The sequence below is a fragment of the Rissa tridactyla genome, chromosome 3 (assembly GCF_028500815.1).
Source record: "Rissa tridactyla isolate bRisTri1 chromosome 3, bRisTri1.patW.cur.20221130, whole genome shotgun sequence".
In the NCBI taxonomy this organism is placed as follows: domain Eukaryota; kingdom Metazoa; phylum Chordata; class Aves; order Charadriiformes; family Laridae; genus Rissa; species Rissa tridactyla.
In genome coordinates, this window is record NC_071468.1 from 78874129 (window position 1) to 79018307 (window position 144179).

The 144179-nt window shown below is 41.7% G+C and overlaps 1 protein-coding gene across 2 annotated transcripts; it reads right to left on the reverse strand.

Moving 5' to 3' along the window:
* Window positions 1-14204: 14204 nt before the first annotated feature.
* Window positions 14205-99997, reverse strand: LIN28B (lin-28 homolog B). 2 transcript variants are annotated; one of them, XM_054196433.1, is made up of 4 exons: window positions 99964-99997; window positions 93298-93485; window positions 51989-52173; window positions 14205-14574 (listed from the first exon to the last, which is right to left on the reverse strand). In XM_054196433.1, the coding sequence occupies exons 1-4, from the start codon at window positions 99995-99997 to the stop codon at window positions 14205-14207; spliced, it is 777 nt and encodes a 258-aa protein (XP_054052408.1). The 2 variants fall into 2 exon arrangements, with proteins under 2 accessions (XP_054052408.1, XP_054052407.1); XM_054196432.1 differs by lacking the exon at window positions 99964-99997 and adding an exon at window positions 93750-93828.
* Between the last annotated feature and the right edge of the window lie 44182 nt (window positions 99998-144179).

Sequence of the window (144179 nt, forward strand, 5' to 3'; positions counted from 1 at the left end):
GGCAGCAAACAGCTTTTATGTAGAATAAATTTAACAGAGCCTCACAAAATCCTGAATGAGGTAAGTGTGTGCCAGGGGTTGGATAGTGTGACGTTCTCCTCTTGCTTTGAGCTTAAACCATGAATAAAAAATATCTCCCTCAAGCAGATAGCCTCCTGTTAGGACTGCAGCCTGTTCCTGTCCAAGCAAGAATCACGTCACTGGTTTTTTTGCCTATTTAATTTTTTTTTTTTTTTTTTAATGGGACACCGCCCCCCACCCCCCATCGGACATGAATACATGCAGGTATTTCTGAATGCTTCCTTCACGTATAGTTCAAAATCATCCTTTTCTCATATGGCCTTATCTGTGCTGTCCAGTAACACTGCCAGGAGCTTTCTGTGCTTCTGTGAATTCTGGCTCAAGCCTTACAGCTGAAGGGCAATACGTTATACTCGGAAATCCACACTGCTGTTTTTCTTTTGGTCAGCTGAGATTCCCCCCGTATCTATTTGTGTGCATGCAAGGCAGTTTTTCTGATGATCTGTGTGAGATAACTTCAAGTGGGGGCTTCTAACTCCATTACCTGTAAACACCTGTGAACACAGCAACGTTGCGTGGTGCCTGTCCTGCAGGCAGTAGTCCCAGGGATGCCCAGCAGCTCCAAGTGCTGCTCTGGACACCCGGCACCTCTGCAGACCAGCTCCTGGGGCTCCAAAAATTAATCAGCAGGCGTGAAAGCTGATGCTTGAAAATAGTGAGGGTGGTGGCAGCAGAGGTGAGGACACCAAGGGAAAAATTAGCTGCTACCAGCAGTTGGACCAGCTCTGTGAGGCTTAGGGTTACAGCTGCCACTTTCAGAGTTGGGCGCTCCTGCTGCTGGCAGAGGGAAGGCAGAGCGTGCCCTGCCTGCGTCGCCGTGTCCCGACGGGGGCAGCCGTTGTGTTGAGGAAGGGATTAAGGTGGGTGTTCGAAAAGCAGAGGTGGCTTAGAAGTTTGGTAAGTCTGTTCTGCTTTTGGTTTGCAGAAGCACTCACTGTGACACCGGTCCACCGCCGGTGCAAGGAGAGGAGGCTCCTTCCCTGGAGGTGGTGATGAGCAGCCGTGACATTGGCACCTCTCTCTGCCAGGGCCCCCGTCTCAGGCACGGGGATAACCTCACGTTACCCATAGTTTCTCACATCCCAACAACAGTTGGGTTAGTAACTCTCCGCTGTTGATTCAGGTGTCGCCTCTGTTATTTGTGGACCGTTTGGTAGCCTGGTTTTGATGTGTCCAAACTCACTGGCTACTGCCAAAAGTCTGTTACAAACACTCTCTGTGGATAGTCTGCTTTTCCTGGTCCTTCACAGCTGGTATCCAAACCAGAAGGTGATGACTCAATGCAGGAATACTAAACCACGTTCCTGTTGGCTGGCTGAGTGTAATGTGGGGACATGGCTTCTCGTGCAGCTACTAATAGATAGGAATTCAAAACCAAGTACTTTTATAGTTGTAGAAGTTAGTTGTTTCAGGAAACCCTTTCTGTGTAACAGACTCTAAAATAGAAAAACACGTATCGTAAAAAGTTAGAGGAGCTGTTAGACCTCTGTACGCATGTCCAGCACTAGCTGTAATAGGAAATGTACAGGTAAAACCTTCTCCCGGGCCCCAGAGGAAAAGGACAACTGCCTGGTGACCATTAATGAGAACAAAAGCAAAATTATGCATCGAATTAAAAATAGTTGAAGATACAGAGGAGTCAGATGAGCAGATCTGAAAATTTGCAAGGCAAATACCTTGCTATATAATCTGGAGGAATAAAGCAGTGCACAATAAAGGGATTTGGGGTACATTAACTGTCCTGAGACTCTGAACAAACCAAGTGATGTCCGGAGAATGAAGTACAGGGGCAGTGATTTCCAAGCCCCTGGTCTCCTCGCTGCGTCACTGCCGTGCGGTTCACCAAGCCCGCTTCTACAGAAAGGATGGGCGCTTTCTGGAAGCTGCACTTAAGATGTTTCAATCCTTTTCAAGGAAGCAGAGGCTCGTCCTCAGCACTGACCTGTGACCTGGCTGCTGGGGCCTTGCTGAGAGCCAGTGAATAGCAGACGGGGATGAGACGGAGTAATTACGGTGGGTGAATGGGGAAAATAAAGATGGACCTCTTTCTTCCTTTTATTTCGAACAGAGGAGCTAATTTAGGGAACCTTTCTGACAAAAGCTCACAGTGACCCAAATCCTTCCCCCTTTGTCTCAGCAGGGACAAAACCAGGCTCAGAAGCCCCTCTGGAATAGGTTAGACGGACACTTAAGAGGCACCGGGTGATGAGTGCGGGTGGATCCTGGTGGTGCCGGCACAGACCTGGGAAGATCTGGTGGGGGCTTTGGGTAGAGGAGCCCCGTGGCCCTCGGGACTTGCTGGCATCTCTCTGCAGCCAGAGGAAACCAACTGAAAGGGACTCTTGACCTTCTTTATTCTCCCACCAGCCCTTTCTTCTTGTATCCTGTCACTTCACTTCTGTCTTACGCTTTGTGGTGGTAGCATTCCAGAAGATGGATGATGTTGTTTTTCTTTTGAGCAAGTATAGCATGTCCCTGCGTGACTCTCAGAGGGGACAAGGTTTTTCTGGTAACTACTTGTGGCTCTTAGCTGCAAGGTAATAAATACCTTGCATTGCTTAGGGGCTCAAGATCTGTGCTCATCAGTGTATTTTCTTCCATTACCTTCCCTGTACGTGTTGTGTCCCCCTGTCTAGCTGTAGCTCCTCTCATCCATGTACCCATGTAAAAAGAGGCAGGCAGGCTTTTTTTGCTGTAAAATTTCACCTGGAAATCAGTCCTAGTCCCTGCTCTGTGGAAAGCGCTGTCAATGCCTCTGATTTGAGGAACTTCTTGGGCTGGTAGAGAAAAACATCAGTTTAAGCCTCAGAGATAGATCAACCCATTGTCATTCCCAGCTCCAAAAAATATCAGTTGCCCGAGTGCTTGGAAAATGTTTATCTTACAGATTTGTTGGGAAGAACCTTAGGCCCAGCTTTGACACCTTGTCAAGCTGAAGGAAGAGCGGGAAATTGAGTGTAAATAAAATACAGGAGGTTTTATGTCATTACCTGCAGAGATGGTGCTGTCTGGTCTACCAGCTGGAGGTGGGAACTGGAATTTCACCCCCCCTCCCTTGCTACTTTCTGGGATCTGCGGGAGGATCTGTGGATCAGTGGAGGTTTCTAGGAACAGGTTTTTACCTTCCTCTTTGCAATGCACGGCCTCTATCCAGCTGGAATAGTGGTGAGCTCTGATGCAGCACCCAGAGGAAGGGTGTTCTGCAGAGGTGGCTGTCGCTCGGTAGTATTGGCTCAAGGTGCCGATATTCTTAGCCTCTCTTGACTTTGGGCAGGGATCAGTTATTGATGTTAAAGCACCAGGCGGCACGTGATGCTGTGCTCATCCATTTGGAAGCCCCACGTGTTGGGGAAACTTTTGAAAGAAAAGCAGATGGTGCACAGAACCCACTTGCTGCTTTGGTGGTAAAAGCTCATAGGTTTTAAGCTGCTCTTCAGCTGCCCTGTAGCCCCAATCAGGAATCTGACTCAGCTGCTCTTACCAAAGATGCATCTTTGAGTTGCTCGTGTCTTAGATGTTCTCACCAGAGCCTGAAGGCAGGAAGAGATGCTGGTGGCTCCACTGGGAAAGAAGGGAGAGTTTTGTGGGTGTGACGCCCTCATGACCACAGCAGAGCTTCACACAGGGGATGAGGGGGTCTCTTCTTTGTGCCAAGGGGGGTTAGTCTGGTCTGAGTTCAGCTATAGGCACCCTCCTGTCCTTGTAGGTAGTAATTGCACAGCACTGCAGGAGAAAGTCTGGGCGATGATGGTTCCCTGGGTTGGGAGCCACTCTATTAATGGTCTGCAAATACAGCACAGAGGGGACACGTGTCCTTCACTGCGGCAGTGCGTGTACTTGTGGTACGGGTCCAACATGTACGTAGGCATCAAATGTGTAAAATAAAACTTAGCCACACAAAGTGCTCTGGGGAACAGCTACAGCACGTGCTCCAGGGCAGGCGCGATGTGAAAAGCATTCCAGCACCCAGGGAAACAGTTAAACTGAATACAGGGAAGGAAATCGCACGTGTGGTACAAGGGAGGGGTCGTCCTCCAGCTGAGCTGTTGACAGAAATAGCAGGACGTGTTCTGCTCTGTAGGCCCTGCTGCCTGGCATGGGGCTGGCCTGAATCCATAGGGCTGGCCCCAGCGGGGAAAAACATTTTCAGCCCTAAGTGCCTACGTCTTGTCATCACTCAGAACAGTGAGGTGACTCGCTCCGTAATAACAGTGAGATTTGTCTGGTAACGATGTACCTAATGCTTCTAATGCAGTTAGTAGCTTGCTTTAACATCTGTATGCAATTTTCTTAATTGCTTGACAAATTCTTCTTCAAATTTGTGACTCATTTCAGGGCTCTTTTTTTTTGCTGTTTCATCCAACAGGGCAATGCTGACAAATGCTAGTAAAATAAAAAAATAAAATACCCCACAACCTCACTGTCCTCTCCAGGGGTTTCAGGAGCCCAGGGTGGAATGCCTCAGGGAGACGGTCGAAATGCTCCTCCTGACACACGTTGGCCTCTTTGGCATGCGAGTGTGTGTGCTAAATCACTTCCAGATATGCCAGTATGGCTAATGGCACTCTCCGGTGTTGGCTGAGAATGGCTGAGAGCGCAACTATGGCTCGGTGACTTCAGGGCAACAAGGCTGCAGCTTTTAGCAAAGGGGCCAATTCAGGGCCATCTCCTCCTCAGGAGCCGTTGGAAAAAGCAACTGCGGTCTCTGGTGTGGAAATGGAGCTTTACCACAGCTGGTGGAAGGGTGCTGAGCCTACTGCTGCTCCTCGAAACCCCTCAGAGGCTCTCCCTAAGCTCCAGGAGCTGACAGCAATCCCAGTTTTTCCAGATTCTTTGGTCAGAAGGGACCTTTTTTACCCTCTTTTTTTCTTTTTTTTTTTTAATCACGTCGTGCTGGAACCATATGCCCATTCCTTGCAGTTTTTGGCTTTCGCTAACACAGAAACAGATCCTGGGGCTTGGGGAAGGACGGGGTGGCACTTGTACCTGCCCCCTTTACCCTCCCGCGCCGCGGCCGCCAAGCAGAGGGTCTCCGTGAGGGGAGCCTCGGCTCCTCCCTGCCCAGCTTTCTGCCAGACAACTGCTTTTCAGAAACTCTCAGCCTTGAAACTCCACGGAAGTTACGGTTCAGCGGGCTTGACTGTGACTTTTTGTCACAGCTGTCAGCGCAGGTCAAGGACAGATGAAAGAAAACGGGGGCTGGATGGAAAGGAACTTGCTGCGCTTCGAGCCCTGACCTTTGCTGTGCTGCCTTGGGGAAGAAGGGGCATTTCTGCTTTCTTTCATAGGCGCAGCTTCCAAACTACTTCCAAATTTGACTTCTTTTAAGTTTAACTTTCAGCCAGTATTTTCCAAAATATCTATTTAGTCCGATTGCCTCAAATGTTTTGAATGCTCCAACTACGGTGTGGTTTGTTGTTTTTTTTTTTTTTCCTTTTATTTCATTTATTTGGTTTGGTTTGGTTTTGGTGTGTGTAGGGGTGTTAGCTAATTGCTTTTAAGAACGTAGGGCATGATAATTCAGCACATTTCCAAAACGGAAAGAAGACAAAAGAACTAGTTTTCTAGAATATTGAAGACCAAGAGTGTGGCATGGCAACAACCTGCCATCTGGGTAGTAACCCAGGATGACTGAAAAACCTGACTTTCGTGGCAGTACTGCTGGTAACAGGCTCACCCAGCAATCAATGGCCAAGATGAGTCCATCAGTTCTTTCACAGATACAAACCACCTCTATACATTTAGTCTTGAAGACATCAAAGAAAAGAAATCACAGTCCAACTCCGTGCCTTGGTTGTGGGATTGTTTTGCTGGTTCTGATTACCTTCACTAATGGAAACGTCCACGTACTTCTGGCCCAGGCTTTTTTGCCTTTTCTCCTTCAGTGGTCAACTTCCAGCAGCGGCCCAGTAAATGCCATATCACCATGGCTAGTAGGACCAGTACCTAAAGGGGGCCTACAGGAAAGATGGGGAGGGACTCTTTATCATGGAGTGGAGGGATAGGATGAGGGGTAACGGTTTTAAACTGAAAGAGGGGAGATTTAGATTAGATATCAGGAAGAGATTCTTTACTGTGAGGGTGGTGAGACACTGGAACAGGTTGCCCAGGGAGGCTGTGGATGCCCCATCCCTGGAAGTGTTCAAGGCCAGGCTGGATGGGGCTCTGAGCAACCTGCTCTAGTGGGAGGTGTCCCTGCCCATGGCAGGGGGGCTGGATGACATGATCTTTAATGTCCCTTCCAACCTGAACCATTCTGTCATTCTATGACTACATTGTTTGGCTCATGTCTGTTCTGGGTAACGCAGCCTTAAACCGTAGTCAGCCTGACTAAAGACAGAAGGCTCATTTTGAAGCCAGAGCTGGATACACTATTCTAGCATCAAAGTTGAAGGACTCTGGAGGAGGATAATAGCAAGTTTCTCAAAACAATGATAAAAAAGGAGGCAACTCCTCATAAAAAAGATATTGGGCTTTGTCTATCATTTTTAAAAAGAAAAAATAAAGGGGGCTTGCATTTTCTTACTGGTGCACAAAGTGACTTTTTACTCTAGTGGTCAAAGGCAAAGAGCTGGAAGTTGAGGCCAGAGGAACTGGAAATGAGGCACCACTTTTTAGCAGCAGGTGATTAAAACAAGCTGTCATGGAGCAGAGCACTTTTTTTTTTTTTTTTTTTTTTTTCTTAAGAGCATTCAGGCCTGATCAGAAGCCCAACTGGAAAAATATGTTTAAAGCAACCAAGCAAACAAGGCTCCAGTTAAAGCTGTGTACTAAAATTCAATATAATAGTAACTGCCCTGAATTTAGTAGCCTGTGTCACGCAGCAGGTCAAACTAGATAAACTACTGATACTTTCTGGCCTTGAATTTTGGATTATTTGGGAAAAAAACCAAAGGGTCGTAAGCATGGATGCATACCTAAGCTCGTTACTCTTTCTGCCTAGATCACCTTCTCCTGGCTGGTAAAATAGGAGTAATGACCCCCAGCTCATCTGCATTGGTTTATGAACTGTTTGGCTGCTCCAGCCCGGAATATTTAGGCTAAGTGCTGCGCAGCAATTAACACCAGGGGCCAAATATTGAACAGCCAAGCAATAAAAAGCGACCAGCTGCAAGTGAACTGAGCAGCAGCGGCCTGAAAATGTGCCCAGGGCTCGATGGCAACTACTCTGCAGTCGTACAGTGGGCAACGGGTGCAGAGTAACCTGCTCTCGAGGGGGCTGGTCATCCTGGAGGTCAACAGCATCACAGGCAGCAGATGCCACTGGGCACAGCAGCACGCTTTGCTGAAAGGTCTTTAAATTAATTAATTAGGGCATCACCTAGATGATACTAATAAGCAGGAGCAGGGCGTCCACAGAATGAACACCCTCCTCTCCGCTACAGGGTTTCTTCCTGCACAAGGGTACAGGAAAGGAGAGCGTTAGGTATGTAAGCAACTGGAAAGTACATAAAATTATTTGCGTCTGGGATATTTTTATTATCGGGGAAACGATGCCTCGTGTGGAGGGGAGGAGCTAGGTATGGAGCCTTCCATGACTTAAGAGTAATTTTGAAATGACTGGCTTATGTAAATAGCTCCTGGTCCCGGGAGACTGCAGGAAAAAATACAACTATTTCAAAAAAGGCTAAATTTGTTTTGGCACTTAAGGTTACAGAAAGGCTGAAAATAGCTTTGAAGCACACATCCTAAGACCTACAGAATAGGGAAGCAAATGAACATGCTGCTTCTATAACTATTTCAAAGGGCTGCTGTGATTTTGATGCCACTTTTTTTGCCTAATTCAGAAGCTTCAACCCAAGAACTTCTCATTGCCATCAATCAATGTGCCAAGAGCCACGTGGCTGTTAATGCTTCTCTGCATGGTTAGGGAGGGGGAGCTTGGCTTGCAGCAGTGGATTTGGTACTCCTGATGATCTGCAAGACTTTAACATGAAGAGAACAGTTCTTAACTGTCTGGGGGAACTGCTGAAAGGATGAAGACCACTGACCTCCAGACACTCTGGGAGGAAGGCATGCACCTACCAAACACTAGGTGGGAAGAATTAGGTGTTGCTGCTCTCCCAGAGGCTTCGGTTTCAGCCACTATTAGGCACTGCTGGAGGGGAGGTTCCTCCATTTCACTTGTTCCAAGGGTTTCTTACATCTGAGCACATCCAGAGCTGCTCACAGCTCCCCGAGGTGCCTTGGTCCTGCCTGTGTCATCTTGCGGGATGGTGTGGAAGTTAGATGGTGGCATGCCCAAGGTGTGCCCTCCCATTCCCCAAAACACTGGGGTCAGGCAGGCAAGGAGCACGTGTAACAACCTGGTGTGAACTGTGTCCTTCAAGGAACACACTTGTAAGATGTTTTAAAGAAAGCCTTGCTCCTGGTGACGGACACAAGAAGTGGGACATGTGGGTGATCTTAGCCAAGGGGATTCAGCGTCACCTCTTCCCCTTTCCACAAAGCGATGAAACCATTTGGCAACAGGCTGGAGTGGGGACAGGACTGGATGTGATGGGACACGTGTTTGGGACACATGTTAATAGCTCACTCTTTTCTGAGGCCATGAATTAGAGGGGTAGGGGGGGTGGGGGGGGACGTGAATGAAGTTTTACGTGATTAGAAGAGTAGACAATGGAGTGAGTAGACGGTAACCCTTCACGCAGGTGTTTGTGCAAATCGAAAAAAACACAACCCCTTTTGTGCCTCATAGCGATTGTTAAATTTTGCTAGTAACCACCTGTAGGTAGCGCCTTGTATTGAAACAGAGGCACCGGAGCCAGCATATACAAGCCCTCAAATACTGTAATACAGATTCATGAGCTAATGCTATCCAATTCACTAATACACTTTCTGTAATTTAGAGACGGAATTTCCAGGTGATGGTAAACGACAGCACTTTCATTTCTAAAAAAAGAAACAACTTTTCAAATAATTTTAAAGTAGCATGCAATAGATACGTACAAGCTTGCAGTTTCCAGATTATGGAAGAAGTAATAAAGACGGGATGAGATTTAAATACCAAAAGCTTTTCATCCCCGAGTATAATCTTAATGTCTGATAACTTTAATGACCAGTGTATTCTCACAGAGAGCAAGTACCAAAAGCTACAATCTTGCAGTTTAATTTTGATCGCTGAATAGGGTTTGGGGTGCAATTTCAGCAGCATTGCTGGAATGATCCAGGTACGCATTAAGTATTTATTTCTCCCTCCTCCCAACGACAGCTTCTATAACTAAAATTATATTTTCTGAAGATAATAGCCTAAAACTAAATGCACATAGGTGCGTATGAAAAGTCGGCCCAGTGCCTGTACGGTGCTTTTTTATCACACAAATAAAGAAAATCTCAAAGGCCCACTGTAAATGCCAACGTTATATGTTTTATTTTAATCAAGTAATTCTTTTAAACCTCACAATATCCATGACTGACAGGAAAAAAAGACATTAGGCATGAAATGAGAATATAAAATACATGATATGTAGAAAGGCAATCAGTGCTTTAGTCCCTCAAGACAGTAAACAGGTGAAATGACCTTCAAAACTTCAACTCACTGTTTTCTCCTTAAAACATAAAATTCAAGTGATTTTTCTTTTATTTCACCTTGTAAACAACATACAAGTCAAAATGGACAATGAGGTAATCTATACTACAGAAGATAATTTAAAAACACTAGATAAGACACAGTATTAAAGACATATAGAAATCAGTGTTCACTTTGGTCTCTAGTATGGTTATTGTTATTATTACCACAAGCAACACATACTAGTTTAAGCCAGTCTGGTGATGTTTGTCAGCCAGTTGTTGCTTAACTTAGTAATCCAAGAGGTAGTCAAAACCATTACCCTTTGTAAAGATGGTTGCTCTTACATTTGGTTCAATGACAATGGTAGCAAATACCTTGGTACTTTTCAACATTCTCATAAAAACATTCCCAAAGCTGCTAATATACAGCCCCGGTTTATTACAAAAAAAGAAGCGTGTGTTCATAGATCAACCTCTTGTTATCAGTCAACAGTTGTAACAGGGGTAACACAACCAACGGATCTTAAAGAAGAGGCTGTTGATACACTAAGCAAAATAAGATCGATGCATTTAACAAGGCTCTGCTTGTTTCTAAAACAATACTCAAATCTCATTAAGACTTCTAGAAAATTAAAATCAGTGCATCTGCACATGTACATATCTTCCCAATTACTTTTATATCTAGCACAGGGGAATACATATATATTTTTTATGATAAACATTTCTTACAGATAAATTAATTAAATTAAATTTAAGACTCGATGAGATTTCCCATGTTCTTTTATAATTCTTCTTACAAAGAATGTTACAAGATCTATAAACACTTTTTATGGGGCTCTATTCACAAAACTAAGTGTGACTAAGCAGGAACTCCAGGATAACACTGGTGCAAAGTAAAACTGGGCTGCAAGAGGTGCCCTACAAAGGGAAGAGGTAGGATCCAAATGTGGTGTTTGGCACTCCCTGAAAGCTGGCTAGAAGCAAAATATTGCAAACGGTATTACAACGCCAGATTTACCATCAACTGCAGCAAAAAGTTATTTGGCTCTGCCTCCAAATACAAGTCTTCTTCATGGCCTAACTTTTGCGGCATGTAAATATACCATGACCTCTCCTTGGGGGAGAGTAAAAAAACCCTCACAATGTCCCTTATGATCAAATCAAATCGAGTATTCTGGCGAGGGCAATGAGAAGGAGAGAGGTTCTTGTTCCAGGTTTGACCTTATCTCCAGTATTGTTAGAAGAAAAATACATCTCTCTGAGCAGGTATTTGAACTATTTCTACTCAAACGAGTTTTATTGTGAAGCATTCTGGCAAGGCCAGGCTGGTGAATAGGGGAAATCTAGGCTGAGCCAATGCTGCAGAATATTAATTTTGTCCTTAGACATGAAGGAAGAATCCTAAACTCACTCTGTGCCTCTTTCTTTGAAGGGCTCTTTGCTTATTTGGAGCAGCCTATTGAAGAAGCATAACTGGATTATTTTTTTTCTACTGCAGCCCAGTGCTAAGTAGTTACCTGCTGCAGCTCGTGCTGCTATACGTTTAACTTTCTTAGGCATGTACATTTTTGTCTCTTCTGGAGGATGTATTTATTTTCGTGAACAGTGCCCATAATCCTTTAGACAGCAAAATAAAAACTTTCAAAGAAATGTCTGGAAACGTCTCATAATTTCAAATGGATGCTTCATCTTAAACAAGTATTTGCCATAATGTATGCAGTGGTGAACTATCAGTTACATATTTAGTACAGATAAAAAGTATGTACCATAGATCAACAGCCACCTTTAAGGCTAGAGCAGCACAAAGGTGTGTTTATGCAGTAAATATGAGGTAGCATTTTGCTGTAAACAGAATAATAATTTTATTGTTACCTATGTAAACAAAGTGGACTTGATGCTTTTGTGTTTTTATTCTTCCCCCTCCACCCCCCGTCCCCCATCCCTCCCCTCCTAGAAAAGCTAAGCACCAGTAACTCCAACTGGAAGCCAGCAGGAGCTGCGGTTGCCCAGCATCTCTGAAAACTCAGACCCTGTGAATGTAAAGACGCAAATGCTCACATAAGCAACCAGTACAGAATACCACTTTATCATTTCACAGGAACTTAAAATACAAAATGCTGAGATCTGATTATCAGAAATGTAGGTCTATGTCAACTCAGAGGTAGTTACTAATATCAGTACATAATACTTATATAGAGATAAAAAGGTCTAAGACTATTTGGTTTGTTCTGAGTAAGCAGGTCTGCAGACTATTCTGTAAAGAAAACACAACATCACATGGTATATTCCCTGAGCAAAGTTCTTTATCCTGAGTATGTTATGTAATAGTGATAACATTCTAATATATAAAAATAAAACCTTACGCTTTCAACAATAAGATAGGGTTTGGTATGTGCTCTTAGCAGTTCAGTCTGACTTTGGTGCGGACGGTGATTTCAAACGGCACCAATTAAAATCTGCACGTTGAAAATATTTCCTTATCTCAGCTCTGAACTTCTTACATATAAACAGGGAATGACCAGTTTTGAAATCCACAATTGCCTATTTCTATAAGGAACTTTGGTTTAAATTTTCAAAGTGACCTAAGTTTTGCATCTTTGCTGTTTAACCTGGTTTTTACACCGGCTAGAAGGTTAAGCAATGCCACTTTGATTTGTCTACATAATTTAAATAAGTTTACTATCCTTACGTAAGGCAAGGAAGTTCTTCTCTATAGATATATCACATTCAATATCGTCAAAGGTAAGCTTTGCATTAGTACACTGAGAACTTCAGTATAAACCATCGAGAGTCTCGCAAACACTGGCAAGGAATTCACACAAAATAACGTTCTTGAAATCGTGCCCTTCGCTGAGGCGTTTGATTACTACCTGTTCACTGAAGCAGCAGCAGCAACAGTAGAAGTCTCATCTGGCAGGACAAGTGGGACGGGGAAGGCCACTAACGAGCCAGCTGCATACCTGTTGTAACTAGTGGCTGCAAAAGAGTTACCACGGGTAGGACTTTGGCTCGCTGGAGCCTTTCACGCGGGCTGTTTCTTTAGTTTGATTATCCAAGCTTAAACCTACCTGACTCTTTCAAGCTTTAACAGCCTGTGTTTATTGCCAATGTTAAGGATTATACAGGTTTCTCTAATTAACTTACATCCGCAATGGGATTTGTCAAAGTACGTTATCTTACGTATGACTTGGTAATTAAGAAGTTACAAATGGAAAGCGACTTGAAGTTTTGATAGGCTCCAACTCTATTAACCCCGAGCAAGGGCTGCAGCCCAGGGAGTCTCACTCTGAGGCCACCAATCTTTCCCCTCTTTAACGCAGAAGTGTGTGGTCCCAGCACGCTCTGGACCAAGGCTGGTCAGCAACGGTCTCCAAATCACAAGAAGCAGATGACGCCCAGGGCTTCTGGCAAATTCACAGGTCCCTTCACTGAGGCCTGTCTGCAGCAGACACCTGTCCTTCTTGACCGCACACATGCTGTATCGTCAGCACGGGAGGCCGGCCGAGCAACCCGAAGTACCCATCTACCTTCATTCTTAAGAAACTATTTATCCCAGGATCTTATTAGCTTCGCATTTTGTTTTCTTTAAAACCAAAACAGACAACAACAAAAACCCTAGGGAATTCTCTCCATGGCATTTCAACAGAAAACAAGAGGGAAGTCCCTTCAAACAGAGGGGCACTACTCGGGGCCAAGAGAAGTTGCTGCTGCTGCTGCTACTACTGCCACCAAGGTCCCCTAAATGGTCACAGAATACAAAAGGTTCAACAGGATGATATCCTGATACCACTCAAAAGTCTGTTCGTAACAACTTATACATTCTCCCCTACACAACAGTCATCTAAATTACAGTTACAACCATATTAATTTAACGAAACATTTTGAGAAACCAGCACAGAAATTACACATTCATTGTCTTTTCCCGAGCTTTAAACTCCTCACCAATAAAGGATGGTGGCAATGCGAGACACGTTGAGTCATGACACTGCCCTGCATGGGCATGGGGAGGGAACGGGTTTTGATACTTCGTGGGGATGAGAAAGAAAATAACTCAAATTGATGGCATTGGGGGATGTCTTAGTATTTTTAGTACCATATGGCAGCTTTAAAATATGAAAGTATCCTTTGGTTCATAAGAGAAGTAACAGTCTTCACCTCAGTTCTGTGTGTGGTTTTTCAGGTTTGGTTTAGGGGTTTTTTTGAGTGAGATTTCTTGGGTTTCCTTGTTTGTTCTTTTGAAAAAGTTTGGAAATATGTTCTAGGAATGAGTTCAGGAACATTTGTGGATACTGTGCCTATTGCTTCACAGTAATGTCTTGTGGGAGCTGAAGAGTGGTCTGATGGAAAAAACAATATATTTATAGATATGTACACATACACACACGCGCGTGCACACTCATACACACACATACAGAAGGTAAAACGTAATGCACCCTGCTCAAATGTATTTTGCTTGGAGTGATTTGTCTATCAAAGAAAAAAAAAAAATTCACAGTTCCTCAACAGTAGTTAAAATTCCAGGTCAGCTACTGATAATGAAATTATTTCCCCTGTACTTGCATGAGGTAGACATCCCAAGAGGATAAAGAAAATGGAAAGTTATGACAAATGCTTTAAGTTTTTTTCCTTTTCTGAACAGAAGGCCCCTTTCTGCTCGGTTCTTCGGGCGACGCAGACAACTTACTTGACGAAGCTTCCTGTGGTGACCTGCCCGAGCGCTCTGAGATCTCCGACCTGCCTTCCTGAGAGTACGATGGAGACGAGTAGCCGTGCGTTCCTCCCCCTTCTCTTGGGAAAGCAGAAGTGGAAGGCTGCGGTTCAGCTTCGTGTCTTCCCTGAGAACTAGCGGGCTGCTGCGAGACAGTTTTATGGGGGCAGTTAGCCACCATGTGCATGATGCTCTGACAGTAATGGCACTTCTTTGGCTGTGGAGGTAGACTACATTCTTTAGCGTGGTGGTCGAGGCCACCGCAGTTGTAGCATCTGAAAACAAAGAGAGACAGTTAGTTATAAAATGCAGCATCAAATGGTAAGATTTTCTACGGCGGGTAAGCTCAGCGTGAGCGTGCATAAGGTCTGCTGGTGAGAGAGCAGCGGCTTCTGTACCGATGCCCCACGGCCACAAGCTGAGGTACATCTGAGTTCTGCTTTTGAAATCACTGGGAAGGTGCCCCTTTGTCCCACCGGCGCCAAAAAACACCTTGTGCTCGGGACTGGGAACCTTTTACCGGAGATCCCAGCCTGTGCCGGTCCCACTAGAGGGCACCCGATATTCAAGCATCCCACTGCCGCCAACATCTCTGTTCACCCAGGTATTTATAGCATTAAAAGCCTGCCAGTACCAGTATTTAACAGCAGGAACATGGCAAAGCGGGGTGAGGAGAGCAGAGGAGAGTCACCAGCGCCGGCATCCTCACCCTGAGGTGGCTTTGCTCTACGTGTGCCCGTCGTCGGGTCGGGGCCATAAGGAAATGCACAGAGAGGAGATACTCAGCCTCAGATGTAACCACATCCTAACGGACATGCTGCTTTCAGCCAGGGAAATCTGGCTGTTAACATTTGCAAATTCACTCCAAGAAACAATCCCTCAGCACCTCTCTCTTCTTCACTGTTAGCAAGATACTAACCGTATCTTTATTTTATCAGACAAATGAAAAAACGGCATTAAGTTGCCCACAGCATGCTGTCATGTCCCACAGACTGACCTATAATTTAGAGAAGTTAAATGATGAACAGAACTTCATTATCCTTTCAGAAAACATTGTAATTAAATTGTCATATCTTCCCTAAAAACGAAAAAGAAACAAGAAACCAAAGCCATTATACCGAACTCTGCACTTCTGTAACAACTGCAATAACATATTTTAGGCGAACTCGTTCCATTTTTATGTCATCACTGCACTGAAGTTTATGTGATTTTTCAGTGGAATTTGAAGACTATGCTTACAGTCGTCTGTCTGCATATACTACAGAATAACCCATGAAGAGACACAGAATATAGAGCTTCCCTTGAATCAAGAAGAAACCAACATGTACAAGCCTCATTGTCATTTAGTATTGATTTCCCTAGCAAGGAGATACTAAATACGTTGATAAAATACAAGCATCCTGATCTAAGACCAAAACATCAAGCTTTTTTCCCTATAATATATATTTTAAAAGTTTGACGTTATTCAACAATATCCATCTGACTACTTCTTCCCAAATCATTGCAGATATTTTCAGATATAACACTAGTCTTCTTAACTGGCATCCAGCTATGCTCCCCCAACAAGCTTTCTAAACACCTTCTGGATAAACCAGTAAGGAAGTAAAACTTACAATTAGAAAAACAAAAGAACAGCAACAACAAAAACCCTTAAGTGTTTTACTTTCTCCCCCTCCAATAAATATACCTAAGAATTCACAAATATTATATTTACTATAATTTAAGTTATATTAAAGAATGATGTTTATTATTATTATTATCTTCTTCATCAGTTTCCAGCAGCGTACTTGTTCCTGGGTTAAGTATAGCATAATACAGTATAACATGGGAGCGTGCAGACATTCTGGAAATCAAGCGTTTTATCTTAATTCAGAATACAGGATTTTATAGCTGTGAATACATCTGCGCTTGCTCCCTTCTCTTAATATCACGCGTATTTAGAGCGGTTTAAAAACGAAAAAAAAGTCTGAAAATAGGTTAAAGGGCCTCAGTAGCAGGGTAGGCGGTAGCCATGGACAAATCAATTTAATCAGTCACTATGGTATGCACTGTGTTATCCAATTCAGTGAACCATTTCACCCCACCGATTGACCAAGAACCTGCTGTCAGGGCCCCTGCTTCCACTCAAGAAGCCTCCGTCACCTTTTGCATATATATTTATCAATACGTCCTATTTGCAAAATATTATAATTCCCTGTGCGATCAAATCACCGCTAAAACGTCACCATAAAAGAAAACTCTATCAGAAGCAGTTGTGGTTAAACTAGGATTGGGCTTTTCAGGAATGCTTTTTGTTACCAACCAACTCAAGCATCTGGCTAAAGTGTCACATTAGAATATATACGTGCCAGCCGGGGTGTGCCTGGACTTAAACAGGAGGGTGGGATTTATTCAGTTCTTTTAAGTATTTATTCATTCCTTGTCAATCACTCTTATACCAGGAGAACAGATCACACCCCGCTCTGAAATGCCTTCCCTCTCGAGGGATTTACACCAAAATGGGAATGGTCAGCCACCTCAGAGCTCACAAATGATACCACACGGCATCATCTATGCGAATTAAGGTATGGGATTAACCCCTTCGTCCGAAACGCTTCAACGCTTTGCTCCTCCCTGCTCTAAATGCTTACATTACAACATAATGAAACCTGAAAGCACAGCCTATGTGCACACGAGCTTATACATCCGCATCTCTGTGTACATAAATATCTCTAGAGCAACGTACAAAATGGCTCCTGCTAAGAAAATTAGCAAGTTCTCATTTGAGAATGTTCTCAGAAACTCCAGATTAGAACAACCAAGTACTATAATGCCAAGTACTTCTTCACTTCAGATGCACCATGGAAATACTGTATGTTAGCTTAAACACAACATAAAAGTTTATAAGTAAATTACACCATGAGATGAACAAACCACAAAAAGCCCTTAAAAGTGCAATTATAGGAGAAATAACCCTTACAAAAAAGAGACAGCCAGAAGGATTTGTTAAAATAGGACTGTCTTTCTCACAGTAGGCTCACATGATTTACTAGGTAGCTTCAGGCTCAAAAAATAATACAACAGAGTAAATAAAGAGATGGCAATTATCTTAAAAGGGAATCCTTTCCTCACTACAGCACTGTCAGGAAGGTGAATCAGGGTGATTTTTTGATATAAAACGATGAACATTTTAATAAAGGGACACCTTGAGGAACTTGTCTAGCATTGCATTTCAATATTCTCAAGAAAACAGTAACACTAATACCTATTAACAAAGAAAGAAGAGAGCAAGGTTAAAAAACATTTTTAAATTCTCCTTCACTATGGATTTGCAATTGCACAGAACTATACATATTAAAGGAAACATGAACAGGCAAAAAGCACACCGATTCCAATGTAAACTGTGTTGTGTTAATTGTAATAAACCGATGACTGAAATTCATCGGAGGTACTCAATTTCACAACCACATGCAAAATAAAGTATTCTTTCAGCTTTTTCCCTTGTTCCAGCAGTCAGCTCCTCCTTGGGAAGCACACCCTAGCCCTATTCTTTTTAAACTGACAATACCCCTGCCTTGCAAATACCTTCCCCACAATAACAGCTCAGCTGAGCTAAGCAGCAAGGAGGGCAAGCACAACTGCCTGCTTCTTCATGCTGCTTTATAATATGATTTAGATGATAATCCAATATATATGACAAGTAGAGAATCATTTGTGTGGCTCCACACTATTATCTATGGAGAGAAAAAGCTTTAAAATTACCCTGATGGCTGACTTTTTCTTGGGGGGTGGGGAGGGGTTAACATCCAACAGGGACAGCAAAGGGAAGAAAGGGGGTATAGTCGGAGGAAGACTACAATAATTCTCCAGGATATTCCCTACACCAACTCCTCTTTTGTTTTTCCTTTTCGAATGCTATAAGACAACAAAAAACTGCATCTCGGCTAACAACGCTCCATCTAGCAATGTAAATGCCTTGAAACATAGCGTGGTATTCTAACAGCGTGTGCAAATGGGATGGTTTTACAATATACTGAATGCCAACTAAGCAGTTAAAGCATAAAGGAAATGTTTAAAATTGTACCTAAATGTGGTGGGTTTTTTAGTAATTACTTTCACAACATCCCTAAAGCAAGGCCAGCTCTTGCAGACAGAACACACAACAGATCGCTCAAACTACCCTATTTTGCCATAAAGGAGGTTAAACCAGCCATGATCTAACAGAAACGTGGATCTTAGAGGATAGATGTTTTACTCTTCAAGGGCTTCAGCGACTTGTCTTGAAAATCAGGCCATGGGGCAGTGCAAGGGGACGCTTCTGTCTGGTGGATGCGAACACCCAGAAAATCCCGGGGAGCCCCGTGCTTGCTCGGGCACCCCTTGGGAAAACGAGAAGCACCTCCGACACCTCGTCAGTACTGAAAGAGGCTTCTGGACCATCGAAGATCTGCTAATTTCCATTTTTCTTTGAGATAAATGCAGGTATATTTTAATGGACTACTTACAAATATTCCACTAGCCAAATCCTGGATATGAAACCTGTCACAGCAGCCCTCCAAAGACTGACAGGATCACAGGTGATTGCTGCTGAACAGGAACCTCTGGTACGTTACTATATTATAAAAGGACTAATCATTTTTACTAAATACAGGTATAACACGAAAACCCTTCCTGCTGAGAAGCCTACACTTAAAAGCAAAAAAATGGTTTGAGTATTTTTTGAAATGAGGCATTACCCTTACACCTTAAAAGAGAGAGCACATACGGACCTCATCCTTTTAGAGCAAGACACGCTGAAACTAAATATGAGGCTGCAGTCGCTGTAACTTTAAAAAAGTTAGCCACTATCCCCGGAAAATAAAAAAGTTTGGTTGGCTGCCAGAGAAACAAGCTGGAGGAGAGCGGGAACAGGAGGAGCAGGAGCAGCGGGTGGCACGGGAGGAGTGGGAGATGGTGGGGACCCCCGCACGCCCCGAGCAGTGCCCAGGGACCCCCCGTGCACCCCGAGCGGCGCCAGCCCCACGCTGGGCATCAGCTCCTCTGGCATTTCACTCCTTCCTCCGCCGCTTTTACCCGAGGATTCCCTTGCAGTGATTGTTTCGGGAGATTTCTCCCACCCCGCCCTCCCTGAAGCTTTTAAGCAGCATTAAATCCCGGGAGACATAGAGCCAGCCTGTGGTGTGATTTTTTTTTGGTTGCTGTTGGTTTTTTTTTGTTTTGTTTTTTTAAATAATCACGGGGCGCAGGAGGGAGTCTCATCACGGTGCGTGGCTGACTGCACCCAGAGGGGAATTAACCCCCAGAAATGTATTCCCCAGCTTTTTGTTTTGAAAGGGTGAAAATCCACCAGTGAATCAAGTAAGACGTACACGAGATGCACCGAACCCACACGCTTTGCCCGTGCCCTCCGAGAGGGAAATTGCTGGAATGTTTCCTCTCGCAGGCGTATTGCTGGGGTTTTATGCCATTTTGCTTATTAACCTTTAATTCTTAAGCAGTAGTTGAATGCAGGGGAGAATGCAGGTAATTCTGAAAATAGTCTCATAAGGTGTTAGTATTCAAAATACTGAATACTGAAATAATACCCAAAAAAAACCCCCAAACTTAAGGTCGAGTGAAATTATCTTGTTGAATAAACTGCAGAGTAGAGCATTTAGCATCTTCATCAGAGTATTTATGGTGGGTCCCGCAAGCAGGGTCACGCTAAGGCAGAAAACTTCACTAGCACCCTCATTTATCAGACCATGTAAAAAAAAAAAACAAAACAGTTTAATTTTAAAACTGGAACTATTTTTAGCCAAGTATGTTGGAAAACGGTGTGTTATCAATTCAGAAAGCGGCACGCCAGGGCCACATTTAGATCTGTGCCGATCCTGTGAGTATTTGCTACCCTGAACCCCTCGTTCACACAAAAAACACTGTGCAGAGGCAGCACGCTGGGAAAGTTAATTGCAGGCTGTTGTTCTTCAGTAAAATTCACTTTGAAAATTTCCTGTGCTTTACTAGCTTTCTGAGATTAACAGAAATATCATCTTCGAAAAAGAGATAACCTCCTAAAGAAATAAAGATGAAATAAAATAAAAAATGCTCATCTAGCTATTTCCCCTCCAAATCCTGCAACACAAGATAACGTACCAGGGATCAGAGACTTTCCATTTCATGAGAAAAACAAGGTCCCTCAATTTTTTTTAAGCTCGCCTTCTTTCATCTTACAGATAGCCCCAGCACGCCGGCACAAACCCCCTGTCTGCAAGGCTTCCAATACCACAGGGTCGAATACTGATTATGTTTACTCTTGTTAAAAATAAACACATAAAAATGCTCTGTTGTAAACTCATCAGATCGACTAGTTTTCTGTGGTTAGTTCTAAATCAATCTATTTTCCCTGGTGTATCGCAGAAGTAATATCAATAGGTTACGGTCTTTTGTTGCTTGGGTTTCCCCTCCCCCTCACCCCCCAACAAAGAAGCTGACAAACAACGTGGGGCATTTGCCTGATAAATCAGGCCTGTCGGGATACAATTTAGCTTCAGTTCGTGAGGAAATGAATTTGTTTAAAATCTGCTAATACGACTTTACTGGAAGGGTGGATTTTTTTTTTGAGAAACACGAACAACAATGAAACAGAAAGGTGGTTCAAAACGCTAAAAATGCAGTCTTTTCCTCCACAAAAATGGAAAGGACTACACGGACAGCCGCTCTTAAAAAAAATAACCTCCACGATGTCGTTTCCATTCTTTCTTCCCTTCCATGAAACCTTATCGCTGCCTTCCACTCAGCCCTCTCTACAGGCATGGAGGAAAATTATTTTTCACATGATCACATAAAAACCCTTCTGAAATGCACCCTCACGGAGGAATGCTTTGGATGTACTTTCATTTGTTACAACAAAAGGGTTTTCTTTATATTGGGAGTTGAGAACTCCTGAAATAACAATTTACAAAGCAGGGTCTTTTTTCTAAATAACATGAAAGATGGGTTTGCTCCAATAGTATCAATATAGCGTGGAAAGAATGTGTATATTTTAATGGCTTTAACCCATCCAGATAAAGCAGATACAAGATCAGTGACGGTTTAAGTAAGTTATGTTTTAAACAGTCGTATATCACACATTTCAAACATGAAATGTTACACCATGATTTCAAATAACTCCACTACTGGTAATCTTTTTTGCATTATGAAACCACACACACAAATATTCTCGACCACAATCTTCCCTTGTAACCCTAAATTTCTGTGGTGGTAATAATAATAATAGTAGTAGTAGTAATAATAATAATAATCATGGTATTTTAAATTAAAAGAGTTCTGTATGCAGTACTTTTAAAAACAGTAAGTATTTTCCATAGTTCATATTGGTGAAAAGGCCATAAATATTTGCTCTGGGTATCGCTGCGGTGTGTACGTACCCACAATTTGCAGCCTATTGCTAAATGTAGCTGGGGTGTAGCGCTGGGCAGGCATCGGGGGGGGCAGAACTAAGCAGCCCTTGGCTGAAGGGTTTTCAGGGGTGGCTGAAACCACTCCTGGGTGCCCCCCGTTTCCAGAAGCATAGCTCAGTAACGCCAGGAGTCTTCACGGAGGTGGCCTGAGCCTCCTGGCCATATGGATAAGGATGCACGCTGCATATAAACCAGCTCAACTCTTTCTGGGTCAGTGAGGTGCCGTTCATGAGCTAAGAGGCATGCCTGGTCTTATCTGCATCTCAGCAGAGCCCGTTCCAGGGTTTCTGCATCCACTGATCAGCTAATCCACAGATGAGATAAAAGGGTAGTAGGTAACTGGGAATTAGTTGTTTAAAATTGCCATTTCCCTTTTGTTCCTTATTTTATCACTAACACCAAGTAACACCAACTCCTCACAACAGCAGGAAACAGCAAATGGCATCCTGGCAGTAGGTTGGAGCACTGAAGCAAGTAGTGGTAGAGGAAGAGGAAGAGAAGGAGGAAGGCGGATGCACTGGAAGTTCATAACCTATTCTTCCCCAAATACCAGTTTAGAGTCATATGACTTTAGGTATCCCTTATAAATAGGTATCATGCAGAAAGGGTCAGAAATATCTGTTGACAGGCATACAGGCTAACTTAGAGCCTAGCCTTGAAATGGATTCTCCTACGACATTCACTGAACTAGATGACTTGCATGAACGCAGGCTTCACAGGTGCTAAGGATCGCAGGATTTGACCAGCAACTCACAGCTTTATTTCATTCTTCAGAAATAAAGAGACAGTTACTGTCTGCCACACTTGCTATGAGGAAGCCACCCCAGCTATCTCTAAGGGGTTCCTTCCAGAGCTCATGGAATTGATAAGAGTAAGTTGTGTCACATGAAATACATGCGGGGCTTCCTTTCCCAACCGTGTAATAAAAGGACAACAAACATGGTGGTTAGTTTTCCTTGAAATAGCACCTATAAGTTCACATGTTCAATACCTGCAAGAACAATTAAGCCATTCAGATGCTCTATAGCCACATTTTACTGCTATGGGACATCTGTATCGCTCTGATGCACTGACTGAGAAAGAAAGCAGTCAGTTCCTAATTCCCTTTTCCAAACTTGCATCTTATGGTGTCTAAAACGGACTAGCTCCATATATTGACATTATTACTAAATGGCTGTGTAGAGCATTTTTTATAACACATTTTTAAGAGGCTTTCAACATCCCAAAGAAAAAAATTAATTTTTAAACATTTAACATCAAAATGCAGAAGCAACAGTAAAGCGTGCAAAGAGGATTTCAGATGCAACAGGATTAAGCTTCATATGTTAAAGCTTTTAATTCCCACCTGAGGCAGGTATTTCTGCTGTCCCATGCTGCCTGATCCCTGAGAATTAAAAGTGAAATAATGCCATTTTCTACTATTCCACCCTATCTCACCACCAGGATTTATCTTCGTTGTTAATTCTCACTATAATTGTGTACATAAAAATAAACGCCACGTATATGCACATAAAACAACGCTGTTAATTCAAAATTTGGTGTTTCCTTGTTCTTAGTTTGGCCTTAGGATGGCAAATCTCATGCACAGGTTTAACATTTCTTTCTGCGAATTCTGTTAATTCTGTGTACAGTTCAAAATAATGAAACATAACGGAAAACATTTCACTATATGTGGTAAACTACATCACTTTATCCCTCTTGGTTGTGATTACGTAGATTATGTGATATCACTCCAGTGAAATGAAAACAATGAGGTTAATAAAACTTTTTTAAAAAATATTGCATCTTCCCAGAAACAGAGCATCCTAATGGTCTTAATTCTGCTCTCGGTTACATGGATGTAAATCCAGAGCAATTTTCATGACTTCACCGAGCTTATTCTCCGTTAAGTTTAATAGCATAACTGTAATTTCCCACTGTGTATGCACACTGAGAAGTCACATTGCAGGAGCCAAGGCTGGTTGCAGAGGTCAGGCTGAGACAAGCTGCGAGGCAATGCAGGCTGAAGCCCCTCAGTTCCACCTGTAAATCCGCGTTTGCTGGTTGATGTAACGCTTGAAAGCATAATGCAGCATAAATCACAAAGTTGAAAAAAGAAAACCAAAGAATTACGGCCAAGGTAGAGGAGCAATGTGTTTGATTCTTCTGTCCACTTACGCTCAGCCTTTCAGGTTAAGAAAGAACGAATGAACGATCACAAAAGTAAGGCTGTTTATAGGCCAAGGATCAGTTTTCCTGGCATGACTGATGAACTCTGCATGAGGAGATTTAGATAAAACAGGAACCCTAGACTTACATAAAATGTTTGAAAGCAAAGAACCATTCAGATAAGAGCACCCCAATCACGATCAATGCAAGGGGACAGCAGATTACAAGTGGACACGGAGTGCACTGCCCAAAGAAAACGCAATGGATACGCTCACCGAGCACAGCACAACCAGCTATCTCTAGTTTTGATCAGAAATTCATACCCAAGCCACAACTTCAGCTATGGAAACCCTGAATTTACACTTTTGAAAGCAGTCATAACCCAGAAGACTGATTAAAGCCAGCATCATGTTTGTGCCTTAACAATTCATCTACACTCTAAACCAAACAACTTTCCAGCTACCCAGTAGCACTCACTGTGCACGGCAGGAAAACTGTACTGGAAGCGTATGGAGGCAGAAAGGGCAACACAGTTTTAATGCAAGCCCTGAAGCTGCTTGTGATGACTTGCATCCAAACATGTCTTTCACACCGAGCGAGGTATGTGGTGAACCCTCAGGGACCTTTTGCGTAGGTTAAAGTGTGCTCACTGGATTGGGCCATACAGGGGAAGGGGAGGGCTCGGGAGCCAACTCGATAATTTTTTGGGGCTTAGGTATAAGGTAGAACACGGAGTTGCTGGCTGTTCAGTAGAAACCCCAAGTGATGGAAGACACATAAAGCAAGTAAATTCAGGTTTTGAGGCAGCACCCAAACATTTAATCTAGGAACCCAACGCCTTCTGTGTGGCTGAAAATAGTAATACGTGAACAGTTTTAGCCATAGAAGAAAAGGGACAAGACCTTTAAAAATCTGGTACCTACCACACTATTCCTGGACACTTCAAGGAACAAACTAATTGTTTACTAAACCTGCCTCACTCTTGAAAACCTGGGAGGCCACAAAGCCTTGCTCCTAAACCAAGATCCCTTTGGCCCTCCTCCTTACAAACCTTCTAATTCTAAATACCCCAAATACCTGGAAATACCCAACTTCAAGTAACCACAGAGTGGATGGAGACTGTGTCCCCCACCCAGGACTCTGGACCTCAAGCACAGCCCACAAATTTCCCTCACGAATTCTCATCCTTCTCAGGCTCAGAAGCCGGTGATGGAGAGCATGGCATCACTTTCTTTCTCTGTCACAGGCAGCCTGTGTGACCCTGCCGTGTATAATCAAACGTTTACAGGTATTTAAACGCCTAAGTCCCACTGACCTCAGAGGCAGGCAAGATCCTCATAGCTTTGAGGATCTGAGTCTGTACCCCACAGAATTATATCTGATAAAGCCAGGGAAAAAATGCTATGGTACAACCGTACGGTGATCAGGCCACAAATTAATTGGCATTCACTGAACTACAGCAGGAATCGAGCACATCCTGGACAATGCATAAAATACCTGATTTTGAAATTGTCGTCTTTGTTATGGCTATTTCACTGCTAACTACTACGATGAAAAGTCACAGACAAGTTGTGAAAAGTCATTTCATTTATATCTACAACCCAAACATTACATAAAAAATGCAGGCTTATCAAGAGCTTAATTAGACTTCACACAAACGCAGAAAAACCCTCCACGTGTCTTTTTCATTCTCTGTTGTCAGGAAGCACAAAAATGAGAATCAGATGGGGAAAACACACACTTTCTACGCGGGGCAAAAGCCCGAACCAGAATGTCTGCAACAGACTACTGTGCTCAGCTTTCATCCCAGTTTCCTGCAAAGCTTTGCACAGCGAGTGCCACCGCTGCTTGCTGTCTTGGCAGCATCAGTGACAGCTCCTGGGGTGCCCTTCTGTTTTCACACTCCGTGCTGTGAAACGAGCCAGCAACAGTATGCTGTGCCAGGCAGGACGCGGGGAACTGCCAGGGATCCTGCTCCAGCGCTGCAGCCCAGCCAGAGCGGTAAGCAGCGACCAGGACTCCAGCTCGACTACTTTGCATTGCATTCATAGCTTTTCTTTGGTAACGTGAAAATAAACGGAAGATAATCATGCAGTAAACAGCCCTCTTTTCAAGAAGAATACTTCCAAAGATATATGATCTGCTTTCAAAAACTCCTGAGGATGATCCACACAGTAACTAAAACTGCTAGCCAACTCTAAACAGCAGAAGTTTTCAGTTAATTCATCTACTTTTTTTCAGTTTGTAATGTTTGTTTAGCTTGGTTCACATCACACCTCCAGCTTTGAGGCAAAAATCATAAACCATTGCATTGGCACAACTGTGGGTGTGATAAACACTGGCAGGAGGTGAGAGGGAGTAGATTAAGCAGTGAGGTTCCCATCGTCCTCAAAAGCTCTTGCCAGAGGAATTGCAATGAGGAACTGCTCCCTGCGTCTGGGACTTACCCCTGGTCCCAGCGCACACACAGCCTTTACACAAATCTATACCGGATTTCTACCTGGGTTCATGAATATGTCGATCATAATATTTCATTTATCTGCACCAGTGGGAGTGTGTATGTGGAGGATGGATGAAAGACTTGGTCACTGGAAGTCCAGGCACAAGATGCAGATGTTGAACTTAGTTTTGTAAACTGAGTGGCTGTGGCTGAATTCCTTTTCAGTTAAAGACAATGAGCTGGAAAATAACTTAATTGACAAAAACTGCAGCTGAGTGGGCTACAAAGTGTGCTTTGAGTTAAACACACAATAAATACAACACAGAGAGATGCATATTTTCCCTCCTCTAAGTAAATATATTTTTGCACCATTCTTTCACATGTTCTCCATAAAATCAACCAATTCGGGTTAACTAATCCTTCTTTTGTGAGCTCTCCCTCTACTCACGCATAGCAGAGCTGGGGCACTTCCCACCTGATGCTCATGCAAGCGCTACTTGCAGTTGGACAATTTCCCTTATGGCTCCTTCACAGGCTCTGCCTTGCTGCGTTATTCCTTCTTCATTTTCCTTCCACTGCAATGCCTGGCGCGGAATCACTGCACCTGCCAGGACTCCGCAAGAATAGCTCTCCGACTCTTTTCTTTCTAAAGCTATTGTAAAGGGCTCGAGTCAAAAGCGGCTGCTCATGGACGGGGAGCAGTCTGGCAGCTAAAATGGGAGAAGAGAATGGCGATGGTTTGTGAGATGACTTCTCAGCTCCATTTACTTTGCCTGTAGTTACCTCACATGCAGCGGGCAGGAAGCCCTTGAGAGGAGCCTGGCAATTTTGACATGCCTGTCAAATGGCATCTTACAATAATTGTGTCTATGATTACAGGACTGCTGCATACGGTCAGAAACTAAAGGGTAATGTTTAAGGATATTCCTGTCTTTGTTAAGAGATATAAAAGGGCAGCACAGAGGGGCCATAAGGGTGGGTCAGAGAGTTGGACAACGGAGGAGGGAGAGGGATAATCAAGCACAGGGCCATCCACGCCAGCCCCTCTATTAATGGCACGTAGCTGAGGCCGACACTGTTCATCATCAGTGACGCTGACTCACCCGCTGGCAAAGCCTGGAGGGCGCAGAGCAACCGCAAGGGCTGTTCAACGCTGGGGAGACCAAAGCCAACCTTTTGTCAGCACGCCGGAGAGGAAGCGAGCCCTGTCACAGCGGTGCTGCACAGCTCACCGAGGAGAGGCTCGGCATGGCGGGCTGCTTGCTCCTGTGCGAGCCTACCGACGACGCTAGGGTAACTGTTAGTCAACAACGGTTTTATGATGGTTTTAGGGTAGACAAGTTTAATTGTTTAACTTCAGGAGGAGTATGAAGTTCTGCTCTGTTATTGAACTTGTGATTCGGGGTCGAAGGCAGATGAGATGGCGCGTATTTGTATTCTTTTTGTTGTTCAGTGTAATACTCACCCTGCTCTGTGGATTGCCTTGAGCACCTCTGCAGCAACAATAGATGTATCCTCTCTCTGGAAATTACCTTAGATCTTTACCACAAAGTTAACTGCTCAAATGGTTATCTTAGAGATCATAAAACAGCTTCACAACTGAATTACCAACTTTGATATTCATTCAATAATAACTGATTTTTTTTTTTCATGAATGGGACAGCCTACAGGACAGTCAGGTTTCCTTGAAGCTTCTCCAAGCTGAGACAAAGAGCCTGGTTTCTGCAAAACGCTGTGATTATTCCAATGCTTTATTACACTCAACAGCATAGAAATTAACAGGCCAACATACCTGTTGATATACCACTGACTCTCTGGAGCTAAAATTTTTTAAATGTCTGTATTTGCCATGGTTAACTATGCTATTACCTAAATATTTTGATGGTGCTGAAAGCAGAATGCTTTCCAACAGAATGAATTTCCATGCATCAATACCCTTTTTAGCTTAAAAGTCGATTGGAGTTTTCAGGTGTTTTCAGAAATGCTGGTGGTAACATTTCTCAGGCCTCTAATAATTTCTGCTACTAGCTGAATCCATCCACTAATATTATAATGTCGTTAAAATATTTTGAGTAAACAATATTTGACTAGAATTCTAACTTGTTGACAGGAATATTTTTTTTTTTATGATTTAGCCAAAAAATCGGCATTTTCCAAATAGTACTTACGAATTATCTAAATGCTACTACTCTGTATCTTTCAAAGGGCATCAATACCAAATGCGTTTACCACACATGTTAGGAGATCCTTGCCACGTGTGTTTCAAGCGGTGCTCCCTCTGGTCTGGCTCCAAAGTTAAAGCATCTGAAGTGTAAATTGTGTGTGACACAGCCAAGGAAGCACACTTTACTTTAACCTTGTTAATGGCGAGCCAGATGGAACCGCTGAGGCCACCCATTGTTCGGGTTTGCATTTTTGTGTAATGCCATGGTGTAGGTCCATAGGGCCTCATGAATTCCCCTCCTCTGAATATATACTGTGCTGTTAAAGGCACTGAAAGGATCAAGCTCTGCTCTAAGAGCAGCTGGCTTTGTATTTTTTTTAATGGTTGTTAGCAGCAGCAGCAGGTCCATTCTACTCCTCCATTCTCCCACCGCCCTTCTTAAAATCCTGATCTGTCGATTCTTGAATGAAACCAAGCCCTAAGTCTGTCCTATGCAGCACGGGTTTACCTCAGGTTCACTCCCCCAAATATTCATCAAAGCCTCAGATTCTCCCTCTCTTGCAGCCTCAGAGCCTGCCCCAGTGGTTCTTAATCACACGAATAATCATCACTGACTTCATCAACAGTCAGGTCATAATTTCTTTCCTACCAAACCCAGGTAACCTGTCCTGCATGATTTTTGTTACTGCTTATTGCTTTCTGAAATTTGGTCAAATTTCCTTGTCTTGACCTATTTTGTGCCTTTAAGATGAAAATGGAAGTAAGAGAAGTTTGGAGTAGATAGCCCGCGGTGGACTCCTTAGCTGGAGAAATAAGGGGAAGTTTGTGAATTGTTCCATGCCAAGACCTATCTGTGCGGCGCTCGCGACGCAGAAGATAACATCTCGCAATTATGTGCCACAATGCGGCAACGTCAGACATTTGCTGATGAAAAGCTGCAACGCACGGTGTAACAGAGGTAGCGACAAACCCACAAGTCTATGGCTGGCTGCCTAGCAGGCTTCCAGCTGTGGTGCGAGATACCAGTAGGTGCTGGGTGGCTGGGAGAGGGGAGTACTGTTCTCCCCGTTTACACTCCAGATGTGGTGCAAGCTGTTCTGAACAGGATGAGAAAAGCGCAAAGCCACCCCTCCAGCCCTTCCTCCCCAATGTGCCCGCCATCAGAAAAGCAAACTGCACCTCACAAAAAGGAGACTGCAGCCAGAAATGATGGAATTGCACCACCAAGCACCAAATAATGCGCCTGTCTCTTTGCAAGAGGACTTAAAAATACTGGCTCCTGAATACAATGCAGTGAACATAACTTGTGAATTATATTAGAGGAATGCTGCAGATAATTAATTACCTGTTATTACAGAAAATGCACAGAGGCTTTTGCAACACTAGGGCTGAGCAGGTTATTAAAAGCGCCAAGAAACCATTATCAATACTTTAGAACAAATCCCCTGATCTGTTTGAAGTGACTTGCTTTCGCACTACACTGGCAGAGTAAGGAAGGAAATCCCCCTAACGGATCCTCAGGTCAGTGCCTCATCTGGCATCAGCGCCCCATTACACACTCATTGAAATATATTATATCCCTGCCGTTCCCATCTGGCCTAACGTGCCTTTGGGAAGAGGAGCCAGGAGGCACCTGAAGCTCAGCAGCGCTGACACTGCTGCAGCGTGAACCAAAGCAGGGAATCAAGGACCTGATCGTTTCTCTTCTTTTCTTTCCTCAAACTGCTCTAGACGCTGTTGGGAAGAGCAACTTCTTCCTTCCTATATGCTCCCCAAAAGTGGAAAAATGCCAGCCAAATTCCTTCCTGGGGTTCCTATAACCTGTCGTAAAAGCTCTGGGCCAGCCATGGCTGGCTGCCAAAGGAGACAACCAATGAACTGGGGAACTGCAGGAAAGACACACCAACATGGTAACCTCTACTGTCTCCCCACAGCAAGGAGTTTAAATCCCATCCCTCACCCCTTTATATTTTACATAAATAACAGAGTGCAACTTAGGAAAGTTATTTTTAACTTGAATAGTTCTTTAATGTGGTTGCCCTTAAAGGCTGTCTAGATGCTATGAGGTGGCCCAGTGGGATACACCGCACAAGCCCTGGCAGCCTTATACTCACTATGTTATTAAAAACATTTCCAATTCCAAATCATAAATCTCAGGGGAGCATGGGAGGTTCAAGAACAAGGGAAGCTCTTGTGCTTAGTAAACTATTTTTTATCCATGTCAGAGTTCATGTGGTAAACCTTATTTTAACTGATAATTTTCCATTGCACACTGTAACAGATCCTTTTTGAAGACCAGATAACCTTTAGTACATTTCTATTGTCTAAGAAAATAATCTAGTTAACGAAATACAAGTGCTAAGTAAGGTATGATAATAAAGGTAAGGCACAATTTGCAACTGATAAACTAACATCGCACTTCACACACTTTTTCTAATTTTCCAGGTCCTCTCTGTTAGTAGGATGCGAGGCTGTCATACATATTTTGATATCGGACTGGCTTGATTGCTGTTGCCTGCAGTTTTTATGTCCTTTCATGAGCACTCTTTAGCCCTAAGTCCATATCCCAAAGCAAAAGCTGTTAATAACCCTGAACTGATGTGACGCTTGGTACTTTAGCACCCTAGGATGGAGATTATGTGCCCCCCCTTGATTTCAGCATGTTAAGCTTCCTTGAAGCTTTGTTTCTTTCAGCGGCAGCTGTCTGCATTTCCATACCTTACCCTGCCTCTTGCCACCAGAGTTAAAATCACACGTGTTATCTGTTAGGAAAAAATAGCTGCAAAATTATTTTTCCTCTGAAGTCTTGTAGAATGAATTAGTTCAGCTGGTAACTTTGCTCTGATGACGACAACAAGAAAACCTTAAGCTGTCTTACAGAAATGGGACTTTAATTGCCAATATCACAATCTTTGTACAAAAGGAACTCTGAATAACATTAATATCACTGTAGAGCTTTATCACACTTTTTTTTTTTTTTAAATAAACTGTTTTTTTGAGGTACTTGTTTCACTTTCTTGGTAGCTGAGGGTAATTGAAAGATTTGCAATAAAACTAGTTTGCTATCTCAACACAGTAAATTAGCATTTTATAACACACTTTTATACTTGATCAGTATTTATGAATGCTTTGAAAACTCACTGATTCCTAAAAAAGGCTAAGAAAATAAGCATGTCTGGAAATATCAGGGAATATATGCTTTCCTTTTTTTGGAAGCCTGGAAAACACAACATTGAATGGATTATATATGGAGTTTCCCAAGGTTACTGACACTTATGTGTAATTTTCAGTGTTACAGTACTCCTAGCTTCAAGTGCTGATTTTATATAATCCTTTCTTTACATTCAGCAAGAAAACTTCCTTTGAAGAACTGTCATTAAGAAACTTAAAACTTTAACTTCTTGTGTATTACACACAAAGTGATGCGTACAGTAAAATTAGATGGAAGGAATATGGTTTCTGATGCTGTGTGTGAAATTTATGTTACTTTTTTCCTTGTCACAAAGGTGGCAGGCTATCATTTCAGTACGTTTAAGTTCCAAAGTAAAACCTTGAAACTCTAACACACTTAAGATAATATGATTGTGTGAAATAGCAGAACACTACAATAGGAAATGCTAGTTGTAGTACATATCTCCAATTGTCTTCACATCATCAGCAGCAGTTCAGACTAATGCAACAGGAGCAGAAAAAAATTTAAACCAGATTGCTTAGAGGAAGCTGGCAGGGAAGGAAGAGCTGTGATCACACCGCACTCCTCCAAGCCTACCACTCGCATTTTGTAAGTTTTGAGGAGTGGCTGCTGAAAGGCAGGAAGGGAACTGAGAAACAACCGCTGCATCCAGGCTGCTCTGCCATACCGAAACGCCAGGCTAGAAGTTACCAGGGAATTAAGCCTGATCACTGCAGCTTTTAAAGGTTGCTCATCAGCCCTACAGGGATGTCGGGCACAGAAGCTGAGGAATGGTGCTCACCTTCCCAGTCAGTCGCCGACTTTCCCGTACGGTTGAATACACAAGTTAATGGTGTGGTGGCACCAAAGCATCTAAAATAGGCAGGATTTGCTTTTCTCAGCCGTTTTTCTTTCTCTGGCCAAGAAAACCACAAGCTGCAGCCCTGCTAAAAGCACTGACCATTGTTCTTGTGGGGAAGGGGTGTGCAGTGGGATCTGGTACTTCAGATCTGCACAGCAGTCCAACAGGGGAAGCTCTAATAGAAATGGCTTTGCCTGGGATGCTCCCCAAACCCTCTGCGAGATCTTGCCCATGCCAATTTACACCTCTGGCCTTTTGGAGGCCAAACCTGACTCCCCGCTGGGTTTTGTGCTCCTGACACTTTCCTCCAGTGAACCCACCGGCTGTTAAATCACCGCCTGCCACCAAGGAGGGCAGATCTTGCATCACTCCTACTCCAGGGACCACAAAGCCGCCGCCACGTTGCGGGGAACACCTCTGCCATGCCGAGCAGAGAGCACAACACGTTTCACGCCAAGCTGCCCGCAAGGTTTCGTACTCCAGATAAACCCACCCAACGCAGAGCTGCTACCAAGAGGCATCCCCTGGCTCTGTCACCGTCCCATCCATTTGATCCCTGGTACCTTTTTATTTTATATATTTTTTGGCAGGATTAGTTTCTCTGTTCCGCTCCCTGAAGTGTCTCTCTGCGGGATTAGATCAGCACCAGCGACCTCGCGGGGAGAGGACCACAACACTGGCTGGGGGTGCAGCGGGGGCACGGCAGCGGGCCAGCCCCTGGCAACGTGAAACTGCACCCTGGCAGAGACCTGCCTTACAGAGTCAGGGGCAGCATCCCTTCCTTTTACAGTCACAGTTCCCCTACAGGAAAAAAAAATGAATGGGGATTCAATCTGTTAATACAGATTGATTAATACAGATTAATACAGTACCTGGGCCATTCCAGTTTCTTCAGCCTGTACAGCACAGTGCAGAAAAAAGTCAACAACAAAAATACCTAGTATGCTTTATACTTAGAACTGGTGCAGTATCGCTTTCTGAAACTTACAGTATTTTCAACTTAATGGTGTCTCTCTAACAAGGAAAAACACCCTGAAAGGCACCATTTGTCAGCCACATACACAAAAAAAAAAAATCAGTTGGGTTGTGAAGCACAGCTGTCTGAGTCTTTGGCTGAAGAGTTCGGAGATAATTGATGGGGAGAGTTTTGGCAAGCCTGGACCAGACATAGTTGAACACTAGCTGTGTATCCCCAGGGGATGTCAGCATGTGATGAGGAAGAGTCCCAAGCTATGTATTAATGGACACAGTCATGAGATACAGAACCAGCCGCTGGAAGTTTAGGCTCTTGATATTCAGCATACATGATTTACAAGCACATACAAAGGAAAATAAAAAAAAAAAAATCTCAGGATGTTCAATGCCTACATCAACAATAACATAAACGTACACATTTATTGCATTTTTTAAGAACATTATTACTGACGCAAAAAATTTTAAGGTAACCCCCAAATGTGAAGGAATTTGTCCTGAATCCCCCCTTGAGAGAAAGGGTATGGCCTGGGGTGGGGCCAAGGCCATCTCGTACCTTCCCCATCTGCTGAGTGGTACATACCAATCCAATTGCACTTGGCAGGGGAACGCTGACCTGAACAGAATGCAGACTTCATCTTTCTTCCTTTCTTTTCCTCCGTGGAAAGAGACTGCAGTGTAAGCGGAATTAAGTTATTGGCATGCTCTGCCAAACAGGTCTCTAGGGCTGCATCTATTACAGCATCCGCAGGAGAACTCTCCTGGCCATGCTGCTTGACCATCTCAGCAGTCTCAGCCCATGGGTGCGTTTGGCAGTGTCACGAGCCTGTCTGAAATACCAGGAGGGGAATTTTACAAGTGCCCATCTTTTTGCAGCCAGCGCTGTGCAGCCCATCCTCTCCCAGGAGGGGCCACCCTGGGACACCTGAGCCTGCTCATCCACATCCCACGCAGCAGCAGCAGCAGCACCCCTACCTTCAGGCCACACACGTGGGTGGCATCCTTCCTCAAATGGCCGTGCACAGCCAGGAAGAACAGCCCTCCCGCTCCCCAGGGCTACACACCAGCCACAGGCATACCTTACAGGCACCTGGCACTCGGCGCCAAGCCATTCCCCCACCAGACGTCAGTGCAACCACAGCTGCGGCATGCATCTTCATTTGTGCTGGCTTTCACAGATGATGCACACCCCACGCACACGCACAGAGTGTTCCCTGGCAGAGAGCTGTATCCCAGCTGTGCCTTGGACCACGAGTGCAAAGCACACAGCTACAACCTGTGCTGGTTTCTGTCTCTTGATGGCTGACCATTAATTCTCTGCTTCCTCTGAATCGTGTGAAATATGCACATTCAAGAAGCTTCTCTAACTATTCCTCACCTTTTCTAAGGGAGGAAATAAGGGCAAAAGGAAGGTGAACAGCACAGCCTGCCTGATTTGGGGCACAAGTATGCTGAAGACCCGTCCACAGGCACTGGAAGTCATCAGTCCACAGAAAGCACCAGGTTGGAAGCAGCCCTTCCTCCGACTGCTGGGGAGAGATGAGCACTGCCCATCCACCACTTCTCTTTAACCCAGTGAGCCCCAGTCCCACGAACCATCTCCAGCGATCCCTTTCATTACATTTCCTCCCCATCTCCAGTTCTTCACACCCCCACCTTCACACTTCCATCCTGATTCTGCTCCTAATCGTCAAAGAAATAAGGATTTTTAAACTGATGAACTGTCATTCAATAAAGCAGTAGGGTTTGTTTTTTTTTTTTTGAAAAAAAAAACCCCAAAAAAACCCCAAAAAACCCAAAAAAACCCCAAACATATTTGTTTCAAGTCTTTACATAAACCTGTCTCTGTGGAATCTTTTATTTTTTCTTTAATTAAATGAGGATCTGCTTTAAGAAAACAATTCCAAGTTAAATGAAAATGGATTTATATGCCACACACAAACTGTAGTCCTCTACAGTGTAACAAAATACGCAAGCTTAAGCAAATTTACCACCTGCTACCATACAAAGGGAACATGGTGGTATTCTGTTCCCAACACAGCATCATTATAGCAGCCGAATGTTTCCATTATGGTGACCAGTGTGCATACAGCGTCACAATTAATTTCCAGTACTAACACCACCTTACAGGTAATATACTTTCTCACTTACAGACTCAACCATAATCTGTAATTCAAGCATTTCTTGCAGGTTTGTGAACACTCTCGACTGACCTTCTTACACGGGCAGACTGTAGATCGGCCTGTTGGCTGGTTAGACGAAGATGTCCTACTAATGCGACACATGCAGCATCTTTTAGAAGAAACCAGTCATGCAGAGTCTGCGCGACCAGCAATTGCAATAAACTAAACTGGGTTACAAAGCCAGGATTCGCCATGTTCCACGGCATCAGTTTGCTGCATGACTACCTGTACCAAGCTCACCTGGTGGAAGTTTGGAATAGAAAGGGAGTATCACTGTCAGCATAAGAAAAAAAATCACTAATCAGTTCCTGTCAGCTTTACCTTGCAACTATAAAAGCAATGTTTGTTGGTTGGTTGGTTGGGTTTTTTTTAATTCATGAGGTCATCAACACATGCATCTCATTCTAAACCAATTTCTTTTTCATCTTCCTTTTGGTATCCACTTTTTTCAATGCAGCTGAGGCAACCTTTCATAAACCTATTGTGTATACATTTATGCGCATGCTGTACGTGTATCCAACACATATGTACACAACAGATTTAATAATTTTTTTTGGCTCTTCCCAATTAAAGTCAATCTTCTATAAAATGCATCTTAACGTTACAGTAGCATAAAGACTATTATTATTCTGCCAAATTCCAAAGCCTTCACATTTGACTCATTCATATTTAATGAAAGAATTAAAGCAAGAAATGTGGGTCTTTAGGAAAAATGATATACAACAGCTTAGATCTAATACGATATACTTCTAAAGACTTTATGGATGGCTGTCACCTGAAGTATCTCATAGACATTCACATTCACCTGGCAGCTGAGAACAACCATAACCATTACCCACAAAGAAAACCTACGTGTTTCTTTACTGGCTTCTTCTCACTCAAATCAGCAGCAAAAACAGAGGACTAACACAAACCCCAATAGTCCCTTCAACAAAAAAGGCCACCAATAATCCAGATTTCTGAAAACCGCATTACTACAAAAGGTATTTTCTGATGAGTTCTTATTTTGACAAGGAGGGGGGCAGTGCAGGCTAACCCCTAGAAAGCAAAGCAGAAGAAATCATTTCTTTATGGCAGTTCATGGTAAGGAAGTGACTCAGCTGAGGCAAATGACAGAGTCCATTTGGAGACACTGATTCCAAGAGCGCTGGGGGCTGCAGTTTGAAATCTGGCGCACCTGCACTGCCAGAAATTTCAACCTTCACAGGCACATAAGCCCGAAAATACTATTTGCAGTAATTCTGTTCAGTTTTGTCTAGCTCTGCGGCAATTTTTTGTTGTGAAAAGAACATGTGAGGGAACTGAAAATATACTCCACACCTCTTTCTCACACAGATCAAGCAAAACCAAAGCAGGGTTTCATAATAAGAAGTCAATTATAATTTTTAAGTCATTCAAAAATGGTATTCTTACCTCTCTGAGCTTTGAACTTCCCCTTCCTCAGGCTCAGCAAGCAGTCTACTCTGCCCTGCAAGCTACAGCCCACAAAACCTGGGAGGCAGTTTTTAGTACATTTAGAACTAATGCAACAATAATTAAGGGATGAAAAACCTCCATCACCCTACTCTCCACTAGAGCAGTTTTCGATCTCAAGTATCTATAGACTACTTTTAAAAGGTGGGCAAAAGACAGTTAAGAAAAGCAGGCTTGTGGACAGGATGCTTAAATCATCAAACACCATGAAACAAGAGGACACACACATCCAACAAAAATCCTGGGAAACAGGTCTTCCAGATTAAAAAAATGTGTCTGTATCATTGCTCTCTAATAATTCAAATAGCCAAGAAGCACAATTACTATTGTAATTAAAACCAGCAGTGATTTTAAGTATTGTATGGACTAAGAAGAAAACCAATTCTCCATTGAAGAGTTTAAACAGATAGAACAGAGGGAATGCATAGCAAGGGCTTAGGCAAACAAGAAAGTTATCTTAAGTCCTGTCGGGCACACTATATCTTTGTAGTAACTTAACTTTCTTCCTTTATTAATTAACAAGTCCTCTGTTCCTTCACGAATGATTCACATGTTCTCACAAGCGGGTAACCAAAGCTGTTTTGTAAAACAGAACTAGCTTTCCATCAATTGATCCTACCGATTTATTTAACCACAGAGAGGGCTGACAAGCAAGAATCACAAAATGGCTGATCAGAAGCTACCCCATTTTATCTCAAGAATTCAAACGGGGAACCGATCTCCAAGACACAACAGCCTTCAGGGCTGGTCCTGCCCCTTCAAATGCTCCCCGCTGTGGTACTCCTGGAGATGGGGGCCACAGCCGGTTGTGGCAGTACCACCAGGGACACAGGGCACCCGGTCACGGTGGCACTGCCGGGGTCACAGAGCACACCCGTCCATGGCAGCCCTTGCAGCTGGTACAGCTTCTCCAGCCGCCCCAGCGGAACGGCAGGAAGGAAGCAGAGTGGTGGCAGCATCCCCAGGAACGCTCCACGGGCTGCTGCAGTCCGCAACAGCTCCTCCTGCTTTCCCTTCTTTTCCTTCCATGAAGGAGGAAGAAATGATGGTGATCATCTTGCTCAATTTCCCCTCAGGCACAAGTCAGGGCCACAAGCAACAAAAGGAAGGGTTTAGCCTTTAGAGGAATAGTGATGAAAGCTATAAGCTTGCAAAGGGTTTTAAATCTCATATCCTTCACTACCAAAAGAACAATAATAATGTGTGGAGGTTATACTGAGGCTTATAGATAGCTGTCCGCTTGAGTTTAGCTGTATTTTACAGTACTTTAATTAGTAGCCATACCTATAGGAGAAGTACCAGAATCCATACGCTGTTAGTCAGAGCCTGAGCTGGGAGATATCCATGACTTTTCTTTTTTTTTTCTCCCGATAGGTGGGTTTGCATGCTGAAACACTACCCTGGCTTTGGCACGTGATACTGAAATCACGTTTATTTGCACTTTAAACAACGCAAAAATGTGACTGCTTAGACAAATCCTTGAACGTGCATAATTTTCAGATGTGGAAAGGTGTCTTTCTCTAGATAACATCATCTTTTAAATTGAGCGTACAGATGAAAGATGAAGTCCTCATTCTTCTAAAAACACATACTAATGAATTTTGAACTACGGCAGACAAGAACAAACAGACAGTGCCGTTTTCTTTCAAATTAATTTATAATCTATGAAAGGACATTCCTTGGTGACAAAGTTTGCATTGGAAAGGCGTTCACATTTGAAAAGCTGTAAAAAAAAATAATAAAAAAAGATATGCTTACAAATGTTTTTAGGCATCACAGTCAGAAATTTAAACATGGGAATCATTTTTCCCGTGTACTGAGAGCGCCTGTATTCTCCCATGAGAGTGAGGGGTCTTCAGCCACAAGCAAGAATCAGGTTCCACAACATTTACTATCGCTGTTTGTAAGAAATAGAGCTAATCAACTGCATACAGGCTGTATGATCAGATCCTGAATTACTATCCTAGAAAACACTGCACAAAAGCATTTCGTATATAAAATAGAGAGCGCTTTTATACCAAACAGGAATTATGTTTCTCCAATTAAAAAAAAAATAATTCTTCAGTGTTAATGTTCTCAAATAATATAAATTGCTTGCATCAACAAACACAGTACAATTAGCTTGTTACCCTTAAACTGAGTTTAAAATAAGCAAATTGTTTGATGACTTTGATGTTTTCCACCCAAAATGTGCTGGCTAATTTTTCCATTCCAGTTCCCATTCCAATCTTTTAACTGCCTTAATCTCCTGCCCTCAGATGTTGACCTCCTAAGAACAGAGGTCATAGGTTAGCACAGACAGACCTCAAAAGATCTGGACTATCAATTCATGCCTGAAAGATTTCGCTTCCACAAAAGAACCACTAAAAAAGCAAATTCCAAAATTCAGCTCCACAGGCTGTGTAAAATATAAACTTGTTGATATGTTACATTTGGAAATATTCTAAAAAGATTGGATCTGAACAGTATGAATTAATGTCTGTAGGATACAAAAATAAACGAAACCAATGGCATCAACATGGAATAATGAGTGAACTTCAAAGATAAAAAAGGAAGGCTCTAGACAGGAGAGAATTAAGAGTCGACATCTTTAACTGCAAATACGTATGTTTTAAATGTTTCTAATCTCTGCATTCAAAAGTAGCATTTTTCCATATTAGGCATTTTTAAACATGATTTGTTTTCTTGTAAGGGTGAAAGTATGAGATTAGCTAACTCAGAAAATGAAACAGCACCAGTTTATACAAATTTTACTGATTATTAATGAGACTACTACCTCATTTTCTTGCCATAATCAGCCATACAACAGATTCCTTGCTGCTTGTTTGGTCAACGAATGTACAGCTCTCATTAAAAAAATGCCAGATGTTTCTTTTCTAAGCATAAGTGAAATGTATAGATTGTAAAGGAGAAAGATAACTTCGTGAGGCTCCAGTGAGTTAGAAATACAGGGATAACAAGAACGAACTAGTTGATAAAATTATTTCTGAGCTCCAAGTAAAATTTGTACATTACACAATGTACGTAAGGACAAAAATTCTAAAAGTGAAGTGATTAATGATACGCCCACATTTAATAACATAAAATCCTATTGAACTATTTAACAAAAAGTAAATTAAAACACTGTGGGGTTGGGGTTTTTTTTGACTTGGAAAACCGAAGTGCTTCACACATTTTAAGTAATTATGAAGAGGAGATGTAGGCACATATTCCTAACATTAATTATATGAGAAGCTAGCCATGATTCTCCAAAAATATATCAAAGCACAAAAACATGGAAAACCAATCCTGATCAACAGGAAATTAATGATTTTTCATATATGTACTAGAAAGAAGTGATTTACAACAACTAACTCAAGAAAAAGAATGTAAATAAAATTAAACCCTTAAAAAGGTAAATAAATAGGCTTTTCCTTACATCTGAGTTAGATACAATTTCTAATCCTATTGCCAACTACTGATGACTCCCTCCCATTGATGGAAGAAGCAACACTGCATAATTTTATAGAACAACTCGTCTCATTAGGCAGACACAGACTGACACGCACACACTCTATTGTTTTGTTTTACATTATTAGTTTATCACAACAAAAAGGCAGAGCTACTGATTTTAAACACTAGCAAATCTGAAGCTGAATTTGAAACATTGAACTATTTCAGCTTTTTATATTGGTCAAAAGATACCCATTTATCATTGAGGAAATCAAAGCATTCTGGTTAAACTTTGATGCAAAGGCTGTTGCAACATTAATTGCAGACAATGAAATAAGAGCAGTCTGTGGTTTGCTATTGTTTTCAGAACTGCCTGAAGTAAATTAAATGCTTAGCATTTAAACTGTCCGACAGCTAAAAGAGTAAAACTCCAAGTAACTTCTAAGCTAAAGAAAGCCATTCAGCGCAAGACCAGTGCAATTTAAATCAATTTTTGTACTTTCAGCTATTCATTGGAAAAGCTCTAGTGCCAGGAGCCTCAACACCAATAAGATTATAAATGAACGGAGATCAAAGAAAAGAAATTGTTTAGCTCCCTCCCATATTTCATAGTGACCCTTCACAACTCTTTCCTCCTTAACTGTTCCACAGGTCTGTTACTGAGCAAACCCAGCTCCCCCTACTCCATCAATAACGCCGGCCTCGGCTCGCTATTCCTCCAACTCGGCCACGGCCACCTTTGTTCTCTCTTGCACACGTATGTGCAATTTCTGCCGTGAAACCAGTCCCTCCGTCCTCATCCTGCAGTGTCACAGTACGGTTTCAAAGAAAAACCAGTCCAGATCCCGAAGCCCAGCTGCCAGTCAGAGGAGTGTTCAAGCTAATTTTTACCCATTACCTACAAATTCAGCATTCAAAAGGGAAGGGAACAATGTACGGTGTAGTAACAGCCTGCCAGCTGACATGGGAGTTCTTCTACTTGGCCTTTTCTCATTTGCTACATGAAATATAAAATAGTTACTGCATACCTCTTTAGCCTACTCAATTCAATGCTTGGACACACCACTAAATCCAGCAAAGTCCTCAACGCAATACGGAAATACTAACTTTGGGGCTCTCACTAATATATCTTCATGCATTACAAATATTAATTACTTCGCAATGGCTCCACGATAATGCATGGTTTAACTGGTCTCAACAAAATGCACAGGATTCCAGAGCACAAGAAAAAAAGCCAAAATCATTTTCCAGAGGAGCCTTATTCTAGGTGCTCAATTTGAAATACCGGAGCCTGTAGAGCACTTACTGTTTTATAGCACCCAATATGTTTAGGGCAAAGCTCAAACTGAGCAACTCTTACAGCTAGGGGCATTTGGTGGTTCTGCAAAACAGACTCCAGATGTGTCAAGTTTGTCACCCGGTTAAACGAGGAACACACAATAAGCAGACTACCACAAAAAGTCCCATTTCAGATCAACCCTCCCACGTCCGCTGGAATCACCTGGGTCTTCGCAGGGCTGCGAAGCAGGAGCTCACGTCCCACCTGCACTTCAGATCCTTGTGTGCTACAGCTCTTGGCTTGCAGCAGTCTTTCAAAATGGAGGAAACTTTGATTCAACCCCTGTTTGTGACCGAGGGGATTCAGGTTTCTCTGCACTCCCCCCTGAAGAGTGCCTGAACTACCAGCTTTGAGGTGATAATCTGGAGACTGGGAAAACTCTGCACTTCTCATATTGACACCATTTTCAATAGTCTGTCCTCCCTTACCCAAGTCCTTCTCTTGCCTCTCCTTCCTTATCTCCCCCAAGCCTGTGCTTGATTTCACATTCCTTCCTAATCTTCTCTTTATCTGTTGTCCTTGCAACATCTTCCTGTCACCCTGCTTGAGAGACCATAGACATCACAGCAGCGTTTCCATTTGAGCTCCACTGCCTCTTCTCTGAACGGCTTCCCACAACCAGAAGAAGCAACTGCAAAGTCCCACTCCGTCCTGCTCCTTCTGGATGGAGGATGCCACCTCGCTGTGCGGGGTGGCTTAAACTGCTACTTTTTTCCCCCAAATAAACTTGCCTTTCCTGGTGTAAGTACGCCCTTAAACCCACGATTTCTTTCAGGACGTAGCCTGTGTCTTATTACCTGCTTGAGAAGTGCTCTAGCACACTGTAGGTGCACTCGGGGGGCTGTGGTGGGCTGTGCACGGTGGGAACAGCAGTAGCGTGCCTGCACCACCACTACAGAGCTGATGACTACCCCCGTGACACATCCCTCTTATATAATGAGCTGCCGAGCTTCTTGACAAAATAAGATACTGAAGTAAATTCACATTTTTAAATGATTCATATTTAAGTAGGTTTGATCTTTAAGTGTCAAGGACAGAAACATGAAGCCACAGCTAATAAAAGAAACAGCTGTCGCGATTTGGAATTATATTACTGCACAGACTTTATTAATTTGAAGTTAAAGGGCTCCAGAACTTTTATTCCTTCTGAAGAGCTTCAGATTAATCAACAGCGGTAAATCAAAGGCAATGTTTTGGGAATATCTGATTTAGCAGCTATGCTATAATTCAGTTTTCTCCAACTTTCAAGCTCTTGGTATCTTTTTCAACAGGTCAAGATAAATGCCAAATGTTTCCATCATCTGGAATCACCATTATAATCTTTCCTTAGTGTTACATATTTATTACATGCCTTGATTATGTTTGCTAGGTGATGCTGGAGTGCAACACATCAAGAAAAGCAAGGAAGTGCAACTGTTTTCCTAAAATAAAACGGACCGGGGGTTTAACCATTTACACAGAACGTTTTGGTAGTAAAATAGAGCGCAGACGGTATGCATCTTTTTAAAAGACAGTTTGTCCTGTGAGCAGTTCTGTTCCCAGCTCATTGACAGCTACAGAATGAGCAAAAAGCAGCACAGTCTGTAGTCAGGGTCAACATCAACTTAAAAAGAAATTTTCCCAATTGGGGCTATCTTTTCAAATAATGCCCTCTTCCCTACTACTTCCAAAGCACAGGCTTAAGTATTTACTGAGTTGGGCCCTGAAAATGTATGTACATTTTGTTTATTCTTGTCTACTTGAAAGTAGTATATTAGTATAGTAGTAAGAAATCAAACAGCAAGAGAGAAATTTGAATTAAGGTAGAAGATGCTAGCTATATTAGGAAGATTTTTAGAAACAAAAATGACGTTTTGTAAATTATTTACTGAAATGCTTTTAACATACGCTCTACTGAAGTTATGCGTAATCTCTATTAAATTGAAAAAAGTTCACAATTCTTTCTTGCTTCTAAATTCCTTCAGATATGGGGAATCATTCCTACAGGTAAGACTCCAGTATGATCATTAAGGATGTCAGTACACCATAGCAAAGGCCTGAATATATGCTGGTACTTTACTGTAAATGAGACTGAGCTTTTCCCTGGGTGAAAGAGGGTGTAATACTCGGAAAACACAAGGCCTGAGAAGAGGCTGTTTAAAGAAAAATTTCTTTTCCCATTAAAGAGAAATAATCCACATTCCGAAAACAGTGTATGTACTTAAGAAACCCATCTGCTACGCAGGGACAGCTTTACTCTACATAAGGCTGCATAAAAACGACACCTTCCTACTCACTTCATCTGGTCCTTGTACATTTTCAGAATTGCATCTACTTACTTTAGCATCAAATTTGGATTTGTTATTATAAACACTATGAAAAATTTGGGGCCTATCGTTTCTTAACTGTACATGCACACAAACAGATACCAAAGACAACTTGATTCAGGCTCTACTCTGTTCTTAATAAAAGCTCGCGATGAAGAAAATTAGGCTTAGCTACCGCTTAGTTGTGTCACTGCCACCAGGTTCCCAGCTCCTGCATTAGCACAGAAATTTGTATGCACTTGAAGCATGGGAATAACCCTACCAGAAGACACGTCTGATGGACAGGAAGCACATATTTTTGTGTGTTTTGTTGATTTGTACACCTAACTGCAAAGCCCAGTTCCCGCTGGCACCCGAGCGAGCAGACTGAAACACTACATGGTTGTGGCAAGTTCACCAGCAATGTGGCATCTGAAATGAGCCCTTGCTTTCCAGTTGCCTTGTGATGAATTTGGTAGCTAAATTGTGTGTAACCAGAAAACAGCCTTTCAAATGAACGAGGAATTCCCTGTATCACCACCCAGCACACAACAGTGTACCTGGGTACCCCAAAATCACTCTACCTGACCTCGGTCTCAGGAGCAGCGCAGCTGGTAAGGGATCAAATTAAGCTTTGTAGCCTACATCTAACTATGGGCACTTGGCTTTGCAAATTAAACAATGTTCTCTACATTTAAAATTTGGAATGGGATTTCCTCCATGTCTTCTGAAAGACAAAATCTTTTATTCTAATATTAAACATATTGTTATGCACAACCGTAACCATTTCTACACCTAGTTCCAACATTCAAGTAACGATCCTTCGGCTCGGCATCCTGGATGCTGACTGTTTGAGCTGCGGAAATAGACAGGAAGAGAAACCCATTATCTTTTGAGGAAGGCAACTCCCGCTGCTGTGAGCTGGATATGGGGGTAGAAGCTAGGCTGGCCAGGGCTTGCTGTCTTCTGAGAGCCGAGGCTTTCCTGCTCGTGTTCTCACGCTGGGGCCCTTATTCTACCACAGCTCTATACCTGGCATTTCCAGAAGACTGAAGTTTAGCTACACCCGAGGCTGGAGATGAAATTGTGCCAAATAGTGTATGGTCCACAGATACTGGGTACTACACACACCAGTCAGTGGCAGTTGTTTTGTCTTTCCTCCCTTAAGCCACCTTCCTCTCATCTTTTGATGAAGAAAATACGTGGTGTCGGAGATCTGATTCTGTTCTCACCCGGCTGGACGGACCAAGTCCTGGAAGCACACCGTGCGTTTGGTATGCAGGAAGGCTGCGGTTCTGAGCTCCCTTTAACAAAGATGGATGATATAGGTATTTTAACAAGGGCTGTCTAATGAATATACGCAGTAACACTTTTCAGCAGCTTCTAACTTGGACTTCGATGGGTCTGCAGAAAGACAAGGAAAGATTAACCCTAGAGATCCATTTCCAAGCCAGCTTTCAAGCCTCTGATCCACAGCACTGAGTGGCAGCTGTTTTTAAGCGTTACCTATTTTTTAACCCTATTAATACAGCCCTCTAAGTTTTATTCCACACTTGGAAAAACCTGAACTGTTGCTAAACCTTCCAAAAAGTTGTCAGCCTGAAAAAAGAGAGCAAGCATGGAAAACTTTGTCCCTAATGATTGCAGTCCAGCAAAGATTATAACCTTCTTAAAGTACTGGAGTAGTGCAAAGTTCTCAGGCTTTTTGGTTTTTTGCCACCACCCCCCCCCTTTTTTTTTTTTTTTTTTTAAATCTAGCAGTGTTCTGCTGCTCCTGTTACGAGCAGTTCATGCTAGTCTGGTGGATTATTATGGCACAGTCAGCAGATATCAATAATGAGATCACGTAAGAAAGCACATCTCAGAATGGTGCTTATCCCCTTTCCTAGCCTACTGTCTTGTGTGCAAATTATTCACTACATACAACTCTGCACAAATAACCTCAAATTTTGCTTTAGGATCCAAGAGAAACTTGCATCCAGCAACTCAGGTACTTAACACATCATCTGTTTGTCTTTTGCATAGTAGGTGTTGATATTGAAGAAATGCCTAGACCACTAATTGCCAGGGATGGAAAGCTATATCGCCCTATTTGTTACAATCTCTCCTTAAATACAGGCTCCTGTTGGAAAGAGGATAGTAGGCCAGAGGGACCTCATTTCACATGGCAGTTTTCATCTAACACAACAAAACTAAGGTGGCCTTTGCAGTCCATAAGACAAAGAGGGGTCTCAAACACCACTGGAAAGAGGAACCAAACACCCAACAGAATCGCTGTGAAGCAGCGAAAAAGCGAACAGCCAAGAAAATGCCCTACGCTTGAAAAATGGGAAAAGCAAGAATGAAAACTGGAAAGAAAGAAATTCTTACCATCTAAAACCAGGTGAAAGATAGGGAGAAGGAGGAGGAGGTGTTCATGTTTTAATTTCTGAAACACCACTATAATGAGTTAGACCATTTTGCAAGGCTGTATTTTTAAGAAGTACGTGAAAAGCCATGCAACTTCTGCATTACTTGTGTGCTAGCTTCCTCTTTAAAAAATAGCAGAATTGCGAACACAACCTATCCCCGGAGAGGAGGAAAATTCAACCCTTTGACAGTGATGTGCCGACACCATTTTGTGCCAAAGGCTACACACAGCTCCCTGAACTTTTCATCTGCTTCTCTGGGTGGCTGGGCGCTCTTGCTTTGTCTGCCCCCCGTTTTGCACCACTGCTGCTCAGGACCCGCCCAAAGCGGGTCCCCGGGGCTGGCCGAGGGCAGGAGTGGACGTGTCCCCACAGCGTAGCTGTGTGCGGTGACCACCAGCCTGGCCCTGCCTCCCAGCTCTTGGGTGAAGGGACTCTAATGGGCTTTCCCCATTCGCCTCGGCCCCATCTCTCTGCTAAGCACAGTTTTAATGAGCTTTTCCCATTTCAGTACTAGTTTAGGGCTCTCCTTCACAGCCCATACCACCCCCATTATTCACGTCTCCTTCACAAAAATTTGCTCGGCTCAAGCCGTAGGAGGCTTTTCTATGAAAATTAGATTATACACTCGAGCGTGATTCAGTCCATAGAGATGGAACTGATATAATTTCAAGTTTGAAGTGACTTTGTATCATGTAACTTTTCTGTCCTAAACTAGCTCTCATACTCCTGCTAACTTTGATCCAAAAGCCCCCCACAGTACTCCATCGTGCCGTCATCTCTGCCTGCATCACACCTGTTCCACGGCTGTTTGTGCAGACCATGAGCTTTTAAAGACTTTTAAGATGTTATTATAGTCCAACTTTGGATCATCTGCAGCATGTCTTCAGATGTTAAATCCGTTTTCTGTCTGACTCAGACACAAACTAATTTTAAGTGACAGTTCATCAGGGAAGTATTTCATTTTTTAGTTACACTCCCCGCCCCTGCCCAAGTGGTTGTATTTCAGCCCGTGGTTTAGGAATGTGTGTTTCTTCACTTGAAAATTATCCTTTTGGTCACGTCTAGGAGTCACTGGCAAACACCATTTATTACATCTTAAAAGAAAAATACATTCTTTCTAGTTGTCTCTCCTCCATAGATGCCTACGTTGGAGTGTTACATTGACGCTGCAGCCCGTGGATAAATCCGTGGCTATTTCACTAGCTGTATTCCCAGAACATAATTCAGCATCACCATTTATCCAGTAGCAATGCTTCATTAAGCTCCCTCATTTCCAGCAGCTCCCGACTCTCTGCCTCACAGTTTACTTGCAGGGCTGCGCTATAAACCAAGTAAGTGAAACGTTTTGTGTCAAACTCAAAATTTCACAACACATTTATTACATGTTTAAATCCAAACCACTCACTGATACAGGTCACCCGTGCTAGAAAGCCTCCCTGTCACAAGTGTGATTTTAGCAGAGTGTACCATAGGACTGAAACTTCATAAATTAAAACCGGGAGATGGAGCTATACCCTTAATTATTTCTTCATTGTCCTCTCCTTCTTGCTTAATTTTACTGCTTCCATTTTGGTGTAAATACTTCAAAACAAACAAACAAAAAAAGTTGTCGTCTTCCCCACACCCCTTGAAATGTTCCACATGAAGCAAGTGCCAAGTTGAGCAGACACAGAACTACAGATACTCTGCTGAAAAAGTATCCATCTTTGAGCTTCTACTAGGAATATTTACAGATACTGGATAATACCTCTAGGCCGCAAAGATAACTCTAGTTTCTAGTCCTGTGAGCATCATGCATCACCTTTGTTAATATTGTGCCAAAGGTGTGGGTCAAATTTACTTAAATGTACACTGCACTAAAGAATATTTCCCCAGCTATACAAATTTATAAAACTAATATTAAATTTAAAAATTACAACTGATAAAAAGGTCCTTTACCAGGTTTCATTTTAGGTCACTAGGAGCGGGGTTTGTTTGGTTTTGGTTTTTGTTTGTTTGGGTTTTTTTGCTTTGTTTTTGTTTTTTGGGTTTTTTTTAAAGCATAATTTTTTTTCCTTTCTCCCTTTTTCCTCCTCCAAACCTCCATTCTGAGATGGTGGGCTAGGTTCTAATTTCATTTATTCTACTCTAAATCAAGTTTTCACAGACTTTTCTACAAGTTACCAAGCAGGTGATAACAGTCTGAATTTGAAGTTCTTTATCTTTTCTGCATCAGCTCCCTGTGGTCATTCCTGGAGAGCAGCAGAACACGCTTTTGTGTCAGCTCACTGTCAAAGTTGAGCAAAACACATTGTGTTCGGCACGTGTTAGGAGCTCCTATAAAGGCAGCCACAACCTGCCGCAGGGTAACACTTTGCAAATTCATCCCCTGGCTTCCTTAGGTAGCGACCAGCCCCCCGAGCTGCCACTGTGCATCTTTGCCATAAAACATCACGTCTGAACCCAGCACTTCTCAGACGCAAATAATCCCAGCTGAGTCTCATTTAGAAACCTCCCCTCTAGCCCAGATTACTCCAGACACTGTGAAAAAAAATATATACAGAGGACACACAGGTATTACAATAACTTAAAGTAAGGTGTGGGAACCTAAAGCCTGCAGGCTGCTTATCGCCACAGCTTCACTTCACATGGACCACAAAAGACTTTCCCGTCCTAGCATGGCATGCGCTAGCATGCTGGCTAAGAAAGATGCCGAAGTGGCCAATATCACCGACAGCAATTGCAAAGCCTTCCCACCCCACGTTATAAAATTAACACAGCCCAAAGTAACGCTGAAGGGAAGATCGTTTCATAGCAAGGTCCCCACAGCAACAACACTCTGCAAATTACAGAGACTCCGAGTCTCTTGTGGAAGCACCAAAAAATCTACCAAAAAGCACCAATATTTGGTAACCTCAGCGTCATGTCCTCTCTGCACATATTGCTGCTTTTCTTTTCTTTTTCCCACCTTTGCTATCTCTAACTCTGATGGTCTTTCCTTCTGCCTTAAATCCCGCCTACGCCATAAATAGAGTCATGGGATTCATTCAAAAAGATGCAGCGAGGCTTGTCCCTCACACTGTTACACTGATAATGTAGAAAAGAGATAAACACAAGAACATGGAATTAGCTTTCCTAAATGGAGGCAGTTCTCAGTACAACAGCAATCTTTAAGAAATTTTCCACTACACATGTTGGAGATGCACTTTTTTTGCTGGCTAGGCGTTCAATCAAAACTAATTTTCCTTCAAGCAAAGACACTTCTCCTCGCTGAGTGATAATGTCAATGTTGCTTCAGACATTTCAAATTTCACACTTTTTTTTTTGGTGTCTTATAACTTAAGCATAAGAATTTTGAGACAGAAGTGGGTAGATGTTTTTGCCCACGTTTTCATATTCAAATTAATTCCATTTAATTTTGAATTTTTCCTTCTTTAAAGGCAAGTGAACATGAAAGAGTACATTGTCTTATGGATCACCCCTCTGCACTGTTTTTCAGGGTATATCTGTTCCAATTTTTTCTATGCTTTAGCTATGATAAAAACATCATTGAAAGTAGGATTCACCTCACCTAACTTCAGAGACTTGTAAAGGAAGTATCTACAGCATCGGAGCTAGGCTCCTTTTGTAGTCCCTGAAGAGAAACAGCCACAAGGCAAGATTCATCCCCAGTATTTTAGGTGATTCCCTAGGATGAGATGAATTGCACTCTGAAAGTACTGCTTCCCCTGCGTTGACTAAACTGTGCACTATAGATACCTACATCTGGATATCTGGAGGTCCCTTCCAACCCTACGATTCTGCGTGATTCTGTGATTTGTTCAAATCCCTGTCTTCTTAAAGACATATTTTTTCCTTGTTTACTTACAGCCTGTTCATTTAAATTTCAAGTTTTTTTGAAGCAAGGACTGTTTTCCTTCATATGCAACAAACAAACAGGACAACAGTATCATGATCGCGTGACCGTGGCTTTTATTTGCTGCCGTAGTATGAAACATCAATAACACTGGTAATACCCTAAACAGATTAGTAATTACAATCCATGGAAAACCAATGGTTTAAATAAGAACCATATTGGAAGCCCAGCTTAAAAAGGAAAAAAAAAAAAAAAAAAGATTTTTCACAGCCATTGCATGCACTACAACACTGAAAGGCCAGATATGGCGAGCAATCAAAAAGAAAGCTTTGTCCGGCTTACAAAGTCTCTCCTTGTTGTGGTTATGGACTCTGATCTGTTACAGCAGCAATAAATTTTTTTCATGGCCTTTAGCTTTTACAAAGAAGGTGAAAGAGGGACAACTATCATGTTGTGTCCAGTCCTTAATTAAAAAAAAAAAAAAAAAAAGAAAAAAGAAAAAAAAAGGGGGGGGGGAGGGGGAAGTCTTAACAGAGATGGGGACAAGTGGAGTTCATCTGTAGCCAGCAAAGGCTTCTGATCCCCCCATTTCTCGAGACTGGGCTACGCTGCCTTTCCAGGTGACCCCCTCCTTCCAGAACTACTCTCTGCTTCAGAATTTGCAATGGAAAAGAGCCACCCCTCAGTCAGGCCATACGTCAAATCCTGCAAGCTAAAAAAACTTGGCTGGTTGGACATTCCTACTAGGATCCTTCACAAACTATGTATTTCCCTTGATCTCACTCATTACCGCTACTGGGCTAGGAATACTATGAGGAAAAAAGGGAGATTCACCTAAATACAAGAGCTTTTGGGCAGAAAGGCTGTGCTTAGGGAACTAGGGGCAGGTGACTTCGTAGTGAAGAGGGCTGCAGAACTTCTTCAAGCCATCAGGGGCAGAAAGTAAATTAAAACAGCACAAGTCAGACTGCTGCACTTGTGTATAAAGAAGTGCAGCTCTCGAGACTAAGCTGGATTTTGTAAAATATCATTACAACAGTTCTTCAGACCACCAGGCATTAAGACCTTTGGAAAGACCTTATACTCTGTTCACTAAGTAAAAATATAATTAATCAAATTATGTACATCTCAACCCTGACTCTGCCACCTATACTTTCTTCTGTACAAAACTACTGATGCAAAGTTTAAAACCCCACTGCACACAATAGTCTCTTCAGCATGCACAATTCTCACCTAAACATGACGTCATTTCACCTGTATTCAGACTGACCTCTCTTCTCGGTCTAATAGCAATATTTTCAAAATAATATTACATTCCTTTGCAGGCTCCCTCTAACTCAATAAAACCTTCTCAAGTACAACCAATCAAGTGGGTGATTTATGTAGTTGTATAGACACAGCTTAATAAGTTTAATCAAATTACTGGGCTACATGTAAAAGCCAAATTTACATAGACAGGTTTCCTTTTACAAATGAATAACTGTTGAAAACATAATTTCAAGAAAAACTTGCAAAGAAAAAAAAGGGAGGAATAGCAAAGTAAGGTAATTACCTATCTCCCTTTGGTTTTCTTTTTTGTACTGTCTTCCCTTTGGGTCGTCTTTCACTTCCTAAGCAGGGGCTCCCACCAGGGCCTGTTACCCGTATTGATTCAAGGCCTTTGGAAGATTTCTTAAAAGTAAATTCCACTGGTTCTCCTTCTTTTAGGCTTCTAAATCCTTCCATGTAAAGCTTGCTCTGTAAATAGGAAAAATACTCTTGGTTACCATTGCCTTAAAAACAGTATTTACATTCATAATCAACAGCACAAACATCCTGCCTACTATCCTAGAATACATACAGGTTGAATAACAGTTTCCTCTGCGTGAGCTATAGCAGATGATACTACAAATTATAGTCTTGGATACACTGAAAACACTAAACAAGTGACAAGAAGCTATTTTCAGTACCAGCAAAACTGAAACAATATTTTCCTTTTCTGTGATGAATGCTATAGATGTAAGAAGCAGAAAAAATGCTGTATTCTTAAAACCCCTGTCTAACAGGCATCAGAAACTGAAAAGGCTTATTTAACAAAATGGGAAGTTCACTTCAGAGCCCTTGGTTTATGATCAAAATTATCATAATTCACATTCTTTATATCTGGGACAGGGCTCTGCTGCTCTTAAAATTAATCAAAGATACAACGCGCATGAGAGGCAAGAGGAAGGCACTCTGAACAAAGCCCACTGGAATGGGCAATTCAAATATACCTAGTGAGCTGCTAAATTTGTGTTCACTAGCCCAAAAATCTTGCCTAGATAGCATAATTTAGGAATGGATTTGTATTTTCATTCACAGAAAAGGAAATTATTACCATCAGGGCAAGTGAAATAAATACTGGTAAGTCTTTTGATATTACACTGTAGCAGCAAAATCTTGGACAAGCTGAAGTCAAGAATAGCTCACCATTGATTCTGATGCAATGAAAATTTTTATCTCAAATCCTAACGAATTATGTACAATAGTAAGGCTACATCCCGGGACAAATGTGATGAATCAAACTCTTAAATAAAATTATCATCAAGTTATGTGAGACATTTTTTGGGGGGGAAAAAGATGAAATGGTAGACACTGGTTACACTAAATGTTTATTTTAGAAGTTACACATGACATGAATTGGACTCACAGAGAATATTATAAAATCCGTCAATTTCCAAACACTTGTAGCTTTTGCAGGAAAGTTATGAAACCTGTTTTCTTCCTTTGCTCATGAACTCTTCATAGCAAAGAGAAAAACGTATCCTGACTGATTCTTACTCCGTTCGCCGGCATTCACTTGGCCGAAGCTTGGAGTCAAGAAGGGAATCATCACTGCAGGTGTCATCCCACTCAGTCACACGTCAAAAAGAGCCGAGCAACCATCTACTGCCCCACAAGTGCAACTCGGGAACGTGTTCAAGTCAGATGGCAACCCCTGACACGGGCTCCCTGTATTCATGTCATGGGTATGGCAGGTCTGCAGCACCAAGGCACTATTTTAGCAGAGCACAAGAACTGACACCTACAGAGTTCATAGTTCATACACAACGAGTAAGCTGGTCTCTTCACAAGGATGCATAGAGGACAGGACGGGAGGCAACAGGCCCAAGCTGCTTCAGGGAAAACTCCATCAAACATAAGTTGCTCACTATGACGAGAATTAAACAGAGAAGCCCAGAGAAGTAGTATAGTTCCCTTTGCTGGAAATGGCTAAGAGTCAGCGTAATAAGGCCCCGAATAACCTAATCCAATGCCCTGCTTTCAGCAAAAGGCCGGACCAGATGATCTCAAGAGGTGCCTTCCAACCTAGACTTTTCTGTGATTCAGATACCTCAACCCGGAGCTGAATCACACCCAGCGACACCGGAAAACAGGATTCCAGTGCCTAATGCTGCAGCAGTTACCTCAGGGAACCTGTGTCACTTCTCCCTATCTTTCTAAAGAGGGACACAGCTGCAAACACCACCTCCCACAGCACTAATAGGCTAAGTTAAAAATTATAAAACAACTGGGAAAATTTATTTTAATGAAGCCATGTGGAAGGACACACACCTTTGCTTACAAAAACCCCAAGTACCAGACCAGCTGAGTTCTCACAGCCTACCCACCAGCAACCATTCGTAACGCAACAAGACGCTACCAATGCCAGTCTGACTAAGGGACTTAATGGCTTATAGTTTTTCCTGCAGTCAAAGGTAAGCAAGAACACAGGTCTGCTGTTTAGGATGAAGGCTAGTTTTGCTTATCCAGTTGTGCATGTGACTTTTCCACCAAATGTTGTAACAGTGTGAAGAATGAGACAAATAGTTGACTTTCTAAGTGTGAAGTTGATCTCTATTTAAAAAGGAGGGTGGGTGGTACGGGGAGGGGTCACATATGAAAGAAGTGATATATAATATCTGTTCCCTAAATCATAAATTTGGCTGGTTTTTGAAATGAAAATACAAGGTATGAAACAGGAAACGTGCAAATTTTCTGACTAATACAACTGGAAGGCAGTAATTCTACATAAACCAACAAAACAAACGACCCAGGAAGGCCATATTATTTCAAGCAAGCCCTTCACTTTGAAATGTCTGTAAAGCAATAAGGGGATCTTTGTCACAATGAAGAAACATCCAAATTCAGAAGATTCCCGAAAAAGACACCACTACTTATCAACCAAAACAGAGACTCTGCCTGTGGCGTGAATCCCTCCCTAGGTCCACCCACACCTCTTCAGTCTTCGGCAGCCACCAGGAAAAATCTGGTGAAAAGGAAAGAACTGAACCAACATGTATTTTGTCCCAAACTAAAATATATAGTTAAATGTTCCAAAACCAGACAAATCAGGCAACACAGATAGGTGCTAAGCACAAGCGGAATCTCAAGCAGATAAACATAAGCTCTTATTTCTCAGTAATACTGAACATGGCATGGATGCTTTTATCTTTTTGTTTAATTACAACTTAATGAAGATATAGTTAAGTCTCAGCAAGACTTACACGTTTTTCCTTTCTGAGTTTCACTATTATAAAATAAATGCCAAAGGCTGACATCTGATATGCATGTAACTTTATGTCTTCTACTTTACTTCAAAAAAATGAAGTACTTATTTAAAACACAACCTGCAACAGGGCACTATTAGTACTCTAAAACTTTTTTATTTTTCTCATTTCACTTTTAGCAACGGAACTTTTATTTCCAAACAAAGCACTATATTTACAAAAGAGATTTTTTAATATATTTAAAAGCCAAAGTAATGGAACTATGCTTTCATAAATCACATATTATGCAAGACTACATTTTTTTGTATGGTTGTTTTTTCAAGCACTTTTAAGAACAGAAAATGTTGAAAAAAAACACTCAAAATGACTTACACAGTACTCTCCCTGAACACACCTCAACGGCTTTTCAATGTTAGAGATGGATTTGGTGCCGTCTGACTTATTGCATAAATGTACACTACTATGCCATAGCCAGCTCATGCAGAGATTCTCTGAGGGTACAATAACAATTCAAAGCCATAGTGGAAAAAGTGACATTTGGAAACCAGCAAAACAAATCTAAAACCTGAATTCCTCTTAAGTTGCCTAAAGAGTTGGACAAAAAATGTCTGTAAAGTTGATAATTTAACGTTGGGAGACCTAGCTCAGTATTTTCCTCACATTACTTATACAAATAAACCCCACACAATTAAAAGCAGCCAGAGTTTCAAGTCAGTGAACCATTTCTAGAGCCCTGAATGGGGTGTATGGGCACACCGCCAATGAACAAAGGGAAAAAACTTAAAAGCAACATGCTTTTCCTCCTTTCTCTCTCTTTCAGCTGTCAGAGACTTTGCTGTTATTTCTGCCAGCAGTCAATACACTGATTTCAGACTAGAGCTTTTTTATTTTTTTTTTTAACTTGACAGTGCCATTTCTTTCTTTCTTCTTTTTTTTTTTTTTAAATAGGTATCCTATTATTTCTTGATATTTTAACCTACAACGCAAAGTCTCACACGTCTCTGTCGTAAGCAATGGCCTGGTCCAAAATGCTGGCAATTTCATCAGAGTATTAGCAACAACAAAAAATGAAAGTGGAAAAATTCATGGTTATAAGTTCTTGGAAAGCAAGAAGTGAAAAATCAAAAGTTATGAAATGAAAATCAAAACGTAACAAATATAAACTGTATTATCAAGACAGCTCCAAAGACAAGTACTGTTTCTTTGGCAGTGTCAGGGAGTGCTTACAACTCTCACCGGCCTCTACAAAAGAAAGGAAGTTTGGAATTAAGGCTCATTACAGGGGCCTCCAATCCATGTGCATTACTTTTATTAAGGTGTGGGGAGGGAAGGGAGAACAGGGTCCCAGTAAGTGCCTCCTCACAACAACTTTGCCATTTCTAGTCAGGGTTGCGAACAGCTGCTGTTGCAGACATTAAATTCTTTGGGGGGGAGAGAGAAGTTTTTCAGTGGCATTCTGCTTAGGATCGTTTATTTTCTGCATCTCTTACTTCTGCCCCTTTTTATCTAGTGATTGATTGATTGCTCGGTACAATGACCAGATGCCACCAGTATGCCGGGTTTCCCAAAGTAGGAAAACGGTTTTCCCTCCAAAATTATCTACAATTAAATCCAGACATGGAGGAAAGCGTATCCTGAAGCCCAACCGCACTGAAGATTCTAAAAAGTTCTCTCCAAAAAAACCTCGTACAGTTCCGTCAAGAACCAGCAACCTTTGAGTAAAGCTAGAGTACAGAGTAAGAGGACACAGAAGTCAAATGATTTACACTGGATCTACACTAGTGCTCTTACCTGCATTAAGTCAAAAATCAGAATTTAACTGTTGTTCACTGCAAAAGTTAGGGGAAGCACTGCAAAATAGTATCAGTTGCATGGTGGAAGTCCTGCTGCAAGGACTTTTGCTATCCACCAAAAGTTCATTTTAGGAGGTTTGTGAAGACCATGTATTTTTGCAGGCAGAATGCTATAACAAACAAAAAATCCCCTACACTGAACAACAACCCCTCTGAGCGCAACACGTAGCTCTGCTGCACTAACACAGAATTCCAAGGCCAGGCACCCACAAGACAACTCGCCATTGCTCCTGCTGACCTCAAGGGCTTCTTCCTGCTCCTAGAGGCTTATCTCGCACCAAATCTGGCACTTCTCAGTCCTCCCCATAAGCCAATTTAACTCACTAATCTGACAGGAAACAAACTCAGTTTAAAAAGGGGGGGGGGGGAGGGGGGGGAGGATAGGAGGAAGAGGAAACAGGGATAGATTTTTGTTTTTTCAGTGAGCTAAATCTGTTCGCTGAAAGGTTCAATGAGCTCCAGGACATATACAGTGGAAGTGGCAATTTTTGAGATGAGACTACATTCCTTAATATTTTATGTAAAAAAGAAAAATCTATAGTATTACAAATACGTTTTTAAAGCTCAACATAACCACGTACACTACAGGTATACTATGGTTATTAGGGTGAGCTATTACAAGTAACTTTACAGCAGGGAAAGAACAGATACGTAGGCAGTTACTGCAATGCATAAACTGCCATTTCACATCCTTATTTATTTGGCATTTGTTTCTGTCTTGAATTTCCACCTCAACTGCAGTCATATTCATAACCTTGTTTCCATTCATCATCCCGTCGCTGTGCCCACACTGTTACTTTTCTTACTGAGAAGCGTGCAACGGTATTTATTTAGCTTCTGAACAAAAGGCTCTAATTCAAAACCACCTGCCCTATACAACGGAAGAATTTATTCCTTCTCAATTTATTTATGTCTGAAGAAACTAACTACTTTAACCCTTAAAAACTTTAAGTAAATTCTAACTCAGTTTAATACTTTCAGCTCTTTTTCCACCTCAACTTCCAAGAAGCGACTTCCTTTGATAATCTGTCCTCCTCCTTTCTTTTGCATTATCTTTTCTTTACCAATATCGCTTCCAGGAGAAGGTTCTCTGCTAAAAGCATTAGGTAATTTCCCACAATTCTCCTTTTCCTTTACTCGGGATTCAAGTTGAACCCTTTCTCCATTTAAGCCTCCAGTACTTCAGCTCACCTATGTTCTCTAACCAGTTTTCCTAATTTAACAAATGTTTGCCTTAAAAAAAAAGTTATTGACTTCTTATAATTCCATTTAACTTAAACCAAATTAACCCAGTTCACGTTTTGTCTTCATTTTTTTAAACAATCAGGTTTTCTATAAGGTCAGCAGTTCCTTCCAAGGTCCAAAATAACACAACTTCTATTCTGAATTACTCTTTTGATAAGAAAAATATTGAGTGTCATGTAGAGAAATATCACATCATTATAATATCATTTGTGCTTAATTATAGATCTAGCTTACCTCTAATGTTACTATTCCTACTAGCATTCCTCTCCCATAATATTATTATTACACTGCCTGCATATAAATCCTAAGCTATAGGTCTACAACAGGTCTTTGATAATTCCTTCCTAAAATGATTTTGGCCAAACAGATTCTACTGTGTCCATTCTACTGTTTGCTTCTTTACATCATGCTACTTCGTTCACGACACTTCACTAATTTTCTGCATAATTTTCAGTATTTGTGTTCAGACTGTGAATGCTATTTGACTGTGTTTCTGCTGCCTCTCTATCTGGTTACGCGTTCAGCACCAGCTGTTCTAGTTTTGCATACTAATGAAAAGAGCCTGGATAATAAACATCTCATTTGCTTTTCCTCCCTGACCTCAGCCTCTTTTCTCGCGATAGTAAGTATATTTTTTTGTTAGTGTAGCACCCACACAACTAGTTTTCTACTAGTAATTTTCACCCTTTGCTCCTTGGCATAGACCATTTGTGTTACTGCATGTGCAATTCTCATTTACCCAATTTTCCTTCTTCTGTGCTGTAATAACAGGTGTGAAAATCAAGCCAACCTCTTCTCCCATTTCTTGGTTTAACTATTTTCTTATCATCATGCTAGGCACAAGACAAAGTTTTAGGGCTCAGTTCAGTCAATTCAAAGGGACGGTTCCTCTTCCCCCACCTCAGTCTCACATTGACTCAGGAAGAAAACCGTTTACCTCTTCTTGGTAATGTCAGGTTTTCTGCTATGTTTTTGCTCCCTGAATCAGTTCTACACAGAGTCAAAAAGCCACCAGCACACCTCAAAAGAAGCCACATGAGTGTGCAGCCATGGGAGGTAAGGCTGTCCTGTGCAGCACCTTGCCAACTTAGATTGCCTCAGGGATCTCCTCAAACCACGCCAGGGGTTAATCCCAGATAGTTTATAATAACCTCTGAAGTCCACCCGTTGAGAAGCATGATCTTCTCTTCTCCCAGTGGTCAAACGCCTCCAAGTTCCCTCCTCACAAGTGCTCCCTCACTACCAGCTGACCACACTGCCTTTGGGATCCCCACAGATCCCCCCAGGATGGGTGCCCTTCCCTTCCTTCACTTACCAACGAGCTATTCCACTCTCGGGTGAGCGCAGTCACTTCATGCAGCTGAAACCACCCCATTTTCTGTTACAAACACTTTTGTCTGCTGTAAGGCAGTTTTTCAGAAGCCCAAAGGCTCTTTCTACAAAAATTGGGAACAAACAGACATGACCTTTTATGCAATCATTAAATCGCGAAGATTATCCTATTTTCACTGGGAGGAGGCACTATTTTTTTTCCCTTTTTTCTTCTTTCATGAGCCAAGGGCCTGAGGTGCAGATGAACAGGCTCTCTGAGGCACCTTGACATTCAGTTTATTTTAGTGAAACGTCAAGTGCAAAACTTCCCAATGGGGGAGAAAACCAGCATGGCTAGGCTGTGGGCATGTACCTCTTCCACTGAAAAATTAAGGACAACAGTGAGCTTCGTACTTTTGTAGCGTCCACCTAGGCTGAGTATTTTTCAAGTCTCCTTTCTGTTAAAAAGCCAAACCTCCCAGGCAGAGGTCAACATAAGCCATTCTTGCAGCTTTTCTTCTATTACCAGGAAAAAGTTGCCACACAGAGCAACCCCACACAGACCTCCTTCCAACCCCCTTTTCTGACAAACAAACAAACAAACAAAAAAAGAAGAAAGAAAAAAAAAGAAAGAATGGGCCACCAGAAAATGCATGAATGCCAGAGTCCAGTTCTCTCATTTCTTCCACAAGGAATATAAATGCACTGAAACCTGCACGAAAAACGTGGCTGAGCTCTCTCCTGCCTGGCATCTCTGCCGTGAGTTTAATGGCGAGGCCAGAATACAGTACAGCTACGATTCACTCATTCTGAAAAACAGACCGAGTATACTAGAACACAGTTCTCCCCTAACAAATCTAAACATCAGCCGATTTCAATGTAGATTGTCCCATAAACACAGGTGGAAGCACAAGAGCACAGGAAGGCGCAATGTACAACCCACACAGTTTGCTGCACTTTTCAAGTACTGAAAATGTACTCCGTAGAAAGCACAGACTCCGTGGTACAGTTATTTCACCTAAAATTAAACCACAGTTTCCTCCAGATTTACTACACCTTTCTGGTGTCGTTAACCACATTTTCAGAAACAACTGCAGCACCTCTATTTTCCATGCCTGCCCTACGGTGTCTATAAGCTTTGTTTCTGTGCTCCTCTCTACACCCCCGTGGCATGGGAATGACAACCCCTGTGCCAGGGGATGTTTTAGCTATATATATAGCTTTCCTATCCGCTTCCCTCACCACCTCCTACTGTCCCAAGAGACTGCATATCATTAAAAAGAAATTAGGCCCAGATTGTGCTCTGCTAATTCAGGTGTAGCGGGAGCTCTCTCTGCACGTGCACCTTTCCCTTCCCCTGCATAAAAGTGGCCTGAGAGCGCGCCGCGTTTTCTTACTGCAGACCCTTAACATCCATCCCTGGGAAGCTGTCCTTACACTTTAAATTGGATACCAGTAGTGAAAAATAGTAGCAGCAAAAGTACTGAGAAAGCCGTTCATCCACCTTTTTGCATGCCAGCTTTACACGAGAAAAATAGAGTGGTTCACGTCTCGCCAGTAAACAGAAGAACGGCTAACACCGTGGGCAACTAGAGAAGCCACAGGCTGACACTGAAAAGAGGCATTTCGTACAAATGATTCAGGAAGTCAGCGATGCAGAGGGAGCCCTGAACCTGTTAAGATAGTTCAGCTCACCCTACTCTCACGGCAAAATATATCCCGGTTATACCGACCTGCCTCTTTCTTCCTGAAGCGTGGTCTAACAGGTAGCTACCAACAACTCCGCAGATGACCAGGAGAACAGCAGGTTGGGGAGAGGGCAGCTGGGCTGTGTTGGTAGATACAGACCAAGACATACCCAGGACAGAAAGGGTCTCGCTTGTGAGCGGTAAGTTGAGGTAGGACTGTAGGGTGGGAAGGATGGAGGTAGGAGGGAGGATGGTGGTTGGATTGTGCTGGAACACAGCAACTCGACTTTCTCAAGGGTCAGGGGACAGGGTGGTTGAAGGGCTGGCCCATGCCGAAAGACCAGGGGTGGCAGCCTGCAAGGAACAGGCTGGGGCAGTGGCCTGGCCGCCGATTCAAGCTAAAACTGATCTGTGGAAAGGAAGTGGCTGACAGTTACAGCGGCTACAGGCTCTCAAAGCTGCAGAAGAGCCAACTCCCCTCTCTTCCCAGGCTCCGAAGGCACAGGAGCAGCTCAAGACCTGGAAGCAGAACAAGGGTTTATAGCCCAACCCTGACTTGAACTGTGCTAGCAGTCCACCCCTGCCACTACCTCCTTTTCTTTCTCCTTCTCCTCTGGTTGGTCCCAGCTACCTACAGGCTGGAGCCCAAAGAACTGTCTTCATACCACCACCTCTCCCAGACCCTGGGCTAAGAAACGGAGCCTGCCAGCCCAGAACAGTGCAACGACTGCAACCTCACGGGTCCTCACCTCAGAAATCCAAGATCCCTGCTGTGGAGGATGCTTTCTGAAAACTACCATCAGCTGCATTAGCACAAAGCCACTCCATGCTTCAATGACCTCTTCGAACTCTTCAGACAGAAGAAAGCTGTCTGCTTGAAAGCTACTGCAAGCTGGGGAGCGAGGGAGTAAGTGAGCACGGATGATATTTTAGCCAACTGGGAGTAACTATGCCCTAAGCAATCCCAAGATAAAAATCCATTATCTTGTAATCAGGAACCTCTCTTGAACTATTCTCAAGCTTTTGGGCAAACATTGTTTTTACTTTTATGGTACAGGTGTCATTGGTTCCCACCGAGGACTCGTGTTGCACTGAGCAAGGTCCTGCACAAGCGATACCGGAGGGCATGCCTTATCAACAAGCAGTACAATGCCATCGCTAAATCATTTGGAGGTCAGAACCTACACTTACTATTCATTTTAAATGCCAATATATAAGTAAAACACAGAAATGAAATACCGGTTAGAGTATTTGTTTACTAAAATCAAAGTCACCATGCACACAAAAATAAGACAAGAATATCTGACAAAATTGGTGGGGTTCAAATGTTACTGTTGATAAAGAAGTGATGAATAGGCTGAAATTTTTATTGGGGCTGGTTTATTTTGAAGTTGTAGTTATTTTCACATTATCTATACTGTAAAAACAAAACATTTTTTCCTTTACTATAAAAGCAAAATTAAACAGCAACATTTATACCATAGTAACAATTCATGACTTATGATTCAAGTTCTCTAGTGTTTTTATATTTTTAATCCTCCTTAGCTATTCTTGTACAGCAGACTATACATTTACAAATTTTTTCATTTTTTAAATCTAGTACTAGGTAATCTAGTATCCCATCAGTTCTACCGACTTATAGTCAGCTCTATCTAAATTAGATACAATTTTATCAGAATTACAAATATTTATTAGATATTTCAATAAAATAACACTTTTATCTTGGAGGAAGAATGAACACAAGGTTATTTTATTGAACCTTTATCACCTTTTCGGAGGGAAGGGAGTGGCAGATCATCTAAATACATGACAGTTAAGGTACTAGAGAGCAGTGAAATCAGTAATAAATGTCTAACATGGTCTGGACATAACAGGAAATGAGTGGGTGACTTCAAATTAAAATATTTTTTAGAAATACACAGTAGTAGAAGGAGATAGTGTTGATTCAAAAAGTAACTTGAACTTAGCAGCACCTTTAAATTATTATTTGGGGGAGTATTTAATTTGTAATTTTACTGGGAACTAGTTCTCTAAACAGCTGAATTTTAAAAGCTGACCGAAATGGCTGGTTCAGAGCCACTTCTGTTATCAAAGCATAAGTTATATACTGTTACAAAAGACACCTCCCGTGTTTCAATTAAACACCTCTGAATTTACAGTGATACAAATGAGAAAACAGCATTTAAGGCAAAACCCTTCTAACGTAAATAGAAGGCAGACTAAGGTGATTTTTATGGAAGAGGACAGAAGATTTTAACTATAAAAGATAAACTATTTAAATTTATTAGCATAGGTATTGGGAAAGTACTCAGAAATGTTTGAAAAATTTTACTTATATAATAGCATCTTATTACTATAGTTATGAATACATTTATTGAGGAAATAATTGTGAAACTGGAATATCATGCATACAACTGCATTAATCAAATTACAGTAATGTTGGCTTTTCCCCAGATTACATAATGCAAGACTACTTAAATATTATTTAAGACTCCAATATTGAATCTGTCATTTTTATGCCCTAATTTTAGCATGCTCTGCCAAAGAATGTAAATGTTTTCTGAGGCCTCCTGGAAGAGGGTCAGACCAGCTGCAGTAGGAAGACACAAAGGGGTTCCTTAAGGACAAGTCTTTCCTCTTACAATCTGCTGACACAGCTCCCGTCAACACTCATGGGGGAGAGCAGACCCAGAACTATCAGTCTGTTAACTCTGAATTTGTTTGCTTTTGTGGGTGGGTTACACCTCAGACATGCCAGACACATCTCATTATGAAATGCATGCAGGCAGGTGACTAGTTCTGATGCAGTTATAAAGGCAAATATTCCACAGGAGAAATCCTTACAAACACATATTTATGGTTTAGCTGCATCACCTCGTAATATCCTTTCAATGTCATGATCTGAGCTGTAGACTCTGCCCCATCCTTCTTTCAATACTAGAAGCACATTGTTTCGTAGGGCACTGGTGGCATAGGTGGCACGCACAGGTTTCCACCACCTCCTGGGGGTACAGATCCTGGTTGATGAAGGGTGAACTTCCAAATACCCTTTCCAGGCCAAGGTACTGCAAGACCAGGGACACTGGTTTTGCAGTAGTTACGTTTTCTTGACTTCTGAGAAGTTTGTAGTAATATTAAAACAGTTCTCTACATAATGATTTTACTCCTCTTGGTTCTAGCCGAAGACTTTTCCTCCTCATAACATTACACTTTATATCAGAGAAAAAAAAAAACTAGAACTGCATAAAAATTGAAGTCTTTTCACTACAACTATTTATGTTTCCACTCTGTCTTTTTACTGCATTAATGCAATGGTCTGCTCTCACAGACTGCTTAACATCAGTGAAAGCTGCCAACCCTCCTCAGTACCCCCCCCCCCAAAAAAATGAAACTCACAATAAACTATACAGCCTGAAATATCTATCATCTATATTATTCTCTTACAGGTCAAACAAAAGTTGCCTGCTCCCCGAGCTGTTTGCTTTTTTAATACTAGAAGTAAACAAATTGCAGGCTCTGTTTTTATTTGACTGACTGAAAGAGAAAACTCCAAAGGCTAAAATCAAAGGTACATCGCATAGTAACTAAGATGTAAAAAACACCTCTGGGTTGCAGGAAACAATAACTTCTGTGTATTATTTCTTTACTTACACTCCTTTCAGTGACATATCTTATGACCTTATTCACATGAATGTTTATTTTCTGGCTACTATGTAAGATGCAGCAATTTGTAGCTGAAAGCACAACACCCCCGCAGATGGGGGATAGTATGTGATCATAAAATCAAGTAAGTACAAATTAAAGTGAGAGAAAATAAAAGGTGTTCAACTTGCAGCTGTATGTGCAACTTCAGCTTCAGTATTTTCTAATTATTTCCCTCCTTGACTGTACAAACTCAGTTTTCCCTTATTAGAGTTTATATACGTGTGTATATGCATGTGAGCACACATATAATTGAGAGACAACTTCATAACCTAGCTTGATCAAATAGATTAATTTAACAGAGGCCAAATTAAACACTAAGCCACACAAGGTGCCCATTACAAAGCATAATAAGAGGTTAGCTAGAAAGCTCTTGCAAACAGATAAAAATTACTTGCCAGTAACTTGAGTTCTGCAAACCCCCCTTGTAGACATTATGCTACAGGGGAACAGGGTATGTTGCAGTATTTAACTACAAAGGCTTTCTTTAATCCAGGCAGTACCTACACTGGATGCCATGTGCCCAGCAGTTCTTGCACCAGCAGCTTTCAGAGAGATCTCCCGTTGGGAGAGCAAGTGAGCAGAATCTGGGAGAAGAGGCACAAGAGAAGGAAGGCTACTGAGCAATTGCTCAAGCTCTGGTTAAATGAACTCTAATGACTACCAGTAGATTCACCTGAACATGGGTCAACATCCATTTGTGCAGTCTTCAACTCTAAGTTACGGCTACAAATAGCTGTGGAAATGCAGTGAAGTTGGAGATGCAGCTGAATAAACGTACCAGGAAAAACTGAAAAAGTATCTATGTGTGGGAATGACTCAGCTTTTGGTAAATGTGGTTTTGGAAGATGGTAGATGAAACTGTTATACGAAATAACTTGAAAACCTTGAGTAGGAACACGGTGAATCCTCAGAGAAGATATGTTACTACTGTCCTCTGCAAATCCCCCAAATACCACACGACTTTGCAAAAACATAGCAGTAGCAAGCAGGCTGTCATCAACACAAGTGGCAGTCCCACCTGAAAGGCCGTTCATGTTCCACCTTATTAGACCCTTGAAAGAACTGTAACATAGAATCAGAGAAGATGTAAGTACCAGTGGTGAGAAGACAGAGTAAACACTGTTCTATTTCCACCAGGCTTGGCTAGCTGGTGAACACGCTCCCTTTTTAAGCTGAGTCAGACTTTGTTCACTCAGTCAAAAACTCCCTCCACCTTCAGGTGGAGCCTCAAAACTGCTACAGATAAGAAAGGGGACAAGCAGGATCTATCAGTTGTCAGGAGTCATCCAGGCTCCATACAATGATAGGGAGGAAGTACAGATTTGGATTGCACATCCCCGTCCTGCCATGAGTGAAAAGGCCTGAGAGCCCTGGGGTTGTACAGGCAGGCACAGGGATGAGCTGGGGGGCAGACCTGCCTGCCTTGGCCAGATGGGAACATGAACAACGGAGAGTCTCGTTTTCTCTTATAAAACATGTGTAGGATTAAAGGCATAAATAGATGAGTAGATAAGAATTTCACTGACTGAAGGACAAAGAAGGTATTGATGCCCAAGCGAGGCTAAGACCTCGTCCGGAAAAAAAGTTTCAGCAATTTTGGATAACGCAATAAATATGTCTCTAATTAAACAGGCACAGTCTAAGAAAATGTTCTGTGGTGGAGCTCTTGCATTCCTGTTCACTATGCTGACAAATTTAACCAGCTAAATCTGCTTGTTTGGTATTCTAAAGGTTTGAAACATACCCTGTGGCTGTATCCACAAATAAGTAGTGCACTAACTCCAGAAGCTGATCACCACCTTACGAGCAGGGAGAAGATGACAAAGCTTTTGCACCTCCTTTTCAGGGTCAGAGAACACAATGATTATCCAAGTGTAGATACAAGGCGGCATAATGTACTGCATGCAGACTCAGCAGGCTGTGCAGCAACGTACCCAGCAGGCACCGTGACACCCTCACGGACAGTCAGGAGACTACACAACATGAGCTTGAAGTGTACTGAGTGTGCTTCCGCACCCCAGGGAAAAATTCACATAGAACAGTTACAAGAGACGAACAACTGCCTCTTCCGAGATACAGGTAAGTAACATGGTCTACAGGACCATGTAGGCTCAGTAAACTTTCTGTTCGAGGGCAAAGTGTGCTTGTGGACAGAGACATAGGGCGGAAAAACCACACCACCCAACACAAAACTCAGGAAACTTTCCTGCATCTGTTCAGGTGAACAGATGTGAATCATTTTCAGGCCAATCCTACATAATCTATCTCACTTTCTTAAACACATACCACTTCAATTCAATGGATCCGAAGGACAAATTAGTAAAACAGCTTTTTTCTTTATAGCTACGCAGCACTTCTGCACCTCCCAGACCACTTAGATATGACCATTACATCATGTGAATAGTTATTTTAAGAATGCAAGAAAGCATAAGATTATGTTCATGATTAGTCACCTGTGAAGTCTCTGAAGTTCATATACCATACGGGATTTCTTACAGCTGGCTTTGTTCTGTGGACACAGGAATACTCTTCAGAATAATCAGGTGCATAAATGTCTGTTATGTAGACAGGCAAGGTACTTTTAAGATAAGAAATTCCAAAAAAATGTTAACAAGAAAATAGAAAGTCAAGACTACACAAAATTAAAAGTCAGATCGTTTGGGTTTAAGTTACCACAAATTAGCTTGATTAATCACCGTTGGTGTTTCCAGAGAATTAAGCCCCTGAGGCTAAAAACAAGCATGGGAAACTTAAAAGGGAGGGCGGGGACAGCTTCTGACAGAGTTAGGACATTCAAATGCATAGAAAAGAGACACCATAAAAACAGGTATGGAGCGGGGAGATGCACAATTCTCCACCAACTCAAGACCTCAGGCTTCCCTCCTGCAAGCAACTAAAACTAGAAACAGCTGAAGGTGCAAGAATGAGTTTGTATCAGCAAAGTGTTCATATTTTCAGTTCAGCTGTTGATGTAGAAAAGAGTTAAAGAAATACAAACCATCAGATACCCCAGCACAGTTTAAGACCCATTTTTTCCTCAAATGACATAACCTAAAGTGAATGAAAAGCTTTCTTAGAGAGTAAAAATGGGGATTGACTGCTGTCCCTTGGATACAGTTTTTAAAAACTAACAATCCCTCTGCCCTGTCTTCCAAAGGGCCCAGAAGGAAAATAGGCATCTAAAACCTTTTCTTTCCCATCAAAGAAAACATACTGTGCATGTACTGACAGACACCTAAGCCACCAGGTATCGCTCCTGGGAAATAATACAATTATCCAATCCATTTTTCATTGCCTGATAGGCTCTCATTCTGTATCATATCACATATAAAATCAAAACCAGTAGCAAAGTCATTTGTTTTTTGGCGAAAGGGACACAGAACCAGCTACGCAGGATCAGTCAAGTAAGCACATGGTCAGGGCAGCAACAGAAAGCTCTCCAGCAGCGCTTCGCATAAGAACAGCCCAGCAAAACAGCAACCACTTGGACAAATGCTAGGATCCAGGATGAAGTAACGTGAATACTCCACTTGGAAATGAAAAAGAAACACTGAAGAGTTAGCAAGGCCCTTCTCAATGGAAAGGGCAGGGTCGCTCTTGAGAAACTGGAAAGATGGACTGGCCCAAAAGGACTCCACCACAGCTGTCTGCAGAAACTGGGCATTACTTAGCCCAGGAGATTACGCAGCATAGCACTTCATTCACATGCTCTCTGGCTTATGGCTTTTAAGATCCTTTTCTCTCTGTTGCTTTTTGTTCTATAAAAAATATATACTGTTGGAAGGTAACTTCTGGTCGCTGATTACCACATCACTGCTCTTAAGGGAATGAAATGGCATCTTATGAGCCCACTTGCTCTTGCTGGGACTGACACTGAGCAAGAGCATCACAGGATCCTTCCACAAGGGACAAGATGACTCGGGGCCAGGAGGCAGCTGGGTTGCAGCTTCAGCCCTGGAGAGGCTGGCTTGGGATGGCAAGGCAGCTTGCCTCAGTACCTGTAACACGTGATACTTCCCTGGTTTTGGAGCAAAAATTTTGCTCGGAGGACAGGGTTTTGAGTATTGTTAAAAGTTTCTGTATACACGGAGCCCAGAGCTTGCTAGCTGGAAGTCTAGGTTGCTTGCACTGCAAATGTCACTAGTTTATTTCAACACGCAGATTCTCCGCCTTGCACTGGTCCCTTTGGTTTTCTGCCTCCTGCCCACCCCGAGTATAAGATATAAAGGCAGAAACATTAATTTTGTCTATACAAAGATTCAGATAAGGCTTGGTCTCAGTTACAGTTGCTGATGTTTGAACAACCATAGGTGTTCGAGCCCTTGACTTCATAGGAATAGCTGATCTTTTTTCACTGGTCAAAATGCCTTCTGCTTCAAACTAGGGTAAAACTCAGCCAAGCCAACAGGAGCTTCACTCACCAAGTCTCAGAGTTAAAAGCATTCACTACTAGATAGATGGCCATCAATGGTGTTTTTCCGAAATTTGAAAAACTCACTCACCACAATGCATTAACAACCTGTTATACATAAAAACATTTGTTACATCTGTTTCATATTCCTTTTTCTACATCAAACACCTACATCATTTCTGATACAACCTGCCCCCAAGTCTTGAAAACCTTTTGACTCAATCATACATTATCTAAACGTCAGGAATATTTTTACCTTCCTTAACATGCTTCAACTTCAAGACTTAACTGGAATGTCTAATAAAGAAATGGTAATATGCTTAATAATGTGCTTAGATTCATAACATATACTAATTATGTTTTATGCTGTAACAACCTGTACTTACAATTGCATGTCATATTTTGGTTCCCCCCCCGTTGTTTTCTGCTCCACTTCACTTAAATTTTTCAGAAACTAAGTACTTCTGGAATGACAAATTTAAGAATTATTAAAATTCTTAAGACTAAACTTTAAGAATTACTCATATAAACTCATTACCGTCACTTTTAATTTAAATGATGGCTTTTTCAGGAAAAGGGAGCAGCTCCCTTCCACTATGCCCAGCTGCAGATTCCTTCCTCCATCCTGTGTACCAGGTCTGGCATTCATCTGAGTCATCACTAGTTTAGGTAGCTAAGCCAGCACAAAATCAATTCCACAAAAAAAGGGTGGGGTTTTGGGGTGTGTGTGTTTGTTTGTTTTGCCTTTAAAACAGTCTTAGCTGCTGAACTGACTCATGCTGGAGCAGAAAGAGCAAAGCAGGTAAGACTGCTCCTCCCGATGCAGCTGACCTAAATGGGCTAAACCACAACGTCACATCGGACCCTGAGAGTATCAGTCACCTAAACCTTTAAAAGATACATGAAGTTTAGTAAATAATAGTAATTTCAAAGTATTTTTCTTTGTGGGAAGTCACACACTACTATGGTCAGAGCTCAGAGGTACACAGATGAACTCTTCACGGAAAATTTGGAATTTGTGACAAAACCTTTTTATCAATAACTACAAAGGCCAGTACAGACTTCTCCTCTATACAAAAAAGAAAAATCAATTCAAAGTGAAAAGAACTTCCCTGGGAAGTAAATCTATTTGTATTAACATAATATAACAAATGTATACAACTCATTATCTAATAAGCTCATTAGCTGATGAGCCAATCAGGATACTAATTTTTTTCAACCTGTTTCTCATATCATCTTCACACTGCGGTTGATACATCCATTGCCTCCAAAATCATGTATTAGTAAATGCTAACATACTGAATTAGAGATGGCAACTACTGTTGGAGTAAGTCTGGGTAAACAGCTGAGCTTCTTAGTAACTGGGAACTAATATAAAGCAGGAATGAAAAAAATTTCTGAGAAAAGATTGAGCTTGCAGAGCAGTGAACCACATGGCTTTAAAAATTATTGCCATGAGATCCCCCAGAAAGCAATTAAGTGACATGAAAAGATATTTCTACATCAGTATTGTATTACCGATGATAGCTCACACAGTGTTTGGAAAATATATGCAAGGAAACAAAAACTACCACCCTGGGTAAGTTCCACTCAGACTGTGGATGTGGCTAAAGTTAAGCACATTCTTCATTCAGTGTATTACGAAGAAAATTTTCAGCCTCCTGCAAGAATCAGTAACCCTGACAATCAAACATGAACTCACATTTTAGACTGTAACTGTGGGCTCATCTTCACTACTGTTAAATCAATTGTACTTAACTCAATTACAATGAGGTAATTACATTAACATGAGTCAGTGCATCCACACATGGCATTTGCACGTGTGCTCAGTGAATTGCTGTTACCTCCCACATGGCACAAATACTTCACTCCATCACATTAAACGGTACGCAGATGAGGACACTTTCACCAGTGGTTCAACACAGCACAAAACCATGCTGCTGCCAAACGCCTCTATCCCACTTGCACGGGGCAGACCTAATGCAAAGCTGTCCTTAACCAGGTACAAACTAACCACCGTGTGCGTTTACCCACCCACTGTAGGGCCTCTCATCTTTTAAAAATTTACTATGGCCTAATCCTTCTGGGAAGGAAACAAAAATACCTGTCTTTGCAATCTGTTATTATTAAACAGAAAGGTGAGGAGAAAATGAATAATAGAAAATAAAAAAAAAAATCAACAAAACTGTGTGTTACAAAAATTTTACCGTTACAGCAAACATTGTGATTCATGGGCTCCTGACTACATCTGCTGGCAGCCACATATGCTCCACCATCTCCAATTCTCTCCTGCCTCTCCACCCCTCTGCATCTCAGGCTGTGTATATGTTGCTAATTAAATAGCTCAGGCAGAATTCCCCGGCTCTGAAGCAAGGTGGCACAGCATAATTTAACATCCATCTGACACAATTCTTTCCTTCCCCATCTCTGCCCCGTCCCCAAAAGACAGGGTAGCTATGCTCAGACTGCTGGCCAGAGCGATGCCACCAACCAGCACATGCCCTTTCGGCCAGATGTGCCAGATGCAGCAGCAGGTGCTGTGGGGAGAAAAAAAAAAAAAAAAAAAAAATGATGACACACTACCTCTCACACAGCACGGAGAATCACGCTCCACTGCCTCAGCCTGCTCCTGACCCTGGTTTATTTATCATAAGATGCAGTCTTAAAAGTGAGTAATACTGGTTCAGTTAATAAGAGTGACTTTCTGCTATTGATAAGGCAGGTGACTGCAGTAAGTACATTTACCTGGCCCATGCCTTAATTTAAGTAAAAACCTGTGTCCTGGTATCTGTGAGCACAGCTCAGCAGCAGTCCTCTCTCACTCATCTCTGGATCCTGATGGAAATCTCTGCACAACTTTTTAATATAATCAACAAGCAGTTGCCAAGAAACTGAATCCATAGTCATATGGGTAAAAAGCAGACCCACAGATACAGAAAAATAGCAAACTAATGCAACATGTATTTTCTCTTAAAAGACTATTTAAAGTCACTAAACACAATATTCAGGAGATTCTAGAAACAGATACTGTACCTATTTCACAAAACTTCTGAATGCCTCCCCTTGTTGTACGTGGAGAATCATGACTGATAAACACAGAAAACGTAATACCAACTGCAGAATACATTCCCTGGTGTTCAGGTGTATGCCATGGTTAGCAAATGGTAGGGCTAAAACCCTATCAAAGGGAAGATAAAAATCCAAATAAAGATGGATATGACTTTGGAGATGTAAGGACAAGAACAATGTAGGTTTCTTATGTTTGTCAAAGAAGTACTTTCTAAACACTTTTAATAGCTTCATAATCTACTAAAGTAGCCAGGTACAAGCATACTTTATCACAAAAGTACAATATTTTCTGCTTATATTCTGCAAATTAATATATTCTGAAATGTTCTACAGAACACTGAACCCAGAATACTCATGCCAAGAAATATGCTTAATATGTTAATACAAGGTTTTAAAATATCATTATTACAAAACACCAAGTTAAGGTCAACTTCTGAATGAAAAGTATATTTATGCACAGATTAGAGAGATGTTGTTTCTTAGGAATAAAGAAAAGGTATTCATTTGTAAGGACCAATTAATATTTAAGTTGTGCCTCATGGTTTCCAAGCGTTTATCTTAGGAAAACTTGTTTAAAATGCAGAAAACCATTATTATTCTATTTGGTGCCTACTTGCCTTTTTAGATTGAGAGTGCTTTTAACTATTCTTATTTTTTCTGAATTGTGCTAACAAATCACAATAAAAAAACAGAGCTTAACGAAATCTATTTAAACATTTTTTACAAATAGTAGTGTTATCTTTCAATATTAAATGTCAAACAATCTGTGCAAAACCTCAAGCCCTGGCTTATGACTATGGCATTATTTTACAGATAAAACAGTAGACTTTCGCTTTCCTTTTGCTGCCTTTGCAGTCTTTTTCCTGATTTGTGCACTCACGTTTTAATCCAACAGTGGTATTGTCTGATCTTACCAGTGTCCTGTGTGGCTACAAGCTCACACAGTGGGGTCAAGAGAGAGCACAACCAGAAAACTTGTGAAAAAGGAAAACAAAATGGAGGAGGGGCACCCGCTGAAGATAAAGGAAAGCCAGCAGAAATGCCTACAGCGAACTCTGCATTTTGTTCAGCTCTCCCAAAGTAGTGTTTCCTTAACGCTACTTCAGAATTATAAAAAAGGTGTTAAAAGAAAAACTTCCTTGGTCAACCTCCCCAAATTTCCAGGGACAATTCTGAAATTATTTATTTACTTTAAGCTATATCCTATTTATACAGAAATCAAGAGCTTATGGTAAAATGCTGCCCCACAAATCTTAAGCTGATGGGAGAGAAAACAGTTTATAAAGTTTCCTCTTTGTGAAATTAGAAATTTCTTTTTGCTCAGAAAAGGTAGATATTGTTTCATTTTGTAAAATAAAGAAAATCCTGTCTGTGCAAATACCTTCAAATGGAAATGAAATTTACATTTTATAGTTGTTTTTCAAAGATCACTTTCACAGCTAATACTCCCTTTAAAAATATTTTCTCACATGGAGCTTGCTCTTTCTTACACTAAATTTTACATTTGTTTGCAACACACCTTCCCCCAACCACTGAAAAAAAAAGATGAATTGCTTACTGTTAATGTCACCATGGTAACTTATTATAACTACCTGAAATTTGGAAATCAATAATGACCTGAAGAACAACCTACAAATAAAGATAAATGGTATTTTGTTCACTTAAGTCTTTGCTAGAATAATGTGCCAAATAATCTAGTTTGTTATAATATACCCAGTATTGATATCTTCTTATTCTTATCTGTGTGCCAGAAACAGACATATCTACTTCGGTCAATCTTATATTAAGACAGTTGTGTACAGTCATGATCTGTATAGACCATGTACATAAATATCAGTGCACAAGGCACACAAATCATTGTTTGCAAAAGGAAGTGTCAAATTACTTTAATCAACCATCAATCTATGCAATATATGAAGGTTACTGAAAAGTGTAATGATTTCTTCACAGTTACGCGTTGCAGTTGAAAAGAATATTTTTAGTGCCATTTGGCACTTTTTCTTTCCAAAATAAATATCTAGATGCATTTACAGAAAGAACAGCTACAAATTCAAGCCACATATAATTTTATATATGAAAGACAACTTTATTGTGATGATCCTGATCAAATGCTATTAAACATAGAGCTTTGCTACTGGATAGGCTCCATTTATCAGTCTATCTGTATAAGAGAAGTATTTCCCAAAATTTCAGGACATATTTTTTTCTCAAGTAAAAGTAGCCACACACAGCAGTTTCTCCCAAACCACACTGAACCTGCCCAGTACAGACTGTCAGCAGTGCCCTGAAGAGCTACCAGATCTCTTACACTCCCACTCTGCCCATCCTTAGCTGCACGAGGCTACCCACCCCTGCCAGAAATTATACGTATTTATTTTTATATATATGTATTAAAAATATATATAAATAAAGGCTCCTTCAGTTTCTGTACATTGGTGTGCTGTAATTTACAGTGGCAACATACTGTAATACCTGTGGTACACTTTGGCCAGACACAGCACAACTTGTGCCAATAAACAATTTCAAGAAAATCACTCCTGCATTTTATTAGCTACAACATCCTTCTGACTTTATATTAAAATAGCAGCAACCAGGCCTCAAAATTTTCCATGCATCTACTAAATCTGCCTAGGTTATGCACATGTAGCACTCAGTGTAATTTCACTGATGCTGCACAGACAGAATTCAGTCCTACCTGCTCTCAGACAAACTAAGAGCCCGTCCTGCAAGTTGCCGCGCAAGGGAGTCCCGCACAGAGCTCACTTTGGGACCTCGATCGTCATCAAAGACCAATGAAGTCCAAGTGACTTCGTAACTCTGCAGAGTTCAGAAGTATGGCACAGGTAACCAGCGCTTTGCAGCACTGAACCAATACCATGAAGGACAAGTACATGCATGAGGAGAAGTGTTTCTTTACAAACACTTCTTGGTTCTTTCAGGACAATTCAGTGGTTTATTTCTGTGAAAATATTTTTCAAGTGTCCTTAAAAGACAAACAAAAATTACTGCTACAGCCTGCTTTGAAGCAAAGCACCAGGAGAGAGGTTATTTATGGCTTATTTGATGTAGTACTGGTTGGCCCTGAACCTTAGTCAAAGTAGCCACTGCGTTCAGCTAATATACATTACATAGGGTCTGCTAAGAAAGTTTAAATCATGGTGACTCTTCAAGAAAGCTTAACTTGATCCTCCTGTAACATTAAGTCAAAGGTGAGCCAGGCAAAGGAGACAGTTCAAATATACCTCTCTAGTTACTCACCAGCAGGGCAGTCACAAATTAAATGTCGCCAATGGCAATGGAAAACTCATTCCCAAATATTTCTATTTTTACAAAAGTTACAGAAATAGATACATCCACTATTTGCAGGACTGGACTGTTAGCATCTCTTTCTAAGGAAATGAATGCCACACCAAGCACAGCACTGATACAAAGTGCAGTCACAATAAGCGTACGCCAACGAAGACAGAGGTTCTGTGACATGCAGTTGTGCAAAGTCTTGCTCTGCCATTTTTTCCTAGCTAGCAAGTTTAATCCATGAGAACGAAGAGAAGTTCAGGGAACAAGACCTCCCATTTCACTTCGGCTCAGTTCCTTGAAAATGACACTCTACCACTGTCCTGACACCAAACGGAGTGGTTGCATTCTGCATTTCCTCAGGCTGCATGATTCCGCCGTTCTCCTCAAGTTAGCTCCAATTTTCATGCATGTCCTACGATCTTGCTGATACAAATGAAGTTCAAACATGCAAAATACGTTATTAGTTTTCAGCTCAAAGAGCTGATTGTAACTCCTCCTGCAGCTATAAGGCAGCAGAACTGACACTGAGTCCAGGTGGGAACATGAGGCCAGGGTGGAGGAAGGGGTAGGTGGGATTGCCTCTTCTAGCTCAAATCTACAGTTAGGTGGTTTAAGGCAATAATGAAACTGCAGGGTTAAAACAAGCAAGGATTTTCTCCAGGAAAACAAAACCCAAAACTTAGTGTGGTGTAACATCTTTAGCAAACAATTTTTTCATCAATATTTATAGAGATGCTTACTTAATTTAAAAATAACCATGCAGCATAATTCTGGGGCCCACAAAACCAGCAATAAAAAGTTTGGTACGTATCAACCAAAATGCCATTAAAGCAGTGGTGTATGGAGTGACAATTATTGGGCTCTCCGAGATTGCTGATTTTTGAAAAGCATTTCTACCACTTGGGATTGTAAAAGCAACATTTAACGTTAACCTTAAAAAAGAAAAAAAGGCAAAGACTTTTTACACAGAAAGGTTAAAATAAGTTGCCACACCCAAGGAAACATTATCTAAATATTCCACATATCTGACACGTACAGTAAAACAACCCTAAGTTTAACTGAAAATCTGCAGCCAGACAGCATACGTGAATTAATTAAAACTACAGAAAACCTGAGACAAAGTTATCTGTACTTGAGATGTGAAATACTTCTTGACAAACACTTTCAAAAAGCACGTCACCTATATGAAGCTAACAAGACAAGTAAAGCAGCCTTTAATCCCTCCACTACTTTGAACCAACCACAGCAACCTTAGGGTTCTGTTGGTACAAATTCACTTCGTAACATACGCATCTAAAAAATCGTTTGCAAGTAAAAATGTTATCAGAAAAAAAACTATGAGACTCCAGTGAGCTGGACACTGATAAGGAAGGAAGGAGCGACTGACACAAATGTATCATAGTGAGTGGCACTGCACCAAACCCCTCTCATAGGAGAGACTGTCCCTGAGGGGTGAATCATTGCACACCATGCACTGCCTAGAAGTGCATTTTGTATTTTCAAACGTAAAAAAACTTGGTTCTAATTATACTATTATAAACTACAGTCAGAGAACTTGTAAAACTGCTTTACACAACTCACCCACATAGATGGAAAAATCAACATATTGAGACCAGCGTTATTAAAGACTGCTTGATTTTATTTCCTTTGCAGCAGAACTGTTGTTGTGGAAGAAATACATATATTTCACATATTGTATACAAACTGTATATATATATATATGCACATACTTCATTTTTGTTTTTAAAAAAGAAAAAAGCTAATACTATCAATCCGTTCCTCAACGTAAAAAGTATTTAAGTAGTGAAACTACAGTTCTTACACAAGAAAAAAAAATAAAAAATCCAATTGAGTCCACACAGAACTTTGCCCAAGGCCAGACTAAAGCAGAAGACCATTTTTAAGGGGTGAATAGTTATAAAAGTCACATATTTAAGGTCCTAATCTTGAAATGCTTATTTACGTGACTAGTTCTTACTTTAAAGAAGAGGTGTTTGCAAGATTGGAATCCTACAATCATTAATCTTTTTGAGTGACTTTTTAGCATGAAGGACTGTGTTCTCCTTCAAAACAAACAAAAGCAGATAATTCTCCTGAATATTTTGCAAAGCCTTTCTTTGTGTTGTCATGTTACAACACTCAGAAGTTAAAGAGAAATTGTAAGCGATGACGTAGAACATGGCTGCAAAGTTCTAGCAAGTTTAAGAAAAAATACTGGTTTTTGGTAAAAATGTAATAATTTTGAAAGTACAAATATTTCTGTAAATATGACTATTTCAACACAGTGTGTTATTCAGCAGCATGTTTTGCTTGATCATGAAAAGAGGAAGTCTAGCTATTTACTGCGATGTCTAAGAAAATCACCAAATGTCTAGCTTTCTCATACCCACATTTAACTCTCCACCCAGTATTCTTTTTACTCTAAGCGTCAACGAAGCAAACAACAAATGCAACACTGAGCTCAGGTTTCATATGCTCCTTAAAAAGATGCTGAATTTGGGTTAGAAGCCGTTTTTAACGCGGAGGGAGAAAGACCTCACCACCGCCATCCCCAGGCTCTGCAACCCCTCCATTGTCACGCCTCTACCGCCGTTCCCGCCGGGCCGAGCTCCCAGGCCGGGCATGGGGCTGGGTGGGCGGCTCGCCCCGGCCCGAGCCTCCTCAGGAGCCCCAGCGGCCACCGACTGCCCGGCGAGCGAGGCAGCGCTTCCCCCCCAGCCCGCCCCGAGCTAACCCTGTGGGGTTGGGGGGATCCTTTCGGGGGCTACATGTCTTCAACCCCGTCATAACCAAAGGTGTAGCAGGGGAGGCGCCGTGCTTCGAGAAGCCCCGCCGCCGCCAGCGGGCCCGACCGGGCCGCCCACGTGTGCCGGCCGCCTCAGCCTCGGCCTGCCCGCGCCGCCTCGTCCTCCCGGGGGGCGGAGGAAGGGGCAGGACCCCGCCGCCGCAGAACAAAGGGTGGCATGGGCCGCCCTCAGCCCTCCCCGGGGTCTGCCGAAAAGCGGCCCTGGGCCGCGGCTCACCGTAACGAGAGCCCGGGGCCGCGGCGCGGCCGCGTCCGCCGGGCCAGGCCGGGCCGCCCGCCCCGCCGCCATCTTGATGGGCAGCCCCTGCTCCGGCCGCGGGCCTGGGGCCTGCTGCGGCCACCCTGGTCCCGCGGCCCGGGTCACTGCGCGGGGCGCCGAGATGAGAGCGAAGCGTTGGGTCCTTGTTTTAACCCCGGCTCAGCCTACAAGTGCTCACGTCTTTTGACAGCCCCCTGTACAAGCAGATGCTACCATGGCGCTACGCCTGGGCATAAATAGGAACAAGCCTCCGGGGGAAACGGCAGCGTTTTTGAGCGCGCTGGTATTTATTTGCCCGTTCTTTAATTCGCATGTGCTGTAATGCGCTCCGTGGCTGGTGGCGAATTGTTCCTGCAGCACGGGAAATGGCGCCCATCCCCAGGGCAGGGCCCTGGCGCTCTGGCGGGTGGCAAGTTGGGGTTTTACTGCTGGCAAGAGGCGGCCCAGCGCTAAACCCATGAACCTGTTCAGCAGTGCTGCCCCCGCCGACGGGCCGGACCCTTGGAGATCTATTTTTGATGCATCATTATTTTGATTCTCAAAGACACTAACCAGCATTTCCAGTTTTGCACTGCGTGCCTTTTTTTAAAAAAAAAAAAAAAAGAAAAAGAAAATAAGAACGAACACCAAACAATTTAAACCATATTAACACAGTAATAAACCGAACGTCTTTGAATCTTTCGCATCAATCGCTTCCCTGGGCCGTACCTGACCACCCGGGTTACAAAGGGCCGACGACCCCTCCCGCCTGGCCGCTGCGCCGCCGGCGGAGGGTTCTGCCACAGCACGGCCACCCCTCTCACTCCTATCCTGTCACCCCCTCACCCCCCCGGCGGCGGATCCCTGCGCGGCCAGGTGCGCGGGCTGCTGGAAAAAAAATAAACCTCGAACGTCGGCGTACCTCGCTTTCAAATACCCGACTGCCCACCTAAATCCTTTAGGCTGTGGCTTGGGTTTATGCTGCTACGTTACAAATATAACCCCCCCCGGCATTCCCGCCTGTTTTGCCACCGGCATGAAAAAGAGCGGAACGGGATCACCTGTCCTTACGTCAACTGACCAATTCATCTACATTTTATAAATTTGTCACCGAGAACAGGATTCCAGATAGTTCGTACAGCATGGTGGCAATGTTTTGCTGTTGTTTACGTTCACAGTGATGATCTTCGATAAAAAACAGGCCTAAGAACAAAACCAACAACAATTTTGCAGCAATTCTTCCATTCGTGCATGTTTTACACGCCGAGAGGTGCTAACAGCATTGATCCTGCACACCCTTCGTTACCACAGCAGCCCCAGGCAACTTTTATATTAGAAGCAACCTGCACCCACTTGAATATTACCAATTTACAATAAACACAACATTTATACAGGAAAAATCGCAGCTTATCCTTTGCAAACCAGAGGTTTTCCTCCATCCATGCCAACCGTGGCCACGGCAGAGAAGTCAGTATCTGGCAAATCTTGTCGGCAAGCGGAAAAATTAAGACACAGAATCTTTACTTTTGGCCCCTTCTAGATACTAATTACATGATTTCGCAATGCGCTGATCCAAAAGGGGGACTGACAAACATAAAAAACCACTGTGACAATTAGCATCGGTCTCTGCCGTTCCTTTATGCAGCAGAATCCAAACTGAGCTACATCGTTAAATGTATTTCCCAAAATAGGCATGAACAATGTAGAAGATGAAAACAAGACTTGTATGCAAGTATTTAAGAAATCCTGTATTAACTAACGGTTAATATTTTCATTGTGTTTTTTTTTATTTGCATACTGTCTAAATTATTTTTTCTAATTTAATTTATTAATGCTCGAATGTAGTTTTTTAATGGTAACATTTTATAGCAACATTGTTACCAGAAAGCTCTTTATAGAATTAGTCAAATTCGTGGGAACCAGACATTTCAAAATCTGAGCATCCGGTTTTGACAAGAAAATATTTTGTCTAATAAATGTGTCAAGATTATTTTACAATAATGTAATTAGTACTTTTCAACAAACCAATTTTTAAAGGAATAAGGATTACTGTCTTTCGTATACATTTAGCACGTATCCTTAACATTTGATTTACTTCCACACAGACTTTTAATAAAAATAAATTATTTGCTTTTTTTGTCCCATCATCTTAAAATAATTGGCAATGAGATGTGAGCGTGCCCAGAAGAACAACGTGCTAGCAAGATGTACAAATTCAGATTAACTTTGTTGAACTGTTGGAATTAAACAGCAACAAAAAAAGCCCATAGTAAAAAAGGTATACTAAACTTTCCACACGTTAACTTAAGTGGAGAAGACTATAGAGCAGTACACGTTTTTATTCTCTTACATATCAGTAAATAATTATCTGCCAAGTTAGTCCTCTTTTAGACCTGAAATGCCAGGAATTTCAAACTTGTCCACAAAATGGCCAACCTACGCTTAAACTAATGAAGACCCCGGTGAAAATGAACAAAGGAAGCCAAGGGAGTATCTTCTGCCACATAAGATGTAAATACAGAGGGGTCACATTTCTCTCAAGGTACATGGTTCAGCTGAATGTTGATGCAAGAAATTTAGATGAACATTCATATATGATAAGTTCATACGAATAACACTGTAATATAATTACTTTTAGGGGCATTTTAAAGATTGAGAAAGACTTACAAACAACGTGAAGACAAATACACCGAATGATAGTTGATATACACAAAACTCCCTTATGTTTATTTAATCAAACTTTTCTGTTTTAAATCTAAGCTTGCAAATGAAACTATCAGAAAAAAGTCCTTGAGGGAAATTGTGCATACCTACTGAAACATCTTGATCCCCGTTTCACTGAGATCACCTGGCTCAACATTTCTTCTCTTAGTAACATTTGGTCCTGGAAGTGTAGCTAAAATACACCGTACTTTTTAAATGCCGGTCAAAAGGATGGAGAAAACAGAAACTAAGCTAAGGTTTACCAGTTTTTAAGAATTTAATAAATAGATTATATTCATCATCCTAAACCCAGAAATATTAGAACAAAAATCAATCATTTTATGCCAATTACCTCAGGAGAATATAATATACTATATAGTTGCATTTCATGACACCTATTGTGGTCAGTGCTGGTTTAGCTCCGTGTAATGGACATACTATCAATAGAGAATAAATACTAAATTACATATGGATAAAAGAAAAAACACATTACAAAAGCATAGTATTCCTTTATATATAATTAAAACCAATTACTGTTTCCCATATGAAAAAAACTATATTAATAGTTTTCTAATCATTTTTCTAATCATAGAAAATGTTAAACATTGAGTATACTATCGAATAATGAACACTAAAATAATTAATCTTTGGCAAAAGGACAGTACTACAACTGTAGCCATTTTAACAGTCTAATCTTGGTCCATTTAGAGTTGTCACCAGTTAGAGAAAGGAACACTGAAGGAAGAAGTACTATCTGTGTGAAAAAGAATAGCAATAAACCCACATAAGCATGGAATGGGCTATCACTTTCCGATAAACTATCAATAATTGTCAGTAAAAAAGCTACTATATTACAAAAATGAAATAATCTGCCATTTTTAAAAGTTTGTAATTGCTTAATGAAAAGAAATTAATGAAGATGAATAAAAATTCTTCGGGGAAACCGAATCTACCATTACATTATTAAACATAAAGAGATTTTGTTGCTCAAAGCAGGCTGCAGATTAATTTTGAAAAGTATTTACTATCTTGCAAAAATGTTATATAGTCATTAAATGCAAAGACATCATATAAAATGGAAAGTGCGGTTTTCTTTTTTTTACAGAAGTCATTGTCTTTACTGAAGGCAATGTAGACATAGATCAAATTTAAAGGAACCCTCTGAATCAGAAAGTTTTGAATTTAAATAACTTTAAACATTTTCAAATCTGATAGATCAGATTTCAGAATATTTAGTAATTATTTTTTTTTAATTCTTGAGGAAAAGAAGGCATTGCTAAAAGGAGAATCTAATAGCCAACTTTCTCAGTGTAGATAAGAGACTATAGCGCAGGAGAATGAAGCACGCCTTAGTGAAAGATGTGGTATTTACTGCTGCATTAAGAGTTTGCAATAGCGTGAATTAATGCTAACAAAATCCTATTTCAATTAGTCTACGCAAAGATTTTATCTTCAGCTGTACTATATTTCTGCCTGAAAGTCTTGAATATGATTTTCATCTTGACAAGGCACCTTTAAAATATTTTTCTCCCTTATCATCTACAGTTCAATCCCACAGTCCTCGCTTTGTGACTAGTCCTTTAAAGTTAATGGTGACACAAAGAGGTTTTTTAATAGAGAACTTTGCATTTCTGATGACTGTTTATTCATGCACCTCCTTCACATCCAGATCAACCACCTTATAAGTAATGTCTGTCTTTAACAATTATCACTAATTTCTGAAGCCAATTAGGAATGCCTTTAAAAATTATTTTACTTTTATCTTTGTTTCTAGTTGCAATAGTTTCTAAACCAGAGTCACGCACAATGACCAGGATGCCCTGAATGTCCTGTTAGTTAAAATCCGTGTGCGTGCTACAGCCACACACACCCCTACGCAAGAAACCATGCATTCCTTACGGGGTTAAATTCCACCCTACATTTCCAGTTTTTGTAAAACACGCTACATGAAAACATGAAACAAATGTGACTGATTCATATAAAACAACCATTAGAAATGTAACACACTTTAACGAACACACATGCACACACTGTCCCAAAACCAAACAATGAAGCAGACAAACAAATAAGAAGTTAATTACTGTAGTGAAGAACTTTTAAGCACTGTGGCGAAATGGGTATTTTTTTTTTTTTTACTAACTGCATTTACAAATATTTGAGGCCTCCAAATCTGTAAACTGTCCATCCCCTCCTGTCTGGACAGAGGGTTCAGCTACTTTCCCCCTCCCCGTAACGGGCCGGGGAGAAAGGCAGGTCATCAAGGACTCTGCCAGAAGGGTTCCCATCCTTCCCCTCGTGAACACACGATACTGCAGTTACAAAGTTTTTCACTTTTCCTAACACCTACCACACATCCTATTACCCCTACCGGAAATCAAAGGCCCGGTACAGGTGGCCCAAACTGGCTCTACATTACTCAGTAACTAACCGTTCAAGATCCCAACGTGCTTTCAGTGCAAGGATGAACTTCATTCCCCTTCAACAGAACCTGCCTGCACGCATGGGGAGGCGTCTTTTTCACATCGTGAGGATTTCACATACCACTTCTACACCTCTTTCCTCCTGTGAGGGAATGATTTGGGGCTGAGCAATTTTTCAACAGGAAGATAAAAAAAAAAAACAACGAAACAAAAACACAACCCACATCATCATCAGCTCAAGAGCTTTTGCATCAAGGCAGCCTGGCAGATTAGTGGTCAGGTGAATTTAGGTAAGACGTTAAAAATTGTACACTCACGGTACCAAAAAAGGTAGCATATTGTGAAAAGTATATACAAATTACATAACTGTGAAGTTGATGCGTTGACTTCATGTTAAGTTGTATCATTTTAAGTTAACTTTCAATTAAGCAGCAATGACCCAAGCCCTAGTTTACTACTCTACATTTTAGGCACTGTACCAGGAACACCAGTGGGAAATCAGACCACAATACAGCCCTCAAGTTTTTGACCACGAAAAGCACACCTACAATACCAAAAGGACGTGAACTACATACTTCCAGTAAGAACATTCATATAAGTGACTTAAAATCCACTCCTAATGCTGTCTAGTTTATTGAGCAAGTTTCACAAATCAGTGAGACCATGTCACGTGAAAAGATTGAGCGTAGTTTGGCCCATCAGACCTGTAATATCCGCAGGAAAAGAAAAGATGTCATGGTTTCAGTACATTAAGGAGGAGTTTTTGTTTACGGTTGAAATAATTCTGAACTTTCCATTCACTTGATGTACTATTGTTTTTAATATTGGGGGGAGAGGGTAGCAAACACGTTTGTGAATAATTCTTTGATCTTATTCCACTTCAGTGTCAACAATGGCTAATTCTCAAGCTGTCTGTAATTAAACAGGGTAAGACAGCAATATATATCTATTAAATACATGGGTTAAGCCCTCAACTACTCCCAAGTTTACAGAAGTCAGCTTGGGTCTATTAGGTAAATTCTAGATGAAAACTTTTATATATTTCTTTCATTTCCAATATAACGAGTCTAAGAATATTCAGAAATTACTACACATGGTCAACAGAGGCTTTTTAAAACCCCGTATTTCCACTAAGATTGTATTATTACAAATAGCCCATAAAACCAACCAAGATTTTGATTACTAGCTTGCAAAACACAGTTGTAAAATGAAATAAAACATTTTTAAAATTATAGCACACGTGCACTATTAAGAGATTTTAAAGACACCTGTACTTTGAAAAAATACAAGTCCATGTTTATTCTAGTCTACTAAAAGTACACAAGGGCTCTCGTTTTTACTCTCAGTATCAGTCCAGGGATTATTTTGGTGCATGTATTTATATAACCATAAACAAAGTTATAACACAAATGTTAAAGTAGCCTCAAGTGACACTATAATAAAAGCAATCTAGGAAAAAGAAAAATCCCTCTACACTGCATACCTATAAATTACCATGACTAATTAGAAGAGGGCTTCTCTGGGAATTATCTTTGATGGGAAAGCCACTATCAGCTATGTTCGTGAGAAGTACACACTTATGAATGTAATAACATTAGTGTTTTCTAACAGAGCATCATAAGATTGGTAGTAGTCATGGCATATTACTTTGATTTTGTAGACAAATTCATACACTCCAAATATTGATTATACATGCGTTCACTCAGATTTTAACAGGTGAAAATACTAACCTATGGTGCTAACAAAACCAAAAAAAACCTTTCAGCCTCCCTCCTTCCAAAAAATTGAATTCTAGCACAAGGTTACAACTTTGGAATGCAACGTATCCATGGGATTTTCTTGGCTCCTGCACTGGTAATAGAATATTCTACATACTTTCAGACAAGTAACTTTGAAAATTAAACGCATCGATACATTTTAAAGGTTATACATATGGAATAATCAGGGAGCTATATTTTTCAGGTTATCCACAAATTTCTCTAAGCTCTATCTGCTAAAAGATATATCCAAATTATTGTGAACATGCCCTGTAAATATACTTACTTCTGTTCTGTAGAAGTAAGAAACACAGATTGTTCTGATGAATCGAAAATTCCTTCTGATTTTTTGCTTTTGTTTTATAAATAGTGCTGTTTTAAAACTGCAATTCAAAATATTTCAATGCCACAGCTTAATTGTAATGAATAAAAAAAAAAAAGAAAAAAAAATGAAACATATAAGATTGAACTGACGCGTAACCCAAAAAAGGTTCCTCAAACATTCCACTTCCAAGGAGAGCTCAGATGCTTGCACTCATTCCACCACCCACAAGTGCCCTTTTTCTTGAAAAGTCACTAACACTTCTGTTATCTCCCCATCCCCAGCTGAAGGTAACACCATTATTCTGCCACTTTGCACCAGCGGAGACTGCAGCTTCGTTCACATTTCTGTGACAGCTTCCAGCTCTGTTTTCCTCCCATACCTTCAACTCACACCCTGGCAGCTCCTTGTTTGCATCCTTGGCTGCCCTTTCACAGTGCCAGCACTGTCCACCCTTATTTGTGGGGAACATGGGGTTCCTCCCATATGAAAAATTATAAAAAATCAGATACGAACCCCAAAGTTTCCCCAGCTGGGTTTGCCATGCAGCCGCTTCACAAACACTTATGCTAGCTAGCTCAACGGGGGAGAGTGCTATCAAAGCTCTTGAAGCTCACTTAAGCAGCACCACTGCTGCCAAATGCAAAAGTAAAATCACGGCCGTGGGACTCCCACCGAGAAGGGTGGCTTGTAGGAGTTTCAACCTCCACCTGTTCCCCACACTGCTGCTGCAAAGCCAACTCAGCTGCTTGCAGAGCAGCTGCTAACCTGCTGCATGTTACAGCTTTGCATGTCAGGGGGGAAAAAAAATAAATAAAAAAAAAAAAACCAAAATCAGTGCCAGTTTTCCTTAATACAGTGGTCTGTGAAACTTGCAGCAGTTTCCACAGCTGCTCCTCAAGCAGCTGAGCCATCTCTGGAGTGGGGACCCGGAATTTCCTCTAGCCGTCTCCCAGTGAGTTAACCCCCCATTTTAAGTCAGGGCCAGCCAGAAAAATCTGAGGAAAGAAAGGCTTGGACAACAATTTCTCCAACTAAGCATGCTCAAGCAACCAGAAGCACTTCCCCACCTTCCACGCAGAAGTGTTTACTGATACTCTGCTGATGTACAAGCAATTGAAGGATTCACTGCTTTCACCAGTGATACCCGGCAAGCAAAAGCTAGCCCAGACCTGTCCTGAGCACTGTCCCTTAGAGAGAGCGAAGCGTAATACTTTTCCATCAGTCATGATAACTTACAGCTGATTTAACAACAGGGGAAAAAAAGCACCCTTAAATACAGGGAACAAAAAACATAAGCAGTACATCCTGATTTCTTTGTATTAGTTTAAGAAACACAATAAACGGTCTTTACCCTCCAGTTTCTAGAGTCTTTACCCTCCAGTTTCTAGATTCTTAGGATCTTAAATTATGTCTTTACAGTCACTTTTATACACCTTTGTAGAAACTGATGAGCCTAATTTTGCTTCTGTTGATAATTATTGGGGAAAGATGTCAGGCCTCTACTGAGATGGGTTACATAAGGAAGATTAATTAAACAATATTTGCATGGAAGTATACTTTGTAAAGAGTCTAAAACAAAACTCTGGATGGGTCTAGATATACTTACTACCTCAGTAATGTCGTTGCAAACCAGGACAAGCAACAATAACAACATTTTTTCCCAATTTGACAATTCATTTCCTTTTAGCTTTGGTTCATGCATCTGCTTTGATATCTTATGTTTGTGCCCCAGACAAAATATCCTCTTCCTCACAGTATCCCAACCCCTGTGCACAATTTCCTCAGTCTTGGAGAAAAGGAGGATAGTATGCTCTGGAAAGGGTGTACTTACTGCTCTGCCAAAGAGGGAAATCTCTCTTAAGACAAAATAGTCCCATTGCAGGCCTCTGTTTTTGGGCCACTTGTGATTTTTACTTGTCAATCTTTAAGTTTTAAACTTCTTCAGCAAAATCTGATCTGGTTCAACACCATTTACGTTTAATGGGACTTGCCATTCATTTAAATACTACATACGTCTATCGATAAAAATGCACTATAACATTGGGTTTAGATGTAAATTGATGAAACCTGGGAGGTATTTCCACAGATGGTGGCTCCATAACCTAAACACCAAATTACAAGTTTTTTTAGACAACCATCTTAAACCGTCAAGCTCAGTATTTTGCCATCTGTCTGTGTGTCTATAGGTAGGACTTGAAATGTAGGACTGGACCTAATTAGTAGCCAAAACACATTAAAAAAAAAACAACAACAAAAAACAGGCTGTACCACTCCACACCACAAATCCATGGTCCCCATAATTCAAAATCAATTTTCTCTATATGCCCCAACACAACTGGAGAGTGCCAAAGCTTGGCTTTGGGTCTCCAGCTGTTACCCATTACAGATTCTACACGGGTTGAGGCTGCCAAGCACACTTTGACACCCACATATTTAGGAAAGGTCTGATCTCTGCCGGATCTCTGACACACATGCTCAGTGCAGACACACATTTACTACCCATTCGCTTCCTTCCTCAGCTTCCCTCTCTAAATCCTGCTAGCCACTTTTGTTTTGATTAGGAGTGGGCTTGCCTGGTCCCCAGTAGAAGTCAAAGATGACAAGTTTGTAACAGCACAGTCCTGCACAGAGACTTCTGTACTTCAAATGGGCATTGCTGTGTCATGGGCAAGCCCATGTTAAATACAATAAGGTGCAATGTAATATTGATCCCACTTGCTTGCCCAGAACTTCCAGTTATCCTGAACAATTAAGTAGCTTTTTACAGGCTCCTAATAATGCAGTAATGTAAAAAATGCGCTAGATGAATGAAGGTATCCTTGCGAAAGCACAGGATCACAAGTGTCACATAAGAAAATCAGCATTCAGCGTATCATGCCATGCCCAACTTTATCCTAGAAAAAGTTGTTCAACTGTGCCTAAAATACTAGGAATTTAAAGAATACGCACCTAACTCATCATCAAAAAGGATGATCAGGTCAAATTAAGGGGAAAGATGTTTCGGATGCTGTTCACATGTCTAATTTTCCATTTATTCTTCTGTTTACAATCATAACCAAATAATCTTAGTAATTTTCCCTCCTTCTTTTGTTATAGGTACTTGCAAGAATACGAACATAATTTATAATACAGAAACAATAGTGCAGTGCAGAAGGACTCAATGAGAGAAAAAGGGCACTCTTCCATTTTTATCAAATCTTGTAATAAGAGTAACTAGCAGCAACAGTAAGAAAGTTCAGATGAAAGTGAAAAACTTAAAACCAACTGTGTTCCTTTTAATGGAAAGAGAAAACAAAATACACCAACTCCTGCACGCTGCTCCTCCCTTCCTTCCTCTCCCCATCTCATAAAAGAGGATCCCAAAGAAGGATCATGTTTAAGGTCCCAGTTCAGAAATCCTCTATCAATCCCTTAACACAGTAAGAATTTCGATACAGAGCCAGGTCCCAACAAACATCTTCTAAACTGAGCAACCCATCTCATCCTGAAAGACCAGATTACTCAGAAACAGAACATAAAATGATAACCCTTGATATTCACAAACATGCATTTAATTGCATCTATTTACATCCAGCACCCCGTTCTTCATTATCATCTTTAACATCTGGGCTTCGTGCTAAGCAAAGGAAAACAGACATGTTTCTAACATAGTCCATACAAAATGTCTGCAAAAAATAAATCCACAGCATTTTTGCCTTACTGCCAGCATCTAAAAAAGCTGTACGTGTCAAAGTAGTGTGTACAATTTTGAACATGCAAAAAAATTCTAACAATCATCCATTTATCTGATTTTATGGAAGCTTGAGGTCATCTTAGTCCTTAGCAGTGAAAGCCTTTTTTCATGGCCATCACAAAAGGTTTCACTCACTTTGCCTCTCCAGGCCGTTTTACCCTTGACGAATAGATCTTTTTCTAAAATTTAACAGGAGCTATTCGCACATAACTACGTGCGGAACTCACATCATAAAAGAGAAGCAAACGATATTATTCGTTCTATGCTGACCTATTAAAAGTCCAAATGACAATACTGAGCCAAATTCAGGAAGATGCACATTCCTTGGATTTAACAAAGTTATACGGGACTAATACTGCCACTCTTCATTTTTTTGTAAAAAAACCCAAAACCCGGTGGACTAGGCACATTGCTGCACTGGGCATGGCTTGTCTTCAAAAAATTAAATAGTTTTTAGGACTTGTAATTGTTATATGACACTGAATGACTCAAACACACGACTTAAAGATATAAGCTGTATCAGAATAAAGCTAAAAAAAGACAAGAGTGTAGATGTTTATAAGTGTAGCCTATTTACATTGTACACACACACACAGATGCACGTATATAATGGCTGATGTGTTTCTACCTTAAATAATGCATCTAGCTCTAGGTACTTCATCACCAGATGGGTAAGAACAACCTGAAGGTAGTTCAGAGAAGATCAATCAAAACGATTAGTGCTGAAGGAAGGACTTAAAAGGTAAAGTGAAAAGCTCAATACTGCAGCTGTTTCATGAACAGAACTTTCATTGGATGAAGGGGAAGAAAAGTCCAAACAAAAGCACCACCCTCTAAAAACATATCGATATATACAATTAGTGAAGCACTGACTTCAGAAAACATAACTACAATCTGCACACAACCAAGGGGGAACTCCAAAGAAGAAAGCAAAATTATTTATTGCAAGAGCAAAAGTCTAGGTATAATGAGCTTAAACCATTACAAGAATTTTGACTCCACATCCAGTAAGTTTTTGCTCATAGCAAGATCTCATAAACTGGACATAACCTCACCAAGAAAAGGTAAGATAAGGAAGTAAAAATATCGTTGCAGGGTTCAAGCTAGCTTTGACAGGACTTGGATAAATAAGATACAAACTTCTTTCCTCTGCTTAGACTGTCTGATTCTATACAATGATACCAGTAGCTACAAACATTGTAGAACAACTGAATGTATGCATCTTAAATATGCACACAACTTAAATAAATGATGAAGTGTTTTCAGAGCAGTTTTGAACAGCAATATTTTGTTTCAAGAGATTAATAAACATCTTTGCCTTGAAAAGACCTTTTCACATGACTAAATTTTTCAAATTAACGAAGCTAATAGGAATAGTGCCTAATCGCTGTTCAGACGACAGACTCTGCTGTACAAGCAGCACTGTTAATAGCATTACTGATTTAAAGACATTCTTATGCTCTGGCTGCTACTGTTACCACTGGTCAGCTAGTCAGCTAACACAAAGCATTCTATATAGCGATATAAATTATCCAAAATGTACTCTGAAACGAAATAGTTACTGCTTCTCCCCATTAAAGACAAAAATTCTGCCTTTGACTGATGGAAAGAAGATTCATTCCACCATAAAGTTTATGTATATCCTAGATTTCATCAGAAAGAAAAAGCTGAGAAATGTATTTTCTTTGTTGTAAGAGCAATCCATTACAGAATACTAATAAATTCACTCAGTAAGAAATCTAAGTAATACTAAAAGTGACTGAGGCACACATTGCACAGTTTATGTGCAATCAAACATGCTATTTTTCATTGCATTTTACACTGTGATGTATCTTAGAAACCTAAGGATATCGATAAATTGTAAATTATTGAAGTGTAAACAAACATGTCTAACATTTCCTTCTTGTCCCCTCCTTTAGGGGCCACAGCTGAGTAATGACTTACAAATTTACCACATACTTTGTTATTATTTTCTATGACTATTTTCCATTACGGAACAGCACACCTTGTCTAGTATTACTTAAATGTATCACGTTATCATGCAGTTCAACACTTCTCTATTTCCACAGCTCTAAGAATATCTTTTGTTTCCAAATGCTTTTTTTTTTTTTTTATCAACACCACTTCTATGCTTCAAATGTTTGTCTTCTATTATTTGTGAAGCAAAAAGAATTACATGGAAGCAAAAAGAATTACATGTATTAACACAAAATTAGATGAAGAAAAAGGTTTTTTTTATCCATAAAGTAAATTTACAGAACTGTAAAGAGCAAGTTCATGACTTTAAAAGGCACAAAGAAGGGAAGAAAGGGAGAAAAATAGGAGGAAGAATGCTCCTCCTTTGATAAGTAACTCATTCATTCAGTTCTAAAAAGAAAAAGCAGCAGCAAAGAGAGGGGCACCTCATATGCCAGTACAAAGCAGGAAATGTAAGAATTTAATAAGTTCATTATTGGATTCCACGCTTTGTACATAATTCCAACTGCAAACAGGTAATATTGATGTCCAGGCCCTTAGGTATAGGGTACAGCACGATCAGAAATCCACTCCAACACCGCAAGGAGCAAAGGCAACATGCCACAGCAGCAGTACTCTAAATTTCAGTCACCTTTTCATTAACCTAATGAAAAGGGTATTCTTTAAAAAAGCCTGATGAAGGTTACCACAAAATATGGCCGGGCCACCAAAAGGAACACTAAAAGGGAATCACTATATAATCATGGAACACCCCCCTGCCCCCGTCATTGACAACGTCATAGAAAATGGACAACCACGTAAAAAGTCAAGATGCCTTTTTGCCTCCCTAACATGGCCCTGGCCAAACCCAAAATGGTCTCTTTACCTGATAGGGCTCTGCTGTTCTCTGCTCACAGAGAAGACGGGTGAAATTCAAAATAGCGTTCTTGCAACTGGAGACTAACAGAAGGACCAGGGAAGGTCCACACACGCTCCTGCTTCACAAACCACGCTACAGACCTTGGGAAAAGTTCCCTTAACTTTTATCGTTTTCTACGTATGTTGCATCTGAAACTCCTTTGCATGGAGGTATTCATACCAGTTTCCACGTACAAAACACGAATGCTGCTATGTTTAAAAATAAAAACAACAGCCACGCACGTCTTCTCTCACAAACAGCTTACACAGACCCTGCTTTTGATCCGATTCCTTAATTGTTACTTCTTCCCCCCCCAGTAAAGAATACTTAAAAATCAAGCAACCAAACCACACACATGCTTCAGCGTATCACCACAGGGACGCTCTCAGGTCTGAATTACTGCAAAATAACGCTATAATTATGTCTTAATTTCACTAACTAATCTCAGATGAGCTTTTAAAAAGCAATTCAAGGTTTACAAGAAAAGCATCTAAAATTGTATTCAAATGTTATCTGTACAAAACCCGACATTTATTTATCCTTTTGCAAGCTTAATTTTAATCAGTTTCCAAGGAAAGGCATATCTGCTCCTGATGAGTCTGGTGCCAAATGATAAACCTAGATAAAAAGAAAATGTGGCATTTGAAAATAAATAAAAAGCACAGGAGAAGTTTCTAACCAAGGAGTAAGATAGGAAGAAACAACATTATCTGGCCACAGAAACTAAGCACAATCTAACGACCTTATTTACTGAAATTGTACACTGCCAACAAAAACACGACCTAAGGCAACTTTTTAATTACAGATGGACCTAAATACCTAGGAAAAATAGGTTACTTCTCTTCACATGAAACCGGAGTCCCACTGAGCTCAACCAAATGTGGCAGGCTGAGATGGAAGACAAAAATGGGTCTTACTTGGTGTACAAAGACATCAACTGGAGACTCCAAGGGGCTTCCCTCTCGGTTGCTCATGGAGATGAACCCGAATCCCATTCTCACATTGAACCATTTGCAATGGCCGGTTCCGTGCAAAACCTGGGATTCCTCCTCTTCTTCCTGCTCCGGCAACTTCCCGGGCTCGTCTCCACCTTTACTCGCCCCTGCTGAGGAAGAGGGAAAGGCGGGAGGGGGTGTTGGGGGGTGGGGGAGAAAAAGAAGGAGGGGGGGACACAAGATGCAAAGCAAAGAGTTAAATTCTGGTAACATCCTTTTGCCACCGTATAAAGGAGTTACTACAGAAGGGGGAAAAAAAAAAAAAAGAGGCGAACAAAACAAAATCAAAAGGCAAACGGCGAACAGAGCTTATTTTTTCCTAAATCCTAAAATAAACGACGTTCCCCCAAAATACCTAAAAAAAATAAAATCACCGGAGGTTACAGAGAGGAAACACTGCGTACGGCGGCTCTCCCTCTCTCTTTGCCCAGGGCAGCCCACGTTTCTGTACATACGTGTATTTTTCCATTTAACTCCATCTTTCAGCCACATTACAGCACGGAACGCGATACTTTACTTGAATATTGCTGGTTTAAGACCGATCCCATGTCTCAACAGAAATTCTCAGCCCAATTAGTCTCTCCTCGCAAGGCGCAGGACCGGGGGGCGAGGGGGGAGGCCGGCCGAGGAGGGGTGGAGGAGAGAGAATAAGCAAAATTGGGTAGATTGCACAACTGGTTATTGCACATGCAGCGCCGAAACCACTATTTTCCACCGTGTATCCATCCCTTCTTGGAATAAACTTTCGATTAAAGTTGGGACAGGTGTACGGCCGTTTTCTCATCCCACCGCTGCAACTGTGCTTAATCAAACAGGAACAATTCAAACAATAGCCCCCTGAAAGCTTTTCAAGTTGTGAATCGGTGTGGGCGGTACGGAACAGTTTCTGAGCTTGGTAACAATGGGTTTGGAGAAAGCCCCCTTGCGCGAGCTGCTAAAAAAGGGTAATGCATAGTTGGGTTAAAAGGAGGGTGGGGGGAGAAGGGGGGGTGGGGGGAGAGAGGGAGAGAGCGAGCGAGCGAAAATCATAGTAAAACAATAGAAAAAGAAAATTAACCTTCGGCCATGTTGCCCCACGGGCCCTCTGCTCCAAACTCGTGAGATGAAAACTTTCCCTGTGGATCGAAGTGGTCTTCTGCATTAATCTAACATCCTGATTTTGAACGATCGCAAATTTAGCTCGCATGGTCTAATGTGCTTTCCCTCTTTTGATTTTTCCCCTTCTCTCTCGCTCCGTTTCTGGCCCCCTGCGCACACGTGACTTGGTCAATTACATGCTTTCTTGCTACTAATTTCACATCGGATCCTTAAGGGGTTGGCAGGAGGCAGGAGTAGCCAATCGCCATTTCAACTAGGCTGACACACCAAAATAATTTATGAATGAACAAGAAATTTCCAACACGGCTTTTTTTTTTTTTTTTTCTCTCTTTTTTTTTTTTTTTCGACAGCTAATCTGCACGCGTCTTTACGGGAAATCGAGATGACGTATTATTCTGGGGTTTCTGCGCTCCTGTGCATGCACAAATACGTAAGAAGATCCCTGTGTTTCTAGATACAGACCAGAGAACCACAAATACGTTGCGGGTGGGATTATTTAGGGTATTTGTGCCCGCCGTAGGTGGGGGCAGGCGCGCACACACGAGGGCAAGATGCTCGGAGATGAGACGCACACATGTGCATAGACATGCACTAGGTATGTCGGGAGAGGCAGCTGCATCAGGGTGTTACCGTCTGCGCCAAACACGGGCGTGTGTATAACCGGATCGCCCTTTCCACCTGAAGAAAAGCCGCCCCGAAAACCCCCGCAGCGCCGCCGCCTCCTGGCACCGTCTTCTCCCGGAGCCCCGGGCGGGGGCTGCCCACGCCGGACCCGGGTCCCCTCGCCGTGCCCGGCACAGCCCGCATACCGCGTGTGTGTATAAAATCTGCCTCTCCCTACCCACGTGTGTCTGTGTGCGCCGCGGCTATTTCGCATTCAAATTAAAAGCGCGCCGGAAACGCGATATCACCTTAAATATGGCCCAGAAAATTGTGCGGAGGTTTAGCGTTTCAAAACATTTATGGAGGGGGATGGGGAGAAGAATTGTACTTCACAGGTTTCTCCGCCATCTCTTTCCGGGGGAGGGGATGTGATTAATGACTTCCTAAATAAGAGCCCAGTTTTCAAGCCTAGCATTGGAGTGAACCTCAGTCAGCGGCGATTGTTGCCCAGGAGCGTGGGGGAGAAGGGGGGGGGGGAGGAGGAGGAGGAGGACTGACAGAGAAAAGGATTTGCTAGAGAGGAGGAAGGCGGAAAAAAAAAAAAAAAGAAAAAAAAAAGCCGGAGGAAGAAGACAAAGAGGGGAGGAATAACGCTGACCGGGGACTGCTGTTTTAAGCCTTCAGTGCCAGCGGGAGGGGTGATACAACTCGGAAAAGAAGCGTGTTCTGTGTAACGGGCTCGGTAAGAGCCCCTGTAGAAAGGCAGCTCCCCTCCGGCTGCCGCAGGTACACGGCTATCGACGTGCTCGCAAGCCCCTGCTGTTGCTGCACTTACGGCCAAACGCTTATTTAAAAAATATTTTTAGAAACGTAACGCCCCTTCTCCCCTACAATTAGGTGAGATTCCGTTTTATTTTCCATTTGTCCTATCTCCTTCAGTGTCAAGGTACAGATGAAGGTATGAAAACATCAGATTTTGCCTTTTCTGTTCTCACCACCACCTATTCGCATATAACCTCACTTTACATCCAGTATTGTATAACCTTTAAACGTTGCCTATACCTTGTTAAAACCTGAGCTCAATTACTTTCTTATTAAACCCCCTTCCTCCCTCCACCCCCCAACCCCTCCCCTGCCCCCGCCATCCTCTCTTATCCCAAGGACACACACAAACAAAAGCCAAAGCAGCAACGATCCGTTGCAGAACCCGAATACAAGGGTTTTATGAATTTGCAAAGCACTTGCTGTTGTTTTGGAAGTGGCGTCGATCAGTCTGCCCAATTAAAGGGGGACGCCTTTGCCCCGATGGGCCTGTTTACTCCTTTTGTTGCCTTTCAGGAAAGCGTAAATTCCCCAGCTAGCTCCTTTTTTTTTTTTCTTTTTCTTTTTTTTTTCCCCGTGTGTGAAATAGTAAGGTGCCCAGTTTGATCGTTTGCGAGAAAGAAGCGAGGGTGGGCAAAAGTGTACAAATACAAGCAGCCCGGCAAGTGGAGCAGAAGCTTTAAATCCTGAAATTCCTTTGCAGTCTTCAACCGTAAATTTCCTATAGGTTATTTCAACAGTGGAGGTCGACTTCCTACACTGACCTGCCCCTACGCATTCGTGCAACATACCACTCCTTTTTGCTCGTAACCACCCTTCCCCCTTTACAATAGCGATTATTTTACAATATTAAATCACCAGTAATTTTATATGCTTGGATCTTATGACCCGGACGATATCTAATATATAACAAATGTACGAGATTTTAACACACGCGAAACCCCAGCTATGAACAAGAAATTAAGGCTACCGGAAGAAAACAATGCTTACACCACTTACTTAAAGTGGCCAAGGCTACATTTCTTGTAACAGAATGGCATGTTTATAAAATACGAGCTCTCCCTATCCCTCCCTTCGAGAAGACAGAAAGTATTCTGTTTAATACCGTTTTAAAGGTCTTTATTTTTTTCAGATTGATTTATTCTACCGACATTTGGTATGAAAATTCCTTAGAGGCTACAATATTGGTTAAACAGACACAAACAAGTTGATTGAGTTCATTAAATGGAAAAAATGTCTTGTTAGCAAATTTCGGTTAAAAGAAAATTCAGTGCAATATGTTCTGCGATGAATAAATGAAAGACTGCAAAAACAGGTAAATAAATGAATGTATCAATATGTTTGTTGCAAAGTATTTCTTATCTGCAAAATAAATGCATATTTTGTAAAATGGGGGGGGGGGGGGGATTTGCAAGGGGTCTTTACTGAGATTTTCAGGCCTCCAGTATTAGTGGAATTAAGGTTGGGGTCACTGGACTGGTCACTGGTGTCAGATGTTATCGACTCATTCATTTCCTGCAAGGGACATCAGCCTTTCAAGTTTTGTGGAAGGTAGAGAGCTGTTGCCAGCTGGGAACTCTCCGGAAAAAAAAAAAGAAAAAAAGGGTTGGGGGGGGGGGGGGGGGAGAGAAAAAAAAAAAATGAACCCAACCCACAAACACCCTTCCAAAATTCAATCGCAAAACACTGGGGGAGGGGGAGAGCCGAGAGGATAAAGGTGGAAAAAGCCGTACAGAAAAAAAAAAAGTGGAAAAATTAGTTTAATAGTAGTAGTTCACATATTAAAGAAAGATATTTCTATTCTATCCTTACATTTCGCTAAATTTTTCGCTAATTTTGGTAAAGACAATTATAGGAAGCTGGAATCATTGTCTTTCTAAAGGCACGGTAAGAGCTCACTTGAAACTATGTAACCAAAACCAGTGGTGTTGGATTTCCAATTTGTCACCTTCCTAAAATTTTTAAAGTCCTAACTCTGTTTTCTTCTATTCCCCGAAACACAAAAAGACCGCTCCTCCAAAAAAAAAAGACAACCACAAAACAGAAAAAAAAAAAAAAGGTCAAACAAACGACGGCCCCGCGTGCATTTGAAACAAAACGCGTGTTTTACACTTGAAAGCAGAGCTCGGGGTGCTGCCACGACTTCCCATTTCAAAGCACAGCCAACATTTCTCGCCGACGGGCAGGCAGGAAAACCAGGAACGGCGCCGGAGAGCCCCTCGCCCCCCCCCCCCCCCCCCCTTTTCTTCTACACTTATTGGGGTCGGCTGCTTCGCGCCGCGGCCGCCCCCACGCACAACAGCGCCGTTCCCGCCGATGTTGGACCGAAAAAGATGCCCGTCGTGTTTTTTACGTGTTTTCTATCGAAAGAGGCTTTTACTAAGGCGGGGCGCTTTCCGGCCGCTTCCTCAGGGCAGAGACCCTTGGCCCGGGGGTCGGTGCGGACCCTGGGGGGCCGCACCGACCCCCGGACCAAGGGTCTCTGCCGGTGCCGAGCATCTTCCCGCCAAAACCCTCCTCACCTACAATTTGGGCGCCAAAACCGCCTTCCCTTTCCGCCGCCGTGATGCGCTCGGGTCGAGGGCGGGGGTTGCTACCGGGGCCCCCGGCGGGCTTTCCTTTCGGCGGCGGCCGGTTCGCCCTGGGGAAGGGGAGGTGGGGACGGGGACACCGTCCCCAATCGCCCACCGGCCCCGTGTCCCTCAGCTGTTACACCTGAGGTCGGCGCCAACCGCCGCCGCTCCCCGTGGCCCCGGTTCTACCTTCGGTACCGGAAGACGGGGCGGCCCTCGCCGAAGGATGGCCCCGCTGTTTTAATCGACGGCCGGAGCGCGGTTTCAAACGCTTTACTGATATTTTCCTGTCGAAATGAAACGCGGCGGCTGTCGGGGCTGCGCGGTCCAATCTGCCTCCCGCGGATCCCTGTCGCTGGATTTGATAAGATACTGGAAAATGCTCAAATCCCGCGTGTGATCCGAGGGCAGGAGGACGCGGGGGGCACCCACCCGGAGCGCTCCGCCGCAGGATGTGGTTCTCACGTACATCAACTGCCTCTCAGCTGTGGATTTGCAACCGATAGCGGCCGCTTCCCCCGGGGGATTTAAGGGGGCTGTAGCCAGCCGTCGTGGGAGACAGTTCGACATGGCTAAATCCCCGGGGAACACCGGCCCTTACACAGGGACCGGCTGCCCGCCCGAAGTAACGGCGCCGGCGGAGGCGGCCGGGTTTCACCGCTTCCCCTCCCGCGGTGCAGGCGCAGGGCGACGAGCGGGCTGGTCTGTGTCCCGGTAGCCCTTGCTCCAGCCCGTCCCCTCACCCGGGCTCGTCGTGCGCGTCCCGACGGGGCGCGCATCCTCCCCTCCGGGCAACCGCCCGGGCGCTCTGGTGGCCCGCCGCACAGCAGCCTCCTCCCACCCCAGCACGCAGGTAAAACCTGTCCCCACGCCCAGCGCCGCACCGAGCGCTTTCCTAGGGCACGGCTGGTTTATAAGTGTATTTGGGACGGTCGCCCGGCGCGGAAGCTCCGCGCCCCCCACCCCGCCGCCCCGCGCATGCGCCGCCGCGGGCCGGCACGGCGGGTCCCGGGGAGGGCCGTGCCCGCCGGCGGGGCAGGCTGGCACGGGCGGGCAGCGGTGCCGGTGGGGCTGCGCTGGAGAGAAGCGGCGTGGCGAGCAGAGGGGGCCGTGTGGCGATCACGCCCAGCCGGCGCTGGAACTTGACACGGAAATAACTCGAGGAGTTAAAATTGCAGTCGGCGGCTGAGGTGCGTGCGGCCACCGGTGGGGCTAGCCCAGAAGCGTTCATACAGACGTGTGGGCTCCTGCAGTTTACAACAGGTATCTTGACTGTAAATAAACTTTCCTTGTATAATTGTTTATTTGTCTTACAGAAACAGAACACTCAAACCGCATCAAGCAAGAACTCTGAAGCTTGTGCACAAAATTAATGACTCCCCCCCCTCCCCAAGAACTAAGTTCATCTGAGTCAGTGCGACACAAGTTCTGCAGCACCTCGGCTTTGTAGATAAGAAGTCAGCCATGTAAAGACGCTATAGAGAAGACTGACCTGAGCCTGAGGAGACCTTCTTGAATGACCTCATCGTCTTCTGAGGAACCTAAAATCAGAGAGCTGGAGTCAGTACTGTGTACATTGTACCAGAGTACCATATTTAATTACCTCTTCTCCAGTTTAACGGCTCATTAGAAGGCCATAAAATACCAGGGCATTGACTCTGTGAAGTGACCTGTAAACTTATTAACTGTTTGAGACTTACCTAAGCTCATCAGAACCACAAGGAGATAACCAAGGCATAAGATAAAAATCAGCCGCTGCTTTTTTTAAATTTTTTTTTTCTTTTCTTTCCCAAGCACTCCTAAAGGCATTGCCCCTTTCATTGGTCTCTTATGAAAGCTACGCAGTTGATGACAACAGAGGGAAAAGACACAGATTTGCAGGATATTGGAAGGTGTTTGTTTCCTTTATCAATATTTAATTGCAGGAGGTAACCTAAGAAGTAGTGAGTTGTCTTTACTACGCTTAAATTGTACAAATTAAGCAATCAGTCATGTCTTGCACATGATTTAAAAAAACAATAAAAATGAGTCTTTGATTCTTTCATGGTCAAAATTGTAACTCTATGCCAGTTTTTGAGTATCAATAGAAAAATGCTTTCAATTGTGTCAGTTATAAAATTGCAGAGCATGATATGTAATAATATTAAAGTCTGGGTCTCAATACGAACAAAACCAGTCAGTGCTAAAAATACAGGTGTGACTTGACTGAAACTACATGAAAGGTGTACTTTTGATCTAGTTGAGCAAGGCCTGGCTAATTTTGTATAATGCCAATAAAAATATCATGCAGAAAATAAGTACCGTGGATGGCAGGAAGCATGAAAGAAAAGACCTTGGTTTTGGAGTAAGCTTGTTACTTAGGCTGTCCAGTTCATTTAATAAATAAAAGATGAATAGACAGGAGCATGCACAAACTCACCTGCTACAAGCCTGTCCTCTTGTCACCCTCTACTGTTTTTTGAATAATCTACTTTAACTAAAACCCATCCAAAGCAAACAAGGAATTGCATTATCCTCCTGTTTAGATATAAACCCAATGCTCTTCTCCTTTAGAGAAATCTGACCTTTGTCTTTTTCCAATTTAAGAGCACAGTCTGACAGCTATTCTGCTCTCTTACTAAAATATGGGATATTCCACTAGGAGTGAGGAAAAACAGAAGAATGACCAAAGACAAATGAGAATCAAATTTCTCTAACTTATTTTCCCCTGCAGTCAGTTATCTCGAGTTCTTTCCAACACCAGGAACTGGAAAAGGGGATGGTACAATCTTTCTTTTCAGTGCAACAACACTGGCAAACTGATTCAATTCCTCTTCTTTTGTAGTAACTAAGTTTTCCACTGGAACTGTGTGGACTTGCATTAAACCTAACTCGGCTTTTACACCTTCAAGCACTGAAGCCCAATCTCTTGTGTCTGCTTCTTTGTTCAGCCAACCTGTGGCTGTGTGGCTTTTGTGTCTTTCGGATTTACTTGCATTATTTATGCAACATAATGAAATATGCAAGCATAGAGTAAAGGATCCGTCCTTGGCTTTGGCACGTAGTCTGCTCAGTTTATGAAAGGATTAAAAAATATTTGTGGGAGTGGTGCTGGGACTCAAAGGGGAAAAGTACAGTTCTTAAAAACTGCAGCAGAAAACAGCACAAGCTCAAGTTAATCTTGCTTCCAGTATCGCCGTTTCATAACAAATTTGTAAGCATCACATATTTTAGTGTCATATAAACACATCAGATGTCATTAAGGAGAAAAAAGGAGCAGTATTTTTTTATAAAGTAGTTATAAATAGCTTCCCAATACGATACACAAAAGTTGGCACAGGGGACGTTAGCATAGAAAAGCCTGGGCATTCCAATTCTAGGACGTATTTTACTGCATCCTACTGAAAGCCATAAGAAATCAGTCCCTGACTTAAATGGAAGCAGGTTTGGGCTCTAAAATGGCTCACGGTGAACTCTCCTATGCCTCCTTATGCTGTACAAAAACAGGGGGGGGAAATGGCATTTTAGTTTTGAAAATACCTTGGCATTTACATGAACTCCGTAACTGCAAATAACGAAATAAATGCTGTTTAGGAATTACGTACTAGACAGCAAGATCTTTTTAGAGAAAAAGTTACTTGCTTTGAAAGCAATCCTTGTTTTAACTATGCATTCACAGCACGTGGAAGGATACTGTAACAGTAGGCACAAAAAAATAATGTAATATAACACCATATAGAATTATTGCAGGATAGGAAATACAATGAAAAGAGCAGGATCAGTTAAAGACACACTGACAGACATCCAACAAAGGTAATCCACCTTTCCTTACAGGTAGCACATTCTGTAATTCAACTTACTTAATGGCTTATATAGTTTATTTTTTGACAATTTATCAGTCAGTGGAAAATAACAGTAAGTTTATACCCATTTACAAAGAAAAAAAAATCTCTTTGATAAGCGTTGTTTTGAATTAATTAGCTTAAGCAAGCTTGCTGCCAGAAGATTCAGAAACATAATTTGCTTGGATGAAAGTAAAGCAGACATACATAGTTAACCCATTTAAATAAGTGATATACTTTCCTTCAAAACCAAGTTGAAAATAAAAATTCAGATGTTAAACCTGTTTCTTTCACAGTCGGTAGCAGACAGGGGACTGATTTCTTCCACAGAGTAAAGCCAGCAGTATATTTTTTAAAGAATGCTGGGTATTATAAGTACGATCAGAGTGCCCCAAACCCACCAATACTTTATTACATAACAAAAAAGTATGATAGTGATGCAAAGGAACAGAAGAAAACATTCCAATGTTAAACGAGCTCTTTTAGTTAACTCATCAGGAGTGAAGACTTAAATGGATGAATGCTGCAAAGTATACACAAAATTTAAAAACTCCCTATACAGAACCTTTTAAAACATCTATATACATACACACACTGTTCAGATATATTAACTTACAAAATGTATTTTGTAGTCAACAAACTTTGTCGAGTATCTTTTGAACCAGTCAGTAAAAATTAACTAACACTTTATTCTTGTTTACAGTTCTTAATTGCTGGTTAGAAGAATACGCACACAGTATTTTGATCCCAAACATCACAAATGAGTATTGTCTTAGACTCATTTCTTAATGTACAATTCTAAATAACAGATTTCCTCAAGAGATGTTTTCATTGTTTTAACTCTCTTTTTCTTTTTGTTTCATTCAGTGAAATAGTTTGAAATAGATAGTAATAGAAATAAACAAAAACCCTAAAATTTCCTGAAAATGTACCCTCAGGTGTCAACGTCCTTGTGTAATTATGGGGGGGGGGGCCGGTGGGGGGGCGGAACCTGAAAGCCCTCACTTATTCTTAATCTAGCCATAATTTTCTTTGCTTTTCTTCCATACTTTTCTTCTTAGACCACTACAGTATTTTTCTAGCAAGTAAAGACTGCAACCACACATGCAACCACATGTGAGATGCTGAGATATTTAAAAAATGCTGATTCAAGAAAATTAATTGAACAACTAGCAAATTAAAATGTAGTCTTTCTTTACTAGTTTCACACAAGTTTGTCATTGATGTGAAGGAAGGTAATTATATTTTGAAGTAATTAAAATAGCTTGGCAATACTCCAGATACGCTTTTCTGAGATATAAAAAGAGGGTAAGCGTACTTTAGTTTTTAAGAAATGAGAATGAAGCACACATTTTTGAAGATCAAATATCCAGTTATGCACCTCCTAATTACTTGTAAGCATGTCATTTGACTACAGTGAGAATAGAAACAGAGAAAAGTAAAACGTGCTTCCCCCGTTGTTACTAATCTGATTCTTTTGGGCGATAAAAAGCAGTAATAAAACCCACCGTATCAGAATAGCAGCCAGTGAAATAGCCAGCCAGCTATTTAAATAGTATCAAAGTTTCTCTTCAAAATGAACTAGTATTATTATATTAATATTGATGATTATTTTAGCATTAAAAACTATTTAGATTAAAACTTTAATAATATATACTAAAGGAACACGCTGAATAAGATTATTTTTTTGAAGGATTGAAATTAGGTACACACAATTACCATATTTACTGTATTTGATTTAGTATAATCTGCAATTTCATATAGTCTGCACTTGAATGTACATACATTAATCAATTATGATTATTTAATAAAAAGCAATGTAAAATAAGTAAGTTTCAAGCCAGGTTTTGTAAGATTCAAAGATTAATTTTTTTAAATACACAATTAAAAAATAAAACACATCGCCTTCTACTACTACTGTTTTTTTCTACTTCCTTCCTATTTAGAGTATTTTGTTCCCAGTTTACTGTTAGCATGGGCACATTGAAATTGCCACACATTGATCTGCTACACAGCAAATGAAACAACGAGAAAACTGCTTTGTGATCTTATTGCAGTTGTTTTCAGAGGGATTTTTCTTTGTATTTTTAAAGTTAATTAGTATCAGTACTTTGTAGGGAAAAAACCTTTAAAAGCCACAATCCTCAAATGATCATATTTTGATAGATCAACATATTTTTCAGAGCTTGAACACTAATTTATTTTGTAGTTATTTATTTCTATGAGAAACTACATATATTGTAAGATTTTATCTCCCCACTTGAAAACAAAACAATTTGCAAACAAAACAAAACATATTTGCAAACAAAACAATGCCAAATGAAGCTCTGAAGATACACATTAAACACCAAATTAAGAAAAAAGCCATTACAGCAACAAGGTGCATTAAATATTTGAGTTTTTATTTTTAGTTTAAAGAAAAATGCGGGGTTTTTTTTCCATTCTTGCTGATTACACTAAATTAAATGTGAATTGTTCACATTCAATGTGGAGATGTTACATCTTTAATCCAGAATCGTACATACTTTTTCCTCAATGCAAAACCATTATTAAACCAAGATGAAATCTTTCTAGAAACAAATGGTGTAACTTACCACTTTCATTTAGGTTATAAAAGTACTCTAACCAATTAAGACTTTAACATCAGCCCCTCAGAAGGGATGACACTACAACAAGTTTTATTCTTAAAAATATATTCTATAGATTTTTGTTTGGTTTTATAACAACTTTAGTATGTTTTTTTCATAACTCCTTTCTGACATGTTTTACATTAATACTTATTTTCATGGACTTTACACATCTTTCACATATCCTTTCCTTTGCACAGAGTTTTTGGTTTATTTGTACATGCCATATGCCTACAAAACACAGAATCTTCTTTCTTGCTTTTGGGTTGTTTTTTTTTAATCACTGAATTATTACTTGAGAGCATTAATAAAGATAGAAAAATTTTTATAATTTGTATTTCATAACATGCTCACCAAATACTGCTATGGATATTGCGGATTAAAACAATCAAACCAAAGGTTATAAAAGTAAAACAACAGATGAGTGTCTGTATTTTAAACAGCAATATTCACTTTCCTAGAAGTATGGATAGTCCGGGATGTACAACATTTTTCTCATTTTAACTGGAGTGGACAGCAGTCCTGTATACCATACCTTCTAACCGAGTCACTGTTTAAAACAACTGAATAAATAAAGTAATGCAATGGTCATTTTTTTATAAACTAGATAGACAGTTCATTCAAACCAGAAAAAAACCACACAAACATGAGTAATATATAACTAAAAATCAAAGATGAAAATCTTTAAGATCAGTGCACACACCATGATTTGAAGTAGGTACAGGAGACACAATGTCTAAAAGAAAAGCAAAAACCTACTATGTGATATAAAAATACTAGTGAATGTACAAATTTTAACAGTATAATTTGTGGGCATTATCCTTTGGTGTTGCAATACTGCACGTGGTCTAAATATATATCAGATGTTACCTGTAGAATATTTATGGAAACATGGTTTACTGCAAATGTGATATTATTAATATAAACATTGAAACCATCTTTTCAAATTGTTAAGAACCCTGAATCTTACTTAATTAATGAAAGAATACTACACTGCATATAATAAAAAGATAATCACATACACATATTAGTTAAACAGTCAGGTTTTAGGTCTGTGTAATTACTGCACAGTGACACAGAGAATGCTGCAGACTGGAAGCAGGATTTTTGGGAAGTGCTTTGCTAGAAATAATAAATATGTGCATGAATGACAAAATGCATGGACCTGCAATTTAACTTTATTGAAATCATAGTGTGTATCATCAGGATAGACCTCTTTTTTTGCTAAGATCACTGAAAAAGCAGAAAACGGCTACACAGTCTTCTCTTAGTTCTCAAGTACAAATACTAAATATAGACGGTAGACTATTAAATGTTAAATTAAGAAATGTATTTAAATGTTTAAATGTAGACAGACATATTCTTGTATCAGTAACAGTAGCACAAACAATTCCATATTACAGACACATTCAAGAAGAGGCAATTGTGTAAAACTATCTCTGTTTCTCTGTTAAAATTGACTAGTTAAATATTACAGTCCTCGCTTTTCTGTATAATTAAGCTTTTGTTCAACCATGAAAAAACTGGAAACTGATTGCTTGAAAATGAGCTGCATGACCTTTGTCCTGGTTTGTCACTTTTGACCTTTAATTTGAAGACACTGCATATCAATTCATTCTATTTTTAGAAGCAGAATGTTAAAAAGTCTGTATATTTTTAAAATTGTTATCCTCCCATATGAAACACATCAGGTTGGTTTTGTCTTTTTTTAGCCTCTACATATCAAACCAGAGTAGCATATTTGCTTTTTATTATGCAACTGCATTTGAAATACCCAGTGTGCAATTACAGAAAATGAACACTCGTCTCTGTAGTGAAAAAGCTTTTTTATTTTTTTACTGTACTAGAGATGCTGAAGCATATTAAAGTGAATTTAGAAAAAAAAAATCTTCTAGATTGCACGCCTTTCAAAATTTAACTGTCTTTTCCTAAAGAGAGGAAGAAAGAAAAAAAGCTCATGCCTGTGTTTGTATTGCTGCTAATGGATACTTGTTTTTTCTTGAACCTTCCCTATACTATCGGTGGTTATTTCGTTCTCACTGGTAACACGCTGGTTTGATATTAGCTTTCAGGATGTCCTTTCATAAACTGAACCTGTGGTTAAAAATAGCAAATAGCAAGTTCCTGTCTAGTTGCTGGTTTCAGCGGCACTTCCATTTCATATAGGTAACACTATGCTTCGCAAGTTGTCTACAAAAAAAATCTTTATTGCATTTTCTAAAGAAGAACGTGCTACAGCATTTCTGTCATGGATTTTACTCCTAGCATTCAGCACCAAAGGGATACAGTGTATTGCGTAAAGGCTTTTGGTGACAGCATTTCCCTACCGTGACCCCTTGCGAACGATGCAAAAAACCAAGCGCAGGCGGACAGAAGTGGGGAGGGGACCCCGCAGCCCTGACAGTGACACCGGGCCCTCCCCGGGGCGGCGGGCTCCGGCCGCCACCAACATGGCTGGCGGGCGGCGTTCAGCACCGCGGACAGCGGCGCGGCGGGCGGAGGCGGGGCCGCCGCGCTCGGTAACCGGGAGCTCCGGGCGCCGCACGACCAGCCCCCGGGCTGCCTGGGGACGCGGGACGATCAGGCTCCTCACCCCGGGGGGGAAACGGTTCCTTTGGAAACTACCTCCCGCCCGGCGTGTCGCGGGGTTTAGCCGCCACTCAAACAAAACACCACCACGCAGTTAAGAAAAAGAGGAGGAACTCGTATTTTAACCGCTCGGGCTTTAAAATTTGATTTCTGTGATTGAAGATGCAATCCGACACACTCCTTGTCACCTACCACTGCACCCTGGCAATGGCTCAGACAGCAGCTGCTCAGGCCTAGGAGGGAGAGGGTTTGGGGTTTCCTTCTTCATTTATTTATCACCATTTTTCCGCTTCTGAAATTTTTAATACATGCCAGCTACTACATTCTCTGATTTAAACAAACAAACAAAAAGTGCTGATAAAACTGAGATGGCAGCACCTGTCTTTTATGGAATGTATTTCAAAAACAGAGGAGAAGACAGCTATTTTTGTCATACGCACACAAGCCGAGCTTTTTACTACAGCTGCATTTTTGTAACCACTACATGGGGCAAACATCAGCCACAATCACTACTTCTGCTGTTACATACATGATTCGTTTCACTACAGCAAAGGGAACTTGGCTTCCTGATGTATTAATAATTAAGGTCATAATTTAATTCAATATTGATCCTTACTATTCTATATCAAGGGAAAAAAACCCATCATCATTCTTTAAAGAAGTATGGCTTAGTTGCATATCATAAATAGTTTTCCAAACAAGCTTGTCAGTGTTGTCTTCTCTGAAGTTTTAAGGTTTTCTTAGTGTTTTAAAAATAAAATGGCTTGTAGTTTTTTAAAGCAAAGCACACAGGTATCAATCTAAGAGTAAATATGCACTATTGCATTTTAGTACAATATTATATCCAGATACCGCTAAAACTACACACAACTATATTTAAATGAACTATAACCAAATTTAAGTATAATTATTTTCTTGGTATCTGCTGACTTTTTCACCACGGGACATTACTTTGTATTTGCAACTATTAACAGCGTTTCCACGCAAGATGTGAAATTCCAGAACAGGCTATCAGAAGGGGAAAAAACCCCAGCTCTATGTATGGCCTATTTAAAAAGACCAGCAAGATCAGTTATGTAAGGAAAAAAGCATGAAGTCTGTAAATAAATTGGCAGAGTGTACTACTATTTCGTCCTACCACTGTAAGAACACCATATATAATTTACTCACAACCACTAACAAGCTAACAACCGATAAGAGAGAAACAAGTAAATGAATCAAATCTCTTTAGGTAATATGTTTATCAGCTTAAAATGGATAATTCCCTCGTGTTGAAGCAAAAAGAGACTGAAAATTAACCTAGAGTTTTCAGATTTATTTAGATATGCCAATTTCATATTTCATAACAGCTTGGGCAAAATATTGGCGCGCATTGCTGCTGTTTGCTTATTTTTAAATTAATTTACTAGTGTTTAGCTGATTCGCTGTACGATTTCCTACAGCCTAATAATCGCAGCAGCCGAATGCAGCTGCCGGCGTTGGGCCACCAGCGCCCACAGAGATGCCACCAGGCGTGGTGTAGGCGCGATGCGGCCCCGCAGCGAGGCCAGATGCCGTCCCACCACCCCGCACGGCGACCACCGACCCGGCCGCCTCTCCCTTCCCCCGGGGCGGGAAACCACACAAGGAGAAAACGAGGCGCTTCGGAGGCACTTCTGCACTTTATTGTTGTCCCGTCGGCACCGGCGACTCCGCCTCAGAGCCGGCCGTGAGGCTACACGTTGCCTGGGAAGCCCGCCCCGCACCGCCCCGGTCCGTCTCCCCGCGGAGGGCGGCCGGCGCAGAGGGCGGGCAGCGGCCGGCTGCGACCCCGCGCCGCCTGCGGCGCGGCAGGGAGACATTCAAAATGGCGGCCCCCGCCGCCGCTCCACGTTTAAACCCCCCGCACCGCGCACACGGCGCTGCGCGTGACACCCGCCGGCGGCGGCAGCGGAGCCCGCCCCGGCCCCTCGCCCCCGCCCGCCCCGGCGGTAGTTACCACAGGCCGGACAAACCCCGCACCCTTCGGGGCGGCCCCATCCTCCGCTCCCCAGCCGCCTCACGGCGGGGAGTGGCGCCCGGCGGGTCCCATGCCGTTGTCCGTCCACTCTCCTCCCCGGCCTTCCTTTCCGCCCCGCCCGCCTACCCCCCCCCCCGCCTCCTCCCCGGTCGCAGCGGCTCGCCGGGCGGTCACCGCCATCCGGCGGTGGCGGGGCGCGGGCCGCCCCCTGGCGTCGGGCTGCCGCAGCGTCCCCGCCGCCGCTGCCCGGCCGTTACCTCGGCCCCGGCCGCCGCGGCGGCGCTGGCGGCGGGGCGCTGCGCCCCCCGCGCCCCGCTCAGTGGTGGGGGAGGCGGGGGCGGGGTGGGAGGTTGCGTCCTTTCACCCTTCCTCTACCGCGAGTGCTGCCGTCGTTCGTGTTGGACGTGCGGAGCGGCCCCGCCACCCCCTTTCTCCCCCATCCCAGAGGGGGAGCGGCGGCGGCGGCTGCGGGTCCGTTCGAGGGCAGCGGGCGGGGGCGCGGAGCGGCGGCGAAGGAAAAAAAGGTGCGAACCCGGAAGTAGACCCGTCGCCGCCCGCCGGGAAACACCCGCGCCCGAACGCAACACAATGCGGGGCCGCTTCGCCTCCGCCCGGCGCAACTTTTTCCTCCGGCACCGGAGGAAAAAAAAACCCCACCCGCCTGCCGCCCCATCCCCCCCTCCAGCCGCCGGCCGGCGGCACCCGCCCGCGCCCCCGACAGGTGCGGCGCCGGCGGGAGGGCGAGAGCCGGCGGCGGCCCCGCCGCGAAGGAGAGGGTGAAGGGAGCTCGCTTACCTCCCGCGCGCCATGGTGGCCGGGCTAAGCGGGGCTGCGGCGGCCGCGGTGGGAAGGCGAGCGCAGGGGCGGGGCGGGGGGCACGCGCCCACCGACGGGCACCCCCGGGGGCTGGAACGGAACGGAGGAGGAGGCGGCGGCGGCAGGAGGGAACCGGTGCTCACGCCGGGGAGGCGGCGGCAGCCAGCGAGGAGGGGTGGCGGTGGCGGCGGCGGCGGGCGGACACGGCCCCAACGCCGCCTCACGCCGCAGCCGCCGCGCACCTGCCCGCCGCCCTCCCCGCGGGCGGGCGGGCGCCCAGCGGCTGCGCGCGGGGGCGCTCGAGGGCAGCGCGAGCCGCCGGGCGGGGCGGGGCGGTGCCCCCCCTCCCCGCCCCCAGGGGTGCCGCCCGACGCGCCCCGTCAGCGCCGCCCCGCCCCGCCGGTGCCGCCCGCCCTCCTCCGGGCGCCGGGCTCAGCTGCCCGGGCTTTGTCTTGCCGCAGGCCTCGTCCCGTCCCCTCCGACCGCCGCCCCACCTCACAGCCCCTCGGCTGCCCGCTCGCACAAGTCGAGGGCCTCTTCTGCCCGGAGCCAGGCTGGGGGGGCCCTGCTCGCCACATCCAACCGGCCTCCTCCGCCGTCGTTTGAAGGCATCTCCGTGCCTCCATCTCCGTGCTTCACGGATCCTGCAGGCCATTCAGCTCCCCTGGTCGCCCCTGGGTCTTCACACCTCGAGGACGGGCCGCCCCGGCTGCAGTGGGTCCACTCCACCTGGGCTGCTGCCCACCCCCCCAAATCTGGCGCTGGCAGGTGGGACTTCGCTCTTGTGCGGAGGATCTGGCGCAGCTTAACACCAGCTTAACCAGCTGCAGCCATCACCTGCTGGTGGTGGGTCCCATCCCCAAAGCAGGCAATCTCCTAGCCGTACAGCTGGCTCACCCAGAGCTTGTTGGTTCCCAGTTGTCTTGCACCATGATGCACATGAGACTTTATTAATCCCAAAATTTCATTTTTCTAGCTCCTTCTTACTTATCCACAAAATACCCCAATGGTAGTTTACATATCGTCATGAACATACTTCACCCAAAGGTTTATAGTATTGTTATGGTTTGAGAAACTCATAACAATTTATTGTTGTTTAGACAATCATTCCATCACCTGATGACTCTTCCACACCCGGGAAGGGGAATTGGGGAAAACAAGGAAAGACAAGGGGTGAAATATAAATAGATTTAATAGGATAAGACTAAATAATTAACAATAATACTAAAGAACCTGTATTGATCCTGATTCCAATATAAAATATACTCAGGATTATACTCATCCAATTCTATCCGTAGGAAACTGTGCACTCCCAACAGGGGACAGCAAATGTTGGACACTGCGAGTGCTACGGCTCCAGGAGGAAGGGAAGGGCTCAGGGGTCCGGCACCGGGGCGAGGAGTTCTCTGGGCTGCTGCTATCAACGGAGAGAGAGAACTCCTCAGCAAACTTTATAATTTATACTGAATGTGACATTCATGGTATGAAATAATCCTGTTGTCCACCTTGGGTCAAGTGCCCAGGTCTCGCTCCTCCTCATCCCTGCACCTGGCTAGCTCGAAAACACTGAGACCTTGAATCCCACATAGCCTAGCTGGCTATAAAGTAAATATTTTCACGAATTCAGACACTAGAGTCTCCTAAAAGTGCAGTTTTCCCAAGCATTAGAAGATAAATCAGTCCTGTGTCACTCAAACCGGGACATGTATATATTGTTCTAGGAACAGCAGGATTAACAAAGCTGGTTACCTATGGATTAACGTTCCTCATCCTTTTTCTACCCATCCCCTCTACACCGGCTCCAAGAGTGCCCACTTCCCACGAGCGCTGGCAAAATGGAGATGGTTCCCCGCGGTGTGTATGCTGACAGGCTCACTGGGCGCATGCGCTGAGGATGAGCCGACTGGTAAGTCAAGCCGTAGGTAACTGGTGAAGTCACACCATCTTTCCTCTGGTGGGGACACCGAGTGTCAGTCTTTTATCTGACTGCTGATTTTCACAACACAGTATTTTTGAGTCCTTTATGTTGAATTTGGCTGAAATCGTAAAAGGGGTCCAAAAGTTATTTGGGAGCAAAGAGGTGGATGGTGAATGCAATTGCATTTTCTTAAGAGACCAAGATAAAAAAGTGGCATGTGGAAAGGACAGCTTTTTGAAGCCCGGTTCACATACATACCTATCATCAGGCATTGCTCTGCCTGCCTTGATCACAACTTCCCATTCTTGCGCTTTCCTTTGTGGATTTAATTTTTGAGGCTCCAGTAAGTCTTCCAAGAGTTTATCAGCACTTTTTGAGTGCAATTAAGGGCCCGGTCTTAAAATAATTACCATGCATAGCTTTTTAACTTCTGTTTCACAAAAAAAAGCTTTATGCAGAGGTTTGCTATGTGCTCTTAGCCTGTGATTAAAGAAGCTATGGAGCCTCTTGAGCCTTCAGAAATACTGTGTCTTAGCTGAGAAAGGTTTTGCATTGGACAGAGAAATATTTTCAGGGCTCAGGAGAGTCTTGCGCAGGGAGTCACCAAATGACGGCGTCCCACTTAGACTTATCTAGGCACAGCCCTAGAAAGTTACTTCACTCGTGTTTCCCAGATGAGATTTAAGGAGCCACATTTCCCTAGTACTCCTAATATTAGACTATATTACCTAAAATTTAGTGTGCACTCTGTGCGTGTATATATATGTAAAAATAAATCTAGCTCAATATATAGCTATATTACCCTAAACCAGCTCTAGCTATATTTTGCTAATAGTTTGAGAATGCCTGATCTTTTCTGAAAAACAAGCAAAAAAAAGCAAACCACGGTCCGAACTTGATTTCTCACTTAATTTTTTGTTTGTTTCTAACAGGTGAGGAAGAGTTCCTTCTCAGTCTCTGGTATTTGTGCTGATATATTTCTGCAGAAAAAGAAACCTACCGACCTGCTTTGTTTTTTTACTCTCAGCATATGACAGAATCTAATTTTATATCACGTTTGTATAAAGCAAATTAAATACGGAACATAAGCAGAATTGAACTCTTTCAATAAATGACTGAACTGCAAACAGTTTGAAAGGCTGTGAAAATGCTGCACATTCTTTTCTATTACTTTCCATTTCTCAGCTTTTTTTTTCACTGGGCTTGTTCATAGAGTTTCCCCTGAGAACTTGGTGAAAAATTTGTTTCTTCCTATGCAGATTAAACAGTTCTAGACATTTCATAAGGAATGGGATTTTTTCCTAAGGTGACCTGCTAAAGTGACCTGCCATCCCTGGTGACAAAGAAAAAACACTGACGATATTTTGCAAAAAAAAAACCCAGTGCTTGAAAAAGCACTTTTAATTTTTCATGCTATGTGTTTGACCCAAAGCAAACCAAAACTTTTCGTCTATTTGTGTTGTGCTGCTATCAAAAATAGTTTCTGGAATTGTTCATGAAAACATGTCATAAAATCGTTACATATAATATTTTTTCTAGTGAGGTCTACTAAAGCTTTTTCACTTCAGTAAAATAAAAAAAAAAAGAAAAACATCCAGTAAATAGCGCTGTTTTCCATTCTGTAATGGCATCTCCATCTATCAGAAATATTCAATGAATATTTGAAGAGAAGGAGCCGAGACACTGATGTCAGGGAGGGAATTTCTGAGGTTCCAGGTAACACCTTCCCCGACACATTCCTGGGTTTCAGAAACTGGTCCAAAGCCAGAGGTTTTAGACTGAGAGTAGTTGCTCCTATTCCACCCCCATTGCTACTCACACCAGAGGGTACATTTACTCGTTTTATCCTGCAGAGTCTTCTGCTCCCACAGCTTTGTGCTGCCTCAGGTTTCCTGTCCTTCCATATTTACCCTTTTGGTGTTCTGTTTTGATCATGCTATGTTTCCTTTTCTGACGGTATCATCTCCCAGTTGCCAGCTCCTTCATTAGTCTTACTTTATGCCAGCTTAATTGGAGTTTGAGTAGGCAGATCGTGAGATTGAGATTGTGTATAGGTCTGTCTGAACTGTTATTTGTCTGTATGAACTGTTATTTGTTGCAGGTGGGCGTGTTTGCGTCAGCTATTACTAAAATTGCCTAAAAATTTCCCATTATAAGGCAGTTTTCCAGTTGCGTGTATCTTGGGCAAGCTAGCTCTTTGGTATGCAGTTTTCCACGCCTCTTGTTGTAGGCTGTTTACATTTTATTCCCAGTCATTTCCAGGAAAGATATTTTAAAAATATATTTGGTCTATGCTAAGGTATTATTTTCTTTAAAATGATCTAGCGGTCCCAACACTTAGAGCAGACACTTCAAATCTGGTGTAATGGCAGGAAAATGCCTTTTGTTGTTCATGCGGATACTCTGTCCGTATCTGGCTGAGCTGTAACCCCTTGCCAAACCGCAGTTTGCACACACCGAGAGACTCCCTTAACAGCTAAAATCTACAAAGCCTTGGGTCCAACGAAAACCCAAGTCACTTCCAACACTGAACACCGAGCAGCCTCTGTGTACCGGGTCTTCTACAGCGAATGGGTAGTTCACATACTTACTCCCCCTTCTTGTCTAGGCTACACAATCTCAGGGAAAACTTTCCATGGAGGCTTTTAGCTGCTTTCCCCAAACGGGTTCTTGTTTGGGAACTAACAACAAGGAATTTCTCTCTCTTGTCCTTGTAGTGACCCTACTGCTAACACCCTGGAAGCATGAAGGAAGAAGCTGTCTGAGTCAAATGGACAAAAAGACAAATGCCAGACCAGGAAAAGGAAAAAAAATAGATTAAGAGGAAGAGTCTCCTGAGATCAGGGCTGTTCAAGGGGCAAAAAGCTAAGTCTAGAATCTGGGGAGCAGAGGCAGAGACTCACTGCCCAAGAGGGCATTTCACCTCGTATCAGCGTGTTTATTTGCCAGCATAGCATAGTTCACAATATGTTAAGTATGAGTTAATGAAGACCAGGGTTACTGTTGGCTGGAAGAGCTGTCATACATATCTGTGGGAAGGAGCAGCACCTCTCCTACTAGTTGTGAGGGGCAGGGGCCGGGAGTATGCGTGGGGGAGACTGACTACAAAACCATGAGGGAAGCGTGGGAAGTTAGTGGGCGAATAGGATACACAAAAAGAAGGAAGAGAAAAAGGGTCTGGGAATACAATGTAGAAGGAAAAAAAAAAAATATTTAGATGCTTGTCTGCAAAATGAGGATTACAAGAGCATTGAAATAGATTTGATAAGGAACTGTGGTAGATGAAGGCAGGACAGAAGCATGGAAAAAACTTCAGAGGGAAAACAGTATACATGGCTGGTGTGTGTGGGTCCTGTGTCCATCTCCCCTTCAGGACGTGTGGCTGCCTGGACTTAGGGCCACCTTAGAGACAGTAGAGCTGGTAGCCTTGAAAGAAAATGCTAGGAGAAACCTCAGTGAGGGCCTGCTGCTCCCTCGCCCAGGAGCTGGTTTCAAGCTGAGGCTCTCACCCTTGTTCCCAGCTTAAGCTCCATTGCAGCTGCGCTGCAGCCATGGCCATGCCTCTAGATCTGGACCCTGATGGGTGACAGGCTTGACCTCGGACCTGCCTCATCCCCGTGGGCTTGTCTGGCCATCTGGACTCTTGACTGGCCTTGGTTGCCACCAACAGAGCTGCTCTGTGCTCTTGTCAATGAGACCCCTGCCCCACTGCCATCACTGGTGTCTCCCAGCTTCCCTTCCCAATCGGAGCAGCCTCCCCTCACTGCCCCCAGCACTGTGGACTTGCCGTGGACCTTTTCCTACAGCTTCATATTCCACCAGAGGTCTCAGGACCAGTAACGTAGTAAGATTGCAGTAAGATTGATCCTTCAGCTTTGGAAGATGTATACCAGATCCAACTTAATAGTCTCATGCCTGTTGATAAATCATATGACTACCATACACTCAATTTAACCCCCTTTTCATTTATTTTCTAAAAACACACCAAGTGTACTGTAAAACTCAATCAAAGGAAAATTACTGCAGTTGCAAAGCTAAGTGTTCCCTGCATGCTGGCAGCAAAATTGATATAAAATGTGCTATAGAAGGACCCTGGTGAGGGTCTTGTTTTCTGTTTTCTTTCCCCCAGAACTGCTCAAGCCCCATGAAGGTCCAAACTGTGCTCTGTTTCTTAGCTGGCAATGTCTGTCGGTCGTTACAGAACTTTCTCTTTTCTCCTTTTAGCCATTAGTCTCCTTCTTTGCCCTTTGGGATTGTTCTAATTTTTTAATGACCCAACGAAACTGTTAGTAACAGAGAAGTTTCCCATTTTTATTCTGTCTTCCTCCTATTTTATTTGCTTTTGCCAGTGGGGCCAAAGAAAGGAAGTGATTTTTTTTAAGCTAGTTTGGAAAAGCTGTGCCAAAAAAGCTGTTTTGCTTTTGGCCTTGTGAAAATCATGCAGCATTTTATGAAGCTTTAAATTTTAATACAAGATTTTCAAGAACATTCCATTTGCAAACCCAGACAGATATCTAAGCACGATGAACATTCAATATAGTAATCAGAGAAAAGTATTTTATCACAGATGCCTTTTTAGGCATTTATTTAGTTGCAGCCAAGTCAACCGCATTTCAGTCAAGCCTTTATTACAGGCACCCTAGCCAAGAGCACTCTTCCAAGCCTCAACTGTTGACTTCTCCACGCCTTTTCTAAACCAATATTTACCACCATTACAAGACTACATTTAATTTCAAACCAGTAGCTATTTTGCCTTCTTCAAGATCATTTCTGTCCTTGTTCAGTGGCTTAGATACACTAATTTGAAGTTGAGGTTATGCTTGTTTTTTAAGCTGGTGCAGAAACTGTGTTGAAACTTGCCATGGCATCGTCTGGTGATGGTTTGATCAGGAAGACTGAACCAAAGAGGAAGCTGTGAATTCCCTCAATCAGTGCAGATCCTGCTTTCTGTGTTCTAGAGTGCGGTCACACGTGCAACTCCAGAAAATTGTTGCTGGCTTGGGCCTTCCTATTAATGTGAATGTCTGTGTCACACAGATATTGGTTTTCCACCATGGAAAGAGGCAAATATTTTGCTCCTGACAAAACAGAGTGTATTGGACAACTGCTCTCAATCTGTCTGTTCTCCCCATCATGTTTTGTTCCATGGATGGAAAATCCTTTGCCTGCGTCTTCACTGCTGATTTGCCTCTTCAGGGATACGAAGACTCTTTGTCCACATCTGAATTAGCAAAATGAACAGCGCCAAGGCAAATGCCAGAGCACTGGTTGTGCACGGGCCATGAAGTGGTTTTGTGCCAACCAGGCCTTGCCGAAACAATCGGTGCCAGGCTGTGGTTGGGGAATTAGCATTGCCCAAAGCCAAGCCCCAGCATGCAGATTGCTTTTGGCCTGGTTGCAGGGATAACTGGTTTAAACCCTTGTATGGTCGTGAGATGTGCCAGGCTAGTTAGCCACAGGCTCAGAAAATGAGCTCTGTACTGTTTTATTTACCAGTATAGACATGACCTTTGGGTCTTGACCCCACAATGTGGTTGGTGGGAAGAGGGGAAGGGGGGTCTCTACAGTGAGGACCCCTTTTGTAAAAGTCAGCTTGAAAAAGAGACTAAAAATAGAGTGTTTGCTGATCTGAATTGCTTCTATATTTTACATTACACCATCACTGAAGAAAAACAATATAGTAGGGAGAGAATAAGAGCTCAGATCTCCTTGTATCCAGCTGACTACCCAAAGTGTTAGTTTGTGGCCAAATTTTTAAACATTTATTCTACTTCTGATTCCCAGATTCTGACTCCTGTTTGGTCCAGTTCAAACAGAAAAGTTTGAGCATGCTCCTCTATAGAATAGTTATCAGAGTGATGGCTCTGGCACTTTTTAAAAAGGAAAAGTAATATGTAGCTCTTCATCTAATGATCATTAAAAGCAACAGCAAAGAGTCTGGTGCAGGATGAGGAATTTATGGTAAAGCTGAATTAGTGCACAAGATCTTCAGACTTAAACAACTATTTCAAAACGACCACAGTCATGTTGAAATACTTTTTCAGGGATTCAGCAACGTATACGTGGTTAACCATTAACATTTTAATGCTTTTAAAAGCAATATGGATAGCCTTTAAGAATAACAACCATAAGAAAACGTTAGCTTAACATTGTGAATAAATTTCATTTTGTTATGACCGAGACTGGTCTGCGAGTTTTATTGCATTACACTGTATGCAGTTTTCATCAGCTCAAACTGTCTGGCTCCTTCTAACAGCTTGATTTAAGGAGTTTGAACTGGCTTCCTCAGGGAACTGCAGCCTCAAAAAATTGAATTGTTAGCTGGTAGGAAAAAATTACAGAACATTTTTCAAAGTGTACAGTGGTGAAGAAAGGAAATGATTACTTGGAGTTGGGGGCGTAGAGTGAGAAAGTGCCTGCCTCATGCGTCTGTGGGTGGTAAGCCACAGTTAGTTTATACATTTACTTTGTTTCTCCATCTACCATTACTCCAATCGCAAGAACTAATTCCAGTCATTTAGGTCAGCATTTCTCTGTTCTATTGAATATTGAAAAAACAGGTGGAGAAGTTAACATGATTTCGAAGGAGCTTCTCTGCATCTCCAGTGGACTAGAATAATATGCAACTAGAACAATAATTGCCAAGCATTCATGTTCAGCGTCATTTTTATTGTTAATCATGAGTTTTAAGAGTGAAACCTTAATTGATAAGCAAGGCTTAAAGTGCTCAAAAATATTGTCCCAAATGATTTTGTTTTACTGCTGGCTTACCTTTATCACTTCAGGTTGAGTCAATCAGAATTCACTCAGAGATTAATTGCAGAAGTAAACCACGTTTCTAAAGGAAGAACTGATTGAAAGATAAGGGGATTCAAATGTCTACTGCTTTCATACAGGAGAGTGTCCCTTCATATTTCCCATACCTTTTAAAATAAATTAAAAAAAAAAAAAGACAATGGAAAGAGAAGCATGGTGTTTTAATAGCTTTTGAGTTATTTTCTGACTTTCTTTAAAAGCTGGTATAGTTTAAGAGCCATTGTACTTGCTATCAGAACTAATCTGGAAAACAATTAGGCAGACAGAGTCCAAGTTAAAATGTGAGTGGGGAAGGAAGCCTGTAATGGAGATCTTAGCAAATCCTACTTATTTAATCTTTTAGATACGCAAAAGAAGTGACAGATAACAGACAGAGATAAAAACCACAGAATGAAAAGAGAAAAAGAGGTGCTCCTTGGCCAAAGTAAAAGCTGAGCTAGGAAGTGGAGGATCAGTTTGCTGTGGGAACAGAAAGATCTCGGGACTTTTTCCAACAGATTCTGCTGTATAAATAACGAAGGCTTGTCTGCAGCTCAAAATAAAGTGAAAAAATCAGTTAGCTACAGAAGGGCAACAGAGGCAAAGATTCTCTGTGCAATCAGGGAAGAGTTACTGATGATGAAAAGGAGGGCAGAGAAACTGGAGCGTCAAAAATCTGACAATCACTGAAGGACCGAGTGGTGTGAGTACCCGCAATATTTGTCTGATTAATGAAGCCACTGAAGAGAATACTCTATGCCAGAGCCAGGTGGACATGGGGGAAGAAGGGAGGTAGGGCTGAGACTCAGCAGCTGGAAAGCTGGGTGATGAATTGTGAATGTATAAAAAACATCCAGGTGTCTGGCATTTTTCTTTCTCAGAAACAGCGCACTGGCATCATCTGTACCATAGAATCATAGAATACCAGGTTGGAAGGGACCTCAAGGATCATGTGGTCCAACCTTTCTGGCAAAAGCATGATTTAGACAAGATGGCCCAGCACTGAATCTTAAAAGATTGTCCAGCTGAATCTTAAAAGTGACCAGTGTTGGGGAATCCACCACTTCCCTGGGAAGATTATTCCAATGGCTGATTGTTCTCCTCGTGAAAAATTTTCCTCTTGTGCCCAAATAGAATCTCCCCAGCAGTAACTTGTACTCATAACATCTGATCAATCCTCTGAAGTTATTAGAGCTTAATAACATAGGCTACTAAAGTGCAGAGCTAAATCCATTGCTAGGAAAACTCCACAGCAGGCAATGGAAGTGTCAAAGAAATTATTCTGGACCACCAGTACTGCAATTTATAGAGACTGATGCATGTTCAAGTAGCCAAGTGTGTAACTTCTAGCTTTAAACCTTGTCCTTTTCCCCAAGCAGTTTGTCTGTACTTCAGCAACACATCTTTCATCTAAAGAGCTGAAAGCTGCTCTTTTTGTGTGTTTCTTTAAGTACCATGCTTCAGTTTTCATGTGATAAAGTATCCCTTCCTAATCCTACCTCTATTTTAATTTATCAAAACACATGGACCCAAGTTTCCTGTTCCTCTCTTATTGCCAAGAGACAAAAATGGAAGTGACACAAACCAGTGGAGAGACTTTTCCACCCTTACACATAAGATTGATTATTCATACTGGGAAATTTTACACAATAAGTAAATGTGGAAGAATCAAATTTTTTTGTGAATTATTTTGATGAAAGCACATTCATATCTCTATTCATATATGATTTTCAGGTTATTTATTAGCAGTGGCTGCTCGTGACCCTAATTAAAGTAATAGTTGCAGGTGAAACAAAAGTAACGGAAGAATGATCATTTCCTGTGGCCCACTTTCATGCATGCATTATCTTCCTTTAAACCTAAATTTCTGCATTGGGAACAATAACATACCAGCACTGTCTAATGAAATCAGCCTCAATTGCCATGACCTTTGGTTTACTCAACGTTTTGCTTCCATTGTTAATTATATGTGTGTTATAGATCATTATTAAAAACCTATCAAGCTTGCTTTCTTCTGAAGAAAGGGGAAAAGCTAACAAACATGCTTGGAAAGAAATAAAGAGACAAAGCATTCATGAGAGAGATGAAAACTGAACTCTCTACAGCCTGGAACAGTGAAGAGATATAAAGCAAGCAGTGGGTAAGACATTCTTGGAAAATGCAGAAAATATTTGCTGATATACATAGGGTTTGTACTTGCTTTGAGGTTGGGGGTTTTTTTCCCTTGCATAATCAAGTGTAACTTCAATAAAAGATTACAAACTGACAATCCTCTGAAAGATAATCAGATATACAGTATTTGCAACAGGGAAAGTAGCTGGGCTCTCGCAAAACACCAACATCTTTCAGTCCTGACCTAGAGGACGTGTTTTCACAAATAAGAGCACAATCTGGAAGAAGTGCAGCCTAGATGACAAGATACCTGTGTCAGAGGCAGGTCTTTGTTCTTTTCCCAGGTCTGGTCTCTTTTCATAGGAACTGCTTCTCATGCATTATAATTTGAGGCATTCGTTAAGTTGGAAGGGCTACTGAAAAAACGTATCCTGCCTCATGCTGATCCTGGCACAAATGTTACCTTCCCTCACTGAGAACTGGTCTGGGGAATGGCCGTCGCTGAAGCACATTTTTTTTTCAGCTAGATAATTTTTACAGACAGATGATTTTGCAGCTATATGAGTCCCATGGCTGTAGTTCACTGTGAATGAGAGTGAGTTGGGTGGGAAGAGGGGAAAAACAACCCTACCTGTCATGTCTGATTTAGTCCCTGGCTTGCCAATTTCATAAGGCAGGAACAGAGCTATCAAAGGCTGCCATGGACATAGGAGGCTCTGAGCTGTGACAGTGGCATGACGAGACAAAGACTTGGGTGAGAAAGTGTGGCAGATCTCTTCCTTCTCTGATGATGCAGCTGCTACTCAGTTTTCCTTTCAAGTAAGAGAGTGTAGCTCTGTAGCTTAAAAAGAAGAGGTCTTTAGGATACCTTAAAATGGTTTTTCAGTGCTCATTCAACAAAACAGTCCCAAATGGGACCACAGAATATTTGAGTTTCAAAGGGACCTCTGGAGATCACCTTTGAGGTCCTCCACACAGAGTCACCTACAGCAGGGTGCTCAGGGTCACATCCAGTTGGGTTTTGATATCTCCAAGGATGGAAACCCCACAACCTCTCTGGGAAACCTGTGCCAACGTTCAACCACCCTCACAGCAAAAAAGTTTAAATGCAATCTATATTTCAATCAGTGCTCATTGCTTCTTGTCCTGTCCACTGGATACCACTGAGAAGAGCCTTCTCCAAGCTAAACAACCCCAGCTCTTAGCCTCTCCCTGTATGATAGCTGCTGCAATCCCTTAATCATCTTAGTGACCGTTCGCTGGACCTGCCCAACTTATTATATAGATATACAGGACTATAACATCACAGTGAATAGTCACAGCTGACAAGTACTTTTCAGAAACATATGCCTTTCCCAGGTGACAATCACCTGGTCTAAGTGCATACTTCAAATATTTGACGTTGTTTAACAGCTTGCAGTGCCCTTCTTACCCTTTAAAACACACTGATAACCTCCATTGCTTCAGAATCTACCATCTATAGACGTTAATGACAGTATTGGCTTTTCCAGCTTCTCTTCAAATACTGAAAGGAAAATCTAAAAAAAGCACTGCAAATATATATTCCAAGATCTTGGTCTCTAACAAGTTCCTTTGAGCCTGCAGGATTTAATCAAAGATTCAGTTTTACTTTTGAAAGGAGAGTTACTAAGAGAAAAGACTTTTTTTCCTGGCATCTGTTAGCTCCTCTGTGCAACGAAAGACCCTTTAAGGCAGATTTATAGCTTGCAACAATCTTGTTTGAAGAACAGGTCATTCTAGGAGTGTATCCCAAGATTGATGGGAGTTGTAAACTTGAGATGCATTCTACAAAAGAGGACAGACATAACGAAAAAAAAAAGAAAAATGTCTATCCCGTTTCTCCTTATAAGTCATGCTAGCTTTGATATATAGTTTTTCACAGGGAAACCCGTGTTGCTCTGTTCTTTCTATAAGACAAACCCCAGAAAGAGCCTGCACAAAGACTAAAAGGAGTCTTAGAGAAAGGAGAGGTTTCGTAAAGATGAATTTCAGATATGAGTGTTATAAGAGCTTTTTCTTTGCTCTTAGTGCAAAACTGGGAGGAGTGGTTGATAGATCAGATAGTTACACCGCCATTCAGAGGCACCTGGGTGGGATGGAGAAATGGGCTAAGAGGCATCCTCTAAGTTCCACAAAGAGAAGTGACAAGTCCTGCACTTGGGAAGGAACAACCCCAGGCACCAGCACATGCTGGGGGCTGACCAGCTGGAAAGGAGCTCGGCAGAAAAAGAGCTGGGTGTCCTGGTGAACATGAAGTTGAACATGAGTCATCAATGTGCCCTTGTGGCAAAGAAGGGCAACAGTATCCTGCGCCACTTATGGAAGAGCATCTGGAGTGCTGGATCCAGTCTTGGGCTTTCCAGTACAAGAGAGACATGCTGGAGTGAGTCCAGCAAAGGGCCACAAAGACGATTAAGGGATTGGAGCATCTGCCATATGAGGAGAGGCTGAGAGAACTGGGACTGTTCAGCCTGGAGAAGGGAAGGCTCAAGGAGATCTGATCAATGAGTATAAATACCTGATAGGAAGAAGGAGAGAAGACAGAGCCAGACTCTTCTCAGTGGTGCTCAGTGAAAGGACAAGAGGTGATAGGCACAAGCAGCAATACTGGAAATTCCATTTAAACACACTTTGAAGATGATCAAATGCTGGCATAGGTTGCCCAGACAGGTTCAAGAGTCTCCATCCTTCGAGATCATCAAACTGACTGGATCCAACCCTGAACACCCTGCTGTAGGTGACCTTCTTTTGAGCAGAGGAGTTGGACTAGATGATCTCCAGAGGTCCCAGCCCACCTCAGTGACTCTGTGATTCTCTGATCTATGAAATGAGGCAAGCTGTGTACAAGATATCACAGTAGTTATGGTAAAAAATGCTAGCTTAAGTGAAAGACAGGATATTGAAAGAAATTTGTTTGACTCTGAAAAGATTCATGGATTAATTTAACATTAAACAAAGGAAAGGAAAATGTTAGCAAATGGAGGGGAAGAGAGAAATGTATCTGGGTGGAAACACCTAGCAAGGCCATGCAGTAGAAATGAGACTGTTCTGTAGTAAACCTGGGGTGTAATAAATGCTAAATAAAGAGGTCCTGCAGAGGGTGGACAGCAGAAGAATGCATGTTACAAAACCAGAAATATATAATCACCAACTCAAGCTAAGGGTTTAATAATAATGAAATAGTAATGGAAGTACTTAACTCAGATGGTGCCTGTCTTCCACAGATCTCCAGGCACTTTCACAGAAACAAAACCCAAGCATAAACACACAGCTGGGAGGGAAGGGGTTTGATGCAGAAACAGAGCATTTTGCTAAAGGAAGCTCTATTACAGTAGTTTTAGCACTGGAAATAACACATAAGCAAAAAAGTGAATTGCAACCTAGAAAATGGAGCTAAGCACAAACATAATCACAGCCAGCACAAAATGGTATCAATCATTCAACATTAAAAATGAAACATAAGCCCAGACTCTGCCGTGTAGGCAGATATCTGCAGCTCAGCTGGAGCTGTATGTAGCTGCATGGGCTCATCAGGGGGGAGCAGCCTGGAAGATCAGTGCCCAGGTAAGGCTGTGTCAAAATGAAGAAAAGTGAGAAGAACTTAAGTTCGTCTTTGCTGAGGTTAAGAACTCTTATGGCCAAGTCACTTGAGTAACTCCAAGCTGTCTGTGTAGAGTTCGTAATGTAATGGTGGAATATGATATAGAGTTAGTGCAATTAAAGTGAATTGTGCAAATTGGAGCTGATGAAGTAAGTAAGAAATTGTCTACTGAGTTCAGACCATGGTTTTAAACTGGTCTCTCAAACATATTTTTGGGAGCAGAGGCAACCAGGGTGGCCATCTTATTCTCTGTCTTTCAATTAAAAAAATGAAGGAAAATTTGAAAGTCTTCTGTTTTCTACACAGTGCAGAGCAGAAAGCTTTCAAAAATTTATTGTCATGGAATAGAAAACTCTTTTCTTCCTCAAATCTGCTCACATAAAGCAGTGATATACCATATATCGCGGTATGTAGATCTAATTTTGTCACCAGGAAATATATTCATCATATAAGTCCTATCGGAATAGAGAAAAAGGCATATCACAGGACCAACAGGTTCCATGTCTTCTCATGGATGAAGTCCTCTCGGCCGGTTGGCTTGGGGTAGCAAGCCAAGGTCTGTATTACTAAATTCTCTAGATTTCAAATAGTGGCCAGATACAACCTCAAAATTGGAAATGGTGTGTCACCCGTTGCTAACTTCCGAACTGTGCCCTAGAATTGCTGAGGAAAGCGCTAGTTGGTTCAGTGTTTGTGTAGATGAGTAAGTTCCCGTGTTCAGACCCATCTTCTGGCACTGTTTCGTTTACTACTGTATGTGTATCCATATGTTTCTCTTCACAGTATCTGAATGCCTCATAGCCATTAGTAGATTTTATTTCTTATGACAGTCATGAAAGAAAAAGAAGTATTTTTCTATACTAAAAAAATGTATTTTCTTGTTGTTGCTGATGGCTATGTGCCTGAGTTGGAAAGTGAAATACTGTCACTTTATTTTTAGCCCAGTAGCCTGTTCATTAGACTATTTTTTCTTATAAACTAGAACCTTAACAAGTTAAGCAAATTAAATTTGATTGTACAAATTTAGAGGTTAATTAGGTCATTAGCAAAGCCGAAACAACCAAACGTTTAAAGATTACTATAGATCACAGAGATCTGAATAAATAAAACATCAGCTTTGAGTGCTGCTACCAGAGAACATGTGATCACGTCATATGTAGAATTTTATGTTTAAGAAAGTGTTCAGCTTTGCATTAAGCCAAGGGAAATCACAGATTTGACCTGATAAAATAAGCACAAGTTTCTGCAGCTTTCATCACCTTTCAGTTAAAAAAACACATGTATACACATGTTTACATGTTTACACATGTTTACACATTTTGTTATAACTTCTACATCACTGACTTACTAAGTCATCATATGCTAGTTCTTTGGTTTCTCTGTAGGTATATTGTAACACCAGATTATGATCTGATTTGAGGCAAACCCCCCAGGAGTATAATAAATTTGAAAAAATTTGTAAAATTCACAGTGCACTAAATACAAACATATCAAATACAAGTCTTAAGTGAAAAGGAGTGACCACCACTGTAATTGCACTAAATGAATATCCTACATCAGGAAAACTGGGGTGAAAATTTGACCAGATTTGAAGAAAAATGTCAATTTAAAAAAGGAAAAGTTTTCCAAAGTTATAGACTAGGTGTAACATAATAGATACACTTACTTTTACTTACTGAAAGTAAGTAAATTCACTGCCCTAAGTTCATAACAGTTAAGTATTAATTTGGGTGCTTCATGAGAGTAGTTCAACGGTCCTTGAATGACTGAGGAATTTTTTTTGATGGCTTAAGAATTTGTTTTTTATTTATTGGTTACTGCTTTAAGATGATAATCAGATGAGATCAGTGTTCTCCTAATTGTATGTGCTACACTATGTAGCAGTGCTACTTGTCACTTAGTAACTTCTAGTGAGTTACAAAAACATTACAAAAATATTAGCCTTACCCTAGGGATACAGAATTAAGACGTAAAAGAATGAATTGTACATCATCACTCAGTGAATCACTGACAATATTAAATGTAGAACCAAAATTCTCTCTCCCATGGGAATCGGATTCCCTCACTGTTCCCTTTTTCTAGCACGAGAATAACAACCTCCCTTAATGAAAGACTTTAGAGAAAAGAATTTTTCACAAAGTTTATTAACCACAACTCTCACTGCCTTTCTAAACAAACAATTGCTCATCTGAGGAAGAATCAAGAAAGCCTAGAGAACTGTCTTCCTCAGCATGCCATTTTCTTAGTATAGGTGACAAATACTGGGATTCACATACTTCAGCTTGATGACACGCTGTGTATGCTACTTAGCAGCCAATAGTGGAACACTCAGAGGAAAATTAAATGGAAACCAAACCACAATGAGGTGTTTTCTGCAACTCCATAATAGATATAGATACAGAACACTTCCTACCCTTCATTATAGCCCTTCCTACGTCTGGATATCTAACTCTGCTTATAAATTCCTCTGCCATTCAACCATAAACTGACACTTAATAAGGGGAGACAAGTCTCATGCAGCTCTGCAGGGCCATCCTATTGTGCTGCGCCAGACCTGGGAACATCTAAATAACAGATATGCTAACACAGCTGGAAGCCTGAAGAAAAAGGGATTCCTTTTTGTCTTTTTCTTTTGTTTAACTAACCAGTCAGCAACTATGAGGGGGAAAATAGCAAAAATAAGGAAAGGAGGAGATAAAGGCTTTATCCCCTCATTATCTCTACAGTCAGGAAAAAAAAAAAAAAAGAGTCAGTTAAAAACAGAAGAGATTTTCAACCGAGCCTGCATCCTCCCGCGCTGATTCATCCTTCAGGTTCTGTTCATGAAAGCTGAACTGTAGCCATGCAAGTCTTCTGCAACTTTTATTCATTCAAGGGGACCTAGATCTTGAAAAGTGAGTGGAGCAGGCAGAGAATAGGTGGATTAGATTGTGTGTGGTGAATTCTTTTTCTTGCTTGTTTTTTCCCTCCCTGACATCTCAGTGTAAAGTCTATTTGTGTAAGGGTTCGTGCAAATAGAGAAAAAAAAAGAGATTATCTTCAGTAAAGCGTTTACAATTCAAAATAAGAATGAAGATTTATAAGACGGTATGAGGAGACAATGAGAGAACAGTCATCACAGCACACCAGTAATCTAACTGTCATTGTATTTTCTGCAGGCATTATGGAAGAAGCGTAAGGGACCTATCTGAAAAAGGATAATGAAATGGCTTTGCAGTAGAGAGCTCCTACTAAGTGCGAGGAACAGCATGGGAAGAAATCACAAAGTTTTGCCTTTTTTTTTTTTTTTTTTAATTTTAACAAATAGCCAAAGTAGAGCCTGACCTGAGACAGGAACTGACATCTTACTAACAACTTACTTCATTGTCACATATTGAGTTCAGTGGGGAGTGGTATGTGGAACGGCAGTCAGAGATGTGACAGTGCTGCCCCCTCCCAGAGCCAGCAGTTGTCACCTGCTCTCTCCTGCATGAATGCTCCTGCTGAATCCCCGTTGACACAAAAGAAAGTAGACTGGGAGCAAATCAAACTCTTTGAAATGAAGCTGCTCTTCCCCCTTCCTCCCCCACCACAAGGCACTCCTAACATCCTCCGAATTTTGTGTAAAGCTAATTGTCTCTTCTCTCCACACACTCCTTCAAACAATGCAGCTATTGTCTCAGACTTCCAATATGTCTACCCTAGGACTCGGCAAGGCAAGTGAAGAGCCTTTTTTCAATATACTTTGAAGAAACTAAATAATCTTTTATCCCTTTCCTGCTTACATTTTTTGTTAAGTAAGTTGGACGCTCTTTCTACTGACCTTCGCTAGTACTCGCCAATAAGTCTATTCTTTGAAAAACCATCAGGCCATCATGCAAACGATGTGCAAACTATATAACTGTTGCTAATCAATTCACTTCTGTCCAAAAAACTCTGCCTAACCAGGAGGAGTCTGGCAGCAGACGAACTCTCCTGTCCTTTTTGAACCTCGATTAAAGCCACAACAGAGCACAATGCAGATGAAACGGGACAACCATTTGCTATGCGTATGAAAGACACCAAAGTCCTTAGAGGCAAACTTGTATGGAGTAAAGTACCATCGTTCTGATGACTTCTGAACAAATTAATCTATCAAATGTGGCCTACGTTATAGATTATGTCCTGACATTTGAAGTATCATGACAGCTGTGCTCCTTTTGGACAATTCAAAGCTCTGGTTGAAGTAAGGAAGGGCTGGAGACAGAACTTTCTCTGTCAAAGACACACAGAGATAGAGCAAACTTCTGGAGAAGAAGAAGATCCAGAGTAGGAAATGCCATGAAGTCTTCTCTTTTAAAGACATCTTTCCATTGTTTGTGACGCTGATCAATGCTAACTTCAATTATTTTTTTCTTTAAAGGGACTGTTAAAGAATTTTTTGTTCTGCTGTTGCCTGATAACTGTTTCACCTATCAGTAAAATACTACAGGAATTATGTTTTCCAACTAAGAGATTGTCAATTTCAACAGGAAATGAATTGGTGAGAGTAGTATGTTTCAGAATTGTGAAAGTGCTTTCTTGCCCTTTCTATAGTGTCAGATTTTTGCATATTCTTGAAGGTGATCATCAGCTCTCCTTCATAAAAAAAAAACCAGAAAACCCATCCTCAAAATTTTTTTGAACTTACAAGAGGAGGTTGGCAGTTTGGTGAAATTTACTGATAATTTTATTTTTTTTTAATTCGGTATGGAAGGTCACTTTTAAATTCACATCAGCAAAACTCCCAAGCTTTCTGCTTACATCTTTCCCTGCATTACATCAGAGTCTATGCTTATGCAGTTGTCCAGTGAAACTTTTATTAATGGACCTGGCTGAAAAGTAAGACCAAAAAATCATCCAGAAAAGAAAAAAGATATTTTAACCTGTATTATTTTCTCTGCACTTAAGCCTGTCAATTATCTGGACTTACACGGGAAAGTGTTGAAAAACATATAACTTAAATACCAAATATAGGATGAGTTTTCTTACTCAGCTGAACTGTGTCTCACTTGAGTTCCCCTCAAGAAGCTCATATATCTACAAGATGCCACCTGGAAGGCTTCTTACTTAGGTCTTTGAGGTACAAAAAATATATAAAAACCTATTGACAAATATGCTCTGACTGCATATTTGAGAAGATTCAGTTGTGGTGTTGAGCTCACCACCTGCATTGGCACACACACAAGCACTTCAGGACGGCTACTGATTTACGCACCATGGAACATGAAAGGAGGAGAAAACAACACGTGCTCAAGGGTGATGCAAGGGAATTGAAAGCTTAATGCTTTTAGGATGTCAAAGCAATACGCTTGGAGGTCTGCACACGTTTGCTTGTCTTGCTGCCCTCTTGTAACTCTACGCTAGTTGTCCTCTTAGGCAATTTTGCCAGTTCCACTGTTCCCCCACCCCACCTCTGCATTAGCCAGCATTTCCTCACTGATGGTAAATTGCATTGCCCTCAGCACCTGTGGGCACATAATTTGGCACATACATATTTTTCTAATATGATTATTTAAGATATTAATATACAAATGAGCTCAAGAATGGAACAAACTGCAGGACTCATCTCCAGCATTTCTAGGGACTGTTTTAGTGCCATATTTGGAACACAAAATTTCATAGGACTACATTTAAGATGCTCTTTTTCCCTTTGACCAGGAGATTACTTTTTCCATCAAGGTATCTTCCACTAAAACATGTTATAACAATTCCGTGCCCACATCCCAGGCTATTCCATTGTGGGCTGAGGATTCAGCAATTGCACATATTTTTTCACAATAAAGTCAAGGCAATAAAGCCTATCTGACTGAGAGCTGGTGTAGACCATTAATTAAGTCTAAGGTTGTGCTGACAGCAACATTACTTCAAACTTATACCCTACAGAGGGTAAAATACTTAAAAAGTACAGATCTGCACAACCTCATTGGCCAAGCTCTCAGGTGGCTAAGAAATAAAAAAACCTCCTTTGCCTTGTACGGTTTTAGATAGTGTAGTGTTTTTCTTGTCAGACTCAGAAACATATATGCTCTGCTGGGTTTTGAAGAAAGGAAGGAAAAATATGAAAAAAGAAAAATACAGGTATGATGAACAGACTGAAAGAAATGGGGCAAACTTGTTCTCACTGCTCAGCTTAAAGATCTGTAAATAAATAAACTTTGTGTGCCCAGAACTTGCTACATTGATGCCCGTTCTTCTGTAACTCACTTACTAAGGGTCTAGTTTAGCAGAAATAGGGTCCAGAGCTACATAAAGTCAAGATTTTTCAGTGTTGTTACTGAAGTGAATCATCAGCTTAGTTGGCCTGACTTCACTAATTCGTGAGACGTGGTTGAGAACAGAGACTTTTGAATATCTTTTCATCCCACGAAACACTAATCTCCAAAGTCAAAACTCACCTTACACAGCCGCTGAAGCTATTTTTGTATATCCAAAGTTAATCCAGCTCTGAGCTACAGTAATGATATCCCTTTAACATGGCATGGAAGCTTTACTCTGTTCTTTTAAAACTAGCATGTATTCAATTCCACATCTTGGATATCTGGCAGGCCATTATCTGATGAGGTGCTACCGTTCTTCCTCAAAGTTATTTGCCTTTATATAAGGCAAAGATTTTTTTTTTTAATAAGGCTAACTTGAATTTTCATTAGTGCTTAAGCTCTAGTTAATGAAAATTAATTAACTAAGATGATTATATTATAGACTGGACACATGAATTTTTGATTAATCATGTTGAAGAAGCAAATGTTTGAGTCATGTGACAAATATGTAAATAGTGTTTGTACTATAATTTGTAATTACATTAATTAATACACATTAAAACAGACTGACAGTTTATGAAACAGCCAGCGGAAAGTCATTATATAATAGGCAATGCAAATTATGGCCTGGCAGTAATTAACAATTAACTCTGTAATTAACTAAGTAATTACTACAAATTCTGTTGGAGAATAGAAAATAAGAATGATTTTACTAATTTAAACGTAAAGCCCAATATCCTAATCTCAAGCTTTCACTAAAGCATGTAAAGCATATAGTGCATGTAAAGCACTTCAAGATTCACTAAAGCACGTACAGCATATAGTGATACCTGCTATATTCTCCTGGTCATGTCCGCTGGCATTTCAGAGCCAGAGGTGTATCCAGGACTTGGAGTTTAACAGCCTTTGATGAACTTTTTTTCTAGAAACTTCTCTAGTTGCTTTTTGAATCCTCCATACTTTGGGCTACCACAATGTCCTGTGGCAATGAGTTCCAGTTCCCTATATGCTGTCTGAAGTAATCCTTCCTTTTGTTCATATTCAAAATGCTTCCCGGAAATTTCACTTGATGCTCCATAATCACTTGGTGTGCACCTTTTCTGTGCTATTCCTGACTTTACAGAGCTCGATTATATCTTCCTCTTCACCCCCAGCTTTGGTTTTGAGTATTTAGAAACTCCTCAAACAGGAGCAGTTTCATTACTTCAACCATCCCTGACATCCTTTTATATCCTTTCTGAGCTGGGTGAGGTGGCAGAACTGCCCACCACAGTCGGTGGTGCAATCACATTTTCTATTTGTTCTTTCTTCTCCATTTATTTACCCAGGAAAATGGATCATTCTCCTATGCAAATACCACGGGACATTGTTGCTGTCTGCCCTTGGAAGACATGGTGCCTATGTGGAGATCACGCCTTGTGGGAGGTCTTTTGTTAGGAGCCATCATCAGCTCTTCAAAATAAAATGAACTCACATTTCATCCATGAAGGAATGGACTCACTAATCAATTAACAAGCTAGTAGTTCTCTGGGGCTTACAAACCAGCTGGTGTTAGCCCTTGTTTCTAAACAAGGGTGGCCATATGCATGTCCTGTTGGAAATGGTCCCTGGCCTTGTCCGATTCCCAAGCTACAACCGGGAATTGCTTGGGAGACGTGTGCCTGGGCAAAACTCTTCCAAGGACTCCTTCAACAGTTTAGCAATACAAATACTTCCATTCCACTGGCAACAGTCCCAGGCACTGATTTACTTGCACAGAGAGAAGCTCAGGGATGGGTAAGATTGGCACTGCGGTGTGCGTGATGAGTGGGTGCAGGTCCTCTCAAATCTGTGACATTGCTTCACGTGTATTTGTTCTGTATTTGGAGCAGGAGATAAATGTTCAGAAATTACATGAGTCCAGCTGTTTTCTTCTACAGTATACCTGGAATACCTAAGAGACATAATAGCATAAGAGAGCAATGGCTAGGACTGAAAAAAATGAAAGACAGGCCCTATTTACGTAAAATACATGTTTAAAGAAGGAGATGATTCGTGTTTATAAGCAATTAAGTATTTACAAGATAATCCAGGAATCAAGATCAGGTGATTGTAGAGGGGAGGGGAGGATTTTCTCTGATTTAAGATTAGGAATAATCAGGATTAGATACAGACATTAAACCGTTGGAGCGCACAAATTCTGCAGAGTTAGCATATCCAGAAGTCAGATTTTGCTTAATAACACATTAAAGAATTTTTAACTTACATACCCATATACAAATCTGGCTTTGCATGGGGATAGATATCTCCCTAATGCTCTATTTAAATATTTATATGAGGGCATAATTTCTATGTAAATAGATCGATATTAATTTCTTTATGTCTGGATTCTGGTTCCCTTACAAGGAAGAATATTCTGCTTCATTATTCAATGCCCTTGCTATAAATAGAAAACTAACAAAATATATTGTTCAACCTCTGTTCCAGTTTTATTGAGGGGATTTTTTTAAAGACAGAGATTAAAAATAACATATTTCTCTTGTATAGATATGGCTGCATGTACCTTTGTGGATAAATATGATTAGAGGATAATTTTTGTTGCTCGATTAATTATTTAGATATGAAAATCAAAATTTCAGATTAAAATAGCTATTGTCTGCTTTTATGAGCAGTCAAAAACTAGGTCATTGCAAGAACTGAAAACATCCCAGTGGTCTGTCATATTCTATATTTTTATGTGTAGGTAATACTGTATATTGTTAATGTGAGATCTGGCACATCTTATTCTAGCACAGCCTCATTTCAGTTGTGTCAGCTGTGAAACTTGCCAAGGGAAGTAGAAGCCAAGCACAGTCTGTTGGTGCTAGGCTGCCTTAGCAATTTTTATGTGACAGCTCAGAAGGCTCTTGACCTCATGCCCTAAACCCCCTGGCATATGCACATGACAGTTTCAAAACTCAAGGTCAAAGCTCCGTCCCTCTGGGTGAGGTCTGCAGAGCATGGTCCTGATGCTCCATGCAGCCCTGCAACGTAGCCAGGACGTGTGGCCTGAGCACAGGACTCCGCTGGCAGTGTTTTGTTCATAGGAAACTCATTCCAGTCCCCGTAAGACAGTGGTAGGCAATAAATTAAACTGCTTTGCAGTACTTATCTCCCTGTAGCCTTCTGCTGCTGCTGTTTCCTGTCCATTCCCGTCTTCTTATCCCACGTGGCCATTAACATCATGGGGATACCGTGCCCTTGCTCTTTGCTGCCAGGTGCCCTCTCTGGCATCCCATGCATATTACAGGCAGCAGCTCGCTGGAGAGTGTCACTTTTCCTCGCTTCTGTAACTCAAATCACAAATAACCAATATATGAGAAAACTTTGCCTAATGGTCTGTGGCCGTGTGCCACTTTTTGTCTGTGGCTACATCTTCTAGCACTTTACCATAACTGCTTTTATCATAGCTTCATTTTCCATGGGTTAATCTTTTTAAACATACATTGTCTTCAGAAGAACTGACCTATAAATAGGGAGGATTTTTCCAAAGTGTATGAAGTAAACCATTCATCTCATTGATTTCTCTTAGGTGGCCCCAAAGAGCCCAAAGAGGGAAATGAGTAACAGCCTAAAATAATAGCTCAGAGTGATGTAAAACATTCTGCTTCTTGTCCTGCACACCCCTTCCTCTCTTCCCAGGATCCACACCCCCGCCTTGCTCTGGGGAAGTTAATAAGATGATGACATAAACAAGGGTGACAAGACTGGGTATTTTTCCCAACCATATATATGTTTTAGATGATCAACTCTTCATTTACAAAGTTGCTTTCACTCATAAAGTTGAATTCTTTGGCACCAGACACAACCCAATGACAAATGTCTCTGAATAACAATAGATATAAGAAAGAAAAAATACTATAATAAGAAATAAAAATCAAGTTACAATTTACTATCATTATTAGTTGTGTTCTAGTGCTCAAGATTTGTCAGGTGTTCAGAGAATAACAGAGGAGGAATGACCTTTCCTCTCAAATCTGGATACATCAAAACATTCTTTAAAATTGACACTCGCTCAATCTCCCCCTGCCCCATGTTGCCAAGCCATGATACCAAACAATCAGCTACCTCCAGGACGTATCCTCAAGTTATCCTGTGTTTGTTTTCTGGGTCTGGGATCCCATAGGCCAGGTCATCTGAAAGGCCAACTGACAGCTGCATCTGTCAAGGACGACAAGGGAAGCCTCAAGGTTGAGGAGCAACTAGCAGTACATGCTGGAAATCAGAGGCCCTAGCTAGTCCCTAGCTACAGTTTTGCCCCTCAGCAAGTCCTTCATCGCACGATCCAGTGCTTCGAGGAGGGAGCGAGCCACAGGAACCTTGTCACGTGTCCAAATTCAGGGAGAAAAACATGGGTGACAAAGATGTTGAGAGGTCTGAAATTTTCAAAATCCAAATATGGGTTTCATGTAGTACAGGAGAACGTAAAAAAGTAATCTGGAAAACCAGCTTTTTATGTTTTTTTGGAAACTGAAACCAGGATAACACCAAGAATCCTATACTTCCACGGCTTTGCCATGAGCTGTTAAAAACAAAGCCCACCTTAAAGTGCACAACATCCCCATTTGCCTGGCTAGCTCTTTAGACACACTACTAAGCCACATCCTGCCCTCTGGGAAACACTCTAGTGCAAGGAGGAAGACGAGACTGCAACAGAAAAGTGGTAACTCTGTGTGTCTCACTGGGCTTGGGTTGGTTTGCTTTCTGCCCATAAATGTGTGTTCTGAAGGCCTGAAGTGATACTGGAAGCTGATGCAGAGGAGAAAGATGAGGGTAGTGGTTGTGGGTGGGCATGTTTTTAAGATCAAAATAAAGTGGCAGAATAGGAAGATAAGGAATGTGATGGGTAAGCCTAGGAATGCAGGGCAGGAAATGGATTGTGAATTAGGGTCTCTCCATGGGGGCATGGTACACATCATCTGTCATCATCACTGTCAATGGTTAAGACTGACATTGAAAGAAACATCGATCTGTAACTTTGTCTTAAATGCTAAAACTAGAAAATCACATACTGAGACCAGGTGAACAAGTGAGTAACATTTAAGAGCTGATTAAGCATCAGGAAAGGAAAGAAAACTCTCTTTAATGGAATACCGTAACTTTATTAGCTGTCTCCAATGAAACTTGAGCTCAGGCTGTACTGACTAATGTAAAGTTACCCATGAAACCAAGTGCTCTAGGAGTTTCTGGTGTAAGAGCTGAGGAGCTACACTAATGAATTTTGCTACATGAACAAGCTCTTTAAATGGCAAATTATAATAGACTGTGTTTAGAACTGTTGAAAAATACAAATACAATTAACTGACTGATCTGAAAATTTGATTTTTGTATGTTGGAAGCATTGGACTTTCTGCAGAAAGTATCTATGTCAGATATATTTTTAGATAAGTTCTGGTATTTCATTGTCTTGCTGACATTTTGTATTTCTCCAGCGGTACTCATTACAAAATAATTGATGAGTATTAAATCAATGTAAGTTAACTCCTGAGTCTATGATTCTATATCTCTTGTGACTGCAGTAGTGGTCAATATATCTAGTTGCGTTTCAGAGAAGGAAGTTCACAGGAAGGAATGGATTTTGTACCAAAACCCAGACATATTCCAGACAAATCACAAGACAGAAGTTGAGAGAAACATGAAACAGCATTCTTTACCCTTTTACTTTTAATATTTGCAAAGAATTGCCATAAGTAAAGGATACTGTTATAGTAAGTGAAGTATCAGGAAAAGCTTTAACACCCCAAAACATTTTCCCTCCTAAATTTTGAAACATCCTACTGTAACACGTTCATTTTACAAAGCACAGAAGATATCTCAGCAGAACACGAGTCATCTTTCAGTCAGGCACACAAATAACCTACATTTGCAGAAAAGCTTACCCCAGATGGCAATGGCAATCCCACCTTCAGCCATGGGATGCAGATTCACACTTCTGGAGGCTCCACACCAGAGCATCTCCCTCTTTGCCCTGTATGAGTGCATTTTGGCTGTCTCTGCTTTGGGGGTAGTATTAGGCAGTTGCAGGGTGGTGTCTCTGCTCTCCGTCAGCTTCTCACCACTCAAAACCCCAGAGCCAAGCCCCACAGCATCTTTTATCTGCATATTAGGATGCCTGCTCTCTTCATAAAGCAGAAGTAACTCTCCCAAGGGAGACCGGCAACCATCAAATAGTGCGTTATGAAACTTGAAGATGCCGCAGATGAATTAAATTTTAAGGCCAAAGTAACTTTAGTAAAAGTGCTTGCACTTAATACCTGAGTGACAAGAGTCGGTCAGCTTCTGTTAGGTGGTTTGAAAGGCTGGAGGTGTGAGGTGCAGGGGAGGACGACAGCCGGTGTGAGAACCCTGTAAGATGGGAGCTTAGAGCCTGCCTGCCAGCAAGGAGCTGAGAGACAGTGAAGGAAATAAAGGTTCAGGGCTTAATTTCCCGATAAGTGTTGTCATGCCCCGGGGTGTTTCAGCTACAATTTGCTGTGTAAGGGTTTTAATTGGGTTCTGGACAACCTGTCTGTTATTGCTGAAAGAGTAAGTGCATTGCATCTCATAGTGAAGGAACCAAAAGCAAATCTGGGTCAAAAAAAATCTTTTGGTATTTTGTTTGTTTTTTCAGAGCGTGAGTAAGATCCTGCTGGAAAATTTGCCCGTTGTGGCAAGGTCTCTGTGTAGATCCTGGGTACCACTTCAACTTTTTAAGCACAACTGAAAGACTGTATGGACTGCAGAAAGAAAGGGATGAGCAGAGACACAGAAGCAGTCAGCAGTTTTGCTGCAGAAGAGAGCAGAGCAAGCAGCACAGCGTAAACAACCAGCAGGAACAACAACAGGAGGGTGCGATTGATGGCAGTAGCTAATGGTAAACGTGGCTAGTGTGAGCAACCAGTACCAAACACAAGAACGTTGCTAGTGAGAGTAGCCAGAGGCAAATCGAGCATCCCTCAAAAAAACCCCAAAACAATGGAGAGCACAACTCCTTTGTCAGCTTTCAAATGGTGAACTATGGGGCAATAGGTTGCAAAGCATTCCAGGAACAACGATCAATATCTGTCACTTAGATCTCTCCAAACTTGGACTGGAAATGGAAGTTGGACTTTCTTATTATCTTACAATAATAAGAACTGTAGGATGAGAACATGGTCAAGCATACTAGGAAAATAAAAACAGCGCTACAGGAAAAAGCCCGAAGTCCTTCTAGTCTGATACCCCAGCTCTGACAGAAGATGCTTAGAGAAAGAGTGTGAAAAAAAGGGCAAGTGGGGAGTGACAAATCCCTGCTATGGCCTTCCTGTGAGTCTCAAGCAGAAGGGTTAAATCTTCAGCTTTTTTTCTAGTAGAAACAAATGTGCATAGGGACTATATTTGGAGCTGATCATTCGTTTTTCTGAATATGTTTATGACTAGAAATATCATTCTTAGATCACTTTCTCCACAAAAGTTTCAACACGATAAATAGTTTTTCCCTAACTAGTTACTTATCAGGAAGGCGCCAATCGGAATAATCTCCTGTAATTCATTAATGCTGACATCTTGTGGTTGCTTTTTGTATGCCGCCTTCTGCTCGAGCTGCTTAGAAAAGACTGAATTTCTCCCTTGCCTTAAATAGCTATTGTACGTCTTCTCTATGTCACTGATTGTGTATTAATTACACGATTCTGAAAATTATTCAGCAGCCCCAACAGGGAGCTGAGAAAAGAAGTATCATGGTTTGGGCCAGACTGGCCACTGAAACGAATGGTATCAAAATGTACTTCAATTTTTTGTCAGAGCTTGATGGTTTTGAATTGCTAATGTACGAAAGCAGTCTTACCACTGCAATCACAGCCCCCTTTAACACGTCTCTGTTTACATGCTGATACTTGTCAGCTTAAATATTTTTAAAATAGTTAGTAATCCTACCCTACAACACTAAACAAATGCAAAGGCATTGGCTAGAGTAACAAGGGAGTAGAGTTTAGTTTGAAAATCTCTCTAATGATGTTCTGTCTTTTGGGAGTTAAAAGGTACCAGCATCCAGCAGAATGTGTATAGCAAGGCTGGCCTTTTGCATATATTTTGTCAAGACAGTTACTGGGAGCACTGCTGTGCTCCCCAAGGTTTCATCATGTATTTCATTGTGGTGCAAGTGCAAAAGACACACTGCCAACGTCTGCAAAATAGGATCCATTTCAGGGCACGAAATACTAGTATCCAGCCCAAACAGTATAGCAATTCCTACATTATTTTCTATAATTTCAGGGATCGTGTTATAATATGAGGCTACATCTTCATATGCTTCTGAATTTAAAGGATAGATCAATCCAGTATTTTTCTCATGTGTATATAATTCATTCATTCATTTATTTGCTTGAGAAAAGAAAGGAGATTGCCTGCCTTTGAACTTTTCTGAGTGACAGAATGCTCCCGTGTCTCCCAACAACTAAAATTAGCCCAGTTTTAATACACTTCCAAGAAGGAAATCAGTTGACCAGGAGCAAATTAATGGATTTTGCTTGTCCTTCAAAATAGAATCGATTCTAGAATGACAGCAAATAGTGTCAGCCTGTATGCAATTTTTACAGTTAATGAGGACCTGAAACAGGGATAGATAATGAAAACCTCAGTATATCGTAAACTCTAAATTTGCAGCAAATGCAACAAAATAACTAGTTCATTTAATATGTTTAGGTTGTTGTTCAGGATGTAATGTAGTATTTCAGCATTGTTCACCTTACAGAGGTTATTTTGACCTCTGCTTGAGTATAGAGATAATGAATTACAGGACCTTAAGTCATGATTACTATTGCAGAACTGTAAATATGCACGTTCTAGAAACATGAGAGAATATAAAGAAATTGCCGTAATTATCTGGAGGAAAAATTCCTCACATCTGTAGGGAGCTGCAGCTGAACACAGTAAGGCTGCAAACACAATTAACCAAAGAAGTGGTAGGGAAAACATGACAGCCAGCAAGAATCTGATAAGAACAACATCACCAAAGTTAGACAGAGAAGGACAGAATGATTATCGACTTCTTATTGCCCAAGCAGATGTTTAAATAGTCGGCTCTTCACTGATTCCACCGAGACTAATACCGACAGAAGCATAATGATTAGCACAAACGCTTGTGTCTATGTCTTTCTTACCCTTCGGTATTTTCTGCTCAAAAGCGCTCTGTGCAGAAGACATGTTTTACTAAAAGGAAAGTGATGCTGTTTTTTAAATATGAGACGTGGCTGTAAGCATTTCAAGCTCCAGTAAAAATACTGCAAAGTTAAGGACTATGACATTATGAAAATAGTTCAAAGTATGTTCACTCAAATCCTTGAGCACTGTGGATTTGAGGCACAGTAAAACTTCCTTTCAAAAAATGAACATAACAGAAATGTAGCAGAAATATAACAGAACTGACAGAGTTGCTTCAGACCAGAAGAACGGACATATTAGACAAAAAGAGAGTTAAAAATATGTATCTTCAAGCCTGAACGCTTTGTTATTGAGAAATTTCAGCAACTCGGCTTTAAGGAAATGTAGGTAGGTGTCAGGTAGCACTAACTGCTCCACAGAGAATAGAAATGGATGCTGCACAAACTGTAATTGATGGTCCTTTAGTTTAGAAATGTTGTTGAGAGTCAGTGTACATCATGTGGGTCATAAAAAATAGACGATAAAATTTTTAACCTTATGTTAGGTTCTTATTAGAATTAAAACAAATTAAAGATCTGTACCTGATTTGCAGCACTATCATAAATCTCAGGAAGAGAAACCAGGATTTAGTATAGTTCATATAGCAAAGCAGGAAAGAAAGAAAAGGAAAGAATTCAATAGTTCAACAACACAGATAAAACCCGAAAAAGTGAGGAGGAGTTTCTCTGATGTCCTGACCCACAGCTCCTTACTTGGCAGCTGGCAGAATCAAAGCAACTTCAGAGCCTTCCCTGAGTGAATCTCCTCCCTTTATGAAACGTCTTCATAATAAAATGAAAAAAACACAGTCAAAGTACGCACATTTTGTACTTTTCTAGAACATGGTTTTCAGTATTATTTAGGGAACTAAGCTTGTCCACTAAAAGAAGATATTAAAATGGTTTTAAAAAATCCCATTAAGTGATTATAAGACCAGCATTTTTTTACATAGGATGATATTCCTCAAAAATAAGACAAGACATAGAAATAACATATGTTATTTTGTGATTATTATTGTTGTTGTTGTTGTTATTATTATTATTACAACAGCCTCTATTTGTATTGCTTTGGCACCTATAGCACAAATAATGAGGCTCAGAACACAAATCTGAACACAGCCAAGTTCATATTTCATTTGGCAGTAGAAATAAATGTGGACATAATCCATATTATTATTATTAATCATTATTATTATTATTGTTGTTGTTGTTGTTGTCTTATAAATTCCATTGACAACAAAGTGAGGTTGCATTGATTGTTTTTAAGTTGGATATGCAAATGAAACAATTGATTTCCAGTTTGGATAACAGATAAAAGTGAAACGGCTTAATGCTGCATTTTCTTACCCTCAATACTATTGATAGCAAGGCTAAAGATAGATTTTGGAATCTGAAAAGCATCTGGAAAATCAAGGATTTGTGTATATATGTATAAAGCCTATCTATCCAATGATACACAGCTTATATACCCTGAAAAGATCACTCTAAGTCTCATTACGGTAGCATTTCACATGGTCAGATATACTAAAACACAGGCGTATGAATTAGTGTATAGGACAGGCATGCAGCTGCGTTAGTAGTGGAATTCACAGAGATATGTACAGATCCTTCACTACTGATTTCACTGGAATCATGCATGATTCTGTCTGGATCGGCTTGATCTGATTTCCTCAGTCCCTAAGGGCATCTATCCAGCAATAACAGAAGTCCTCTCAAGAGCAGAGGGAAAGGAACATGGACTTGTTTTCTGTGAATGTCTTAATGTTCTTTGATGGTAACACAGGAAAGAGGAAGGTAGATGAAGTAGGTGTCCGCGAATTAAGTGATTAAGTGTCTGTGAATTGATCTCTACTATAATTCTGCAAGGGTTCTCTGTTCCATACCCTCATCTTCAGCACAGGCAAGTTCCTGCACAGAAGTTGCAGGCAGTTTCCAACCTCAGTCTGCTGGCGTGTCCAGAAGAAGCTGGCTCAGCCCACAAGGAGCACGTGGCTGTTGGGAAAAATGGCTCCAAGCCACACTCTGGAGATGTGCTGACTCCTAACACTGCAATGCAGCGGAGAAGAAAATCTCTACTGGCAGAGCAGGTTCCAGGAAAGACTCAAGTTGCACTCAAGAGCCCACTGCTAGGGAAGGGAATCAAGGCTAATGGAATTGCAGGGGGAAGCACATTGGATCATGCCCGCCTATCTGGAGTATCCCATAAAAATATTATACTCTGTTAGATTTTTAGTTCATGCCTTGATGAAATAGGAGCTACCACACTATCTGCTCCTTCAGTATGAGTGGCAGACAAAAAAAGAAAAGACACTCTTTTATCTGTTTGTAAATATTTAATGATATTTTTCCTTTCTGAAGAGATTGGATCTTTTTTGCAAGTAGTTCTGTCTCATAGTTTGGCAGTAACTGAATCGTACCTGCTAAAGTGAATCTGAACTTTAGCAGAATCTCTTTTTTTGGTAAAAGGAGACAACAGAATATAGCCGAAATGCGCTTTCGCACACATTGAATTGGTTCCTATATTTTGGCATCCGGTGATGCCAAAAAGGTCCAGTTTAGGACTGGATAGTTGGGCTCAGCACTGTTCAGATAAGACTCTTTGTGAATACCCAGCAATCTAATGATAGCCAAGATGCAACCAAAAATGAGATCCAAAGTTCACTGAAGTCTTTATGCCACAAATTTCTCTGGGTATCAATACTATTTTCTCTCTTTCTTCTATGCTGCAGGCTAACTAACTTAAAGTTCTTATAAATTTGTATATCTGTATGAAGAATGTACAGAGGAAAAACAGAGTGAAAGAACCGAAGGTTTTTATTTTTACTTAGTACTGCATTCCCTTTCTGACAACAATACGTATTACTCCAAATCCTGAAGATAAAATCTTTTTTATCTCTTGAAAGACTTTGCTTGTAGCAAAATAAGTGCCACAAGCTCCACAGTTTTAATTGTTTTGATGGTATTATCTTTCTGAAAAGAAACACAGTCTATCTCTGGTCTCCCCTGAGAACGCCCACGGCAATGAACTTCCCGTAAAACCCAGGGACAGTGTTTCTCTCGCAGGACTGATAATTGATTTGATTTTTTTCACTGAGACAAATTTGACCAACTGGTTTTAGGCAGTTGAACATGACATCTTTAGGTATGTGAGTGCAGTGGATAGATATATTAGTGTCTGCTTATCTCATTATTGAAGAGAATTCTGCTGACTGCACTCAATCAGCAAACGACTTAAAAGCTGTAAGCGGCAAGTTGGGAATCTTAGTCTTTCCTTGGGATGGCATGTTTTTCCTTGACACCAAGGAAGTAAATAAAATTTGGAAGGATCATTGATGATACCTGTCATGGTGTAACTAATTTTAGCTAATTTTGCTACATTCAGCTAATTTTAGTGACTTAAAAGTTTTCAGTTTGAGATCTAGTCTTACTACAGGTATCTTACAGACACCTCAGAAGGTGGTTCATCCCTGTCTAATACCAATTTCTAAACTAGACAGAATTAATTACCACCTAATTCTCCATGGCAGTCAATATAGACATGAACAGGAGCAATACCACTGGAAAAGCACACTCTTCAAATAGGAATTTCCAGGACATAATAACAGCTTATAGAGCTGAGCTAAGGTTTTTTTTGGATGATGAAGTCTACTATAAAGTAGTCTACTAAAAAGAAAGACCGTAGCCATTTATACAGCCCTCAAACCATCTGAGTGGATCTTGAGTTTAAGACAACCTCTGAAAGTGATACTGAAATTTGCGACGACTGACACTGAACACTGAGATCACATTACTACTACCTGGTTTGCTTTTGGGCCTCCACTGGATTTTCCTTCCTTTAATTTTTATACAGTCATCAACCAAAGAAGATTGTTAGACTTCAGGAGATGCTTTTCCTTGTAGACATCTTCCTGCTACAATGGAAAGAATAAGGCTTCAAAAATACAAATGCCCATCAACATGTCCTATCTGTTTGTGA

Coding starts and splice junctions, on each gene's coding strand:
- LIN28B (XM_054196432.1), bottom strand. CDS start 93,828: ATGTACAGAAACGTGGGCTGCCCTGGGCAAAGAGAGAGGGAGAGCCGC. Junction 93,486..93,749: donor TTTCCTCTCTGTAACCTCCG/GTGATTTTATTT, acceptor CCTCTTCCTCAG/CAGGGGCGAGTAAAGGTGGA. Junction 14,575..51,988: donor AGAAAACCAAAGGGAGATAG/GTAATTACCTTA, acceptor CTTTGTTTTCAG/ATGCTACAACTGCGGTGGCC.